The sequence below is a fragment of the Nyctibius grandis genome, chromosome 6, assembly GCF_013368605.1.
Source record: "Nyctibius grandis isolate bNycGra1 chromosome 6, bNycGra1.pri, whole genome shotgun sequence".
NCBI classification, from domain to species: domain Eukaryota; kingdom Metazoa; phylum Chordata; class Aves; order Nyctibiiformes; family Nyctibiidae; genus Nyctibius; species Nyctibius grandis.
Window position 1 is genome coordinate 5,347 of NC_090663.1, and position 129,510 is coordinate 134,856.

The 129,510-nt window shown below is 70.8% G+C and overlaps 10 protein-coding genes across 17 annotated transcripts in view; 3 read left to right on the forward strand and 7 right to left on the reverse strand.

The window, feature by feature from the left end:
* Positions 1-621: 621 nt before the first annotated feature.
* PCGF1 (polycomb group ring finger 1) lies at positions 622-4,373 on the reverse strand. 2 transcript variants are annotated; one of them, XM_068403652.1, is made up of 9 exons: positions 4,205-4,342; positions 3,320-3,425; positions 2,973-3,125; positions 2,348-2,419; positions 1,957-2,065; positions 1,559-1,592; positions 1,304-1,390; positions 1,140-1,220; positions 622-791 (listed from the first exon to the last, which is right to left on the reverse strand). In XM_068403652.1, exons 1-9 carry the CDS (start codon positions 4,298-4,300, stop codon positions 744-746), a joined length of 786 nt encoding a protein of 261 aa, XP_068259753.1. In that variant the 5' UTR covers positions 4,301-4,342; the 3' UTR covers positions 622-743. The 2 variants fall into 2 exon arrangements, with proteins under 2 accessions (XP_068259753.1, XP_068259752.1); XM_068403651.1 differs by lacking the exon at positions 622-791 and having other exon boundaries at positions 803-1,220; positions 4,205-4,373.
* An 8,970-nt stretch (positions 4,374-13,343) lies between these two features.
* TLX2 (T cell leukemia homeobox 2) lies at positions 13,344-17,873 on the forward strand. The gene is made up of 4 exons (XM_068403910.1): positions 13,344-13,531; positions 13,622-14,214; positions 16,708-16,945; positions 17,657-17,873. The coding sequence occupies exons 1-4, from the start codon at positions 13,344-13,346 to the stop codon at positions 17,871-17,873; spliced, it is 1,236 nt and encodes a 411-aa protein (XP_068260011.1).
* Positions 17,874-21,756: 3,883 nt separating this feature from the next.
* On the reverse strand, positions 21,757-24,117 carry LOC137664694 (interleukin-12 subunit beta-like). Its single transcript, XM_068403047.1, has 6 exons — positions 24,048-24,117; positions 23,378-23,599; positions 23,028-23,136; positions 22,774-22,955; positions 22,526-22,674; positions 21,757-21,918 (listed from the first exon to the last, which is right to left on the reverse strand). Exons 1-6 carry the CDS (start codon positions 24,115-24,117, stop codon positions 21,757-21,759), a joined length of 894 nt encoding a protein of 297 aa, XP_068259148.1.
* Positions 24,118-26,324: 2,207 nt separating this feature from the next.
* Positions 26,325-31,755, reverse strand: DQX1 (DEAQ-box RNA dependent ATPase 1). 2 transcript variants are annotated; one of them, XM_068403972.1, is made up of 11 exons: positions 31,420-31,755; positions 29,785-29,978; positions 29,191-29,566; positions 28,824-29,063; positions 28,315-28,414; positions 28,031-28,189; positions 27,695-27,886; positions 27,474-27,599; positions 27,050-27,240; positions 26,787-26,977; positions 26,325-26,600 (listed from the first exon to the last, which is right to left on the reverse strand). In XM_068403972.1, exons 1-11 carry the CDS (start codon positions 31,708-31,710, stop codon positions 26,420-26,422), a joined length of 2,241 nt encoding a protein of 746 aa, XP_068260073.1. In that variant the 5' UTR covers positions 31,711-31,755; the 3' UTR covers positions 26,325-26,419. The 2 variants fall into 2 exon arrangements, with proteins under 2 accessions (XP_068260073.1, XP_068260072.1); XM_068403971.1 differs by having other exon boundaries at positions 26,787-27,240.
* A 2,087-nt stretch (positions 31,756-33,842) lies between these two features.
* On the forward strand, positions 33,843-73,182 carry LOC137665141 (dedicator of cytokinesis protein 2-like). Its single transcript, XM_068403967.1, is given in 54 exon segments — positions 33,843-33,956; positions 35,195-35,278; positions 35,438-35,478; positions 35,750-35,805; positions 35,892-35,988; positions 36,064-36,212; positions 36,803-36,938; positions 37,019-37,173; positions 37,496-37,577; positions 38,208-38,343; positions 38,839-38,914; positions 39,052-39,131; positions 39,311-39,436; positions 39,535-39,659; positions 40,146-40,244; positions 40,720-40,792; positions 41,299-41,402; positions 42,281-42,470; positions 42,870-42,967; positions 43,205-43,294; positions 43,471-43,571; positions 43,693-43,827; positions 45,955-46,066; positions 47,424-47,494; positions 48,101-48,207; positions 48,974-49,101; positions 49,702-49,758; positions 51,036-51,131; positions 65,178-65,276; positions 65,511-65,605; positions 65,882-65,960; positions 66,081-66,181; positions 66,338-66,396; positions 66,651-66,799; positions 66,954-67,039; positions 67,607-67,763; positions 68,008-68,048; positions 68,234-68,324; positions 68,437-68,556; positions 68,988-69,077; positions 69,168-69,272; positions 69,912-70,053; positions 70,182-70,263; positions 70,358-70,442; positions 70,658-70,744; positions 70,878-71,054; positions 71,137-71,220; positions 71,309-71,446; positions 71,660-71,745; positions 71,934-71,970; positions 71,972-72,085; positions 72,284-72,416; positions 72,581-72,699; positions 72,766-73,182. Coding segments are annotated over 54 exon segments (5,496 nt in total). The 5' UTR covers positions 33,843-33,913; the 3' UTR covers positions 72,859-73,182.
* Positions 53,182-57,502, reverse strand: LOC137665142 (INSYN2B protein-like). The gene is given in 4 exon segments (XM_068403969.1): positions 53,182-53,471; positions 54,177-54,251; positions 56,017-56,992; positions 56,995-57,502. Coding segments are annotated over 4 exon segments (1,749 nt in total). The 3' UTR covers positions 53,182-53,281.
* Positions 73,183-73,434: 252 nt separating the features above from the next.
* AUP1 (AUP1 lipid droplet regulating VLDL assembly factor) lies at positions 73,435-85,312 on the reverse strand. 2 transcript variants are annotated; one of them, XM_068403952.1, is made up of 15 exons: positions 85,177-85,307; positions 84,556-84,693; positions 83,899-84,049; positions 82,879-83,066; positions 82,725-82,797; positions 80,712-80,785; positions 79,819-79,885; positions 79,183-79,288; positions 78,709-78,855; positions 78,373-78,536; positions 78,086-78,174; positions 74,473-74,602; positions 74,287-74,381; positions 73,997-74,146; positions 73,435-73,813 (listed from the first exon to the last, which is right to left on the reverse strand). In XM_068403952.1, the coding sequence occupies exons 1-15, from the start codon at positions 85,224-85,226 to the stop codon at positions 73,765-73,767; spliced, it is 1,671 nt and encodes a 556-aa protein (XP_068260053.1). In that variant the 5' UTR covers positions 85,227-85,307; the 3' UTR covers positions 73,435-73,764. The 2 variants fall into 2 exon arrangements, with proteins under 2 accessions (XP_068260053.1, XP_068260052.1); XM_068403951.1 differs by lacking the exons at positions 73,435-73,813; positions 73,997-74,146; positions 74,287-74,381; positions 74,473-74,602 and adding an exon at positions 76,080-76,234 and having other exon boundaries at positions 85,177-85,312.
* A 341-nt stretch (positions 85,313-85,653) lies between these two features.
* HTRA2 (HtrA serine peptidase 2) lies at positions 85,654-94,986 on the forward strand. The gene is made up of 8 exons (XM_068403035.1): positions 85,654-86,000; positions 87,598-87,802; positions 87,880-88,074; positions 88,311-88,343; positions 88,716-88,824; positions 89,388-89,457; positions 93,687-93,782; positions 94,761-94,986. The coding sequence occupies exons 1-8, from the start codon at positions 85,654-85,656 to the stop codon at positions 94,924-94,926; spliced, it is 1,221 nt and encodes a 406-aa protein (XP_068259136.1). The 3' UTR covers positions 94,927-94,986.
* A 1,714-nt stretch (positions 94,987-96,700) lies between these two features.
* On the reverse strand, positions 96,701-116,398 carry LOXL3 (lysyl oxidase like 3). Of its 5 annotated transcripts, XM_068403702.1 has the most exons (16): positions 116,294-116,398; positions 106,856-107,177; positions 106,520-106,683; positions 105,628-105,839; positions 104,874-104,927; positions 102,377-102,436; positions 101,893-102,112; positions 101,429-101,609; positions 100,967-101,121; positions 100,522-100,695; positions 99,936-100,098; positions 99,478-99,721; positions 98,563-98,678; positions 98,280-98,416; positions 97,587-97,698; positions 96,701-97,361 (listed from the first exon to the last, which is right to left on the reverse strand). In XM_068403702.1, the coding sequence occupies exons 2-16, from the start codon at positions 107,163-107,165 to the stop codon at positions 97,288-97,290; spliced, it is 2,376 nt and encodes a 791-aa protein (XP_068259803.1). In that variant the 5' UTR covers positions 107,166-107,177; positions 116,294-116,398; the 3' UTR covers positions 96,701-97,287. The 5 variants fall into 5 exon arrangements, with proteins under 5 accessions (XP_068259803.1, XP_068259799.1, XP_068259800.1 ...); XM_068403698.1 differs by lacking the exons at positions 102,377-102,436; positions 104,874-104,927; XM_068403699.1 differs by lacking the exons at positions 102,377-102,436; positions 104,874-104,927 and having other exon boundaries at positions 116,279-116,398.
* A 961-nt stretch (positions 116,399-117,359) lies between these two features.
* LOC137665116 (protein O-GlcNAcase-like) overlaps positions 117,360-129,510 on the reverse strand; it is a 15,727-nt gene continuing 3,576 nt past the window's right edge. The window contains exons 2-17 of the mRNA XM_068403921.1: positions 129,470-129,510; positions 126,627-126,724; positions 126,090-126,220; positions 125,466-125,637; positions 125,034-125,132; positions 123,890-124,174; positions 123,485-123,617; positions 122,273-123,092; positions 122,028-122,202; positions 121,194-121,250; positions 120,703-120,788; positions 120,359-120,463; positions 118,644-118,735; positions 118,118-118,310; positions 117,869-118,040; positions 117,360-117,496 (exon numbers count right to left, since the gene is read on the reverse strand). The exon at positions 129,470-129,510 is cut by the window's right edge and continues 11 nt beyond it. Of these exons, the coding sequence (XP_068260022.1) occupies positions 117,360-117,496; positions 117,869-118,040; positions 118,118-118,310; positions 118,644-118,735; positions 120,359-120,463; positions 120,703-120,788; positions 121,194-121,250; positions 122,028-122,202; positions 122,273-123,092; positions 123,485-123,617; positions 123,890-124,174; positions 125,034-125,132; positions 125,466-125,637; positions 126,090-126,220; positions 126,627-126,724; positions 129,470-129,510 (2,796 nt within the window). The remainder of the gene's footprint in view (positions 117,497-117,868; positions 118,041-118,117; positions 118,311-118,643; positions 118,736-120,358; positions 120,464-120,702; positions 120,789-121,193; positions 121,251-122,027; positions 122,203-122,272; positions 123,093-123,484; positions 123,618-123,889; positions 124,175-125,033; positions 125,133-125,465; positions 125,638-126,089; positions 126,221-126,626; positions 126,725-129,469) is intronic.

Here is a 129,510-nt window from a genome sequence, read left to right on the forward strand (position 1 = left end):
CCCGCGCCGCCCCGCACCAGCAGCTGGGCCCGGGGCCGCCGCCCGCCCGCCCCCGGCAGCGGCCCAGATGGCTGCGACATTGTCCCCACCATAGCGGGCTAATTAGGCGAGGGGGGGGGTGGCCCGTGTGTGTCCCCCCCCGGCTCAGGCAATCACGGGGCCCGTGGCTTTATCACGGCTCATTGTGCGGGCGGCGGGGGGGCGCAGCCGCCTCATCCCCCACCGCTGCTCATTGGGATTCCGGGCCCGGCGGCGGGGCGGGGGGGTCGGGGGGGACGGGAGGGGGGGTCCGGGCCGTGCGCCAGCAGCCGTGACGGTGATTGATCTGCCGAGGGGCTGCTCGGCCCCGTGGAGCAGCGGGGAGGGGGCTGCACCCCCCCACCCCACACTGCACCCCCAGCCCAGCCACCCGCCCCCCCAGTGCTGCATCTGCACCCCAGAGACCCCCCCAGCCCCGCACCCCCCAGCCCTGCACCCCCTCAGCCCCGGGGGGGGCACAGCTCCCCCCCTGCAGCCCCCCTCTTGGAGGTGCTGGTGGTGGGGAGGGGCTCAGCAGGGCCCCCCGCCACCCCCCAGAGACCCCACCGAGCTCCCCCAGGACGGAGGAGGGACCCAGGGGGGGATTTTCCACAGTTTTATTCAAAAAATAGACTCGAGCAGGAGGGGCGTTAAGTTAGGGGGAGCGGGGCGGGGGGCGCGGGGGCAGGGCTGCGCTCCGGGGGGGCAGCGCCCACCCCCCGCCCCTACCTCCTCCTGTCCTTGATGCTGTAGTGCAGCAGGAGGGGCGCGGGCTGCAAGGCAAGGAGGGGGGGTCAGGGCCGCTGGCACCCCCACCCCGGGGCACACAGACACCCTGGACCCCAGCCCAGGAGCCCGGGGGGGGCGGGAGTGCCCCCTCCCCACAGGCCAGCCCGCAGAGCCCCAGGGCTGCACCTTGAACTTGTCCAACCCCTTCGGGGACCCGTCGCCCTCCTGACCCGCGCGGGGGCCGGGCTGGCTGCGATATTAATCATCCTCCAACGTCCTCGGCACAGCCCTGAGCCCCCCCGCGGACCCCGCCGAGCCCCCCAGCCCGGGATGGGGCCCTGGGGGCCGCGGGGGCGCGGGCAGGGGGCTCCCGTCCCCCCGGGGCCGCCCACCTTGCCGAACCAGCGCGAGAGCCAGAGCTGCTTCATCGTCATGTGGTCGGGGAGGGTCTCGTTGTTGAACAGGATCTGCACCTACGGGGGGGGGGCTGCGTCAGGGGGGGGGCCAGGACCCCCCCCCGCGGTGTCCGCGCCCCCCCGGCAGCCCCCAGACTCACGTGCTGCAGCGGCAGCTCCAGGCGGTGGCACAGGACCCTCCGCAGGTGCCGGATCTGCGCCCGCACCGAGCATCTCACGTACTTGTGCTGCGAGGGGGGGGGCACGGCGGGTCAGGGGGGAGCGGGTGCCCCCAGCCCCGCCCCGGCACAGCGAGGCCCCAGCTCCCCGCTGCCCACCCCACCTGGGACCCCCCGCACCGAGTGGCAGAGCCCGGGGGGTCAGGGTGGGGGGGGGCCGCAGGGACCCCCGCTCACCTGCAGCACGGCCTTGCTCTTGTCCTTGCTGGAGCTGCGAGGGAGGAGAAGGGGCGCAGGGAGGCGGGGGGCCGCGGGCCGTACCCCTGCCCTGGCGCAGAGGCACGGGCTGCCCCGGGGTGGGCGCCCCGCGGTACCCCCCCCCCCCCGCCGGCTGGGGCTGGCAGCTGAGCCGCAGCCATCGATCCCCCCCAGCCCCCCCGAGCCGCCGCTCATCGACTGCTGTCAGAGCTGGCAGCCATCAGCGCCGGCAGCTGCCGCAGCCGGGGGGGGGGGGGACAGAGCTCCGGGGGGGCAGCGGGACCCCCCAGCTCGGCCAGGTCCCCTTTCTGCCAGGGCCACAGAGGTGGGGGCACAGCCTGGTGCCACCCCCGCCCCACCGCGCTGCCGGCACCCACCTCTGCTTCTCCAGGCACAGCGAGACGTGCTCGTCGTAGCGGAAGTAGTGGGCACGGGAGTGGTCGAAGGTGCTGTAGGGCAGCCCCATGGGGTCGCCCCCGACCGTGTCTGGGGAGGTGTGGGGAGGGGGCAGGAGTCAGCCCGCCTCTGCCCCCCCAGCACTGCCCAACTGCCCACCTCTGCCCCCCCCCAGCACTGCCCAACTGCCCTGGCTGGCCCCTGGAGACGCTGCAGCGGGACCCCCCCCAGCTCCTGACCCCGCTCCCCCCCCCCAGCTCTGACCCCGCTCCCCCCCCAGCCCCAACCCCGCTCCCCCCCCAGCTCCGATCCCGCTCCCCGCCCCAGCCGGTTGCCCCCCGGCCCCTCCACGCAGCCCCCGCCCGTGCCCACCCTCGCTGCTGGGCTGCGTCACCCGGTCGAGGCCGCGGGACTGGTAGAACTCCCGGATCCTCTTCTCTTCACCTGCGGGCGAGAGGCCAGCGCCGCTCAGGGGGACCCCCTCGCCCCACGGCCCCCCACCCCGTGGCACCCCGCAGCAGGGTCCCGGGGCTGCCCTCGGCCCCGTCCAGCTCCTCCGACCTCGGCTGGGCACCGCAGCCGACCATCAGTGGCCCTTGTGCCGCCAGAAACCCAGACCCTCCTTCCCCATTCGCCTCCTCCGTGCCCGGGGAGTCTCCACCAAGCCCCCCTTGCGGGTGGGGGGCCCTGTCCCTGCCCCTGCTCCCCCAGCACGGTGCCCACAGCCCCCCAGCACCCACCTCTGCGATTGGGGCCCTTTGTCCTGCCTTCTCCCTCGCCCCACAACCCGTTTCACCCAGTGAGGTGCCCCCCATCCTCCCTTCCCAGCCGGGCTCCAGCAGCCGCCACGGATGTGCCCAGCAGTGTTTTGAAGACCCTGACCCACGGACCCAGCCCCCCAAAAGTGTCCCATTCTTCCCTTCCCCTCGCAGCCCCTCCCCAGCCCCCGCAGGACCCCGCTGCCAGGCACACCGGCCCCCGCCGAGGGGACACTCACTCTCCTGCAGGCCCGGCACCAGCTTGTAGACGATGTCCTGCATGACGCGGTCCAGCTTGAGGTTGAGCAGCGGCTGCGTCTCGTGGATCTTGGTGTTGCACATGGGGCAGTACTTGCTGGTCTGCAGGTACTTGACGATGCAGCTCTTGCAGACTGCGGCAGAGGGAGGGGGTGTCGGGGGGCTGCGGTGGTGGCACAACCCAGGCACCCACCATTGACCAGTGGGACACGTCCCCCTCGGACCCCCGGGCAGGAGCTGGGTCCCGGGGCAGCGCTGGACCGCCCGGGGGCACCCCACGGGACCCCGCACCACCAGAGCGGGCAGCTGGCACCGCGCGGGGACTCACACGTGTGCAGGCACTCGGTGATGGTGGTGGCGTCGATGAAGTAGCCGGCGCAGAGGCAGCACACGATGTGCTCGTTCAGCTCCTTCATCTTCACCTTCACCTCCTCCTGCGGGGACGCGCCACCGTCACCCGGCCCACGGGCCCTGCCCAGCGCGCTGGCACCCTGCGGGGCTCCCTGCGCCAGGCTCTTGCCCTCTGCAGAGCCCCTGCCCGCCCCGCAGAGCCCCTGCCCGCCCCACGGCCAGCAGCAACCCCCGGGGACGCTGGGGCAGGTTCCCTGGGGACGCTGGGGCAGGTCCCCCAGGGACAGCACGGCGGGGGGAACACGGGGCAGCGGGCAGCTCCCAGCCCTGCACGGGTGGAGGGACCCCCCGGGGCGATGCGAGGGGACCCGGCTCTGGGGCAGCCCCCCTGGAGCCCCCCCGTGCCCCAGCTCACCCACGGCCTCGCCCCACGGCCCGGCCTCGGGGCCCGCAGCGGAGCGGCCACCGGGACGGGGCGGGGGGACAGGGCTGCGGGGATGGGGCTGCCTGGCACCGACAGCCCTGCGGAGCCCCAGAGCCGAGCCGTGCCGTGCCGAGCCGAGCCGAGCCGTGCCCAGCCCCGCTGCCCACCCAGGCCAGGGCTTAAACCACCTGTGCCACCCCCTGCCCCTGGCCCCACCCCCAGCGCCTGGCCCCGCCCACCACCCATAAGCCACGCCCCTCTGGCCTGGCCCCGCCCCCCGCCCCTGGCCCCGCCCCCCCCGCGGCGTGGGCGGCCCGGCGCATGCGCGGCGCGGCCGTAGGGCGCCTGCGCGGCCCCGCTGCCCCCCCGAGCCCTCTTCCGCCCACGCATGCGCCGCCCCGGTGCCGCCGCCCCGGTGCCGCCGCCGCCGCCGCTCGCCTCGTTGCGGAGCGGGTCCATCTTGTAGACGGCCTGGAGCTGGTTCCGCAGCCGCATGGCGATGGCCATCGGGCCCCCCTGAGGAGGCGACGCCATCTTAGAACCTCCTCCGCCTCCGCGCGCACTTCCGGGTTCGGGGCGGGGCCGCCGCCGCCCGCGCCGTGACTACGGCTCCCGCCGCGCCCCGCGCGCCGCAGGGCATGCCGGGAACGGCCGGGACAGCGCGGAGCGCGGCCGCCCTCTGCTGGGCGCGGCGGGGCGCGGCGCGGCGCTGGCCCCGGTGCTGGCCTTGGCCCCGACCCGCGGGAGACCCGGGGATCTCGGGGCGCAGCGCAGGGCCGGACCGGGCGCTCGGGGACCCCCGACCGACGGATCCCCTTCGCCCCTGTGCGGGCACCGCGCCCGGGCGGGCCCCGGTCACGGACCCCCCGCACCCGCCTTGGGGGGAGGGTGTCCCCCCGCCGGTGGCCAATGGGAGGGGGCGCTCTGTTGACAGACAGCAGCCGCCGCCAATCGGAGAGGCCGCTGCGTGCGTGTGGTGCCGCGGGCCGCCGCCAGAGGGCAGCAGAGCACCGCGGGGGCGCGGGGACCGGGGGGGGCCGGGACACCCGTTGGCTCCGCCGGCCCGGGGGTCCCGTTCCGCCCCCGCCGCGCTCCGGGCGGGCGGGGCTGGGCCCCCCGAGGCCCCGCTGTGCCGGGGGGCGAGGGGCCGTTCGGGGGCCGTGACCCGCAGGGCTGGCGTTGGGGTCCCCGCCGCCCCGGGGCCGTGCTGTGCCCCGCCCCAGCCGCCCAGTGCCGTGCCCGGGCCCCGCGAGGGGCCGACCCCACCGTGTCCCCGCGCTGCCCCTCGGGGCTGGCTGTGCGGGGCCGGGCGGGGGTCACCGGGCGAGCGGGGCCGGGGGACACAGCGGGGGCCGGCTCTGCCCCGGAGACCGAAAGTGCCGCGGCCACGGCCGGCCCCGGGGTGCGGGTCCCCCCGAGCAGTGACCCCGGGGGCTGCGGGGCCCGCACGGAGCCGGGGCCGGGCCATGGGCAGCGCGCAGGCGGCCCGGGACACACGGAGGGGCCGGGCACGGGGCTGGGGGGCTGCAGGGACCCCCACGGCGGGGGCTGGACCCCTCTGCCCGGGCAGCGCTGGGGCACCGTGGGGTGCAGGGGGACACGGGGGGGCTGGGGGGGCACCCAGGGGACCAGGGTGCAGGGGCTGTACTGGGACGGGTGGGAGATGGAAGGGGCTGTACTGGGGGGCAGGGGGCTGGGCTGGGGGACCGGGGTGCGGGGGCCCCGGGCTGGAGGGCAGTGGGTGCGGGGGGGGGGACTGGGGGGGTGCGGGAGCCCAGGCTGGGGGTGCCGGGGGTAGAGGGATACCGGGGTGCTGTCGGGGTGGGTGCCGGGGGTACCGGCGTGCCGGCGGGGCGGGTACCGGGGTGCTGTCGGGGCGGGTGCCGGGGTACCGGGGTGCTGTCGGGGTGGGTGCCGGGGTGCTGTCGGGGCGGGGTACCGGGGTGCTGTCGGGGCGGGTGTCGGGGTACCGGGGTGCTGTCGGGGCGGGTGCCGGGGTACCGGCCGGGCGCTCTCCTCCCCGGCGCAGCCCGCCGGAGCCTGGAGCCGCGCTAATGGGGGTGATTGGATCAGGGCTCTGGAGGGGAAGGAGCGGCCCCGCTAATGCAAAGCAGAAGCCGTTAAGGGCCGTAATGGCTCGTTACGGTTACGGTGATTGCTCCAATCCCGAGCAACAAGTGCCGCCTGGGGAGCCGGCGGGGGCGGCCGGGCGCGGGCCAGACTGCGCGGCCCCCGCGGGACCCCGGGGCTGGGCTGGGGGGGGGGGAGCCGCTGCCCACCGTGCGGTGGGAGCGGGCAGGGGCGCACGGCGGGACCCCCGGGCTGGCACACGCCACCCGACAGGCGGTAGCCCCCCCGCACCCCCGCTTTTACCAGCCCGGTACCGGCAGCGGCTGCCGTGGCCGGGGCCCCGCTGGGCAGGGGCAGAGCTAACGGGGGGCCCATGGGTGAGCTGGCACCATCCCTGGCACCACCAGCCTCCCTGGCACACCGACCGGCGGGCTGCGGCTGGCCCCCTCGGCTCGGGTGCTCCTGGATGGGTCCTGGTCCTGGTCCTGGTCAGAGCATGTGTCCCAGCCCCTGTCCCCTCAGCTCCTCCAGGTCCCAGTCAGCCCAGTGTGGCCCAGTCCAGCTGGCCAGGCTGGCTCGGCCGCCCATGACTGGCACTGGCTGAGCCCCGGTGTCCTCTGGCGTGTCCCCGCGGTGCCAGCCCCCCGTCCCTGCCTCCTGCCCGGGGCCGAGCACGGTGTGTGGCCGGGCTCCAGCACCCGCAGCCCTGGGAGGAGACCCCACCGGGAGCTGTGCGGGCCCCCTCCCCAGTGCCAGGGCACCCGTGGGCGGAGGTGGGCAGGACCAGCCCCCACCCCGGGGTGACTGTGGCCCCCAGACTCGCCCACCCACTGCCGGCCAGAGCCTGCCCGCCCCTCCGGCCCGTCCTCACCGGGAGGTGAGAAATGAGGCCGGGGCCGGGGTGACCCCCGGGTCTGGGGAGGGCCCGGCCCCATTTGTACCTGCCAGGAGCAGTTCCTGGGAGGGACGGCCGGGCCGGGGGCTGCGGGGGTCACAGCTGGGCCAGCGCAGCCCTGGGGCAGGGCAGCATCGCTCACTGCCTGCGCCGGCCGCATCCAGCACAGAACCGAGCACCGCACCCGGCACCGGCACCGCACCGGTACCGGCACCGCACCATACTGACCACCTGTGCCAGCACTGGCACCACACCGAGCACCGGCACCACAGAGAGCACCAGCACCACAGCCAGCACCAGCACTGCACCAAGCACTGGCACCAGCACTGCACCAGCACTGACACTACCCCGAGCACTGGCACCAGCACCCCACTGAGCACCGGCACCGCAGCAGCACTGGCAGTACGGAAAGCCCCGAGCACGGGCACTGCAGTGAGCGCTGCCCGCCCGCTGCCCGGCCCCGTGCACGCCTCTGGCATCCCTGTGCCCCCCCGTGGCCCTGGCCAGCAGGACAGGCTGGTCGTGGTGGTGATGGCAAAATGAGGTGGCTCTGCCGGGAAGGACGGACCCCGGGTGAGGGGACACCGGGGCAGGGACGGGCACAAACGTGTGCACGTGCCCAGCGACCCTTGGCAGTCACGCCTGCTGGTGCGTGTCATGGCACAGGACCCCCTGTGCCCCCACGCCGTCTCCTCACACCCCACGAGCACACATCCCACCCGTGTGCTGCCCCCGCTCGTGCCCCCCGCACGCTCACACCAGTCTGACACCAGTGGTGTGAACCCCCGCGCTGGGTGAGGCGTGGGGTCTGCAGGGTGGCACTGGCACCACCTGGGCATGGGACCCCCGGGGACGAGGGGCTGTGGGGGGTCTCAGGGTCCTGCAGCACCGGGGCAGGGGGCCCACGCGCGCTCCCGGGCCGGGGTGCCCGGCAGCCGGCGCTCCCTGGGGCCGCGCTTGCCAGCCTGGCACGCGTGAGGCCGCGCAGCTCCATCTCCCCGTAAATAATTAATGCCTGGGCGGCAGCCGGCGCTTCCCCCGGCCTCAGCGCGGCTCCGGGGCCGGGCGGGCCGGGGCTTTTAGCAGAGACCTGCTCAAATATTCAGCTCCATTTCCGCTGCGGGGCCGTGCGGGGCCTGGGCGGCTCCTTCTGGTAAGCGCCTGCGGGGGCTTTCCCGGCCGGGCCCCTCGCCGGGGCCGGCGAGAGCGGGGCTGAGGCCGGACACACTCGTGACCGCAGTGGGTGCGGGGCAGCAGCGCTCCGGCCCCGGCCCAGGGCAGCAGGGAGGCAGAGCGGGGCTGGGGGACACGCCAGCCCGGCCCCGACCCCCCCCCCCCGGGGTCCCAGCGCTGTGGCCACCGGCTGGGTCCCCCCACCCCGAGGGGGTCGCGCTGGGATCCCGTCCTGGGGTCCCCACGGGGGGTCCCCACGGTGGAGCCGCTGTCCCAGCCCCGCACCAGCCCCACACCCCGGGTCCCGGCCCCGCGGGGGCTCCAGGGCCGGTGGGACGGCGGTGGGGCCGGTGCCGGGGGTCCGGGGCCGGTGCCGGGGGTCCCGGGGGCCGCGGCACGGGCAGCCGGGGCGGGGGGTGATGGACTGAACTCCCTCCTAATGCACCTGATCGCATTTGCGGAATCCAATTACCCGCCCGCGGCCCTCGGTAACGAGGTTCTGAGCGACGGCTGCTGTCAACGGCCCCGCGGCCACCGGCACCCGCCGCACCCGGCCCGCCGCGACGGGCGGCACCGGCTCCCGCGGCTCCCGCACCGGCACCGGGCCGTGCATCCCCCCGCTGCCGCGGGACCCCCCCTGCGTCCCGCTCCCTCCCACCCCCTCGAGCCCCCTCGCCGTGCCACCGGCCGGGGGGCTCCGCTGCAGCCCCGGGGGCGTCGGAGGTGGCACCCCCCGGGGGCCCGGCGGGGACCACCCCCCAGCCCGGGGCCGGCGTCCCCGGAGCACCCAGCTCCGCCCCGAGGCCGCCGCGCAGACGCCCGTGGCCACCGGGGCGGCTCCGGCCACCGGGGCCCCGGGATCCCGCGGTCCGGCCGGTGCGGCCGCCTCTCGCCCCGCGCGGTGCTGCCCCACCGGCCCCATCCCGGCCCGCTCCGGGGGTCGCGGGGGGAGCGCACCCGCCGGCTGCCACCCGCGTCCCCCCGCGCACCCCGGCCGGGTGCCGGCGCCCACCCCGGGGCGGGCGGCGGGGGGCACCGGGAGTGTTTCATGCGGTTAAGAAGTGTCTGATTGAGGCAGGAGGCGCCAGCAGCTCCCCCGGGAGCCGCAAGCCAAGGACTGGAGGACCAAATGCAGGCTAAAGTAATCCAATCTGGGCCGGCTTCATCTAATTAGCCCAGAATTAACCCAGCAGCCAGAGAGGAGCTCACTGTCCCTCCAGTTTGCCAGCGGGTTTGGGGGGAAGCGGGAGGAAGAAGGGGACGTCCAGCGGTAATGAGATTACCGGGGGGAGCGGGCGGGAGCGGGCGGCTTGGCAGCATCTCGCCGGTGGTAACGTGGGGCCCTTCCAGGCCTCCGCCGCTTAATTGCCGCGCGCTGGCCGGCGGGCTGCCAGCGGCGAGGGGCACCGGGCACCCCCTGTAGTAACTCCTGCCCCGGCAGCAACGCCTGGGCCTGGCAGGAGCCCCCGCGGGGGACAGGGACACCAGCACGGCCAGCACACGGGGATGTGGCACCGTGGAGCCGTGCAGCTGCAACCAGCAGCCGCTGGGCCACGGGTGCCCGCGGGCACGGCGGGGGACAGGGAGGAGGGCTGGCAGCAGCGGGGCTGGAGGTGATGCCAGTGGGACCCCCGTTGTGGAGCGGGGCAGGGGCCAGGCCCCCATGTGCCCACCACCCTGCCTCTGGGTTGGCTGTGCCGAGGGCAGGGGGCCCGGGGTGGGGGGCACGGAGCGGTGGGATGCCCCAGCAGCAGCAGGGCCCGATGCCACAGTGGCCACGGGCAGGGTCTCACGGCTGAAGGCCAGTTTCCTACCTGGAACCAGACAAATGCCCCTTCTTCTGCCATGTCCCCTCCGGCTGGTCGTGCCACCCGTGGTGCCAGGTCACGCTCCTGTCCTGGTGTGGGGACGTGTCCCCTGCTCCCCGTGGGGCACCCCCAGGTCCAGCTCCACAGTGCAGGAGGGGCACGCGCTGGGGAGCCTGGGGGCGCACACCGTGGCTGAGGAACGAGGGGTGGGTTTGCACTGGTGCGCTGGGTGGTCCCAGCCCTCCCAGTGCGGGGGCGTGGGGGTCCCCTTGCCCGCGGCCTCGCTGGCTGTGTGGTGCCAGGCTGGGGGCAGAGCTGGGGGCCGGGACCCTGTCTGGGTCTGCACAGTGGCTCTGGGGACCCCGGGACCAGGCACGGGGAGACGACTTCGTCCGGGTGCTGGTGGCCTGAGGGTGGGCAGCGCCAGTGGCATGAGGAGGTGACAGCGAGGGGCCTGGGGCCAGCGGGGTCCCTGGGAGGGTGACCCCCTGCCTGCACAGCTGCGGTGGCACGGAGCTCGCCGACCCTCGGAGCACCCTCAGCCCTTCCCCAGGAGCCCACAGGGCCCTCCCTGCCCTGCTCCATCCTGGGGCAGCCCGAGGGAATGGGTAGGGGGTCTGCCCCCGCCGAGGGGCTGCGCATGCTGCCAGCCCCCTGCCTGGTGCTGCCGGCCCCACCAGGGCTGCGGAGACCTCCCGTCCTTCCAGAGCGGTGCTGGGGTCCCACCCCGAGCAGGGGTCAGGGTGAGCACCCACCCGGCACGGCCCCGGCTGGGGGTGCCGCCCAGCAGCCCCCGTGGGCGCGGGGCGGACCGTGGCGCAGGCGGGCGCCGTGTGAGCCTGCGCCGCCCCCGGCCCCGCCACCTGCCCCCCAATCCATCTCCCGGGACCGGCCGCATTCCAGCCCCTGGGCACGGCGAACAGCTGCCTCCTGCTCCAGGTTTAATTAACCTGCCGCCGCCGCCCGCCCCCAGCACCAGGCATTTCCTCCCGGCCACTGCGCGGGGCCGGGGCAGGTGCTGACGGGGCCTGGGCCAGCACCAGCGCCAATGCCAGTGCCAACGCCAGTGCCAGTGCTGGCTGCACCCGGCGGGGCCACGGCGAGCCCCTCTGCCGCGTCAGGCCTGCAGCCGGTGGCTCCCTCTGGGTGGGAAAGCCACAGCCGTGCCATGCCCGGTGCAGCCGGAGCAGCGGGCAGGTTTCTCCTGGCACCTGCTGGCCCATGAGCGAGAAATGCCCAGGGCTGAGCCTGGCAGGGCCCCCGGCAGGGCAGGGTCCCGGTGCTGCGGGCTGCAGTGCGGTGTCCCCCCCGCACTGAGGCACGGGGGGACTTGCCCCCACGGCACGGGGCTCCCTCCGGAGCAGCAGGAAGGGAAATGCCCCCGGCGTGGGAAGGGGCAACTCCGCGGGATGTGGGCACGACCACCTCGGCGTGGCACAACGGAGGGGCAGGGCAGCGTGTGCCCAGCCTGGGCCTGGCAGGGACGGACGTGTGCGTGTGTGTGTGTGCGTGTGTTTGTACCAACACTGTGCAGTCGGTCTGTGCACGTGTGTGTAGCCGTGCTGGTGTGAGCTGTGCACGCGTGTGCACCCGGCTGCGTGGTGCTGCGTGTGCCCGTGTAGCTGTGCTGTGCGTGTGTGTGTGTGTGTGTGTACATGTGTGTGTACACGTGTACCCGCACTGTGCAGCTGTGCGGTGCTGTGGGCTGTGCGTACACGTGCGTGTGCCCACAGCTGTGCCCCGCTGGGGTCTGGGTGTTTGTGTGCCCCTGCAGCCCTGGGTGCCCGTGGCCCCACGCCCCGGAGGAGCTGCGGGTGCTGGGACGGTCACCCCACACCGCAGCGGGTCTGGCTGAACTGGGATCCCCCCAGTGCCCCCCGTGCGTGCGGTGCTCCTGGCTCTGCCCGGTGCCCCCGGGACCTGCCGTGCCAGCAGTGCGTGCGGTGTCCCCAGGACACACAGTGCCCCCGGGGCGTGCGGTGCCTGCAGTGCGTGCGGTGCCCCCGGGGCGCGGCAGCTGCGGCTCCCGGTGCCGCCGTAATTTACGGGCGCAGGCCCCGGTAATGTCATTTGCCCCAGACCGGTGGCGCCAGAGCGGCCGGGCGGCCGCCCTCCCCCGCCGGCCCCTGCCCCGGCGCCGTGACCCTCCGCCCCGAGCCGCCGCCCGCCCCGGAGCCGGGACCCCCAGCCCGGGAATCACCGGGACCCCCCAGCCCGGGATCCGTCGGGACCGACCCGCGGGGCCGCCCCGCCGCCCCACAGCTGGCCCCATCGCTCGCGGCGCGGCTGTCGCGATAGTCGCCGGGAGGCCCGGCCCGTGCTGCTCTTCGCTGCCCGTTACCGCCCGCCGGGGCCGAGCCCGCCCCGAGCGGCACCGTCGCACCCCGCGCCCGGGCCCCGGTGGGACGGCAGCCGGGGCCCCTCCTGAGAGCCAGGTACGAGCGTCCCGACGGGGCCGGGCTGGGCTCCGTGCACGGGAACGGCGCGTCGGGGGGACCGGGGTGGGTGTCCCGGGAACGGCTGGTTAATAGGAACCGCGGGTCCGCGCTACCGGGAACGGCCGGTCCGTGGGAACCAGAGTCTGTGACTCGGGAACGGCGTGTCGGGGGAGCCGGGATCCATCACCCGGGAACGGCGAGCTCGGTGGAAACGGGATCCGTGACCAGGGAACGGTGGGCCCCTGGAAAATGGAGTCCGTGCCACCGGGAACGGCGGATCCCGGGGAAACGGGATCCATGACCTGTGAACGGCGGGGCGGCGCGACTGGGGTTGGTGTCCCAGGAACGGTGGGCTCCTGCGAACCGGGGTCCGTGCTACCGGCAACGGCGGGTCGGGGGAAACGGGGTTCGTACCGCCGGGAACGGCGGATGGGTTCGTGTCCCGGGAAGGGTGGCTCGGTGGAACCGGGATACGTGTCCCTGCTACCGGGAAGGGCGGATCGCTCCGTGTCGTGGGACTGGTGGGTCGGGAAAAGCGGGTCCACACCACCGGGAACAGCGGAAGGGTCCGTGTACCGAGAGCGGCGGCTCCGGGGAACCGCGGTCCGCCCGGGAGCGGCAGGTCGGGGCAAACCCCGACTCCGTGTGCCGGGAGCGGCGGCTCCGGGGGCCGCGAGGTCCGATCGCTCCGCGGCGGGCGGGCTCGGTGCGATCGGGCTCGGTGCGCCCGGACAGCGGCGGGTCGCGGGCACGAAGCCTGCGTGCCCCGGGAGCGGCGGGCGCCGTGCCGGTCCGTGCGCCGCGGGATGCGGCAGCGGGATAACGGCGCCGGCGCCGGGGACCGCAGCCGTGTGCGCCCGGAGGGACGGGGGAGCCCCGGCTCCGCCTCGGGCGGGCGAGCGGCGGCCCCGGCCCTTCCGCGCTGGGCGCCCCGACGCCGCCGGGGCGCGGAGAAGCGCCGGTGTTGCGGCGGTGACGGCTCCGGTAGGACCCGCTGCGAGCCGGGGGACGTCGGGCGGCTGCCCCGGCGGCGGGGAACCGGGCCGGGGCGCGGCGGGGCCGGGGTTGTCCCGGGGCCCGTCGGGCCGCGTTAGCCGCCCCGGGGCCGCGGCGGAGGCGGTGCGGGAGCCCCGGCGGGCCGGGACCCGGTGCCGCGGCGAGGCGGGGGCCCGGTGGCGGGGCGTGGCCCCGGGATGCGCGAGCCCCCGCCCCCGGGGGCGCGGGGCTGTCCATCACGGGGCGCGGCCGCCAATCAGGGCGCGGGTGCCCGGGATTTTGGCAGGTCCAGATGGAGCGGGGCAGAAAAGCGCGCGCCACCGGGGCCCGCCGCGCACCCGCGCACCCGCGCCGGGGCCGCCAGCAGCCGCGGGCCATGCCCCGGACCCGACCCCCGCACCGCAGCCTGCCCCGCGCCCGACCCCCGCACCGCAGCCTGCCCCGCACCCGACCCCCGCACCGCAGCCTGCCCCGCACCCGGCCACTGCCCCCGCTCCCGGCCCTGCCCCGGACCCGGTCCCAGCCCCGCCGGGCCCGCACCGGGAGCCCCGAGCCAGCCGCCCCCGCCCCCGCGCGGGGCCGCCCGCCGCCGCCGCCCGCCGCCGCCCCCCGCCGCCCCCCGGCCATGCCCGCGCCCCGCCGGCTCTGAGCGCGGCCGGGCGATGGAGGCGGCGGCGCTGGCGCGGGAGGGCGGCGGCCACGGCCCCGCGCCCCACGAGCCCATCAGCTTCGGCATCGACCAGATCCTCGGCGGCCCCGAGCCCGCGGGCGGCGGCGGCGGCGGCGCGGGGCTGGCCCGGGCGGCGGGGGACCCCGACTACGGGCTCTACGGCGGCGGCTACGGCCCCGCCTGCTCGCTCGGCTCCTACAACCTCAACATGAGCATGAACGTGAGCGTCAACGTGACCCCCGCGCCCGCCGCGCCGCCCGCCGGGGTCATCCGCGTCCCGGCGCACCGGCCCGCGCCCGCCGCGCCGCCCGCCGCGCCGCCGCCGGTGCCCGGGCTCTCGGGGCTCACCTTCCCCTGGATGGAGACGACGCGCCGCATCGCCAAGGACCGGCTCTCAGGTGAGCGCGGCGGGGCGGCTACCGACGGCTCGGGGCGGCTACCGACGGCTCCGGGCAGCTGCGGCAGCTCCGGGCAGCTCCGACGGCTTCGGTGGCTCCGGCGGCGGGGACGGAGCGGGGCCGCGCCGCCCGCGCGGACCGGCCGTGGTTGTCCGGGGCCGTGCGCTCCGCCGGTTACCGCAGCGGGGGGTCTTCGCCCGCGACCTCCCCCGCCCCGCTCCGCTCCGCCGAGCACCGCCGTGCCCCGGGCCGGGCTCTCGCCGCAGCGGGAAGCGGCCGCCGTCGGGGCCCGCAGAGAGCGGCTCGGGGCTGGCGCAGCCACCGGCAGCTCCACCGCGGCCCCGTTCAAGCTCCCGGCGGCTCCGAGCGGCGCCTGAGGGGTCCTGCCGTGCTCCGGCCTCGGGCTCCGCTCCGTGTCCAGTCCCTTCCCGGGGGTGCCGGCTCCGTCCCACCCGTACCGGGGAGGCTCCCGGGGGCTGTGGGGGGCCGGGGCGCAGGGCAGGGGCGGCGGCTGTGTCGGGAACGGGGTGCAGGGACCCGCCGTGGGGCTGCAGGGCAAAACCCGTCCGTGTGCGGGGCTGGGAGCAGGGAGCCGGTGCCCCCGTCCCGTGTGGGGTGCCCGTGGGGATGGGACTTGGAGACCTGCGTGTGCGGGCACAGGGCATGGGGTGCGGTGCCGTGGGAGAGGCTGGGCTGGTGCGTGCTGGGGCTGGGGAGGGCGGGTGGCAACGCAGGTGTCGGGGAGGCGGCGCGGGGTCCCGGTGCTGCCAGCGGGGCCGGGGGCTGAGCGCCCGTGGTGGGGGCTGGAGCACCCAGTGCTGGGGCGAGGTAGGCTGTTGCTGCACCCCAGAGAAGGTGCGGGGTGCTGTGGTTGGGGTGCTGGGCACCGGGGCTGTGTGCTGGGCACATGCGGGTACCGGGGAGCCCTGGCCTGGCTCGGCTCGGCTCGGCTCCTTCCCAAGATGGCGGCGCTGCCACGTCCGCAGCGCGCGGCTCCATGCGGGGACGAGGCCGGGGGCTGCGCGGGGCTGGGGGCTGAGCGCCGGCCGCGGGGGTGCTGGGGCCATGTGGGCGGGGGGCCGGGGGCCGCGGGGGCTCAGCCCCGGCGCCAGCAGAGCCGGGTTCGCCTCCCGGCCCACCCGCCATCCCAGCGGTGACGAAGCACCGTCCCTGCGCAGGGGTGGTGGGTGACGTCCCCGTCTCCTGCCTGGCGCCAGCAATGGGTGGACGGGGCGGCCCCTCCCCGGCACGGGGTCTCCCAGCCGCAGCCATCACTCAGCGCCGCTGGCCTTGGGGTGGTCTGCGGGCTGTCGGCGTCTGTTCCCGGCGAGGGGCCGCCCCATGCGGGGAGGGGGCGCGGGGGCCGCCGTCCCCCCAACTGCGCGGCCCCACCTGCGCCACCCGCCCCCGCCGTCGGGCAGGCTGGGCTCCTGCCCGCGCTGCCTGCCTGGGCGCTGGCGGGAGGGGGGTCCGGCCTCGTGGGGAGGGTCTGCCCCACGCCCCTGCGCCATGGGGTGCCGGGGTCCCATGGCGCCCCGTGGGCCCGGCCATGTGCAGCCCTGCCCGTGCGGTGCCGGTCCCGGCGAGGGCCGCGGTGCCGTGGGGCCGTGGCTGGGCCGTGGGCCAAGGAGGGGAGCGGGAGCCGGGGGCTGCGCCCACCGAGCTCTCGCCTTCCTCCACGCCGCGTCGCTGCCCTGACGCTCGCGGTGGCTCCGGCTGCGGCGGGGCTGGGCTGCGGCACACCGGCCTCGCCGGCCTGGCTCACGCCCCGGCCACACAGGGACAGCCCCTTCCCCAGCCCCGGCTCCCGGGCAGCTGCCGTCAGCCGGCCCCGACACCGCCGGCACACGGAAGGCGATGCCAGCCGCGTCCCCGTGGCTTCTGGGGTGCTGTCCCCTCCCCGGGAGGGCAGGGCAGCCCCGGCAGCGCTGCCGAGGCTCACTGGGGCTGTGGCAGGGCTCAGCGCCGGGGGCAGGGTGGGTTGGTGCTGCCGGGAGCCTCGGCGACCCCGCACCAGCCACGGGGCTGGGCCTGCCCGGCCACCCCGCCGGCCGTGGCGATCGGGCCGTGGCCATGGGGTGGGGATGGGCCCTTCTGCCACGTCTTGAGCCACCCCGCGTGTCCCTGAGCTGTGGGAGCGCGTGGGCACAATGCGGGGTCTCCCCCTCTGCTCCTCTCTGCCAGGCAGTGCTGGTGCCCCCCTGGAGATCCTGGTCCCTACAGACCCCCCCGGAGCTCCCCATCCCCAGAGACCCCCCCGGAGCTCCCCGTCCCCAGAGACCGCCCCTGGAGCTCCCCATCCCCAGAGACCCCCCTGGAGCTCCCCGTCCCCACAGACCCCCCCGGAGCTCCCCGTCCCCATGGCCCCGAGCATCCCCGCGGGCTCTGCCCGGCCCCTGCCCGCAGGAGCAGCGATGGATGGGGTGGGCGATGGGCAGGGCGCTCTGCCCGCGGCTCCCCCGAGCCCCCCCCTCACCGCCCCTCTGCCCGCAGCCGCGCTGTCGCCCTTCGCGGCCACCCGGCGCATCGGGCACCCCTACCAGAACCGCACGCCGCCCAAGCGCAAGAAGCCGCGCACGTCCTTCAGCCGGGTGCAGATCTGCGAGCTGGAGAAGCGCTTCCACCGCCAGAAGTACCTGGCCTCGGCCGAGCGTGCCACCCTGGCCAAGGCCCTCAAGATGACGGACGCCCAGGTCAAGACCTGGTTCCAGAACCGCCGCACCAAGTGGAGGTAACGGGGCCGGCCCCAGGGCGGCTGCCGCAGCCCCGACCCGCCGCTCCCTGTGGCTGTCACCCCCCGGGAGGGGCTGGGCTGGTGCGAGATGGGGTGCCCGTCCCCGCTGCATCCCCTGTGCCGTGGGAGGGGTGGGCTGTGGGTGGAGGCTGCGGGGCAGTGCCGCACCAGTGCACACCAGTACCAAGAGAGGGATGGGGCCGTGGGGCAGTGCCACACTGGTGCACAGCGGTACCAAGAGGGATGGGGCCGTGGGGCAGTGCCACAGCGGTACCAAGAGGGATGGGGCCGCGGGGCAGTGCCACAGCGGTACCAAGAGGGATGGGGCCGCAGGGCAGTGCCACAGCAGTGCCAAGAGGGATGGGGCTGCGGGGCAGTGCCACAGCGGTGCCAAGAGGGATGGGGCTGTGGGGCAGTGCCACACCAGTGCACAGCGGTGCCAAGAGGGATGGAGCTGCAGGGCAGTGCCACACTGGTACCAAGAGGGATGGGGCTGTGGGGCAGTGCCACAGCGGTGCCAAGAGGGATGGGGCCGTGGGGCAGTGCCGCACCAGTGCACACCAGTACCAAGAGAGGGATGGGGCCGCGGGGCAGTGCCACAGCAGTACCAAGAGGGATGGGGCTGCAGGGCGGTGCCGCAGCGGCACGCGGCAGTGCCAGCGGCAGGCCGGGCAGCGGGCAGTGCCGGACGGGCCGTGTGTGCCGCAGGAGGCAGACGGCGGAGGAGCGCGAGGCGGAGCGGCAGCAGGCCAACCGCCTGATGCTGCACCTGCAGCAAGAGGCCTTCCAGAAGAGCCTGAGCCAGCCGCTGCCCCAGGACCCGCTCTGCATGCACAACTCCTCGCTCTACGCCCTGCAGAACCTGCAGCCCTGGGCTGAGGACAACAAGGTCACGTCCGTCTCAGGGGTGGCCTCGGTGGTGTGAGGTGCCCGGGGAGCCGTGGACGTGCAGGGAGGCGGCGGTGGGCAGTGGGACCCTGGCGGGGTCTGAACTTGGCACCTTTGGCCCGTGGCAGGGAGGGGGCTGCCGCTTCCTGGGAGCCCCCCCTTCGGCAGCCCCCTCCCCACCGTGGGCTGGCCCCCCCCAGGCCCCCCCAGGCCCCCCCCTCTGCCCTCCACGGCCACCCTGCAGCTCCGGGCGGGCGGACGTGCCCCTGCGGTTGGACTCTGCTGACGCCTGCCTGGCCCCTGCCTGGGGCACTGCTGCGGGCAGCCCCTTGCCCGGACCCTGTGGGGAGCCCAGGGTTGGGCCCCCGACCCCGTGGGCCTCTGCCAGCCCGACCCCCCCAGGGCCCCCCACTCTGGGGGCAGCTCCTCGGGTGGTCCCTGCTCGGGACCTGCTGCCCACCCATCAGCGGCTCTCCCCTGGGGCAGCCGCAGCCCCCAGCCCACCCAGGGCGGGCAGAGCGGGGCGTGGGGCAGCCTCTGCCCAGACCCCCCCTGTTCCCAGTGCTGGGACCCCCCCCACACTCACTGGCGGACGCTGCAGGGTCTGCACCACCCGCACACACTTGCCTTATCCCGGCCGGAGTTGGCCAGCTCCGGCTTCCAGCTGCGGCCCCCGGGCTGGGCGAGGAGCCCGACCCTGTGGCCCCCGGGCTGGGCGAGCAGCCTGGCCCTGTGGACCCCAGGCTGGACGAGGACACCAGCCCTGTGGCCCCCAGGCTGGGCGAGCAGCCTGGCCCTGCGGCCACCGGCCCCCCAAGCATCAGGACAGACTGACAGTGGGCTTGTTCGCCCAACGGGCCGGGCTCCCCAGCTCCCTGCGGCCCTGGGCCTGGACGTGCCCCCGCAGCACCCCACGACGGACTCGGGGTGCCCCTGGGTGCCGAAGGGTTGCACCAGCCCCCCCCGAGGGGGCTGCCCTCACACCCACCCCCCACCCGGGACCCCTTCGCCTTCCCTGAGCCCAGGCTTGGACCTGTGTGACCCACAGCACACTCGTGGGGAGGCAGAGGGGGCTGGGGGGGCTCAAACCCCCTTTCCCCAGCAAGTTTCTGCCCCCCCCTTCCACGGTGACCCCCTGAGCGTCCCCAGCCTCATCTGGGGACCCCCCCCCTTGCCCTGGTGCCCCCCTCCAGGGACTGATACCCCCAGCTCCCACTCCAGCTCCATCAATGCCTGGTCACCGGGACCCCCACTTGGGCCAGCTGTGGGTGGGGGTCCTGGTTGATGATGATGATGATGATGATGATGGGGGGGGTCAATAGCAACGACCCTGACCCTAAACTTGACCTTGACCCCCACTGTGTTGCTGTCAATGGTGCTGCAACCTCTGCTGGGGGGTCGACGGGAGCCTGCCCCCGTCCGCAGCCCGAAGGGCTGCGGGCGGGGGGCAGGCTGCCGTCGACCCCCTCCGTTGCTACCGGGAGGAGGCACCGGTTCCCCGGCTGCGGGATTGGCTGCGGTTCCGTGACGCGGCCCCGTTTTACCGGGCGGGGTGGGTGGAACCGTTACGGCGCCGCCGCAGAGCCGCCGGGATGAGCGCGGCCGAGGGCTGTCCCCGGTACCGGTGGGGCGGCGGCTCGGCGGTGCTCCGTGCCCGTGCCGAGGCTGCCGGGTACCGGAGGCTGCTGCGTGCCCGCGCTGCCGAGGTGGAGGCGTTGCGGGGGGCCGTGGGAGCGTTGCACCGGCAGCTGGAGGGGCTGCGGGACCGGCGGAGCGGGGAGCTGGCCAAGTACCAGGTGCGGGGGGCGGCGGGGCCGGGGGGGGGGATTGGGGGGACCGGAGGGGGGTGGGAAGGGGCGGACGGGTGGGCTGGGGCGGGGGTGGGGAAGATGCGGGGGCTGGATAGCCGGGGGGCTGGGGAGGGGGGTGGGATGGGGCTGGGGGCCAGGATGGGGCTGGGGAGGGGGGATGGGGGTCCGAGGGGTGAGGGAGGGCGGGGGCCGAGATGGAGCTGGGGAGGGGGATCGGGATGGGGCTGGGGAGGGGGGACGGGGGCCAAGATGGAGCTGGGGAGGGGGGGACGGGGGTCCGGGGGTGAGGGGAGACGGGATGGGGCAGGGGAGGAGGGTCCGGGCGGGGCAGCGGCACGGGAGTGGGGATGGGGATGGGGATGGGGGGGTTCAGGTGGGTCGGGGGTCCGGGGGTCCGGGCGGGGTCCGGGGGTCCGGCGGCGCTGACGGCCCGGCGGGCAGGAGCGGGTGTCGGAGCTGGAGCGGGAGCTGGGGGCGGCGGAGGCGGAGATGGCCCGGTGCCTGCGGGAGTACCCGGCGCTGCTGCGGCTGCGGATGGCGCTGGAGGCGGAGATCGCGGCGTACCGGTACGCGGGGGGGGTGCGGGGGGGCGCGGGCGCGGCGCGGGGCTCAGCGCGGGGGTCTCTCTTGCAGGGAAATGCTGGAGGGTGAGGAGCTGCGCCTGGGCTGCCCGGCCCCGCCGTGACCGGACCCCCGGCCCCGCCGGGACCCGCCGGACCGTGCCCTCGGGCTGCCCCGAGCCCCCGCTCGCCCCCGCCTCGGGACCTCCACCCCCGGACCCCCCGGGACTCCCGGAGCCCCGGTCCTTCGGGCCCCCCGTGCCATGGGTCCCCCGGCTCACCGGGCTCCGCAGCCCCCGGCCGCACACTCTCACCAGCCGCCCCGGAGCAGCAGCGGGGCTGGGGGGCCAGCAGCGGGGCTGGGGGGCCAGCAGCGGGGCTGGGGGCCAGCAGTGGGGCTGGGGGCTCGGCCCACGCGGGACCACCTCAATAAAGCCCCGTGGCGTTACCTGGAGCCTGTCTGGGGAGGGTGGGGGGGGGCAGTGTCTCCCGGGTGGACCCCACACCGGGGACACCCCACACCGGGGACACCCCACACCGGGGGCACCCCGCTGTGCTCCCGGGGTCTGCAGCAGAGCGGGGCACGGGACGGCTCCATGGGAGCCTGGGTGCCAGGACTGTGGCTTCCTCCTGCCCAGCTACAGCCCCTCGCCCCCAGGCTGGGCACCCCACGGGGATGCCGAGTGGGGCACGACGTGGGGGCCCGGCCACAGAGACTTGGTGGAGAGGACCGTGCCCCAGTGGGAGCTGAGCCCCGCCGGTGCTGGTGGGTGGTCCCTGACCCCCACCCCTCTGCACCATGGCCGTGTCCTGCCCTGGGACCAGCACTCTGGGGTCAGGCAGGAATCCTGCACCCCGGGACGTGGGGACGGGGTGCTGCCCCCCAGGGCATGCCCCTGTGGCATAGGGCAGCACAGCCCCGCTGGGGTGCTGCCCCTGGGGATGGGGGCATCGCCCCACTGCAGCCCGCAGGCTGGGGGCAGTTCTGGGGGGGGTTGATGAGGAATGGGGGGTCCAGGGCGCCCATGTGCCCTGGCAGACAGTTGGGCAGGGCCGTGGGGACCCCCCGCCCGGGCCAGGGCTGGGCTGGAGCGTGTGTGCACGTGCGTGTGTGACACGACTGTTCCCAGCCGTGCTAAGGACCCCACGGGCCGAGTCCAGCACCGGGAGGGAGCGGGGACCCTCGGGGAGCTGTGGGGCAGTGGGGGCCTTGCCCCTGTGACCCCCATGGGGCAGGGGCCAGCCTGGGCACCCAGGGCAGGCAGGAGCCCTGCCTGTGGGGTGCCCAGCTGGGGCCCGTGGAGGCTGGGGGCCCGGCAGAGCCCGACCCCACGCAGAGCCTGGCCGGGGTTTGTCGCAGTAGAGCTGAGCCCAGGACTGTAACGGGATAAAAAGCTTCTTCCAACCCGTACAAGGGAACGGGGAGGTTGGTGTGGGGTGCCTGTGGCTGCCACACCTGGGGGGGTGCCCCCTGGGCATCCCTGTGCACATGGAGGTGCAGTGGGGTGGGGGACGCATGCGAGGGGGAAGGGGGTGCCCGTGCTGGGGATCAGCGCGCTCGGAGCTGGCGGATCTGGGCCGCGTCCGCCTCCTGCCAGGGGCTCCAGGGGCTCCAGGCGGGGCTGGCGTAGGGGTCCCGGCAGCTGATGCGCACCCGCCGTGCCCGCTCCTGCAGCCGCGTCTCCTCCGCACCCTCCACGTACTTGTCAACCTGCAAACGGGGCGGGTGGTGGCCTCGGGGGGCACCCGGGGCGGGGGGCAGCCGGTGGGCTCGGGGAGCACCTGGGCACTGGGGAGGGGGGGGCAGCCAGCGTGGGTGCTGCTGGAGGGCTTGGGTGGCTGTGGGACAGGGCAAGAGCAGGGCTCGGGGCTCTGCAGGAGCGGGGGCCACCAGCCCCTCCCCAACCCAGGCAGTGACGCTGCCTTGTGTGGGCAGCGCCGGGAGTGGGGGGAGCAGCGGTGACAGCCAGGAGTGACAATTCACTGCCCCGAGGAGAGAAGCAGCGTAGCGGGCAGGGGGCATCCCTGAGACCCCCCCCAGCAAGTCCCCCCCTTCCCTGAGTGGAGGGAAGAGCCTGGGCTGGGGCTGGGGCAGGGTGGGCACAGGGCAGGGGCAGGGGCAGGGTGGGCACAGGGCAGGGGCCAGGGCAGGGTGGGCACAAGGAAAGGGCAGGGGCAGGGTGGGCGCAGGGCAGGGGCAGGGAGGGCGCAGGGCAGGGGCAGGGAGGGCACAGGGCAGGGGCAGGGTGGGCGCGGCAGAGCGAGGACGTGGGGTGGCACACACAGGGGCAGGCTGGGCACGGGCGTCCCGCAGTTACCTGGGTGCCGTTGGGCAGCTCGTACTGCAGGCGGTAGAGCAGGGCGAAGTAGGACTTGGGCAGCGGCCAGGAGGCCGGGGGGGCCCAGGCCAGGTGGAGCTGCTCCCCCCGGCGCCGCACGGTCAGCTCCTGCGGCGGGTCGGGCCGCACTGCGGGCACGCGGGGCTCAGCGCGGGGCTCGGACCCGGGCAGCGCTGCCCACCTCCCCAGCACCCCAAGGACCCCCCCACACCCCGCTCCGAGCTCACCGATGTCACGGACGAAGAAGTGGACGGAGAAGTTGAGGTAGGAGGTGTCCGAGAGCCCCTCGAGCTGCAGCTGCAGCGGGCGCAGCTCCTCGGCGAAGGGGCAGAAGGAGGGGTCCGAGAAGCTGGCGCTGAACCGGCCGCGGCGGCCGGCTGCCGGCACCCACCCCCCCAGGGAGCCGTCGCTGCGGGGGGGAAGCAGGCGTGAGGGGGTGGGCACCCACGGGGCCGCGGCCGGGGGGTCCCCGGGCACCCACCTGCGCATGAGGCGGGCGCGGAAGACGGCGGAGCGGGGCCCGGCCCAGGAGCAGCGGAAGGGGCCGCGGTAGGACTCAGCCTGGCAGGAGACGTTGATCCCCCCCTCGCCTGGCGCGGCCGAGGGGCGACGGCTCAGGGGCTGCGGGGGGCAGGAGCCGTGCCCCCTCCCCGTAGGGCACAGGCGAGGCTGCCCCCGGCCCCCCCAGCCCTGCCACGGCCCCTTGGGCTGGGCACGAACCTCCGCGGCACCACGAGCATCTCCTGGTGCCCAGCCTGTCCCCAACCCCCTGCATCCCACCCCCCGCCCCATCACCCCCCCAAGCCCCCGCCCCGTGCCAGCCCCCCGTACCGGTGCCGCTCACCACCACGTAGGTGGTGTCCAGCAGCACGGGGCCGGCCCAGCAGCTGTAGTTGCCGGCGGCCGGCAGGTCCAAGCCGAGGATGGTGAGGGTCCGGCCCTCGGCCACGAGCTCGGCCATGGGCTCCGGCTCCCCGTTCTGCGTCCAGCTCACGCGCGGCTCCGAGGTGTCGCATCTCACCACCACGTCCCCGTTCAGCTTCCCCACCTGAACTGGAGGCGGGAGGCAGAGACTGGGGTCCGAGGTGGGCGATGGCGTGGGCGGTCTGCCCCCCACACCGCAGTGGGGCCGGGGGCCCCCTCGTCCCAGCACGCTGCATCCATCCTTCCCCATGGTCCCCACCCCGCTCCCGCACCCCACAGCCTTCCCCACCCTCCTGTCTCACCCCACCTCCATCCCCCTTCCCCATCACCCCACGTCCATCCCCTGCTCCCTCACCCCACATCCACCCCCCCCTCACTCTCATGCCCACCCTCTAACCCCCTCCCCACTGGAGGAGCTGCCCCACCCCGGGCTCACGTCGCCCCGTCTCAGAGGGATGCAGGATGCGGGTGCTCCCTGCTCCCTCCAGCTGCTGTGTGGGTCCCACACCCCCCGCCCCAGGGCGTCCCCCTCCCCTCCAAGGCCTCCCCTGCGCCCAGGGTGGGGGGCAGGACTCACACTTTGGGGGGAAGGCGGTCAGGGCGTGCGCAGGAGCGAGGCACAGCACCAGCCCCACCAGTGCCAGCATCTGGGAGGGGAAGGGCAGTGCTGGGGGAAGGAGAAGGGCAGCCCCGAGCAGGGGAGGGGGCAGCGGTACCCCAGGAGAGGGGGGGTCTGGCCGGGCTGGGGTGCAGCCAGCAGGACCAGCAAGGGCAGAGCCCTTGGCCCTGGGACGGCAGCAGGGTCAGGGTCAGGGTCAGGGTCGGGGTCAGGGTCAGGTAGGAGGGGGAGTGGTGCAGGGGGGAGCCCCGCACGGGGCTGGCAGCCGATGTGACACCCCAACCCTCCCCACCGCGGCCCCGCTGGGTGCCCACCCGCGGCAGCACCTTCCTGGGGTGCCCAAACCCCCCCGGGGCGCAGGGCCGGCACCCCCAGCCCCCCGTGCTGTGCCTACCTCGCCGTGCCTGCTCCGGTGGGCTCAGCTCGGCTGGGGGCCGCGGGTGCTGGGTATATAGGGAGCCCCGACCCCGCGGGGCTGCCCCGAGGTGCAGCCAAACCACAGCAGCATCACGGTTCTCAGAAGAGGAGCGAGTTGGGCTGGGTGGAGCTGTGAGCCCGAGCCCCCGGCCCAGCCAGCCCCAGCCCCCAGGGACTTCCCAGGCGGGGGGCACCGGGGGGCACCGGGGACCTGCTGCCCTGCCCCGGGCACAGCCATCACCGAGGCGCAGGGACTGGGCCCCCTCCCAGGAGCCGCTGGGCGAAGGGGCAGCGCTGGGCACCCGGGGTGGTGCCCCCAGTGCCCCCAGTGCAATCCTGAGCCCCAGGACCGGCTGTGGGGTTGGCACATCACCGTGTGCCACATGGCACATCAACCTCGAGCGGGGAAAGCGACCACCGAGGTCCTGGGGGGGCCGGGGAGGGGCAGACGCGGTGCTTGGCCCCAGCTGGGTGGGCTGTGGTGGGTCCCCGAGGAGGGGAGCGGGTCCCCACAGAGGCCGGGGGTGCTGCACCCAGCCAGGCACGGGCCGTCTCCCCCCTGCCCTCCCCTCCCAGGGCCACACAGCTGCCCCGGTGCTTGTCCCATGTGCCAGGACGGGGACACGGGGACAGAGGCGGCCACAGCCACCGGCCTCCCCATCGCCGCCCCCGTGAGCACCAGCCGCCTCCGTGCACCCGGCTGGGCACAGCCCCTGCACCCACACCGGGCACCGGCCCCGGGGATGGGAGAGGGGAGGGGGCAGCCCCCCACGGCGGGCCCAGGCACCGCGCTGCCCCCGCTCACGTCCTTCCTGGGGTTCCTAGAAAGCGAGGGGGAAGTTGGGGCTCGGCGGAGGCGGGGGGAGGCCCGGCCCGGCCCTCACCTTTCCGCCCGACCTTTGAGGTGCTGCGGAGGCTCCGGGCCCCTTCCCGGGAACGGCGGAACCCCCACACGTGGGCTGCGGGGAGGGATGAGGGGCCGGGGGGTCCCGCTGCCGGGGCGGAGCAGCCCCGTGCCCGTGCCAAGGGGTCCGTCCTGGCAGGGGCTGGAGCCCAGCACCCGCAACGGGACCCCCGGGCAGACGCCCAGCCCGTGGTGCCAGGGAGCGGGGGGACGTGCTGGAAAGCTGGAGGCGACCCCAGGGTAGGAAGGGGGACACCGAGGAGGGGAAGGAGGGGGGCACCTAGCCCCAGGGGAGCACCCGTGCCCTGTCCCATGGCTGGGGGGCAGGAGCTGGCTGCACGTCCCGTCCCGCCGCAGCTTCCCCTCCGCTTCTGCGGAACCGCGCGCGGCCGCGCAGGGGAAGGCCCGGCGCAAAGGCCAGGGCTGTCCCCCGGCGTCAGCGGGGCTGGGGGCAGCGGCGCCGTGCCCAGGACCTGCGACACCCCACGTCCAGACCCCCCCTGTCCCCCCCGCCGGACCCCTCGGCGGCGCGAGCCCCCCGCGCTGCGATGAGGGACGCGAGGCAGCAGCAAAGGTCACAAAACTTTATACAGGAGAGACCCACAAGCGGCCCCTCGGCCTCGGGGCGCTGCTCGGCGGTGGGGGGCACGGGACAGGCAGCCCCGGCCCTGCGGCAGCCCCCCGGGAACACGGGGTGAAGGAGAGGGGGGGGACACACGACGCCCAGGGCCAGCGCTCCCCGCACCGGGCTCTGTCCCCGGGGGAGAGGCCAGGGGCCGGTCCCGTGGGGCAACGGTTGGACTCGATGATCCCAGAGGTCTCTTCCAACCTGGTTGATTCTGTGATCTGTGACCACGACTACGGCCGTGGCAGAGCCGTGGTGGGGACAGGCTCTGCCTGTGCCTCCCCGGGGATGGTGTCGCCCCCCCAGCACGGCCTCCCCAGGGCTCTCCCGGCCCCGGGGGTCACAGCCAACCCTGGGTAGCCCCAACGCTCCGGTGGCTCCGGCTCACTGCAGCACACAGACTTCCCTCTCCTCTTCCTCCTCGCCGGCCGCTTCCCCCAGCGGCTCCGGCCCCGCCGGCGCGTCCTCGGCGGCCGCCACCTTCTCCCGCAGCTCCATCAGCAGGTCCCGGCTCTCGCTGGGCGGCAGGTTGCTCAGGTAGTACTGGGGTGCCAGCTCCACCAGCCTGCGGGGACGGGGGGTCAGGGGGGGCGGCCACCCTGGAGCAGCCTCCTGGCTTCCCTGCGCAGGGACAGCCCCCTGCCCACCCCCAGGAGAGGGGGCCCCGGCCAGGCATCGCCCCGGGGCCAGCGCCAGCTCCGGCGCCACACACGGACGCAGACCCATCCCTCCCCGTCCCCGGGGTCCTCACATCTGGGGCTGGATCTCGGAGACGATGCGGAGGCAGTTGTCCTGCGAGATGGTGAACTCGTGGTAGAGGACCCAGGGCGGGGGGCGCCGGGGGGGCTGCCGCAGCAGGTAGCAGCAGGCGGGGGGCAGGTGGGCCACGTGCTTGTGCGTCAGCATCACGTAGTTGCCGGAGCCGTCGATGTCACGGGCCACCTGGGGAGGGGAGCGGGAGGGGAGTGGGGCTGGCACGGCCCCCACAGGGCTAGCACGGCCCCCCCGGCCCACCTTGAGGAAGTAGCCAGAGATGAGGGCGCGCTGGATGTTGAGCGCGTTGGCGTCGGTGCCGAAGGCGGGGGGCGAGACGGGCAGCTCGATGCGGCGCATCACCTCGAGCAGCTCCGCCCGCACGACGCCGGCCAGGCGCAGCGCCTCGCCGCTCACCGCGTGCCGCCGGCACCAGCCCTCGTCCGTGGCGTCTGCGGGGACAGCGGTGTCAGCGCCGCGGGGACACGGCCCACGGAGACCCCCCCGGGGTGCCCGGCTGGGCGGGGGGCTCAAGGGCACTGCTGCGCCCACACTGTCCCCTCGGTGCCCCCAGGTGGGGCCGGGACCCCCCTCGCGGGATGGGGTGAGGGACGCGGCTGCGGGGGACGGGGAGGGGGCGGTGGGACACGCTTGGGGCGCACAGCCCAGCCCTGCCCTCGCTCACGCTGCTGGAAGGCATTGAAGACGTTGATGAGGGTGAAGTGGTCCCCGTCCGGGTGGAGCAGGGTCCGCCGGCGCACGGCCGCGGCCTCCTCCAGGCGCGTGGACGGCGGCACGAAGCAGGGGGAGGCTGGGGACGGCGCGGAGGTCACCGCGTGCCCCCCAACACCACCCCCGGCTCTGCGGGGGCCGCGCCGTGCCCCGTGCCACCCCGGGGTGCGGTACCTGTGAGCATGGCGGCCAGGCTGACCATCTCCTCCACGCAGTCGAACTCGCAGGAGGCGATGAGCGCCTTGGCCAGCTGGGGGTCCAGCGGGAACTCCGACATGATGATCCCCACCTCCGACAGGTTCCCGTCGTCGTCCAGCGCCGCCAGGTAGTCCAGGTCCTCCAGCGCCTGCATCAGCGCCTCGGGGGCTGGGGGGGGATGTCAGCCAGCTGCCGGCACCAGGCAGCCCTGCCCGGCCCCCTCCTGCGCCCAGGGACCCCCCAGCCCCTCTCCAGAGATGACCCGGGCTGCGGCTCCCCCCGCCCCGGCCCCCCATGCCCTGTGGGCACTACCCGGCCGGTCGAGGAAGTCGCACTGGCCCATGTCGGCGATGTCCAGGCGCTTGAGCAGCAGGACGAGGCGGCTGAGGCTGGTCTCGCTGACGTGGGGCGCGGGGCTGGGGGGCAGGCGCTGCTCATAGGTGGCCTCCGAGTAGAGGCGCAGGCAGGTGCCTGGGGAGAGGGGCCGTGAGCCGGCACGGCAGGGGGCAGAGCCGGGGACGGGGCGGCAGGGCAGCGTGCGGGGCCGCGGCGGGTGGGACGGCAGCCCGGGGGGGTCTCACCCGGGGGGGTCTCACCTGGGGGGCTGCCTGCGGCTCGCTGCGAGCGCGACTCCGCCTGGCTCCTGCTGATGGGCCGCAGCACCTGGGACTCTGCCCGGATGCGGGGGTTGTAGACCTGCCGGCGAGGCCGTGAGAAGGGGCACCGGGGGCGAGCCCCCGCCGGCCCCCAACAGCCCCCCAGCACGGTGCCACTGCCCTGGGGCAGACCCCGCGCAGCGTCCCCCAGCCCGGGCCATCACACCGGCTCCCCGTCCTGGTGTCCCCCAGCCTGGGCCATCACACCGGCTCCCCGTCCCGGCGTCCCCCAGCCTGTGCCATCACACCAGCTCCCCGTCCCAGTGTCCCCCAGCCTGTGCCACCACACCAGCTCCCCGTCCCAGTGTCCCCCAGCCCGGGCCATCACACCAGCTCCCCGTCCCGGTGTCCCCCAGCCCGGGCCATCACACCAGCTCCCCGTCCCGGTGTCCCCCAGTCCAGGCCATCACACCAGCTCCCCGTCCCCGTCCCTGTCCCGTCCCACTCACGTTGCGCAGCTCCAGCCCCGAGTCGATGACGAAGCGCACGGCGCCCAGGGAGAAGGACGAGTCCGCGAGCCAGTGGGTGACGACCACGCGCCGCTCCCGGCCCCCCTCCTCCAGCGCCTCGTACACCTTCTGCGCCGCGCGGCCCACGCCGGGGTGCAGGGGCAGGACCAGCAGCGGGGCCAGCGCCGGGCTCAGCGCCGCCGCCTCGGCCTGGAGGGCCCTGCAGCACTCAGAGATCTCCTGCGGGGAAGGACGGGGGGATGCGAGTGACGCCGGAGCGGCCCCATCCCCAGGACGGGGGGCCACGCTGAGAGGGACCCCCCAAACCTGCCCCCCAGAGCCGAGCCAAGGGGTGCCCGCAGCCCACCTGCTCACTGGCCAGGAAGAGCAGGACGTGGCCGGGCTCGTGCCGCCGGTGGATGCCCAGCACGGCCTGGCAGGCGGCCGCCACGTGGCCACGGGCCCCGGGGTCCCTGTAGAGCAGCTGGGGAGGGGGCCCGGGCGCCGGCACCCGCACCACAGGGGGGTCCCCGCAGAAGGCGCGGAGCCGCTCCTCCATGGCGGGCGAGGTGACCACCACGACCTTGAGCGCGGGGCGCTGGCGCAGCACGTCCTTCAGCAGCCCCAGCAGCACGTCGGTGGGCACCGTCCGCTCCTGCGCCTCGTCCAGCACCACCACCCCGTACTGCCGCAGCAGCGGGTCCGACGTCATCTCCCGCAGCAGCATCTCGTCCGAGCAGTACCTGCCGCGGGCCGGCCCCGTCAGCGCGGGACCCCCGGCACCGTGTCCCCTCCCCAGCAGCAGGAGGGGCCCCAGCCCGGCTCCTCGCTCCCCTAACGAGGCCAGGCTGGATTAAGGGATTACGCCGCTGCCGCTGGTGAGCTCAGCGGGATTAGAGCGCGGAGCGACGCGTGCCCCCGGCACGGGCAGCCTGCGGGGCTCCCCTCCCCATCCCCGTACCTGAGGATGGTCTCGGCGGTGCAGCAGTCCTCGTGCGGGACGCAGTAGCCGACCTCGTGGCCCAGGTTCAGGTCCATCTCGTCCGCCACGCGCAGGGAGAGGCTGAGGGCGGCCAGGCTGTGGGGCTGGGTGCAGGCCACCAGCCCGTGGGCAAACTGCAGGGACAGGGCGTACTCGGCGCACCACTGCGGGATCTGCGGGGCCACGACGCCGGTCAGGGCCCAGGGACGGCACGGCCCTGGCCAGCAGCACCGGGACCTTCCCCTCCCATCCCGGGGCGGCGCCCGCTGTGCCCCCAGAAGGGCAGATGGGCCCAGGCAGGACCTTCCCTCCCCGTCACCGTCACTTCTGACCCCAGCAGCCTCCGACACGAGCCCCGCAGCCCCACCGCCCCACGCCTGGGGGACACCACAGCCCCAGCCCCTGCACTGAGGACACAGCAGAGCTCTCTGCCTCCGCGTCCCCGGGAGAAGCGGGGCTGCGGGGGTCCGTGCTGCCGGAGCTGCCAGCTCAGACAGAGCGGTGCCCCCAGGTCTCCCGGCGGCGTTTGGACGACCCCCTCGGTAACGTGCTTTAGCTTTTGCTCAGCCCTGGGGCAGCCACAGCGCTGGGGCAGCGGCTCGAGCATCCTCGCGTGGGGCCAGAGGGACCACGCACCCCCCCAGGAACCCCACGGCGAGGGACGGTGGCCCCAGGGCCCGCAGGGACGGCAGGCAGGGTGCCTGTCCCCAAACAGCCCGGCCCCGGGGCCAGGCCAGGGCTTTACTCCCCAAACCCGGCACCCCGCGGGTCGGCCGGTGCCGCGGGCTGAGCCCAGGCCGGCGCCGCAGCGGGGTCACGCCCCAGGGAGGTGGTTTGGGCAAGCGGCTGCGCACCCACTGCCAACACCCTGATAGCCACGGCGGCCGGCGGCTGCCACGCGGTGACCCGGCCCGCGTCCGGCGTGGCGGAGCCACGGCTGCCCCGCAGCTTCCCCGTGACCCCTCCCCGGTCAAAGTCTGCGTGACGATGTCTCTGGGCGCCGTGGCACGGGCTGTCAGACGGGACCAGCTCCCCGGGGCGGGCAGGCGGGACCCCGCCACCACCCAGCCCGCCTGCCCGTGCCTGCTGCCACCCTGCGCACCTGGGCCTGGCACCGGGGAGGGGCTGGTCCCCGTCCCTGCACCCTGCACCGCTGCGGCGGCCGCTCCCAGGGCAGCCGTGCCAGCACCTCCCGGCTCGTGCTGAGGCTTTGCCCGGGGCCCCAGCGCCTGCCCCGGCACGTCCCGGCACACAACCGCCCGGCTCTGCGCTAGCCCTGCCCCACGCCGGGCTCACCACAGCGGCACGCTGCCAGGCACCACGGTGGAGCCGAAGCCCCGCGGGGCCTGTCGTCCCCTCCGTCCCCCCCGACAAACGCAGATGGCGTGTCGGGTCAGGGAGCTGCTGCCTGGGCACAGCTCTGCCTGCCCGCAGCCCCGCGCCGCCCGGCTCCCTCCTCCTGCCAGCCACAGGCGCTCGGAGCCGGAGGGACGGGCCGCGGGCGTGGGGAGACCATTGGCAGAGCGGCCGGTCCCGCGGCCCCGTGCCGGGCTCCCAGGCAGCGGCACGGCCCTGCCCAGCGGGGCCGGTTGCCCCGACGTGGCCCCCGCTCACCTGGGTGCTCTTGCCGGTGCCGGGCGGCCCCGACACCAGGACGATGCCGCTGCTGCCTTCCAGGTGCTCCATGAAGCTGTACTTGGCGGTCCAGACGGGCAGCTCCCGGCGCCGCCGCAGGAGCTCGTAGTAACGGGAGGAGAAGGGCAGCCCGTCGTAGGGGTTCACCTCCAGGTCGCCGTCGCAGCCCAGGGCCGGGTCGTCACCCTCCTCCTCCTCCTCCTCCTCCTCCAGCGCCGAGCCGGGGCCGCTCCGCCGCGGCGGGGAGCCCGGGGCCCCGCAGCCGGCCATGGCGGGGACGCCGGCACCGGTGCTGCGGGGCAGGCGGGAGGTGGAGCGGGACCCGCCGGGGCACAGCAGCCCGGGGGAGCCCGCCGCGGTAGGGCCTGCGGGGCACCGGGGACGCGGGCAGGCACGGGGGGGACACGGCCCGGGCGTGGGGAGCAGGGACAGGCGGGGGACCGGGGGCAGGAGGGGACAGGAGGGGACCGGAGGGGGCTCGGACCGGGCACGGGGGCAGCACAGCGGGACCGGCCGGGCCGTGCGGGGGGGGAGAGGACGGGGCAGACAGCTGGGAGGCGGGCGGGCAGACCGGGGCCGGTCCCGGCGGGCGGGCACCAATGGCACGGGCCGGGCCGGGGGACACCGGGACGGGTCAGACCGGACCGGAGGGGGCAGCGGAGCACCGGGGTCGGACGGGACCGGACGGGGCGGGGCGAGGTTGGGGCCCCCCAGCCACGGTTCCGGTTCCGGTTGCGGTTCCGGTTGCGGTTCCGGCCCGTCCCGGTCGCTGCTCACCTGCGCGCGCCGCCGCCGCGGGCCCGGGGCCGTCAGGTGACCGCGGCGCTGTCACGTGGCCCCGGCCCCGCCAATCAGCGCCGCGGGGCGTTCCCGGCCCCGGGCCCCGCGCCCCCGCTCCCCGCGGCCCCGGTCCCGCCGCCCGCCCCGGTGCTTCTGCGCGGAGCAGCCGCCGGGTCCCGCCCGGTCCCTCCCGGGAGCTGCGGCCGCGCTCGGCGGCCTCCTCCTCGCCGCCCCCCGCCCGGAGCCCCGCGGGGCTCAGCCCACGGGCCGGCCCGCTCCTCCGCCGGTGCCCGGTGCCGCCGTCCCGTCCTGGGCGCGGCTGCAGCCCGAGCCGGCCGGCATCCCGTACCGGTGCCAGGCATCCCGGTGCGGGACATCCCGTACCGGCGCCGGGCATCCCGCAGCCCGCGGCGGCTCCCGGTGGGGCCGGCAGGTGGAGCCGCCAGACCGGCAGACGGCCCGGCCCGGCCGCGCACCCCAGCACGGAGCTCCCGCCGGCACGGCCGGGGCCGCGGGGCAGAGCCGGGCGGGGACCGTGCGGTCCCCGGGAGCCGCGGCCGCCGGCGGAAAGCGTAGCTCCGAAGCGGTTACCGCTCTGCCCCCGCGGCTCCGGGAGGGACCCACCGGCCCCGCACCGGCCTCGATGTGCCCGTGCCCGTGCCCGTGCCCGCGCCGTGCCGCGGTGGCAGCCGTTTGACCCAGCCTCAGCCGCCCGGTGCAGCCCCATCGCGCTCTGCTGGCATCGCCACCCCGGCCGGGGACCCACCGTGCCACCGCCCCGGGGGGACGGGGTGATGCTGGCGGAGCGGTGGCGACCCCGGGTTGCCCCCTCCAGCCCTCTGTGCCCGACGGCCCCTCAACCCTCCCGGGCACCCCTACCCGGGCACCCCCTCCCGGTGTCTGCGTGGGCCCAGGGGTGCCCCATGGGACGAGGAAGCTGCACCCAGGGGTGACCCCGGTGCGGGGTCAGGCTGGCGGGGGCAGATGGGGGCCGCAGGGGTCCCAGGGCCGCACGGCCGTGCCAGGGCAGAGGGCCTGGCCAGCGCTGGCCCGGGGCTGAGCGGGGCCAGGGGACGAGCACCGTGGGCCCGCGGGTGCTGGCCGACCGGGGCTGGCAGCAGGAGGGAGGAAGGAAGTGGTTGACGCTGAACCGTTGCTCCGCTCCCCGTCCTGGTGCCGCAGGGAGCGGAGGGCTGGGCAGGGGCCGCCGAGCCCCGGGTGCGGCTGGGCAACGCCGAGCCTCGGGCACCGAGGGACGGGCACGGGCCAGCCGCGGCTGGGGAGGCAGAGGCCTCGTCACCGGCAGAGGCCTCGTCCGTGGCTCCCGGTGCCGTGGGGCGGCGGGACCTGTGCTCACACCGTGCCCCGGGCTCCAGCCCCGTGTCCCGCTGGCTGCGGGCTCTGGCAGCGGGGCTCAGCCGAGGGGCTCATCGTGCCACGGCGTCACCCAGGGCCGGCAGCCCCTGTGGGCAGGGCCAGTGACCCACCGGAGCCCGGTGCCCCGGGTGGGCGGCGTGGCGTGGCGCCGGGGGCTCCGTCCCCACCACGCGGGGGGTCGGGGGGGCCCCTGCAGCCGCACGTTGAGGAAGCGGAGGTTTGCACAAGCCGGTGAGACACACGTGACGTGGGGAGCGCGGCAGGAGGAACCAGCAGCCGCCCCGCGCAGGGCCCCGGTCCCCGCGGCACAGCGGCCATGGCCCCGTGGCTGCCCACCAAGGAGGAGAAGTACGGCGTGGGTGAGTGGGGGCTGCGGGGCTGAGCGGGCACCGGGCACTGCTGGGCACCCCGGTGTGCCGAGGGGCGTGGGGCTGGTGGGGTGACGCTGGCGGTGGCCCCCGGCTGCGGTGGCCCTGTGGCAGTGGGCTGTGGAGGGGCGGGCGATGGCGGCTGGAGGACGGTGTGGGGCTGCGGGGCGACCGGTGCCGGTGGGGCTGGTGGCGGTGTGAGGTGGGGGCCGGGGTGCCGGGTGGGCCGGTGGGTGCAGGATTGATCAGGGGGGCGGGGGGGGGCTGCAGGGCTGGTGGCGGGTGGCCCAGGGGACGGGGGCTGAGCAGGGCTGATGGCGGGTGGGATGGGGAGCTGTGGGGTGAGCTGTGGGGCTGGGGGCTTGGTGCAGGGTCCGGACCCCTGCTCTGAGCGGGGGTCTGGGCTCACCTGGCTGTTGGGGCGCAGAAGCCCCCACCCGGGGGGCAGTTGGCCCGTTAACGGGGATCATCACCTTCCGCTTGATCTCCCGGGGAGGTGCCGGGGGTTGCCCGGGGCCACCCCAATAGTTGCCCCAGGTCCCGGCTGGGGCTTTGCTCCCGGCCCCTGCATCGGTGACGGCGAAGCCCTGGGCAGCCCCGTCCCTGCACGACCCCCCAGCTCAGGGTCCCCGTGTGAGCCCGCGCTCCCCGTGCCCCCCTCCGGCCCCCGCAGCCCCGCGCCTCTTCCCGTTTCTGGCCGCACCCTCCCCTGGCACTGCCGGCAGCACCCGGAGCCGGGGCTGAGCCCTGACCGGGGCACGGGCACCGTCCCAGCGGGGACCCCCGGGCGCAGGCAGGTCCGCAGGGGACTGTCCCCGGTGCAGGCCACGGCCGGTCCCGCGCCAGGGCCGCCCCCGCCAGCCAGCGCTGTCCCTGTCACTGTCCCCAGGGCCAGAAATAGCGGCAGCACCGACCGCAGCCGGGCCGGGGCCACCCGCGCCGCAGCGGGACGCGTCGGGCTGCCAGCGAGCTCCTGCGCCCCGACACCCCGGTGCCCAGACACCCCAGTGCCCCCCCCCCAGTGCCCACCCCCCCAGTGCCCCCCCCCAGTGCCCCTGCCACCAACTCCCCCCGACACCCCGCTCCCCTGCCACCCCATGGCCTTGCTCCCACGAGGGGGTGGCCGTGGGGACGCCGTCCCGAAGGGCGCCGGGGCACGGGGGGCTGTGCTGGTGAGGGGGTCGGGGTGCGGGACCCCTCCCCACGGCCCCCGGCCCCTCTCCCCGCAGCCGTGTGGAACTTCCCGCGCACCCGCGAGCATCACCTCGCGCTGCAGGTCGGGGAGACCGTGCACATCCTGCAGGCCTCCGAGGGTAAGGGCGCGGGGGGCTCGGGGGGGCCGCCAGCCCCTGAGGGGGACGCTGGGCTGGGTGCCCGCTGCGCCCTGACACGGGGACTCCTTGCCCCCCTCTCTTGGCCACGCTGCCGGGTCCCCCAGCGCGGCTGATGGTGTCCCCGACCCTCCTTTGCAGGCTGGTACCGTGGGTACTCGCTCCGGAACAGGGCTGCCCGGGTAGGTGGGGGGCTGCCTGGGTGGGTGGGGGGCTGCTGGGGCGCAGGGGGGGCTGCCCGGGTAGGTGGGGGCTGCCAGGGCACAGGGGGCTGCGGGCACGGCCGGGGGCTCACCCTGTCCCTGCGGGGGGATGCACTGGGCACCCCGCAGCGTTGCCAGCCTGGGACCCTCTGCGGGACCCTGGGGCAGGGAGCCCCCAGCCGTGCCCCTCCGGGGGGGCTGCCACCCGCCCAGCCCGGCCCGCGGGTGCTGACGGCTCCGGCTCCCCCAGGGCATCTTCCCGGCCTCGCTCATCCGCCTGAAGGGCGCCGTGGTGGAGCGCCGGGGGTAGGTACCGGGCACGGGCGCGGGCGGGTGGGCTCCGTCTGCCCGCGCGGTGCCGGGGGGCTCCAGGGCTCCTGTGCCCTCCCCAGGGTGGAGGAGAGCGTGGTGCCCGCCGAGATGCCCCTGGTGCAGGAGATGACCACGACGCTGCGGGAGTGGGCCACCATCTGGAAGCAGCTCTACGTGGTGAGGGCCGGGGGGGTGGCCGGGGGGTCCCGGGGGGCTGGCGGGGCGCGTGGTGACCCGGTGGGCTGCCCGCAGGCGGGGCGGGCAGAGCGGTACCGGCAGGTGAGGAGGATGATGTGCGAGCTGCTGGAGCGGCGCTCGCAGCTGCTCTCGGGGACGCTGCCCAAGGACGAGCTGCTGCAGCTCAAGAAGGAGGTGACGGGCAAGATGGACTACGGGAACAAGTGAGAGCGGGCACGGAGCGGGGGGACCGGGCACGGGCTGGGGGGTGTCAGGGGACGCTCGACCACTCTGCTGCAGTGTCCCCGCTGGCCTGGCTGGGTGTCCCTGTGTCCCCGCTGGCCTGGCTGGCTGTCCCGGTGTCCCCGTCATCCTGGTGGGGTATCCCTGGGGCACCCTGTGTCCCCATCATCCTGGGTGGGTGTCCCTGTGTCCCCACTGTCCTGGCTGGCTGTCCCGGTGTCCCCATCATCCTGGGTGGCTGTACCTGTGTCCCCGCTGTCCCGGCTGGCTGTCCCATGGTGGCTGGGCACGGTGAGTGTGCAGGCGGGTGTACAAGCCACCCAGCCAAGGGCTGTCACCAACGAGCCCTGGCTGGGGCTGCAGAGCATCCCTGGTGCTGCCCGGCTCTTGTCCCCTTGCCAGGGCTCTGCCGCTGGCCAGGACCCGTCGGGATCCATCCTGCCCCCACACCGTGCCCGCGCCCTCAGCCCCCGTGCCAGCCCGTGCGAGGGCCGGCGGGTCCCACCCAGCCCCGTGTCCCCCCGGCCCAGCCGAGCGCTGGCTCCTGCCTCAGCCCGTCCCGGCCCCGCAGGATCCTCGCGCTGGACCTGGTGGTGCGGGACGAGGACGAGAACATCCTGGACCCCGACCGCACCAGCGTCATCAGCCTCTTCCAGGCGCACAGGAGGGCGGCGCAGACCGTCACGCAGCGCATCCAGGAGGAGACGGTGAGAGCCGGCCGCGGCACGCTGGCCATGCCATGCCGTGCCGTGCCGTGCCAGGGGCTGAGTGTCCCGGTGCCCCGCAGAGCCCGCAGCAGAGCGCGCTGGGCTGCAGCGCCCGCCTGGCAGCTTCGCCCTCGCACAGCCTCTACCTCTGCGTGCGCAACTTCGTCTGCAACATCGGCGAGGAGGCGCAGCTGCTCATGGCCCTGTACGACCCCGGCGAGCAGCGCCTCATCAGGTGGGGCCAGCGCCGCCGCCGGACCCCCGCAACCGGACCCCTGCTGCCAGCTCGGCCCTTGCCGGCCCCCGTGCGAGGGACCGGGGAGCCGGTGTGCCCAGGGCACCCAGAGCTGGGCTGGGCTGTCAGCCCCCCGCCGCACCGGGCCAGTCCCGGTGCCACCACTGGTGCCACTGGTGGGACAAGGGGTCTGCGCGGTGGGAGCGGGCAGGGGGTTCTGCCCGGCTGGACCCCGCTGCGCAGGGACGCGCCGAGCTCCGGCTCCGCCGTCCCGGTGCCCGCTCCCCGCCGCGGGCTCCTCACCGCTCGCCTCCCCCGGCAGCGAGAGCTACGTGATCCGCTGGGCCAGCACGGGCGTCCCCCAGGACATCGACCTGCTCAACAACCTCCGGGCCGTCTTCACGGTGAGCCGGACCCCCGAGCAGCACTGCTCCTGTGCCCCCCCGGCGCTGCCCTCAGAGGTGCCCCCACCACCCCGCAGCATTTCGGGTGCCCCCTGTGCACACATCCCTGTGCCACAGCCCCGTGCCACAGCCCCACAGCCCCGTGTCACATCCCTGTGCCACAGCCCCGTGCCACAGCCCCGCAGCCCCATGTCACAGCCCCACTGCCTTGTGCCACAGCCCCACGGGAAGGTTCTCGCACTGGGGCAGCACCCCTGGGACCCAGCCCCCCAGGGTGCCAGGGGCTGTGGCACATGGCCACCCCCACAAGCCCTACGCCGTGTCAGACCCACACCCTCCCAGGGCAGCGTGCCCCTCGGCCGTGCTGCCTGGCCTCTCCACCAGCCCCAGCACCGTCCCCGTCCCTCGGGTGTGGGGTCCCCGTCCCTTGGGCCCCTCTGCGGGCACAGGGCAGGGGGTGTCCCCAGCCCCCCAAGGCAGTGCCGGGGCACCAGGAGCAGGGACCCGCTCTGCACCTGCCAGTGCATCCTCCCGCACAGACCCCGGTACCCTCCGGTCACCCGGTGCCGGCAGAGGCAGGTCCCCACGCAGCGGGGGCTCACGCAGCCCCTGTGTCCCCCCCCCACCCAGGACCTGGGCAGCAAAGACCTGCAGCGGGAGCGGCTTTTCCTGGTGTGCCAGATCATCCGGGTGGGACGCATGGACCTGCGGGACTCCCACAGCCGCAAGCTCAGCACGGGCCTGCGGCGGCCCTTCGGCATCTCAGGTGGGGGCAGGAGGGGACCCCCGGGGCTGTGCCGGGAGGAGACCCCCGGGGCTGTGCCAGGAGGGGACCCCCCAGGGCTGCCCACGCCGGCACCCCCCAGCACCCCCCTCTTGGCCACTGGGCTGCGGGGGGCTCGCCAGACATGTCGCAGCCCATGTGCCATGACACCATGTCCCAGCCCGTGTCCCATGACAGCAGGTCCCAGCCCATGTGCCATGACAGCAGGTCCCAGCCCGTGTCAGCAGCACGCCCACCCACCGCAGAGCCGGGTGGGCACGGGGTTCCTCCCTGCTGAGAGCCCCGTGCGGCTCGGGGGGCAGCGGGGTCTCGGGGGCTCCCAGCGGAGCACCGGTGGGGTCAGTGCTGGGGGCACAGGTGAAGCAGTGGCTGCAGGACGGGACAGAACTGGGAGCACATGGCACGGAGGACCCTGGCACAGGGGGCTGCTGGTGCCCGTGGCAGCCACCCCACGGTGCCACCTCTGTGCCGCCGCAGTGATGGACATCACGGACATCAGCAAGGGGAAGTGCGAGAGCGACGAGGACAAGCAGTACTTCATCCCCGTGCACCTGTGAGCGCGGCGGGGCTGGGCGGTGGACGGTGGGCGGTGGGCAGGGTGGCCGGTGCCCGGCCGTGGGCAGTAGCCGTGCGGGTTCCCGCGTGCGCCCGGCCGGGAGCCCCTCCGAATCGCCGCTCCGGTGCTCGCAGGGCGGCCGCTGACAACGATTTCCCCCACAACATGATCAGGAAAGCGGTGGAGGGGAAGGACATCAACCACAAGGGACAAGGTAGAGCCCCCGCGTCCCCCTGCCCCGGTGCCCTGCTCCTCGCAGGGTTGGGGGCTCGCTCCGGTCCCCGGCCGGCCCTGGGCACCCTCCTGCGGGTGGCACGCGTGGCCACAGCCCTGCCCGTGCGGCACGGCCCGGGCTGAGCTGGCGGGGCTGATGTCCCCTGCTCTGTCACGCAGGGTTCTGGGTGTCCCTGAAGATGCTCTGGGGGGACCTGGGCCAAGCGCGGAAGGACCACCCGCACCTCGTGGACCGCAGCACGGTGGTGGCACGCAAGCTGGGCTACCCGGAGGTCATCATGCCAGGCAAGCAGGGCGGCGGGGCGGACCGTCCCCGGTGGTCCCTGGTGCTACGGGGTGCCCGCCGAGGGGACCCAGGCCTGCTGACGGGGCTGTGCCCGCAGGTGACGTCAGGAACGACATCTACCTGACGCTGGTGCAGGGGGAGTTCGACAAGGGCAGCAAGAAGACGCAGAAGAACGTGGAGGTGACGGTGCGCGTGTGCGACGAGTCGGGCAGCGTGGTGCAGGTACGGCAGGCGCCGGCTCAGCCCCGGCCCCACGGTGAGGGACTGTCCCTCGTGTCACCCCCCGCCTCGGGCAGAGGCAGCGGCTCCGTGGCGTGCTGGTGGCAGTGCCAGTGCTGGTGGCAGCGCCGGTGCCAGCACAAACCGGGCACAGTCAGACAGCCAGAACCCCCGGCCACCCCCGGGGCACAGGGTGTCCCAGCCCTCCGTGTCCCCAGAGAGGCAGGAGGGTCCCCAGGAGGGCAGGGGGGGACGGGGGCAGGCTCAGACCCAGTTCACCCCCCCCAAACTGGGCGCCCATGCCGGGGGCTGGGGTGGGGGCTGCCGTGGGGTGGGCAGGGGAGGGCGGCTGGGGGGGCTGGACCGCTGGGGGGCTGGCCCGGGTTAGCAGGGGGTGCAAAACCCTTCAGCCCTCGGAGTTTGTTTGGTCTGTAACGATGTCGGGAGCTGACTGACCACGACGCGTCTCTCCTACCGCTGCTCCCGCAGAACGTGATCTACCAGGGCGCGGGGGACAAGCCGGCGAGCGAGTACCGCTCCGTGGTCTACTACCAGCAGCGGCACCAGCGGTGGATGGAGACGGTGAAGGTCCGTGCGAGCCCCGGGGGCTGCGGCGGGGCCGGGGCTGAGCCCCCGGGGCTGCGTCCCGCGCTCCTCCCTGCAGCAGGACCGAGCTGCGGGAGGGGACCCCCGTCAGGGCTGGCTGCTCGGGGGGCAAAGCCCCCTGTTCCCCAGCTCATGGAGGTGCTGCTGGTGTCACGGCTTGAGCCCTGGCTGTCACCCAGGGTGACCCGTGGCAGATCCCGTGGCGGGGAGGCAATGCCCACCCGTGCCAATGCGGCATTGCTGGTGCTGCCCCTGCATCACTGCTCCTCTCCCCGCGGGTGCGTGGCCGTACACCGCCGGCACGGACACCCATCTCCAATTAAGCACTGTTAATTGAAAGGAAAAGCACGTGGTTGTGGATTTAAGCAGCTCAGAGTTCGGCGCAGCCTTCGCCTGAGTGCCAGCAGCCCTGGCCAGCCGCGTCGCCCAGCCCGTGCCCTCCGGTTCTCTCCCCCAGATCGCTGTCCCCATCGAGGACGTCCACAGGACTCACCTGAGATTCACCTTCCGGCATCGCTCCTCCAGCGACTGTGAGTGTCTCCTTTGGTCCCCAACGTCCCCAGCGAGGGCTGTGGTGGCCGTGGGCTGGCTGCAGCTCGGGGGCTGCGGGACAGGAGGGTCCCACGGGTGGTCCTCGTCCCGTTCCGTGCGGGGATGCAGCTCCTCTGGCCGCACATCACGGAACCACAGAGTCGTTTGGGTTGGGAAGGACCTTTAAGATCATCGAGTCCACCCGTTACCCCAGCACTGCCAAGGCCACCACTGACCCATGTCCCTCAGCACCACATCTACACGGCTTTTAAACCCCCCCAGGGATGGGGACTCCACCACTGCCCTGGACATCGCTGCCGTCTCTCCCCTCTCTCCCACTCCGGGGTTCCCAAGCGGCTGCAGCAGACGCTTCTCCCGGGGGGGACTGGGGGGACTGGGGGGTCTCGCCATGCGTGGGCACAGCCTGGAGCCCTGGGAGCAGCAGCATGGCTGAGGGCCCCGCTCCGTGCCCGGGCTCACCGAGGCCCACGTTCGCCCCTCGCAGCCAAAGACAGGAGCGAGCGGATCTTCTCCATGGCCTTCGTGAAGCTCATGCGCCCGGACGGCACCACGCTGCGCGACGGGGAGCACGACCTGGTGCTGTACAAGGTGCGGGTGCGGGCAGACCCCGGCGCGGGGCGGCTGCGGGACGGCGGCTCCCCCGGCCGCTCCCCCAGTAGCCTCCGGTAGCCCCTGGCCACTGCCCGCGCGGCACTGGGCTCCCAGTCCCGGCCGGAGCTGCCGCGCTGGTGGCCTGTACCCGAGGTCCCCCGGGGGGTTCCAGCCCCTCCTGTCCTCCCTCCCTCGACAGTGGGGGCTCCCGCACAGCTCCCGCACCCGCCGTCCCTCATCTCCGCGCGGCTCCTTTGCAAACGACGAGTTTTGTTTAGAAAACAGAAACTTAAACGTGTCCGACTCGGGGGGAAGGTCCCCACGGAGGGATTTGCCGCTTTGCGTGATTTCACCAGCGTTTTTCTGCGTAAAACAGACGTTTTTTTCTCCGGGGAGAGCAGGGAGGGAACACGAGGAGGGAGAATTCACGGTTCCTTTGGCTGTGCAGCTGGCCTCGGCCAACGCTCCCCACGAGCCTGATGGAGGAGTTCCTCCTGCTGTCCGTCTGTCTGTCCGTGCCCGGGCTGCCCCGTCCGCCTCCCGCCCCAGGGCAGGACCAGCCCGGACGGGCTCTCCCCAGCCTGGCTGCTCTGTCCCAGCCCCGCGCTGCCGGTACCATTCCCCATCCATCGCTCCAGTGGTGCCCAGTCCCTGTCCCGCAGGGAGACGCTGTGCCCTGCCCTGCCCAGCCTGGGGACAAAACCGAGCCCATGGGCCAGCCCTATCCCTCGGGGCTCCCATGGGGCTGCTCTGCCCGGTGTGAGCCGTGTGCCCGCTGTGAGCCGTGCTCTGCCCGGTGTGAGCCGTGTGCCCGGTGTGAGCCCTGTGCCTGGTGTGAGCCACGTGCCCGCTGTGAGCCGTGCTCTGCCTCGCAGGGTGACAGCAGGAAGCTGGAGGACGCCGGCGCGTACCTGTCCCTGCCCTCCACGAGGAACCTGCCGGAGCCCAAGCTCCTCTCCGGCTCCTCCTTCCGTGTCAGCGGGGCCACGTCGGGCTTAACCGTGTCGGCCCGGGACAGCTTCCAGATCTCGACGCTCGTCTGCTCCACGAAGCTGACGCAGAACGGTGAGTCCCGGCTCCCCGCGGGGGTGGCAGCGGGGCTGTGCCCCCACCCCACCAGGGCATTGCCACCCACCAGACTGTGCTTCTCCCAGAACACAGAGGTGCTGGTGACCTTGGGCAGGTGCTGGCGGTCACCGAACGGTTCCCCGTGCCCCTCTGGAGCGAGCGGGGGAAGTGGGGCTGGCAGCCAGTGGCACCGTGTCCCCCGGGATGGGGCTGGCAGCGAGTGGCACCATGTCCCCTGGGATGGGGCCAGCAGCGAGTGGCACCGTGTCCCCCCGGGGTGGGATTGGCAGCCAGTGGCACCATGTCCCCCTGGGGTGGGCCCTCTCCCGGGCAGCGAGGGTGGGCCGGGGCAGCCCGGGGGTCGGTCCCACGGTGCTGACTGTCCCCTCTGCCCAGTGAACCTGCTGGGGCTGCTGAAGTGGCGCTCCAAGCCCAGCCTCCTCACCGGGAACCTCCAGAAGCTGATGAACGTGGACGGAGGGGAGGTCATCAAGGTACGGCCGGGACTGGGATGGGGACCAGGACCTTCCCCCCACCTCCTCCTGCCTCCCCGCAGGGGCCGGGCCGAGCCGGGGAGCTGAGTGCTGGCAAAGGGCCGGACGTCCCAGGCTGTGGAGGGCAGAGGGTGGGCAGGAGCTGTGTGCCAGGGACGTCGGTCCTGCGCTCCGAGGGGTCCGGGACGACGCTGGGAGTTACTGCTTGAGCCCTCACAGTGCTCTTGTCTCCCCTAGTTCCTCCAGGACACGCTGGACGCCCTGTTCTCCATCATGATGGAGAATTCGGACACGGATGTGTACGACACACTTGTCTTTGACGCCCTGGTAAGCAGGGCTTTCCATGTCCTGGGTCTGCCCGTGCCGCAGGCTGGGCGGTGGGCAGGGGGTCTGGCGGCCTCAGCACCCCCCCGAGGGGTCAATGCCGCTCCGGCTGTGGCACCCGGCTGTGCCCGGGCATCCCGCTGCCCGCCCCGAGCCGTGCCCGCTGCCCGCCCCCCCAGGTGTTCATCGTGGGGCTGGTGGCCGACAAGAAGTTCCAGCATTTCAACGCCGTCCTGGAGGCCTACATCCGCCAGCACTTCAGCGCCACGCTCGCCTACAAGTGCGTGTCCCACACGGGGGGGGACAGGCTGGAGCCCAGGGGGTGCCCGGCAGCGGCTCGGGGGGGGCCGGGGCCGGGGGGGCTGCCGAGCCCCGGCCCCACGCGCGTCCCCGTCCCGCAGGAAGCTGCTCTCGGTGCTGACGCAGTACGTGGAGCAGGCGAGCCGGGGGGAGCCCTGCGAGCCCCTCCTGCGCACCTTCAAGGCCCTGGAGTACGTCTTCAAGTTCATCGTCCGCTCCCGGCACCTCTTCGCCCGGTGAGTACCGGCGGTCGCCCCCCCCGGCCTGGGCACCGCGCTCTGCCAGGCTCTGTGTCGGCAGCACCGCTGGCACGTCAGCCCCGGGACTGGGGTCTGTGCCACGTGCCGTGGCTCAGGCAGTGCCCGGCTCCTGTGTACGGCTCACCCAAATGCCACGTGTGCAGGGCCAGGGGGACCCAGGGTGCCCCCTGCCCCGGGCAGGGCTGGCTCTGCCCGAGCCGCCCCGCACAGGGTGGTTTTCCCCGCGTGCTCCTAAAAGCCTCTCGCGATGGAGACGGTTTTAAACTGCAAGAGGGGAGATTGAGATGAGATCTGAGGAAGAAATTCTTTGCTGTGAGGGTGGTGAGAGCCTGGCCCAGGTTGCCCAGAGAAGCTGTGGCTGCCCCCTCCCTGGCAGGGTTCAAGGCTGGACAGGGCTTGGAGTAGCCGGGTCTGGTGGCAGCGGGTTGGACTGGATGGTCTTTGAGGGACCCTCCTGCCCCAAACCCTTCTGTGACCCTGTGATATGTGGTGTAAGGGGCTGGGAGCCTCGACAGCTCCTTGTTGCTGCTGAGGATAAGGTCAAAGTCCCCCCAGGCACCTCCAGAGTCCCCCCAGGACCCGGTTTCCTTTGCTCCCCGTGGGCACGGGGTTCTTGTCCTGATCTGCAGCGTGGGTGAGCCCGGCCGTGCTGCTGGGCTGAGGTGCAAAACCGACCTCGCGCCCGCCCGGGGCTACCAGGAAGAGCAGGTCACGTTCCTCTTTCGTTCCGAGTACGCGGCACCGAAAGCCGCAGCGTCCCCCGGGGGGGTCGAGGGCCCCCCGTGCCCGGTGCCAGCCCGTCCCAGGGTCTCCCCGTGGCCCGGCGGCTGCTCCGGCATCAGACCGAGGGCTCTACCTCCTCCTCATACAGAAAATACAGAGCGAATCCCCCAGCTTATAGAACCTCTGGCAGAGAAAATTAATTATATGGAGCGTTTGCAAACAGCCCCGTGAGTTAGTTGCGTTGGAACGGAGCCATCCCTGAAGACATTTAGTGCTTTTATTCATCTTCCCTTTATCTGAGTGATCTCAGCGCAGTAACACGGACTCCTCAGATCTCCTAAACACTTTAAACAGTGCTGCAATCTGTAAACAGTCTCTAATTTAAAGAAATTAGGCTGTAATTACAGTAAGTTCCTGTGGATTGCTGTGTCTGTTTGATGATGTGTTACCGCTGGGACGGGGCGAGCAGCTCACGCAGCTCGTCCGAGGAGCCCAGGTCGCTGCGGGGATGGTGGGGCTGGAGCTCCATCGCCCCAGCCCCTGCGGGGAGCCGGTCCCTCCTGCGTGGGGCCGGTGGGCTGTGGCGGGGCCGGATCCTGCCCCAGCTGTGGGAGCTCCGTGCCTGGAAGGGGCTTCCCTGGGGCCGTGTCCCCAGCCCGTGCTCTGCCGGGAGCCCACAGCGGCACCGGGGCAGCTTCCCTGGGCTGCGCCCCGACGGCTCCGTGCTGCTCTGGGTGGGGTCGTTACACGCTTCAAAGCTCAGAAATCGGTGGGGACAATTGTCCTGGGTTGGTGGGGGTAGAGTTCATAGAATCCTTTTTCTGTCCCAGGCTGTGCCCAGCTGTGGCTGGTGACCGAGGCCATGAGCAGTTACACACAGGGCAGCTGCCCCAGGCTGCCCACGGGTGATTCTGTGACATTGACCTCAGGGGCACTAGAAATGGGGCAGCTGCTGGGGAGGGGGCTCTTGGCTCTGCTCTCCTCTCCCCTCCCAGCGACTTTATCCTCGTTATTGTGCGTTTGAGCGGCAGCTTTGAGGCTTCCTCGCAGTTTCGCAGCCCCCGGGGCTGAAATTCCCCACGAGTTTGGTTTGTTCTGGGGCGGCTCACGCGGGTCGTGCTCAGGCTGGGGGGTGCAGGAGGTTCCCTGCTTGGGTGGGACGATGGCAACCCCCTTCGGGAGGGCTTCGGGGGGTAAAACCGTGTAAAGGAGCCTGTTAAAAAAGAGTATATATGTGAGTATGTCTGAGTGGCGATTCAGGCTGGCCCTGGGGGCAGACGGTGGCCATGCCAGGGTGGTGGCTGTGCCAGGGCTGGTGGCTGTGCCAGGGTGGCCTGTGCCAGGGCGGTGGTGGCAGTGCGGTGACTCTGGCTGTTTCAGGCTCTACGAGGGGAAGGAGACGGCCGAGTTCCAGCGCTCGCTGCAGCGGTTCTTCCTCTCTCTGAACCAGCTGATGAAGTGCCCGCTGGAGGGTCCCACGCTGCTCTCCCAGGTACCGTGCCGTGGGGTGGAGAATGGATTGAGAGCAGCCCTGAGGAGAAGGGCTTGGGGTGATGGGTGACGAGAAGCTCACCATGAGCTGGCGACGTGCACTGGCAGCCCAGAGCCAACGGTGTCCTGGGCTGCATCCCCAGCAGCGTGGCCAGCAGGGCGAGGGAGGGGATTCTGCCGCTCTGCTCCGCTCTCGGGAGACCCCCCCTGCAGTGCTGCGTCCAGCTCTGGGGCCCCAACAGAAGGACACGGAGCTGTTGGAGCGAGTCCAGAGGAGGCCACGGAGATGCTCCGAGGGCTGGAGCCCCTCTGCTGTGGAGACAGGCTGAGAGAGCTGGGGCTGTTCAGCCTGGAGAGGAGAAGGCTCCAGGGAGACCTTCTAGCACCTTCCAGTGCCTGAAGGGGCTACAGGAAAGCTGGAGAGGGGCTTTTGACAAGGGCCTGGAGTGACAGGACGAGGGGGAACGGTTTTAAACTGAAAGAGGGGAGATTGAGATGAGATGTGAGGAAGAAATTCTTTGCCGTGAGGGTGGCGAGACCCTGGCCCAGGTTGCCCAGAGCAGCTGTGGCTGCCCCCTCCCTGGCAGGGTTCAAGGCCAGGTTGGATGGGGCTGGGAGCAACCTGGGCTGGTGGAAGGTGTCCCTGCCCGTGGCAGGGGGTTGGAGCTGGATGGGCTTTAAGGTCCCTCCCAACCCAAACCGTGCTGTGGTTCTGTGATAGGAACAAAGTAATAAGTTACAGCTCAGCATGGAGTTTAATGAACAAAAAGTCAAATTTAGCTGTTAGTTTTTGAAGTTACAAATGTGACCGGCTGAGATAACGGACACAATAGGCGAGACTAACTCGGTACAGCTCCGATTTAAAATTAGCATTGTGCGAGTTTGTTAGAATAACTGATCTTAATCTCCTTAATAGATATCTTCTCTGTTCTAAAAAAGGCGTTAGGAACGGAGAGCTGTCGTGCTGGGATGGGCATTTCTGGTGGGTCCTGGGGAATCAGCAAAGGGCACCGGGCTCACCGGGAAGGCGGTGCCGGGTGGCAGAGCCGGGTCTGGGGCGCAGGGCTGCGGGGATGGAGCTCTGGATCGCCTCTGAGATCCCCACAGAGCCGTCCCCGTGGGTGCCCAGCGCGGGGTCGGAGCCGAGCAGAGGTGCCTGGTCCCACTGCAGGGGGGCAAAGCCCCCCGGGGACTCGCCCAGTGCCCGTGTTCGCTGTGCACCGAGGGATGGAGCCAGGCTGGTGCAGGGCAGCCCCCTCCTCCAGCAGCCGTGACCGGGGCTGGGGGCTTTACAAGCCACACAAGCCAGGGCCAGCGTCCCGGTAGTCACGGCATGGGTCCGTCCCGTCTCTTTGCAGGGAGCAGCCCTGAAGTACCTGCCCTCCATCCTCGAGGACGTGTTCGGGGTCTTCGACTCCTCCGCGCTGGGGTAGGGTCCCCGCTGCCCCCGTCACCCCCACCCTGCTCTGCGCCGTGCCCCCGCTCCCGTCCCGCGGTGACCCCCCCGTCCCGGGGCTGCCGTGGGGACACGGGTTGATGCCATCGAGCCGGGGGCAGGCAGAGGGGCCTGGGTTTCCTGACCCCCAGGAACTGCCTCCATGTCCCCTTCCCAGTCCCAAACCCTGTGCTTGGGGCAGGGGCTGCGCCTGGAAACCCCCGTCCCAGATGGGCCCCCTTGGGAATCCAGGCAGGGCTTTACGCCGGGGGTCTCCACGTGGCCATCTGCGGTGGGCACGGGCTGCCTCGCCGTGGGACCCCCCCCTGTGCCGTGGGACCCCCCCCCCGTGCCGTGGGACCCCCCTGTGCTGTGGGACCCCCCTGTGCCGTGGGACCCCCCTGTGCCATGGGACCCTCCTGCCCTGTGCCCTCTGCCCCCATCACGCCGCTCCCTCTGCCCAGCAGCCCCGTCCTGACCCAAACACAGGGGCAATCTCTACTCGACCCCCTGCCGCTGCCTTCGTCCCCTGCAGCAGGACGGGGCTGCAGGCGCGCGGGGGCTGTCGCCAGCCCCGTATCTGACACCCCGTAAACCCAGGGCCGTGCTGCGGGACTTCATCGGGAACCTGCCGCCCCGGCGCCTGCTGCGGCAGAAGCTGCAGTCCCTGGCCGACATCGTCAGCAGCAAGATCTTCCAGTGCTATGGTGAGCACTGGAGGGGACGGGTCCCTGCCGTGGGGACCCTCCTCTGCCCCGGCACAGCGCCCATGCCCGTGCCCAGCCCTCACCGGGTGCAGCCCGGGTCTTTCCCCGCATCCCTCCCCACGGAGGTGGCACCTCACCGTTCCTCCACACCCTACCATGGCAGATGGTCCTGCCAGCAAGGAACCAACAGAGAAACGTTTCCCCCCGCTGCCCTTCCCCTCGCCCCCACGGCAGCGTTGCCGTCGCAGCCACGAGCAGCCGCGTGGAGCCGTCGGGGCCGCGTCGTGTCACGAATCGCAGCCCTGGGCGGGGGCACGGGGGGATGTACCACAGCAGCAGCACACGTTTCCCATCCGTTCAGGCTCTGGTTTATCTGGTGTCCAGGTTAAAAAGTCTCCATCTCTGTAGTGAAACCATCAGCACCTTTAACAGCCGAGAAGCAGCACGAGGGCTGTTGGCGAGGCTGGAGCAGGAGAGGCTCAGATGAGGGGTCTCTGTTTTAGCTCAGTTTACTTTAGCAGAGGGATAAGTAGCTGTGCGATGGGGTGCGACGGGCTCTCCGTGCTGGAGCCCGCCAGGGTTTAATGTCTCTCCAAACCCTGCTCCATCCTGGGGGGACGTCGGCAGCTCTGTGCGCGTGGGTCGCAGCCGGAGCAGGCGCCGTGCAGGTCCCGTCCGCCCCGTTGGTCCCTGTCCCGCACCGGGGCCGTGCCGTGCCGTGCCGTGCCAGGCCGTGCCGCCAGCCCCGCACCTCCCCGTCCCGCAGAGTGCCGGGAGCTGGTGCTGCAGACGGCGCTGCCCATCCTGCGGGAGCTCATCGAGGGCGGCGAGGAGGAGGACGCCTGCGTCGAGCTGCTCGGCACCATCCTGGAGGTGCTCTACAGGGTGCAGAAGGTAAAGCCCAGCCCCGTGCTGCCACCTGTTCCCTCCCCAGTAACCGCCTTGGGAATGACCCAGTTAAACCCCCTTGAGCCCAGCTCACCGGCCGTGGTACGGCTGGGGCTGGTCGTGGTCCGTCCGAGGTCACGGTGGGCTGTTGGCACCCACCGTCCCCGTGGGGACCTGCCCGAGCTGGGGGTACAAACCTCCTGGTCCACCTCAGCTGGTCTCTGGTGATCCCCCATGAGCAGGGAAGAGCCTCTGAGCCAGGGACAGCCCCGAGCCCAGGGCCCGGGGTGCGGCACGGGGACAGCGAGGGCAGGGAGCGGGCAGCGATGGGGGCTGGCCCTGGGCAACCTCGCGCTCCAACATGAGCAGGGATGGCCCCAAACGTGGGCCAGAGCCCTGGGCGGGGGGGTCCGTGCTGGCACCCTGCAGCAGGGAGCTGACCGTGCCCGGGGTGACGGGGAGCCCCCATACCCACCCCCCCTGTGGTACTGGAGTGTCTGGCTCAGCACAGTCCTGGGGGGTCCCTGCCTGGTCCTGGCTGGCCCTGGTGGGACAGGGCTGCCCTCCCGGGCCCCAGCCCGACTCCCCGGGTGCTGTGCGTTGCAGAGAGCCGAGGAGCTGCGAGCGCAGCACGGCGAGGGACAACGCGGGGACGCCGAGCTGGTGAGTGCCCCCCGGGTGGGCTTCGGCACGCGGCGGGTGGTGGGAAAGAGCTGGACACCCCTGCGCCCTCGGGCAGGGCTCGTCTGCGTCCCACCATGGTGACAAACCCCGCGCGGTCGCCTGGAGCCAGCGCGTGGAGCTGGGCTGCTGCAGGGATGGGGCCGGGTCTGGGGGGTGCCCTGCGGGGCTGGGAGCCCCGAGAAATGGCGGCTGGAATGTCCCGGTTTGGCCTTGGCTTTCAACCTGACAACAGCCAGTTGGAGGGGACAGTCGGGGTGCTCGGGGCGAGGGGACTTCTCCTGTCTCAGCGCCGGGTCGGCTGAAGCACCCCTTTGTCTGCAGTGCTGAGTGCTCTGGGGGGCAGCTCTGGCTAGCACAGACACTGCCATCCCCAGTGGTCCCCAGCCATCCCCACCCACCTCCAGTGGTCCCCAGTGATTCCCAGCCATCCCCAGTGGTCCCCAGCCATCCCCATTCACCCCCATCCATCCGCAGCAGTCCCCACCCATCCCCAGCTGTCCCCACCCATCCCCAGCGGTCCCCACCCATCCCCAGCTGTCCCCACCCATCCCCAGCGGTCCCCACCCATCCCCAGCTGTCCCCACCCATCCCCAGCGATTCCCAGCTGTCCCCATCCACCCCCAGTGGTCCCCAGTGGTCCCCAGCCATCCCCATCCATCCCCAGTGGTCTCCAGCCATCTCCATCTACCCCCAGTGGTCTCCAGTGGTCCCCATCCATCCCCAGTGGTCCCCAGTGATCCCCATCCATCCCCAGTGGCCCCCAGCAGTCCCCATCCACCCCCATCCACCACCATCCACCCCCAGTAGTCCCCACTGATCCCCAGCCATCCCCAGTGGTCCCCAGTGATCCCCATCCATCCCCAGTGGTCCCCAGTGATCCCCAGTGGTCCCCAGCCATCCCCAGCCGTCCGGCCGGCTTTGCCAGGGAGGCGTACGCGGCCGAGCGGCGCGGAGCCCCCAGCCCCACGCCCGCACCACAGCACATCACCTGCTCCAGCTGCAGCTCCGACCCCTCGCCCCGGTGCTGCCGCCCCCCCTGCGAACCTTTAGAGTCAGCTTGTGATTCCCGCGGTGCCACGAGCCCGTCCCTCCTGGCAGCGTGCCCCTGCCCGGCCACCACCACGGACCAGAGCTCTCTGGTCCCACGGACGAGGATCCCGGGCACAGGGCTCGTCCCACGGCCCCGGTGCCCCACGGCTGGGGCTGCAGAGGGGCTGGGGTGATCCCTGCACGGCTGTGACCCTCCTGCCTCGCAGGTGCAGGTGAAGAAGCACACGCAGCTGATCCTGGAGCGGCTGCTGCGCACCGTCACCCGGCGGGTGATCGTCCTGGACCGGGAGAGCGCCCTGCGGGTGGGTACCGCCGCGGCCGCCGCGTGCTGTGCCGGGGGTGGGGGCTGCCCTCGGGGGATGCAAAAGGTGTCGCTGATTTGGGGGTCTGGGTGCCCAGCGCTGCTCCACGGCACCCACTGGGCGGGATGTGAGTGTTAGACACAGCAGGTGCTCAAGAGAGCCCCGAAGGGCGACGGGGCTGGGGAAGGGTCTGGAGCACAAGTGTGATGGGGAGCGGCTGAGGGACCTGGGGGGGTTTAGCCTGGAGAAAAGGAGGCTGAGGGGAGACCTTCTCGCTCCCTACAACTGCCTGAAAGGAGAGTGCAGCGAGGGGGGTTGGTCTCTTCTCCCAGGTAACAAGTGACGGGACGAGAGGAACCGGCCTCAAGTTGTGCCAGGGGAGGGTTAGATTGGAGATCAGGGACAATGTCTTCATGGAAAGGGTTGTCAAGCACTGGCACAGGCTGCCCAGGGCAGTGGTGGAGTCCCCATCCCTGGGGGGTTTAAAAGCCATGTAGATGTGGTGTGAGGGACATGGGTCAGTGGTGGCCTTGGCAGGGCTGGGGTAATGAATGGTTGGACCTGATGATCCTAAAGGTCCTTCCATGGTTCTGTGATTGTGCTCCATGAGCTGGGGCAGGGCTGGGGCAGGGCTGGGGCAGGGGGTGCGCTGGCAGCAGCAGGCGGGTGCTTGCGGTGCCGGACGCCCCTTTGGGAGCAGAGGGGGGTTTGGGCTGGATCCTCCAGCAAACCAGCGCCTGGACCCGTGAACCGTCACCACGTCACATGCCAGGAACACGGGTGGAACGTGCTGGGACACGCACATCTCAGGGGAGGGGGGGGCAGGTTGGAGCGTGGCTGCAGTGACCTGATGGCGCAGGAGGGGACAGGGCTGTGGCCAAGGGGGTCGGGGCACACCGGTGTGGACGTGGAGGTGGACCTGTCGTGCAAGGCTGGGCGGTGAGGAGTGGGTGTGAGGGTGGGCGAGGGGCTGGGTCTGACCGTGTGCCGGGGCCCAGAGGGAGCATGGGGCTGTGTGGCAGGGGGGAAGTACCGTGCTGTGCTGTGCTGTGCCATACCATGCTGCATGCCGTGCTGTGCCGTGCCCAGGGAGGTGTGGGCAGCCGGAGCAGCAGCTCGGCCCTTTGCTGGAGCCGTCCTGGGCCAAGCCCCCACGTTTGCCGTCCCGTCCTTTGTCCTCGTTGCCAAAGACCCGACCAGACAGCGGCGGCGGAGCTGGCGGCAGGACGGGAGCTCTGTCCTCCCCGGCCCTGCCCCTGCTCTCCGGTGCCGGGGCTGCCGGGGCTGTGAGCATCCCGGTGCCGGGGTCGCTCCCACCGACGTGCTGAGGCACCAGCATCACCCCTCCCTGCCCGGTGACCCCTTCTCGTACCCCCGAGGGACAGCACTGGCTGCATCACCCCCTCGGCGAGCATCACCGCAGCCGCGTTAACTGGGGACCCTCGTTACACTGAGGCTGAATTTCTCCTCTCGTGGGCAGCCTGGCAGAGGCTGGACTGTTTGAGCTGCTAATTGCTCTCTCCCTGTAATTAGCCAGCGCAGCCTGCAGCCGGCCAAGGGGGAGCGGGGATTTCTAGCCCCCGCAGCACCACCGGCAGGCTCTGTGGTGCTCAGCCCTGGCCTCGCACAGGGGAGCTCGCTGGAAGGAGAGCCGTGTCCCCCGGGACCCCCACCCTCCCACCCAGAGCTCTGCCAGGGTCCCACCGAGACCATCTCCCCCTGCCTCTGACCCGGCTGCAGGAGCCACCCTCGGTGCTCCGGGTTAACCGGGGGGAGCAGCCCGGGCTGGGGGGTGCCGGGGCGGGCTGGGAGCCCGGGGGCTGCAGGTGGCCCCCAGGCAGCCCCGTGGCTGCTCTCACCACAGGGCTGTGGGTGCCCGGGGCTGGGCAAGGGCTGCGGCCCCCTCCTCACCCTCCCCGAACAGAAGTGCACAGCGGGGAGAGGATGTACCAAAAATAGCGTCTCTGTAGGATTTATTGAATTCCCCTTAAATCCAGCCGCTGTCCCCTCGGCTCACTCACACGGGGGCTGTGGTGGGTGGAACTGAACGGTTAAAAATACAAACGCTGGTGCTACCCCAACCCCGGGAGGGAGGGAGAGGGGGTGGGCAGGGGTCAGTGCCCCGCTCCCCCCTGCCAGGCACGGCCGGCTCACAGGAACCAGAAGCATTTGCGCCGGGATTTCTTCGCGTCCAGCTTGGCCGGCACCTTCATCACCGGCGACGGCTCCTGCCCGGGCGGTGGGACGGGCCCTGCCGGGGAGCCCGGCGGCGTGTGGCCCTCGATGCGGCTCAGCACCCGCTGGAAGCGGCCCTCCTGCTGACGGAAATCGTGCTCCACGCTGGGGGACCAGGGGACGCCGTGAGGGGCCATCGCCCGCCGCGGCCCCCTAACACCTCCTGTCCCCTCCCGTCCCCTCCCGTCACCTCCTGTCACCTCCTGTCCCCTCGCCCTCTGAGGACACTCGCTGTCCCCAGATATTTCTAGCAAAAGGGGCGCGCTGGCAGCAGGGGGAGGGACCCCCCCACACCCAGCACAGACAGAGGGGGGGCTCGGGGCCGCCATGGTGGGCACAGTTGGGGTGTGCGTGGCCCGGGGGCAGGACGCAGCGGGGCAGGTCGGCTGCAGGCGATGCCAAGGGCCGGTGCCAGGAGCTGCCCCGGCCCCTGGCACCCCGCGGCCCACCGGAGCCTTTTCTCATCACATGGATGGCAGCACAGCCCGGGGGGGCCCAGTGTGGCCATCGCAGGGAGCCCCCTCCCCAGAGGTGCCATCCCTCCCCACAGTGCCGCGTGGGGACAGGCTCGTCAGCCCCAATTAGCGCCGACGTCCCCAAGCCGCAGCGGGGGGTCCGCGGTGTGAACGGGTGAGGGAGGCACTGCACGGCTGGGGGGTGCGGGGGGCCGGGGCCCCCCAGAGCAGAGCCCGTCTGCCCCACGCACGGGGGGCATCGGGGCAGGGGCTGAACAGCCAAATGAGGAGTCAGAGGGGTGGAGGAGAGCAGGGACCCCCCGGGGACGCGCGGGGGGCCGGGGCTGGCTCCCACCTGTAGATGATGCAGGCGCAGTCCCGGCAGGTCCCGCAGTTGGCGATGTCCTGCCCGGTCCGGTACGAGTGTCGCCTGCGGGAGAGCGGCGGGGCCGTGAGCCCGGAGCGGGGGCCCCGGCTGGCTGTGCCCCCCCCGGCCCCGCATCCGCGGCTGAGCTCATGATCCCGCAGCCGGGAGCCGGGTCCCAGCCCCTCTGTCCCCAGGACCCAGCTCCTGTCCCTCCTGGGCCCCAGCCCCTCTGTCCCCAGGACCCAGCTCCTGTCCCTCCTGGGCCCCAGCCCCTCTGTCCCCAGGACCCAGCTCCTGTCCCTCCTGGGCCCCAGCCCCTCTCTCCCTGGATCCCAGCTGACCCAGAGATGCCATCTGATGCCAGGCCACCGTGCCTCTCCCCAGACGTGGTGCCACGGAGGGAGTGGGACCATGGGCAGTGCGAGGGCTGTGCGGGGCACGGGTGGCACAGCAGTGCCTTGACGGGGGGCAGGGGGAGATGCTCCAGAGCAGCCCCCAGCCTGCGCCAAACTCCCCATTTATCTCTGTTCGATGCTTTTGCACCAGAGAAGCCTCCCCTCCTGCCCTCCTGCCCTCCTCCCCTCCTGCCCTCCTGCCCTCCTCCCCTCCTGCCCCGCCGCCCTCCTGCCCATGGACCCCCGGCACCCCAGCGCTGCTCCCCTGCGGTGCCCCAACCCCGGTTGCTTTCAGAGCTATAAGAAAAGGGCCCCATGAACTGCCCCGGTCACCCCCATGGGCTCCGTCCCCCCGTCTGCGTTGCCCCCCGAGGCGGTGCAGGCTGCAGCTTCTGGGGACCCCCCCGTCCCACAGCGCAGTCGTCCTGCTTAAACCTTCCTCCTCTAGCTCGACCTTGATCACGATTGTTCCCAGCCCTCACAAACTAGGTCTTCCAATGCACCAAATTATCCATTACAATTGGGATTATACTCTCAGCGCATAAATTAGATCACGAAACCTTTTTTATATCTATAAGGTACATCTGACATCGCATAAACTGCGCCTCTCTGCCAGGATGAGCTCTGCCCCTGAGATGGGTGCGTGGGGCGGTGCGGGATGGTGCTGGTGGTGGCACCCGGACGCGTCACACTGTGCGTGGTGCCAGGGCTGGTGGCACCGCAGGACCCTGACCCGGGGCACACGGGTCAGTTCCCCAGCGTCAGGGCACCAGGGTCGTTGTTTATGGGATTTCCCACCCCGTTCCTCGTGTCTCTGGGCAAATCCTTTGCTCATTTGACTGCAGCAGCGCACAGAGCCAAGATCTCAATTAAGCTAAATGAGCTTCCCGAGCAGCCTAACCCCACCCCGACCGCGGGAGCAAACCTCCCCTCTGCGGGCACCGCTCTGCACGTGCCCCTGCCATGCCCCGCACGGGGGCCCTGGCCCAGCTCTTGGGTCCCTGTCCCTGTCCCGAGTCCCTGGCCCAGCTCCTGGGTCCCTGTCCTGAGTCCCTGTCCCAGCTCTCGGGTCCCTGGCCCTGGCCGGACCCCCTGGCCCAGCTCTCAGGTCCCCGTCCCTGGCCAGAGCCCCTGGCCCAGTTCCTGGGTCCCTGTCCCTGTCCCGAGTCCCTGGCCCAGCTCTCAGGTCCCCGTCCCTGGCCAGAGCCCCTGGCCCAGCTCTCAGGTCCCTGTCCCTGGCACGTGGGCACAGACACGGTCACTGGGGCACCGGCCCCCAGATCTGTGCCTTGGGTAACCCCAAAGCTGGAGCTGGGAGCGGGCGTGAGGGATGGGGAGGCTGTCCCGGGGCTGTCCCAACTCCCTGGCAGGGCCCCCCGTTCCCCTCCCCAGGGCCATCACCCTGCCGTCCCCCCCCCGTCCCCGCTGCTCACCCGTCCCGCTGCGCCTCCTTCTTCTCCAGGTCCTGGATGACGTCCAGCAGCACCCGGATGGTTTGTTGGCTGGTCTCCAGGACCCCCTCCAGGGACTGCAGCTGGGACCGCAGGTCCCCCTGGCCCCCGGGGCCCTCTCCCTGAGGTGTCCGGGCGTCCTCGTCCCGCGCCGGTGGCCCCACCGGTGGCCCCTTGGCCACCACCACCAGCTGCAGAAGGTCCTGGACGTGGCGCAGCGTCTCCGCCTGCTCGGCGGTGAGGCAGGGCTGCCCGTGCCAGGGGCCCGGCGGTGCCCGCCCGGCCGGCTGCGTCCCCACACCGGGGCCCTGCGGGGCGGGGGGCGGTGGCTCCCCGGGCCCCCCCGGTCCTGCCCGGCCATGCCCGGGCTCGGCGGTGCGCAGCCGGCTGCAGTTGCCGCAGGGGTCCAGCCGGGCGAGCGCAGCTGGTGTCTTGTCCGGCACGGCGGCGGCAGAGCCGTGCCAGCGCGGCGCCGGGGGCACGGGGGCTGGCGAGGCGCAGCAGGGCCCCCCCCGGGGCGTGCCGCAGAGCTGGTGCTGGGGTGGCGGGGGGTCCCGCGGGGGGCTGCCCTGAGCTGGCCGGCGGAGGCCGTGGGTGTCGGGGACGGGGTGCGAGGCGCGGGGCGGCGGGTGCCCGCGGGGCAGGCTGCGCTCCGAGTCGCTGCGGCTGAGCCCCTGTGGGGTGGCGGGCGGCTGGACGCAGGGCATGGAGGCCGGGCGCGGGGGAGCCCCACGGCTGCCCCCCGGGGTCCTGCGGAGCCGGGCGCAGGCGGTGGGCAGCGGGCAGGGCGCGGGGGTCTGCGCCGGGGAGGGGCAGCGGGCGGCGGGGCACCCGGCCGTGCCCGGGTACGGCGGGCAGGGCTCCCTGGGCGGTGGCGGTGGCACCCGGCACCCCGCAGCGTGCGGGGCGAGGGCTGTGGTGTGACCCTGCGCGGGGAGGCTGCCGGGCGCCCGCGGGGCACGGCGCGGTGGGCGCCGGTGGGCATGGCCCCCCCCGGGCACCGTGCGCTCCCGGCAGCGGCGGGCAGCACTGCGGCCCCGGCCACGTCGCAGCCGCTCTGGCTGCGGGGCCGGGGGCCCGGGCAGGGCTTGTGGAGGCTGGGGGAGGTCTGGATGGCAGCGCTCGCCTTCCTGGCCATGGGCAGCGTCAGCGAGCCCGGCTGGCCCCGGGGCCAGCGCCGCGGCGAGGCACAGGGAGCCGCCGGCGCGTCCCCGGGGGGCGGCGAGGCACGTGGGGTGCTGGGCCCGGGGGGCTGCGTGGGCCCTGGCGGGGGGCTGCCCGCCGGCCCCCCACCGCCCTCCACCAGGTCCTTGAAGCGGACCTGCTGCGTGCGGTTGCGGCGGCGCTTGAGGCGGCTCTGGGCGTCGGGCGAGTCGCGGTTGAGCAGCACCGACCGCACCGTCGTGGCTTTCTCCTGGCCGCCCTCGCCGGCGGGCGCGGGGCCAGGAAGGGGCTCCCGGCTCGCCATGGCTCAGGGCCCTGCCGCGGCGGGGCGCAGGGGGCCGAGCACCTCCGGCCGGAGCCCTGGGCCGCGCCCGTCCCCGGGGCGGCGCGCGGCCTCATCCCGTGCCCCCGCGGCGAGGGGACGCGGGGCGAGGGCGAGGGGCCGGCGGGCACGCCGCCCGCCGCCCGCCCCTACAGCCCCCGGCACGATGCCCACCCAGCCCTGCCCGCTGCCGGGCCGCCCCGCTGGCACCGCCGGCCCATGGTGCCGCCGCTGTCCTCAGTGCCGCCCGCAGCGGGCTGCCCGCGGGGCCGGGCGCTGGCCGTCCTTGCCCATGGCTCCTGGGGTCCCGGGGACCTGCGGGGACAGAGAGAGGTGGGTCAGCCCAGGCCCCGCCGCCGCGGCCCCCCGGGACGGGAGCGTCGCCCGCCTCTGCGCCCCCTCTCACCCGCCACGGCGGAACGCGAAGGGACGGGCTTTGATCCGCGCTGCTGCCGCTTCAGCACAAAGAGCAGAAGAGAAACCCCTTCAGCATCAACACGGCGAGTTCACAGCTCCAGCCAGGCAGAAGCAGCCGGTAAAAATAGCTCTGCCTCGCCGGGCGGGTGCCTGGCGCGGGGGGTGCTGGCACGGGGGGGCAGCGCCGGGCTGGGCGCGGGGGGCTCCTGCGTGGGACGGCAGACGTGGGGCACCCGCTGTCCGCTGGGCACCAGCTCTGATGGGGCTGGACGAGGTGTGGGGCGCCCAACCTGCGTGGGGCACGGCTGGCGTGGGACCCGTCCTGTGTGGGGCACGGCTGGCGTGGGACCCGTCCTGCCCATGGCACGCAGCAGCGGGGCGGCAGGGCCAGCGGGGTGGCGAGCGTGGGGGACCAGCGCCGTGGGCAGGGGGAGAGACGGTGGCTCGGGGACACTGGGCCGCTCCGGGCGTGTGAGGACCAGCGTGAGGGAGAGCAGCGCAGCTGGGACGGCGACTGGGACCAGGGCATCGTGCCTCTGCTGTCGTGCAGTGAGGAGCGGAGAGACGTGGGCAAGGAGCGGAGAGACGAGGGCAAGGAGCGGAGAGACGTGGGCAAGGAGCTGAGAGACGAGGGCAAGGAGCGGAGAGACGAGGGCAAGGAGCTGAGAGACGTGGGCAAGGAGTGGAGAGACGAGGGCAAGGAGCGGAGAGACGTGGGCAAGGAGTGGAGAGATGTGGGCAAGGAGCTGAGAGATGAGGGCAAGCAGCGGAGAGACGTGGGCAAGGAGTGGAGAGATGTGGGCAAGGAGCGGAGAGACGCGGGCTCCCCCGTGGCTCGGCCTCGCCCCCTTGCACCACGCCACATCCTGCAGCACCATGGCCCCTGCCCCGCACCCCTGCCCGCTGCCCCCGCACCCTCCTGGCCCCGCTGCAGCCTTGCTGGCCCTGCCGCCCTCCTGCCCAGGCTGCGGACGGGCCCACGGCCCCCGCCAGCCCCCGGCCCCCCTCGCCATCTTGCCTCGCTCCCGCCGTACCGAAGCTGCTGACTCAGCACGGCCGGGGTCACCCCGCGCTGGTGTTGAGCAGCTCCCCGCGTGCCCAGCGTGCCGGTGCCCGGTGCCTCCCCGGCCGGCCACAAGCCCCCGGCCAGCGGAGCGGGGGGCTCACGCAGCCCCCGCCCCGGCCCCCACACCCCGGCATCTCCGCAGCCCCACTCCGCGCTTGTCGGGATGCGGCTCCACGCGCCGCCCGGCGCTCGCCTCCCGCGCCTGGAGCCGTGCCCAGACCCCGGAGTGCCGGCGATGCAGGACGGGGCATCGTTAGTATGGGCAGCGGCGGCCGAGGCGAGAGCCGGCCCAGGGACGTGGCTCCGTGCCACGGGGTCGCCTCTCCCCACTCGCGCCACAGCGGCGGCCGGTGCCCGGAGCTCAGCACCCCCCGGGTCCTGCCACAGCGTCCCTGGTCACGTCTGTGCCGGGGAGGCAACACGCAGAGGGGTCAGCTGGCACATGCCCGCACTGGAGCGGGCTCCTGAGCCCAGCTCGGGGCCAGCGCGGCCGGCTGAGCGCTCCTGGAGGGGGCACAGGGCAGGAGGTGCCAGGAGCCACCCCGACAGCCAGGCACAGGGCAGGGGGTGCCAGGAGCCGCCCCAACAGCCGGGCACAGGGCAGGGGGTGCCAGGAGCCACCCCGACAGCCAGGCACAGGGCAGGGGGTGCCAGGAGCCGCCCCGGCAGCCGGGCACAGGGCAGGAGCGGAGCATGGCCTGAGCGCAGACGCAGCCCCCTGCCTCCGCCGCGACCACGATGCCGTTGATCAGCGGGGCCTCCTGACCATGGGCTCCTGCCTGCCCTGCCCGTGCCACCTCCTGATGCCAGAGCAGGAGGCGGGGGGCCGAGCCCCGGTGCTCAGTGCCTGCGGGACGGGGGACATCGGGGTCCCCCCTGGGCACAGTTGGTGGAGAGCAGCCTCGGGAGAGCCCGAGCGTGCGGGACGGGCAGCGGCAGAGCCCCGGTGTGGGGGGCCGGGGGGTGCAGGTGGGCTGGCACCAGCTGGGGCACGCGACCACCAACACGGGGCCGGGCTCGGAGCTTGGCTGATGCCAGCCGAAGGACGGCAGCGGGTACCGGCCGCGCCAGGCAGCGCGGGGGCACGGAGAACACGGCTCATCAAACCGATGTGCTGTCTGCTTTGATGAGGTTCCAGGCTGGGTCGGTGGAGGTGAGAGCCTCGGTGGAGCGGGCTCGGGCTCCTGCGAGGCAGCTGACATTTTGATGAAGGAAGCAGAGTAACACAAAGGCGACGTGGCACACATCAAACGGATCAAAAACTGACTGACCAGCGCGGCTCAAGACATAATCACCCAGCGATCACGGCCAATTAGCCGCGCTCTGCCCGCTCCTGCGGAGGGGCAGCCGGGCCGTCACCCACCTCAACGGGGAAACTCAGCACTGGGAAAACGTGTGGGTTGTGCCGAGGCTGAGGAGGGCGAGGAAGGGGAGAACAAACACCCGCGGGGAGCCAGGAGCGGACACAGCGCAGGGGGGTCTCTGCTGCCGGAGCCCCGGGGTCCCCCGGGCCCCCACCGCTCCCCCCTGCCTGGCACTGGCCCTTCCTCCACCCATCCTCCCCCTTGTCCTCCTGGTAACGTCTGTGGCAGAGGGAAAGCCAGAGCAGACCCATAAATCTTCTCCTCGAGGCCGCGGGAAGCCGGGGATGAGATTGATGGGACGGGCAGTCCTGTTCTCCTGGAACGGCAGAGCAGCACAGCTAACGACCCAGCTCGGCTCCGGGCACGGCGGCTCCTCCCGGGACAGGACCTCATCTCTGGAGAGGGCAGAGGTGCCACCGACACCGTAGGAGGAGGCGTTTGCTCTCAGCCGAGGGCAGGAGGAAGGGTCACGACACATCGCTCAGCAGCGGAGCTTAATCCCGCGTTGGCTCTGCGAGGGCTCGGCGCGTTTGTACTCGGATCAGAGCATCCGCGGGACCCGAGGATGGAGGACGGGGAGCATCTCCTCGGGCAGCGAGCGAGCCCTGAAATCTGGCCCCTCGCTGAGGAAGCTCCTCCACGAAGCCAGCTCGAGCCCTCGCGGTTCTCTTGGAGGCTCTGCCAGGCCCGGCTGCTCGGTGGCTCACGGACCTTCTCGTATCCTGCGGGCACTTAATCGCGGCCAGTTTGTGCCCGACTGTGCTCGTGCCCACGCCGCGCTTCTGCTCCAGCAGCTCTTCCCCCGCCCAGCCCGTGTGCCCTCGCAGCGAGGACGCGCGTCCCTCCTCCAGGGGCAGAGAGGGAGACCAGCTCCCCGTGTCCCCGGGGAGCCCCGCAGCCTCCTGCTCCCTCCCGGGAGCGTCCAAGGCAAAGTCAGACCCTCTGGGGCTCCACCAGCAGCACCGGGGCTGGCCCGGCTCTGGACGGCAGGCGCAGGCTGCCCCAGGTGCCTCGTGCTCCGTGGGCACCATCACCGTGGCCTCCGGGCAGCGCGGCTGACCCACGGGTCCCCCCCTCGCCGGCTGGGGCCCGGCAGCTCGTGCGAGCTGGAGGATCCACACGCATCTCTATTTAGGTCACTGGCTGAAGGGCTCTGCGGGAGAACCACTCACTCTCCCGGGCACGGGGCACAGGGACCCCCGCCACCCGCCACCCACCGTGCCAGCACCCCCGGGCACCTCCCCGGGGCCACCCTCGCCGCGCACACCACAGCTCTGCCCCACGGAAGGGATCCCATGGGGATCATCCACGGACATCCTCCTCCTCCCCCTCCTCCCGGAGACACCCTGTGTGGCTGCACAGACACGGGAAAACACCTGACACGGAGGCCTGGCGCGGAGAGTGGGGGAGCTCAGCCGGTGCCCAGCACCGCAGCACACACCGGGAGAGCCCAGCACCTCCGACACGGGCTGTTCCCACAGCGATTACGGGACAAGGGAAGCAGGACACGACCCAGAGGCGTTCAACCACGGGAGGTGCAGCTCCCCGCAGCTCCTCGCTCCCCGTCTCGCCCTGTGGGGAAGGCGCAGGAGCCCATCTGGAGCCAAACCGCCCCGCGTGGAGCCGCCGGCCGGGCTGGGGAGCCCCGAAGGACGGGGACCCCCTGTGCTCCTTCCTGTGCCAGAAACCTCCGGAGAAAGCCCCGAGCTGCCCCCACAGCAGCTCTGGGAACTGCTGGAGAGGCGGCCACACCGCCTGGCCGACCCCGCGTGTGCCGGTCCAGGCCTGCGGAGCTCGACCCCGCCGGGGCAGCCCCCGTGCCGGGGCGCCCGCCCGCCTGGCAGCCAGCGCAGGAGGCCTCTGCGGCTGCGGCCTCCCGGCACAGCCAGGGACGATGTCGTTTCAGAATACAAATTCCTGCCTTTAAGTGGATTGCCAATGCCATCCAGCAGCCGCCCCCCCTTGTCTTTATATGCTACCGGGGGCATTTAGGAATGAGCAAGGGTCTGTCTGTGCCGCGTGCCTCAGTTTCCCCACGCACCGAACAGCCAGGATGACACGGACCATCCTCGTAAACACGCAAGGGAGACCCTGTGCAAAAGCACCAGTTAGCACGGAAATAGCATGGTTACTACAGAGGGGAACAGAGCCACTAATTATCTGGGGCCTCTGGATGCTACCATAGTATTAAATAATTATAATAATTATAACTCGTAAAGAAGATAACCTCAGTCGAAAGGAGCTTTTGCGGTTAAATCCACCGCTCCGAGCGCACCGGCAGGACCGAACGCTTCCTGCAGGGAGGGGACGCACCGGGAAGGGACGGTGGGTCCCAGGCTCAGCACAGCTTTGGCTGGGAGCCGCGTCCCCGGCCCCTCTCCTGAGGCAGCACCAGCACGGACGGGGCGCAGCGGCGGTCCCCAACGTCCCCTGCCGCCGTGGCCGTCCCAAGGGGCTCGGTCCCGTGCCCCCGGGAGTGTGGAGACCACTGGAGGCTGGCTGGTGGCAAGGAGCTCCGTGCCTCCGGGAGCAGGCAGGCAGCCCGGCTGGCACCCGCTGTCACCACGTGGGCACACGCTGGCAAAGCGTGTCCTGGCGATCACTCATACGTGTCCACCTCGTGCTCCAAGCACAAGAACGGCGCCATGGAGACCTCTCCTCCAGGCTCCCCCCGCACCTCCGCGAGGAGCTGGGCTTTGTGTGCGCTCCCGCGGGGAGGAGAGGGGCTGGAGCCACCCGAAAGCTGCGCCCTCCTGTTCCCCGGGGAGCAGCGAGGCTGTGCCCGGCTCCGCCGGAGCCCCACGGGCAGACACAAAGGCCTCGAGTGCAGAGCGCGGCGCTGGCAGTTGCTGGGAGCAACGTGGGCTGCATCCCCCCCGCGCCAGCAGCCGTACCCTTGGCTGGCATCAGCGCGGCGCGCGGTACCCGAAGCGACATCCCCGGGGTCGCGCGTGTGCGTGTGTCAGGCGAGCGCAGCCCCCGCTGATGGACGCGTCTGCTAACGAGGGCGAGCAGAGCCGGGCTGAGCCAGGCAGGCGGCTCCCGGGCGCAGCTCCCTGCCCGCGGCTCCCACCCGGGGCGGCGGTGCCACAGCGGGGCTGGCAGAGCGGGCACGGGGCTGCTGCCCGGGGGGCCCAGCCCCGGGGGTCCGCAGCCCCTCTGGCCCAGCGGCTCTCAGCACAGCCCCGTCTCCCCTGGCCGCGCTCCCCGGGGAGCCCCGCCACGGCAGCCACCGGCTACCTCGGTGCGGGGTGCCCGGCGTAGGGTGCCTGGCACCGGGTGCTCGGTGCGGGGTGCCACCGGCCACCTGGGTGCCACCGGCCCCGTGCCTCCCGCACCGCCCCAGGCACGAGCGGAGAGGCCCCGGGAGCGCTGCGACCCCCGGCAGCTCGGGGCCGGGCACCGCGGACCCCCCCCCCGCCCAGCCCAGCCCGGCTCCGTGCCCCGGCCCCGCCGCGCGTCCCGCGGGTGCCCGCACCGCCCCGGCGGTCCCCGCCCCGCCGCGGGGTCCCGGTTTCGGGGCTCCCCGTACGGCTCCGCGCGTCCCGGCCCCAGGGTCCCCGCACCGACCCGCATCCCCGGCCGCGGGACCCCCGCCCCGGTTCCGCCGCCCGGGGTCCCGGTCCCGGTGCCGCTCCCGGCCCGGGTCCCGGCGCAGCGAGCGGGGCCGCAGGGCCGGTGCCCGCAGAGCCCGTCCCGGCCGCCGCCCCGCTCCCCCCCGCTCGGGCCCCGCTCCCCGGCCCGCCCGTACCTGGTACTCGGCGGCGGCGCGGCGCGGGGCACGGCGGGGCGGGGCGGGGCCGCGCGGGCTCGCCGGTACCGGGGCGGGGCCGGGGGCGGTGTCGGCGCCGGGGCGGGACCGGGGGCGGTGTCGGCGCCGGGGCGGGGCCGATGGACGCGGGTCCGGGCGGAGCCCCGCGACAGGGACCGCGCCTGGCGCCGTGATCCCGGAGCGCCGGTACCGGCAGCCTCTCGGCCGCGTCCCGCCCGGGCCGGGCTCCCCGGAGCCGCCCAGCCCCGGGCCGCGCTCCCCCGCCGCACCGCGGGCACCCGGTGCGGGTTGTGTGTCCCCGGTGTGTGCGGCCCCGGCGGGGGTTTGCGGGGTGACAGCCCCGGTGCGGCGGTGGCCGATGCCGGGAGCAGCCGGCTGCTGACCCCGCTGCTGCCTGCGGGGCCGGACCGGGGCCAGACCGGGGCCGCTGCGTCCCCGGGTGCCTTCGGGTGACTCCCGAGATCAGCCCCCGGGGGTTCGCTGGAGCTTTGTCCCAAGAGCGAAGCTTCCCCTGAACACGCTGTGCGGTTACGGCTGTGTCCTCCCCAGCACCACGGCGGGGGTCGGGGCTGTCCCACCCCCGGAGCCGGGAGCGTGGGACCGGGAGAGGACGGGCTGCTGCCGGAGCCGCGGCTGATGGGGCAGGAGGAGAGGTGTGGGGAGCTGGGGCGGAGGGGAGCAGGGCAGGCGGAGGGCAAGGGGTCCCCGGGGCCGCGGGGGCTGCGGGGTACAGACCCGCTGGAGGAACACGGACAGGCCCCTCGCCCCCAGCGCACCCCACGGTGCCGGCCGTGGGGACCCCCTTGGCCCCAGCACACCCCATGGTGCCAGCTCTGGGGACCCCCTCACCCCAGTGCACCCCGCGTGCCAGCCCTGGGGACCCCCTTGGCTCCAGTGTGCCCCATGGTACTGGCTCTGGGACCCCCCCTCAGCCCCAGTGCACCCTGCAGTGCCAGCCCTGGGGACCCCCTCGCCCCCAGCACACCCCATGGTGCCAGCCGTGGGGCCTCGGCAGTGCCTGACCCCCCTCTCCCCCAGAGCCACTACGTGGCCTGCATGGCCGCCATCCTGAGCCAGCTGGACCAGGACCACTACAGCTCCTACCTCCGGGCGTTCCCCTCCCGGCCCAAGCTGATGGTGAGTGCTGCCCCGTGCAGCGAGACCCGGGCACCGCCACCGGCACCTTCCTGCCCCTCCACCCCACACTGCGCCTGGGGCGTCCCACCACCCACAGTGCCCTCCTGCGCCTGGCACTGGTGCCACCCGCCCCGGACCCGGGCGCAGCCCCCGTCCCCGCGCCCCCACCTCTGTCGGGTGCATCGCCCCGGGAGGGCATCGTGGTCCCGGCTCCCGACACCCCCTCCCCGGCAGGACTTCCTCATGGAGACCTTCATCCTCTTCAAGGACCTCATCGGCAAGACCGTGTACCCCTGCGACTGGGTGGTGATGAGCATGGTGCAGAACCGGTGAGGGGCTCGGCGCGGGGAGGGACCCGCAGGCACCGGGGCTGGGTGTGACCCGGGGTGCCCCACCGGTGCCCCACCGGTGCCCCGGTGGCGCTGGGCAGCCCTGGGCCAGCTCAGCCCCCTCCGGACCCCCTCGAACCACCCCGGGGCTGCACTCAGGCTGGCTCAGGGCAGCACCAGAGGCGTCCCTGCCTGCGTGGGGTGGGCAGGCGGCGTGCATGCCCCACAGCCGGTCAGTGCCCAGTGGCCCCTCACCCCGCGGCCGCTCGCCCCCAGGGAGTTCCTTCGCGCCATCAACCACTTTGCCGCGACCTTGACCGAGATGTTCCTGAGCAACAGCAGCTTCGAGCTGCAGGTGAGCGGGCGCTGCCCAGCCGGGGGCTGCTGGTGCCCTGGGGGCCGAGGAGGGGACCCTGCCCGCCCCCAGCCCCCCATGCCACCCATCCTGGTGTTCATCCTCGTGTTGTCGCTGCAGCTTTGGAACAACTACTTCCACCTGGCCGTGGCGTTCCTCACCCAGGACTCCCTGCAGCTGGAGAACTTCTCCCCGGCCAAGCGCAACAGCATCCTGGCCAAGTGAGTGCCCCTCGCCCCCGCAGGACCCCCTGCCCAGCGCCGGCTGGCATCGCCGCGGGGTTGGGGGCTTTGGGACTGGTCGGGCTGTGCTGGGGCCCTGGCCTAGGCGCTGTGCCCGGGCTGCGGAGCGATGCTGACCGACGTCCGCCCTGGCAGGTACGGGGACATGAGAGCCGCGATCGGAGCGGCCATTCGGGACATGTGGTACAGCCTAGGTGAGCCGCGGCGTGGCCAGCAGCGGGAGGCTTGGCGAGCGGCTATGGGCTGGTGTTCACCAGCACTGACCCCAGAGCGGGTGCTGGGGGTGGGATGGTGCCACTGTGGGAGCCCACAGGCGTGAGCGGGGTGTATGAACCTGTGGGATGTGCGAGCCCGGGGACGCGCCTCGCCTCACTCCCCTGCGCGGTGCGGGGTGCGGAGCACGCTGCAGGACCCCCTGCCCCCCCCCAGCCTCCCCTGCCCTCCCCAGGCCACCGCAAGATCGAGTTCATCCCGGGCATGGTGGGCCCCATCCTGGAGATGACGCTGGTGCCGGAGCTGGAGCTGCGCAGGTCCACCATCCCCATCTTCTTCGACATGATGCTCTGCGAGTTCCAGCTGAGCGGGGGCTTCAGCCGGGTGAGCACCCCGGGCAGCGCTGGGGAGGGGGCTGCAGCGGCCCAGCCCGGGGGCTGTGTGGGGGCCCGGGCTCCTCCGGCCCCCCCAGCCTCTCCGTGGCAGCCCGGGGCCAAGCTCAGCACGTCCCCGGCCGCGCTCACACGTGTCTCTGCAGTTCGAGGACGAGCTCCTGCGCAAGCTGGACAGCGAGGTGGAGGGCGGCCGCGGGGACGAGCAGTACAAGCAGCTGTTCGAGAGCATGTGAGTGTGCAGAGACAGCCCCGCCACCTTCTCTCCAGGGCACGGTGGTGCCTGTGCCCTGTCCCGGGTGATGCCCCTGTCCCGGGTGATGCCCCTGCCCTGGGTGATGCCCCTGCCCCAGCTGATGCCCCTGCCCCAGGGGATGCCCCTGTCATGTCCTAGGGGATGCCCCTGCCCCGGGTGATGCCCCTGCCCTGTCCCAGGTGATGCCCCTGCCCTGGGGATGCCCCTGCCCTGGGTGACGCCCCTACCCCGGGTGATGCCCCTGCCCCGGGTGATGCCCCTGCCCCTGGTGATGCCCCTGCCCTCCCAGGCTTTGCTCTCACCCCGCGCTGCCCATCACAGATCCATGCACGGGGCGGCTGGCGCTGTCAGGTCTCTCCCCCACCCCAGTGTCCCTGCTGGGGACAGCACTGGGGCTGCTCAGTCTCGCTGCAGTCCACGTGCTGCTTTTTGTCCCTTGTTGGGGGGCCTGGCCCCCCCCAGCTCCCTGCGCCTGGGGGAGCTGAGCTGGGGCAGCGGTAGGAGCGTTGCGGAGCTGAGCCCATGCCCCCCCCTCCTCCCCAGCCTGCTGGGGTGCTGCCGCAGCCACCCCGAGCTGGCCGAGCCCGGGCAGAGCTTCGTGGCGCTGGTGACGGGGCTCCTGGAGCGGCTCCTCGACTACCGCGCGGTCATGAACGATGAGAACAAGACCTACAGCATGAGCTGCACCGTCAACCTCCTGGTGAGCCCCTGCCCGCGCCCCCAGGCTCAGACGGTGTCCCCCCCAGTCCCCCGGGGGCTGCAGGGCCCTTGGCACAGCAGGGATGGGGGCACGCGGTGCCAGACCCGGTGTCCCCGGCTGGGAGGCACCGAGCAGCTCCCCGGTGCCGAGGGCAGCCCGGTCCCGTGGGAGCGTGGGGGGGGGGGGCTGCGGCAAGTGCCCCCTCCTGGGGCCACCCAAAGCGGCTCCGTCTGCTCTTCCCCAGAACTTCTACAAGGAGATCGACCGCCAGGCCATGTACATCAGGTGAGCGGCCCTGGGGACACCGGCGTCACCCGGGGTGAGGGGTCCCGGGGCCCCGAGCTGCCCTGGGCATGCGGGACGGGGATGGCGGAGGGGGCTCTGCCCCGACCCCGCTGCCAGGGGAGGGGGCTGCCCCGTGGGGAGCCGGGCCGGACCCCAGGCCCCCCACATGGCGCCCTCGCCCCCAGGTACCTGTACAAGCTGAAGGACCTGCACGTCAGCTACGAGAACTACACGGAGGGAGCCTACACGCTGCTGCTGCACGCCCGGCTGCTGCGGGTGGGCGCGGGGGGCTGCGGGGGGTCTGGGGGCTGTGGGGGCTGCGGGGGGCACAGGGGCACCCATGGGGGCGCGGGGGCTCGCCGTGACGGGCTCCGGCCGCCCCGCGCAGTGGTCGGACGAGGCGACGGCGGCGCCCGTGCAGGGCTCGCACAGCCCCAGCCTGCGCACCCAGCGCCAGCTCAAGGAGGCTCTCTACCACCAGATCATCGACTACTTCGACCAGGGCAAGGTGAACGCAGCCCATCCCCATCCCATCCCATCCCCATCCCATCCCATCCCCATCCCCACCCCACCCCATCCCCATCCCCATCCCATCCCATCCCATCCCATCCCTATTCCACCCCATCCCATCCCCATCCCCATCCCCATCATCCCCATCCCATCCCATCCCATCCCCACCCCATCCCCAGCACTCCCCAGGGCCGGTCCCAGGGTACCCCCGGGCTCTCCCGGGCGGGGGGCTCAGCTGCCGGAGGCGGGGGGACCGAAGCCCCGCTGCAGCCCCGCAGTGCCCAGCCCCCCCGGCCGCCCGGGGACAGCCCTCCCATCCCCTCCTGCTGGAGCAGGGGTGCGGGGGCCCCGCCGCCGGGGCTGGCCTCCCTGGGAGCCCCCGGTGCCCCTCGCCCGGCTCACCCCACACCGCGGCCCCCGGCCCCGCAGATGTGGGAGGAGGCCATCCACATCTGCAAGGAGCTGGCCGAGCAGTACGAGAGCGAAGTCTTTGACTACGAAATGCTGAGCGACATCCTGGTGAGCGCCTGGCCGGGCTGGGGATGCGCGGGGAGGGACGGGGGGCTGCGGGACCCCGGCCCGTCCCACCCCTGCCCCTCTGCCCCGCAGCAGCGGGAAGCCAAGTTCTACGAGAAGATCCTGAAGGTGCTGCGGCCCAGCCCGGACTACTTCGCCGTGGGCTACTACGGGCAAGGCTTCCCCACCTTCCTCCGGGTGAGCGGCTCCCACCATGGGGCTGTGCCATGTCGTGTAGGGTGGGAGGAACCGGCCTCAAGTTGCACCAGGGGAGGTTTAGGTTGGAGATCAGGGACAATTTCTTCACCAAAGGGTTGTCAAGCGCTGGCACAGGCTGCCCAGGGCAGTGGTAGAGTCCCCATCCCTGGGGGGTTTAAAAGCCGTGTAGATGTGGTGTGAGGGACATGGGTCAGTGGTGGCCTTGGCAGTGCTGGGGTAAGGGTTGGGCTCGATGGTCTTAAAGGTCCTTCCCAACCCAAACGGTTCCGTGATCATTTATTTGGGCTGCAGGGACGGGGTGTGCTGTACCGTACCGGGGGTGCAGACAGGGCTGGGCTAACGGGGCTGTTCATGAACAGATTTGGGTACCTCCGGGGTCCCTGCTGACTCCCTCCCCACCAGCCCTCTCCCCACCACCCCTCTCCCTGCCAGCCCACCCTTTAATTCCTTTTTCCCAGTTGTGGGGTTTGGGGAAATACCTCCCTGGCGGGGGGTCTCCACCAGCCTCGTGGGCACCTGCACCCCTGACACCCCTGGCTCGCTGGAGCGCAGGGCCGAGGGCTCCCTGGCCCCGCTCCGCAGCGCGCTGGGACCAGCTGCCCTCTTCCCCCCCCGCAGAACAAGGTCTTCATTTACCGGGGCAAGGAGTACGAGCGCCGGGAGGACTTCGAGATGCGGCTGCTGAGCCCCTTCCCCAACGCCGAGAAGCTCAAGAGCACGTCCCCCCCCGGGCAGGACATCATGGGCTCCCCGGGCCAGTGTATCCTCCGCGCGCGGGACGGGGCTGGGAGGGCGGCTCGTCCCCTAGTGCCTCCCCTCGCCCCCCCGGGGCTGTCCCCCTCCCCGCAGCCCCGTCCCCGTGTGCGCCGTGGCCCTTCACTCCTGCAGACATCCAGTGCTTCACCGTGCAGCCGGCGGAGGAGCCCAGGGTCCGCTTCAAGGACCGGAGCATCCCGGAGCAGATCACCAAGTGAGTGTCCCAGCGTGGGGGGGACACCGGCTCCACGCCGCCGGAAGGGGACACGCGGGGACCTGTCCCACCCTCTGCCCTTCCCTCCCCGCAGCTTCTACAAAGCCAACCACGTCCAGAGGTTCAGCTACTCGCGGCCCTTCAAGAAAGGCCCCAAGGACCCAGACAATGAATTTGCAGTGAGCGCTGGCGGTGGGGGGGGACAGGGGGAGCTGGGGGGGCCCTGGGAGGAGCCCGGGGAAGGGGGAGACAGGGGGTCCCCCCGTCCTGGGATGGGGCAGGTGGTGGTGCCATGCCCGTGGGAAGGGGAGGGGGGAGCTCCCTGCCCCACGGGGCAGCCGGGGGTGTCCCTGGGTGACAGGAGGGCGGGGGGTGACCGCCACCGTCCCCGCAGAACATGTGGATCGAGCGGACGACCTTCGTGACAGCGTACCCCCTGCCCGGCATCCTGCGCTGGTTCGTGGTGACCTCCACCGCCACGGTGAGGAGGGGGCGCGGGGGGTGGGGGCTGTCCCCGGGCATCCCTTCCCCAAGTGTCGCAGGTCCCAGAGCCGGGGCGGGGGCAGGTGGCCGGGCCAGCGGCCGCTGACGTGCCCCCCCGGCCCCGGGAACAGACCGTCATCTCCCCCCTGGAAAACGCCATCGAGACCATGATGAAAACGAACGAGAAGATCATGAGCGAGATCAACCGGCACCAGAGCGACCCCGGCCTGCCCGTCAACCCCCTCTCCATGCTGCTCAACGGCATCGTGGACCCCGCGGTCATGGGCGGCTTCGCCAAGTACGAGACGGTGAGGACACGGGGGGGCCGCGCCGGGACCGGCCCCGCTCCGCACCGCCCTGCCCGCGGGGGGCTGACGGGGGTCCCCGCAGGCCTTCTTCCAGGAGTCCTACCTGCGGGAGCACCCCGAGGACGAGGGGAACGTCGAGAAGCTGAAGGACCTCATCGCCTGGCAGGTACGGCCGGCAGCGTCCCCGTCCCGGGGGGTGCCGCAGCCCCGGGGGGTCCCGCAGCCCCGGGGTTCCCGTCCCCGCTCTCCCGCAGACCCCGCTGCTGGCGGAGGGGATCCGCATCCACCGGCGGAAGGTGACGGAGGACCTGCGGCCGTTCCACGAGCGCATGGAGCAGTGCTTCCTGCAGCTGCGCGCCAAGGTGGAGAGCCAGTACGGCGTGCGGGAGATGGTGAGTGCGGGGGGCGGCGCGGGCACGGCCGGGGGGTGACGCCGGACAAGCCAGCGCGGGGCTGGGGCAGCAGGACACGGCCTGACACGAGGGGCACTGGGGGTCCTGCCCGCCCCGTGGTTACCGGGACCGGGCAGGGGGCAGCTGGCCCTGCCCAAGCCAAGGGCAGGACGGCGGCGGCTCCGCGCTCCCCCCCCCTCCCTGTGCTCCCAGGTCTGCTTCGAGGACCGGCGCAGCGGGCGACCCCGGTCCATGGCCTGGGGGCCAGACTGGGACCGGCCGAGCCACCCTGGAGACAGGCGAGTGCTGGCCCCGAGCCCCCCTGGCACTGCCCTCGCCCCAGATGCTTCTCTCCCACCTCCCCAGCCTGCTGCCCCCCGGGCTCCCTTTACGCCAACCTCAGGGGCCCGGCCACCATGATGGCCCCGTCCCCGGCCCAGCCCTGCTCCCCGCTCCCCCTGCCCGCCCCCCCCACCCGCAGTCCCAGCACAGAGGTCCCCCCGACCCCTAACCCTGCCCCTCGCCCCCCCCGACAGCGCGGACCCCAGGGCTGAGCGCAGGGGCAGCCGCTCCAGCACCTTCCTCGGGTCCCGGCGGCAGGACGTGCGCCCGTCCCTCTCGGAGCCGCCGGAGCCCAAGGTGACGCTCAGCACCGCCCCGGTGCCCCCCCCACCCCTCCCCGGGACCCCCCTTGTGATCCCCGGCACAAACGGGACCCCCCTGTGGGGCGCAGGGGCTGGGGGGGCACCGCACCCTGCCAGGGGCTCCTGCATGCGGGGCAGGGGTCTGCGGGGCAGCCGGGCCCCCCCGGGGTGCTGAGCCCCCCCCACGCCCCAGGACGAGAAGCGGAGACTCTCCCGGCACACGAGCGAGAGCAGCCTGGGCAGCGCCGAGGGCCGGCAGCCACCCCCGGGCCGAGACACCGCCGGTGCCCAGCCCAGCGCTGCAGGTACGGGGGCACCTTCGCCAGCCCCTGCAGCCCCTGGCACAGCCACACCCTCCCCACGGAGCCGCTGGTCGTCGCTCCCCGACCTCGTGCCGCCGGGTCTGGGTGCTGAGGCAGGCGGCAGCCCAGGGCCCCCCCGGCCGGGTGACCCCCTGCCCACCCCCCCGCCCGCGCAGGGCTGCCGCTGTCCCCCACCGGCTTCGGCGGGCGCGTGAAGAGCGCCAGCAAGGCCCCGCTGCCCCGCAAGATCAGCCCCACCGTGTACGAGACCTTCCTGGAGCAGAGCGACGCCGGCACTGGGGGGAAGGTACTGCTCGGCCCCCGCTGCCCCCCACCGCCCCCCGCCCCCGGTAACGGCCCTCCCCGCTCGCAGGCACCCGCCTCGCCCACAGCCGATGGGAGCAAAGGGCTGAAGTCGCCCCCGCCGCCGCCGCCGCCCAAGTCCAAGCGAGTGTCACAGCTCTAAGCTCGGTGCCCGCAGGCAGCCCCCTGCCCACGGGGATGGCACAGCCCGCGGCGCCTTGTTGCCAGCTCGCTGCTGGACCCTCGCCCCCCGGACCCCCCCTCACCCGCCTCCTCGCAGCATTTACACCAGAAGCACCCGCACGGCCACGGGATGCCCCGTGCGCCCCGGTACCAGGGTGGCACAGGGCACCGCCACCTGCGTCCAGCCAGGTGCCCCCTGCTCCCAGTGCCCCCAGCCCAGCAGCACCAGGACAGACGCTCCTGGCCCGGGCACGGCGCGGTGCCGGGCCCCAGCCCTGCCTCCCCGCTGCCACGGCCGACTAATAAAGGATCAACGCATCAGCTGGCACCCTGCGCTGGGGCTGACACCCCCTCTGCACCCCCGCACCCATCCTGCCCAGCCAGGGCCCCTTCCCCAGCCCAGCACCGCACCAGCACCGTGCCCCAGCACCCACCGGGCAGGGACTCGCCCCCCTGCAGCCCGAGCCCCCAGCACGGGCACCCGCCGCGGCTGGGGAGCCCACGTGCTGTCCCCTGGCCAGGCTGTGCCCAGCCCAGCGCGGTGGCTGCTGGCACGCTGCTCTGCCCCCCGGCTGGCACAGGGATGTTTATTCACACGTGGTGCCGTGGGCTCAGGACTCGTATTTACAGTCTTGTGTTAGAGGAGGAACCTGGACCCGTAACCGCGGGCTGGGGCGGGCGGGGGCTGCCTGCCCCACGGAGCTGCCACCGGCGGGGTCCTGTCTACGCGGGGGGTAGGGCCAGCTCCCGAGGCCGGGGCTAAGGGAGGGACAAGGGGGCACGGCGCCTTGTGCCACGAACACGAGGTCTGGGAGGGGATGGGCTGGTGCCCGGGCTCCCTCTGCGCGGGGCGGCGAGCCACCCACCTCCGGCTGGGCCCGGCTGCTCACAGCGGGTTCGCCGAGGAGGCCGCCAGCCGCTTCCCGATGTAGATCCTGCAAGAGAGAGCGATCGTGAGGCACCCGCGTGGGGGTCAGCAGCGGCTGCTGGGGCAGGACAGCACCCAGGGACGAGCAGTGCAGCTCCAGGAGCGTCCCTCCGCTCCCCACGGGGACAGCCCCCTGTCGGGGCAGCCAGAGGCCCCTCGACAGCATGGGTCAGGCCCACGCGAAACTCACCCCAGCCCCAGGGTCAGCACGTGGCTGAGCAGCAGCGAGGGGATGAAGAGCAGCAGCAGCTCTGAACTGAAAAGCCTCTTCTTCCTCCCCACTGCGCCTCCCTGCAGGCTCCACAGCACCGGCTGGGGGGAGCACACAAAGGCAAACTCCCTGGAGAAAGCGCACGGTTAAAGGGGGCACGAGGGCAGAGACAGCACACAGGAGGGTACGGGCACAGCGGGACGGGGCGGCGGGGCAGGCAGCAGGGGCAGGGGGCAGCAGGACGCGCTGGCGGGGGGCACGAGCCTTACTTTGGAGACAGACGCTGTGGGCGGCGGGCGCAGGCCCAGCCGAGGGACGCTGGCAGGCGTCGCTCCCTCCACTCGGCTTCCTCTGGCACGTCCCGCTGGAAGGAGGTGCAGGGCAGGTGAGGCCTTCAGCAAGGCCACCAAAGGCCAGTGTGGCCACCAAGGCGAGCGTGGGGCCGGCTCCCTCACCTGCCGGGGGTGGGGGCAGCCCGGCGGGGGCTGGCTGCGGGGAGGGGGCAGCTCGCTCTCCCCAGGCCGCTCGCTGGCCTGGCCGGCTCCGCTGTCGTCCCAGGCCGGGGAGCCCAGCGCGAGCAGGGCCCTGCGAACACAACCCCGGGGTCACCGCGCCCCCCCACCCGCGGCCCTGACGCCCGCCCCGGCCCGGCAGCGCTCCGGCCGCCCGTGCTCCTCCGCGGGACTCACGCGTCGCCGCTCTCCGTCTCCAGCTGCGCCTCCAGCAGCATCCGCTCCACGTCGGCGTGGCAGAACGGCGAGGGCAGGGGCTCGGGCTCCGGGCACCCTGGGCCACACCGCAGCTCCACCCAGGAGCCTGGGGGGGGGGTCAGCCCAGCACCAGCACAGCCTGGCCCCCGCGCTGCCCCAGGCCCACCGGCGCACCCCGTCCCAGCCGGGACCCCCCGGTGCACCCCGCAGCGCTGCCCAGCGCCCCGGGAGCAGCGAGCGCTGTCTCTGACCCTGGCACGTCCCGCACACCCACCTGCCCAGGGTGCTCCTGGCCTGCCCCGCTCCCCCGGGACCCCCGCCTCAGCCCCCGTGCCGCATGTCAGCCCGCCTGCCCCAGACCCCCCGCACCCATCAGCCCCCCCGGTGCACGCCAGCCTGCCGGGACCCCCCCGGTGCATGTCAGCCCACCCAGGACGCCCACCGGGGCTCCCCGCTGACCTGGCCCCTCTCCCCGGTGCACGTCAGCCCTCCCGGGATGCCACTGTCCCAGACCCCCGGTCATGCCAGCCCCCCTCGGGATCCCCCGGTCACGCCACCCCCGGACCCCACTGACCCGGACCCCCCCGGTCACACCGGCCCCCCCGGACCCGGACCACCCCCGTACCTCTCTAACCCGGACCCCCGGTCACGCCCCTCCCCGGACCCGGACACCCCCCGGTCACACCAGCCCCCCGGACCCGGACCCCCGGTCACGCCCCCCCACTGACCCGGACCCCCCCGGTCACACCGGCCCCCCGGACCCCCCGTACCTCTCTAACCCGGACCCCCCCGGTCACACCAGCCCCCCGGACCCCCCGGTCACGCCCCCCCGTACCCCACGGACCCGGACCCCCCGGTCACGCCCCCCCCCCGGACCCGGACCCCCCCGGTCACGCCCCCCCCGTACCCCACGGACCGTCGTCCCCGGCGCCCGCCATGGCCCCGCGCTGCAGCCGCGCGCAGCCCCCGCCAGTCACGTGACGCCCGCGAGCCCCCATGTAAATAAAACCACCGGCACCGGGAGCCCGGGTCTTAAAAGGGCACCGGCCCCGTCCGCTGGGGCCCGCGGGGTCCGCGCCCGGCCGGGAGCGCCGGAGGGGTCCGGACCCCCGGAGGGTTCCCCGGCATCACCGTCGCGGGGGCGCGGCCGCCGGGGGCAGCTCGCCCGGGGCAGGGGCCGCCGGCCCCACCGCGTTGCCCCTTTAAGCGGCGCCTACGTGCGGCGCGCGAGCGGGCGGCGGCCGCGGCGCGTGCGGAGCCGCACGGAGCCGGGCTGGCCACGCCCCCCTCTGGCCACGCCCCTCTTTGGCCACGCCCCCCCGTGCCCGCAGAGCCGAGCCGCGCCAGACGCTGCCGCCGTTTATTTCCGCCGCCAGGGGGCGCCCGTCCCGTCCCGCCCGCGCAGGCACCGGCGGGGCCTGGCCCGGGTCCGGGTCCGGTCCGGGTCCGCCGCGGCCGTCAGGGGCTGCCGCCGGCCCGCGCCGTGCCGTGCTTCTCGGCGAACCGCCTGCGGGAGAGAGCGCCCTCAGGCTCGGGGAGGGGCCGGGGCCGGTGGGGCGAGGGCCGGGGCCCCCCCGCCCCCGAGGCTGGAGGCCCCGCACCAGCCGCCGCCCCGCCGGACCCTCTCCTCACGCTGATCGGGCCCGGGGGGACCGGCCGCCAGCGCTGCTCCAGCCCCGCCGCACGCTCATCACCGTCACTGCCGGGATAAGCCCGGGGGAGCAGCACCGGGGCGCGGGCTGAGCCGGGCCGAGCTGCGGGAGCCCGCGCGGGGCTGGGGCAGCAGCTCGGGGTCCCCAGCAGGTCCCTGCCCGGCTCTGGGGACGGAGGTTTCCCGGTCGGGGTCTCTCAGGCCGCCTCGCCCGCAGAGCCCCAGCCCTGCCGTGCCCCACACCCAGGCACGGCCCCTGCCCGCTCCAGAACGCTCCCCCGGGGAGGCTGAACAGCACAGCGCGGGGTGGGCTGCGGGCACCCGGCTACGGCTGGCCCAGCGCGGGACCACGGCAGCTCAGCCGGACACCTCGCTTTGGGTGACACAGACGCACAACACGGCCCCAGGGGCAGGGAAAGGTCCCAGACGAAGCCAGGTTCCACCTGGGAGAGCGGAGAGGTGACACCGGGAGACCACCCGAGCCCTGCGGCCACCACCCTGAGCTGGCAGACGCCCAGTGACCACCACGTCCTGCGTGCGTGGCCACCACACCCCGGCTCGCTGCAGCAAACCCTCCCTGAGGACACAAACCATCAGCACGCACAAGTGCCACAGTGTGGGGCACCCACAGGGAAGGGTTTCCACCTCCTTCCTTTGCTGTTGAACAAGTTGCCTGGTGGATCCAGCCAGAGCCCTCAGCCACCTCCACACTCGGGTTAAAAGGCCTGGGGACAGCTCTGAAGAGGGAGGCTAACACTCTCAACGGCACAGGACTGCTCCGAGGTGCAGTTCCTCCAGGCTGACATGATCTTTCAGCAAAACAGACCTGTTTAAATTAAACCCGTGGTGACACAGAGCTACCGGAGTCACCCAGGGCCAGCCCTCCACAAACGGGCGCTCAGAATCTGCCCAGCTTCAACTCCGGCCACAGGAATGTCCCAGACTTCCAACAGCCGTTCCACTGATCCACCAACGTCCTCTTCAGGAACAACCACCCATCACCTCTGTGATGTCCATCTGCCCACACCTTCCAGCCGTCCTTTCCTCTGCCAGATCTAACAGAGCCTGGTTCCCTCACCCAGCGCTGTTCATCACGTGCCATCTCATCCACAGGAAGCTCAACAGCCTCAACCTACCCCCAAACTCATCCTGACTTCTATCTTTTCTAAACAAAGACCCAGACACCAGAACTGGACCCTCGTTCCAGCGTTTGCCTCATCAAAACCACGCACAGAGGCCAGACCTGCTCCCCATTATCCTCCACTCACACCAAGGAGGATCAGTTGCACCATCCCTGTCACCGAACAGCGAACTTCTGCCTAAAAGGAGCGTTGCACAGCACCGACCCTCATCCCAGAGGAGATCTGCAGTCCCATGACGACTGATACCGGCCAAATCTGTCACACCGAAGAGCCTAACGAGGGGTTTTGCTGGCCCCTGATCCTCAGCTGCTGTTTCTGGCCAACAGCTCCTACCCCACCTTGTCCCAGCAGCAATCCAGGAGTCAGCGCGCTCCCCGGAGCGACGAGGGGCTGTGTGCTTGGACGGGGCAAAGCAGACAAACCTCTGCCTGCTCCCCTCAGCCGTGGTTCGCTGCCTCGGGCCGGAGGAGAGGAACGGGAGGACAGGAGGCAAAGCAGGGGCTGGCCCTCGCTTGGGGCGCACCGGGGCACCGCTGGGGACGGGCTCTGGCGTGGGTGGACTCACCTCCTGGCATAGTCGTACAAGGCTCGTTTCCGCTCCTGCAGGGACAGGTGCCGCTCCACGGGGGACCTCGCAAACTGCTTTGTAGCTGCCTGGAACAGAGAGCACAGGAGCCATCAGGAGGCAACCACAGCCAGGAGACCTCCTCGGCGGCTCTGCAGGACCCGGCACGCCAATCTGGTCTCCAAAAAGCTCCGTTCCCCTGGTGTCGTGGCTAGTCCTGAACACAGGCCACCACGCTCTGGCTGCGAGCCATCAGGCCAGAGGAGACAACACAACCACACAAGTACCTTGGCAGAAGGCACAGCTACGGAGCCCTGGATGCCAGAAGCAGCTGCAGCCTGGGAGGCAGCCGGCGCAGGCACGTCAGCACCGGCCTCCTCGCTTTCAGGGAAGAAGGGCACCCTCCCCTCCAGCAGGTTGGCGATGGTGGTATCCACACAGCTGGTCTGGGCTGCAGGGACAAAGGGGATCTGTCAGAGGGAGCTGCTGCATCAGGACACTCACACCCTCGCTGCCACTGCGCTCCACAGGGCAGAGGGACAAGGTTTCTTCCTTCAGGTGTCGCAGAGGCCTGGCACGGAAGGTGACCCCGCGTCCCTGCCAATGCCCCGGGCGCCGCTCACCCAGGTCTGTCCTGATGACCTCCAGAGGCACGTGGGGCAGCACCTCCTTGACCCGCTGGGCCATTGCCGCGATCCGCACGTCCTCGGGAGCGACACCAGCCAGGCTGGAGGGCCCCCGGGGCCTGGCTGCCAGGGGCTGGCTTGAGGCTGCAGGAGAAAGAGCAGTGGGCATGAGAGGGGGCCTGAAGGTGCACGGCTTCAAACTGCAACAGCTCCACCTCCTCTAGGATGAACAGGACCGCCAGGCTTCCTGCACACGGCCATCCTGTCCATGCTCAGGAGGGGTGGTCCTGTCCCTGCCAGCTACCTGCAGCCCCCAGCCCAGAGCAGAGGCAGCCCCTGCTCCCGAGGAGGATGTCGAACCTGCCTCCTCCTCTCCCTCCACCAGTGAGTAACCACGAGCAGGCCGAGGCCTCCCCAAAGGCAAAGCCTAAGCAGCAGCTCTGTAGCCAGGACACGACCCGGGACACCCACCTGGGGCAAAGGGGAGCAGCGACGTGTGTCTCAGCCTCTTCATGTGCTCGGTTTTGTCTGCTGCGGTGAGCCGTGTGGATACCACACCCAGCTCCACGGCCAGGAGCTGCAGGGAAGAGCCACATGTACCCGCGTGACCGGGGCGTTCCCACCTCGCAGGGGAGCGCATCAGAGGTACGGGCCTGCGCCGAGCCACGGCGAGGGGAAGAGGGCAGGGAACTGAGTTCTCCAGGGCCTCAGGGATGCCTTGCAGTGCTGCATGGAGCACACGAAGGACCAGGCACTACCATCCTGCTGAAACAGGCTGACGGGGAGATACAAGATCTTTGGTACAGGAGCTACGAAGCACCCAGCACGTAAGGGAGAGGTGGAGAAACAATCGCTTCGTTTGATTTGTGGTGTTATGAAAAGGGTTTGAACTAGGTGGGGATGGCCTGGATAACTGGGGGGTAGCAAGGAGGCCATGGAAAAACTGAATAATTATAAGGGGTGATAAATACGGGGTGATAAATAGGGGCCAGAGCTCCCATCCCATCCAGAAACGCCCTTCACAACTCTGCTTGCTCCCCACTCTCCTCCGTGACCGTCCCACACGGCAGCAGTCCTGCACACCCCTCTCCCCCGTCGCCCTCCTACCTCCTGAACTCGGAGCGCAAAGTCCTCGCTCAGCTCTTCGGCTCGTCTGGGGACAGACGGCATCCACCTGCATGGGGACAACAGCGCTGGGCTCACGGCTCCGGGGGCTGCTGGAGGAGCCAGCCCCGCCGGGGAGCAGAGTGCGGCGGTGCTATCCCCACCTCAGCCAAAACCTCAGCACTAGCTGGCAAAATTAAGGGCAATTTGGCTCAGGAGACAAAACTGGCCCACGGAATCCTCCAAGCACTCAAGTGTAACATGCAAAGTGTCTCCTAATGAAGTTCCCAGCAAGCCCCCAAATGAGCAGACGCTGCCGTTCACGGGAAAGCAGAAAACTCATCAGCGAGACTCGGGCCAGACACAGCCAGGGGAAGCTACAGCACAGGACTGCTCTTTACCGAAATACCCCGACCCCGAAATTTGGCCCCAAGCCCCTTCAGCTGCTCATGGACCCTTATCGCACCCAGGCTGCCCAGCCAGGCTGGGCTCACCCGGGCCCTGGGCAGGCGTCTGGACCCCCTCTGCGATCCACAGGGGCTTGCAGGGAGGAGAGAGGGGCCAGAGGGCTGAGCTGCCTGCAGGGGATCGCCCACGGGACCTGAGCAGCCCCGGGGTGAATCGCAGCAGAGCAGCGAGCTTCAAACATAGACCCAGCAAACTCGGCGTGAAAGCCCTGAGAGACTCCTGCCCTTCACCAGCTGAAGGCAGGAACCAGGAGCCCTCTCTGCTTCAGGAGAGCTGGCACGGACCAAACGCTGCTGAGGGAGCCATGGGGTACCACAGCGAGGGTGCGCATTAGCACGTACCAACAGATCTCTTACTGCAATGGCAAACACGGCAGGCTCTCTGCCCGCCCCAAACCCCGCCCCAAACGAAGGAGAGAGGGATAGTACCTTACTTGATAAACTGTGAAGGGAACGAAGAAGGTCCAGAGCAGCTCGGTGATCCAGGAGGAGTCAGCCACGCTCTGCGGGAGAGAGCACAGTGAGGTGGCGGCCCTCAGAGCACGAGCTGGTCGGGGGTCCACGAGGGAAGCAGAACACAGCTAAGCCAGGGCAGCGAGGAGTGGATACGCAGGCAGGACCACAGACTGGTTTGGGTTGGAAGGGACCTTAAAGCCCATCCAGCTCCTAACCCCCTGCCACGGGCAGGGACACCTTCCACCAGACCAGGTTGCTCCCAGCCCCATCCAGCCTGGCCCTTGAACACTGCCAGGGAGGGGGCAGCCACAGCTGCTCTGGGCAACCTGGGCCAGGGCTCTCACCACCCTCACACCAAAGAATTTCTTCCTCACATCTCATCTCAATCTCCCCTCTTGTCAGTTTAAAACCGTTCCCCCTCGTCCTGTCACTCCATGCCCTTGCAAAAAGCCCCTCTCCAGCTTTCCTGTAGCCCCTTCAGGCACTGGAAGGTGCTAGAAGGTCTCCCCGGAGCCTTCTCTTCTCCAGGCTGAACAGCCCCAGCTCTCTCAGCCTGTCTCCATAGCAGAGGTGCTCCAGTCCTCGGAGCATCTCCGTGGCCTCCTCTGGACTCGCTCCAACAGCTCCGTGTCCTTCTTCTGAGGTGGTGGGCTCCCCATCCTTCCCAACGGGACACAGCCCCGAGCAGCTGCACCGCACTCAGAACCGAGCCTGACTGAGGTGAAGGCCCCCAGAGCCTGCCCCGACCTGCACTTCCCAACGATCCTACAGAATTTGCCACTGAACGGACGCTGTTCCCAGGATCTTTGTACTTGGCTGCTTTTATCCTTTAACTTCCCACACGCTGGTGAGGACACCACCTCCAGATCTACAGCTCTGACCGAACCATTCCAAGTATCTCATCTCCTGTCCTCAGGAGTTTGATGGTTTAAAATCCCATAAGGAATCCACCGGGATCTCCTCAGCCAACGTGCGTGAAGGGCAAAAAGTCCTGCTCGACCCCTGAAGGTTAAAATGGGAGCCAAGACGTGACCATAACCAGTATCTTCACTCAGATCTGCAGGTATGTGCATGTTGTTCCCTAACATTCATGAAGGAAAGGATGCACAGACACATACACAACTTGTCACATCTCAGAACTTCTCGGAGGAGCCAGAGCCATAAAAAGATATCCATGATAAACAGGTCACAATGGGACAGCCCTCCCTCTCCTCCAGAGCAGCCACTCAAGAATTTAAAGCCTCCTCACTGTTAGAAAACCGCATCTTAATCCAAAACTGCACTGGTGCAGGACCAACACTTAGTCACTTTGTGACCTGCTGGTGAGTGGCTTCAGATCTGTCCACTGTGTCCTCCCACCTTAGAAAGGTGGACAATGGGGAATCAACTAAACTGCCTGACCAATATAAAATGTGTCTTTTAATGAAGTAGATCCATAAATCATATCAAGGAACAAGAAATCCAACAAAATCTCCTGCTGTAGATCAGCCGAGAACAGCTTTACTGCACTCTGCCTGGCAGCACCAGCATCACCCTCATGAACTTCACCTTCCCTGAAGCTACAGTTGCACCGTGTCACACATCTGCCTTTGGGAGCCAGGACCTCGAGAACTGAACCCAAAGAGCCTTGCACAACCCCTGGCCCATCAGCCGCTCCCCGGGGCGACCGGAGCTGTTCCTCCAAAGCACTTTAAAAGCAGTGGCTAACAGAGGAGCCACGGGGACGCCGCGGTCACGGGAGGCAGCCACACGCTGTCAGCCAGCCGAGCCACCCCAGTGCTCATCAGAACTCGGGGGTAACAGAGCACGGACTCAGCGGGGGTTCCCTGGGAAAGGCAGAAGCGTGAGCACGGAGGAGCTGGTCCCTGGGGGGTCAGGCCACGAGGCCGGGCTGCACCACCCCCAGGCTTCGAAGCAGAAGCCTCGCCAGGACCCTCAGGCAGCGCACGCCCCCGCGGCTCCTCCCTGCCCCTGTCCCCGACTCACCACAGCGACCAAAGGCCTCTGCACCTGTAGGGCGACCGGCTGCACCACGTCCAGGACTGAGAACGGCCAGGAGCTGCAAGGAAGAAGTGGGCAGTGAACGACCCCAGAGCTAAACCAACGCGGCGACAGCCCCGCCGCAGAGGCACCCCCGCACCTGAAGCGGAGCAGGCCGGCCCGGCCGTTGGTGGCGGCCTCCTCGGGGAAGAGCAGCAGCGGGGGGTTCCCTCTGTGGGACGAGTACACCTTCAGGGAATCCACCAGCTCCGCGCGGCTCCCCGCCACTCCCAGCTCCATGAAGCCCCGGGACCAGCAGATGAAGCCAGGGGCCCCGTTCAACGCGGGCTGCAGGGGAGAACACGAGTAAGGACGCACGGCCGCCCTGTCCCCCCCTCGAGGGCCGCTCTCCCAGGGAGACAAAGCTCCTGCTTGTTCACAAAACACCTCCAGGGGCTGCTCCCAGAGCACTGGGAGCAGAGAACACGCTGCTGCCAGGTGTCAGTGACCGCCCCAGCCCCAGCTCCCTCGGGAGTGGATTCCTGACCTCCAGATCACACTGTTCCGTCTGCCTGAGGAAGGAACTCCCCCTGCCCCGGGCGACATTCCCCGAGTTGTTTCTGTGTGCCCCTAACACGCTTGGCAAAGGACACGCTACTTCCAAGCGTTATTTTCCTCCAGGTGGAGGCAAACCTACTGCTGTTCAGGGCACCGGACCCACCATCTCGCTCCCAGGCACGTTGGGAGCCTGTTGGCTCAGCAGCTCCACACACAAGGAATTTCACAAGAGCACTGGGAGAGTTACACAACCACCAGCCAGGCACAACACCCCGAGCCCCACTGCCCCGCCACGCCGCCCCCTCCGCACACAGACGTGGCACCCAGTGCTGTGGGAAAACCCCACAACCTATTTGCAAGGCCAGAAGAAGACACAGCTGCCAGGATTTGCTGCTCTCTTTCAATAAAACCAACACCCACTGTCACATTCCCTGTTCCTCCTCACCCTGTTTCATTTTTTCACGCAGAGCCTGAAGCGTGACACTGAACCACAGACGGAGCTCGAGGCTTGTGCAATCCTGGGTTAATAAATAAGAACCAAAGCTTCTGAACGAGCTCTCTGTGCACTTCTCTGGGAGAGAGGCGCCCCCAGACCCGCCGTGCTCGGCTCCACGGTACTCACCGTGTTACACGAGGTCAGGAGGTTGATGACGTTGTGGTCGAACTGTGTGACGTGGTTGGCGATGTACACCCTCACGCTGGCATCGCGGAGACGGGGATCGTTTTGCCGCACAAATAAGCCCAGCACCGAGCACATCACACGTACAATAAACCTGGGGGGGGTGGGGAAAGCGGTTTCCTCAAGCCCTGCAGCCTGAGCCGTCGCTGGCTTCCACATCCAACACCCTGAACAGGACCTGGGGACTCCTGTGACTTGCAAAAGGACACTGGTACAAAATGGAAATGATACAACAGATGTCTGGGATGGGAATTGTTGGGGGGGGGTGCAGCTGGGGCTGAAGGCTGCCTGCAGAGCTGCAGCGTGAAATACGGGGTGGCAAGGCACACACATCACCCCTCAGCAGGCTGCCCAGCTGATCCAAGCATCTCAGATCAGTCCCCGAGCTCTCAAGAGGCAACTGCCAGCTTTGCTCTGGGCAGAGAAGGCTCCTTCGTGGGTCCTGGGGACAAAGTGTCCTGAAAGCACAGCTCCCCGTAAACCTCTGCGGGAGCCAAGCCTCCATGGCAAGGACCCAGAGGGGCGAGGGCAGCCCTCCCACACCGCGTCCCCGCCCCGGGGAACAGCAGGAGCGCCCTGGGGAGAGCCGGGCTCACGCACCGTCGCAGCACGCTGTCGGGCAGGGCGCAGCTGACCAGGAAGACGTGCACGCCGATGAAGAGGCGCAGGACGAGCAGGCAGAGCCCCACGGGCGCGTAGAGCAGCAGGGCCAGAAGCAGGAACCCGTCGGCTGGAAAGCTGTAGGGCCAAAGAGCAACACAGCGAGCGTGAGCGTGGCGGGGGCACACACGGGACGGTCGGACCCCCAGCTGCCCGCCCGGGGCCCCCCCAGGGACTACCCTGCATCCCCCACTCCATGCGACCTCCCGGGCCTCCCCAACGAGACACCCAGCCCGCCCCGGATCTCCCCGCGGGCCTCCCGGGCACACCCTGGACCCTCACCGGTCCCCCCACGGGACCCTCCGACCTTCCCCACGGAGCTCCCGTGGGATACCCCTTCCTGCAGCGGACCCTCGGGGCCGCCCGCCAGAGACACCCCAGCTTCCTGCGCGGGCCTCCCCCGGGACACCGCGAACCCCGGGGCCTCCCCCGGGACACCGCGAACCCCCGGGGCCTCCCCCGGGACACCCCGAACCCCCGGGCCTCCCCCAGCAGCCCGGGGCCCACCCCCGCAAAACACGGAGCAGGCCAGGCGCGCCCCCGGGCCGCCGCGGCTCTCACCGGTGCGAGTCGAAGAGCCGCTCGGGGCCCGGGGCCGTAGGAGGCTCCATCCCCGCCGCACCCGGGGCCTCAGTCGCGCCCGCTGCCCGCCGCCATCTTGCCCCGCGGCCTCCCGCCCGGCCCGCGCGGGGCAGCCTGGGAGGCGCGGCGCCTTCCCGGCGTGCACCGCGCCGCCCGCACACTCGCCCCATGGCCGCGGGCCCTCGCCGGCCGGCAGGTGCGAGGAGGGCGGCTGGCGGGCCCGGCGGGCCCGGTGCTCTCGCCGCGGAGCCTCCCTGTCCCCACCGGAGGCTGCGCTACCGCTACCGGCGGGACAACAACTCCCGGCGTGCTCCGCAGCGGGAAGGGCTGTGACGTCACTCCCGGCGTGCCCCGCGGCGGGGGCTGCGCCCTGACGTCACTCCCGGCGTGCCCCGCGGCGGGGGGCTGCGCCCTGACGTCACTCCCGGCGTGCCCCGCGGCGCGCGCGGCAGCAGCATGGCGGCGCTGGCGCGGTGGAGCCGGGCCCCGGTGCGGGCGGGCGCCGCGCGGTGGTGCCGGGCGCTGTGCGGGGCCGCCGAGCTCCCGCCGCCCCCTCCGCCTCCGCCCCCTCCGCCTCCTTCCGCCGCGGGCCGGGCGGTGGCGGCCGCGCTGGGCGCCGGGGCGGCGGCGCTGGTGCTGCTGTGGGCCCGGGACGGTGGGGGCCACCGGCCCGCGCTGCCCGCGCTGCACGCCGCCGTGCCCGCCCCGCCGCCGCCCGCCTCGCCCCGCGCCGCCTTCAACTTCATCGCCGACGTGGTGGAGAAGACGGCGCCCGCGCTGGTCTACGTGGAGATCGTGGGCAGGTACCGGCACCGGACGGCCGCCCCGCTCCGCCCCGGCCCGCCGCCCCCGCGGAGCCGCTTCCCCGCTACCCGCGGGGCAGTGCCCCTCCTGGCCCTGTCCCGGTTCCCTCCCGGCCCGCCGCTCCGAGGAGGGCCTGGCTCCCTCCTTCCCGCACCCTCGGCGGCACGGCCCCGTTCCCACCCTCCCCGCACAGCGCAGCCTCCCCGGTCTCTCCTGCCCCGGGCGGCCTGAACCGGGCGCGGTGTCCGGGTGGGGTCCCACAGGTGCCGCGGGCGGGACGGGTCCGTCCCCTCGCCCCGCTGCCCGCGCACAGCCGGCACACGGCCGGCCTTCACCGCAGGCACACGCTGCTGCCGCACCACCAACTTCTTGTCCTCCGGGACCGTGTCCAAGGATCCGCCTTCCAGGCGGTGGCCCCGGGCTGCCCGGTGGCGCGGGATTGCTCTGCCCCGGGAGCAGGACTGTGCACTTCCCTGTGAGTGGCTCTCGCCAGCCCGTGCCTCGGGCCTGGCAGGGCAATGTCCGCTGCTCGCCCCTTGCCTGCGCAGCCGCCCGGTCGCAGGAGCCAGCCCGGTCGGTCGGGTGTGGTTTGCCGTGGGTGGGCCTGTGCCCGCTGCTCCCAGCCCCCTTCTTGTCTGCTCCGCGCCGGGAACGGTTTCTGGGAGTTTTTGCTCCCTCACTTCCCCAGAGATGGGGCGAAGCTGCCTGCCCTGCAGCTGTCGGGACTCTTGGTCTCGTGGGCTGGCGTGTCATTTGCCTTTTTCCAGCCATCAGGAGCCCCCTTTGCCCTGTGACATTTGAGCACTCGCAGGGACGTTGGCCACCCCCCTCGTGTGTGTCTGGAGGGGTTTAAGAAAAGCCTGGACATGGCGCTTAGTGCCCTGGTCTAGTTGCCACGGTGGTGTCAGGGCCATGGTTGGACTCGATGAGCCCAGAGGGCTCTTCCAACCTCAGCGATTCTGTGTCGTGTCTGGTGCCGTGGGCTCGTGCGTGTCCGGTTGGCTTCACCAGTCCCTCCCTTGATCATCTTCTGTGTAACGCTGCGTCCCCCCAGACTCTGCCTCTGGGCACGGGGCCTCGGGAGGCCCAAGGGACAAGGCAGAGAGGCCCCGACCACCTCAGCCCTCTGTGTCCTGGGGCACCAGGTCCCCTGGCTCGCTCAGCACCAGGCCTTTCCACAGAGGTCAGGGGGATTGATGTCCCCCACGGGGACCAGGCCCTGCACTCGTGAGTCTTCCTCTAGTTGCCTGGGGATGTCCCTGTCACCTCCCACGGTCATTACCTGCTCCGAGACACGACTCCACGTGTGAGCTTCCCACCGAGCCTCCGTAGGCCCGGCAGGGTCGTACCTTCACGGTTGGGCTCCCGATTCTTCCTGCTTGTTCCCCTGTTCCGTGCGTGTCTGCGGGGCCCATCTTGAGGTGGGGACCGTCCCCGGGGAGGTGAAGGAGTCTCCCCCGTCGTGCTGTTGCCCAGACACCCTCACTGTCCCCCGCTTCTTCCCAGGCCTGCCAGCCTGGGCCACGCACTCTGCCTGGTCCCCACCAGTCCCTCAGGGCCCCTGCCGCCCCTCCCTGACCTGTGCCCCCCTCGCAGGCATCCCTTTTCGGGCCGTGACGTGCCCATCTCCAACGGCTCGGGCTTCCTGGTGTCTCCGGACGGGCTCATCGTGACCAACGCCCACGTGGTGGCCAACCGGCGGCGCGTGCGGGTGAAGCTGGCCAGCGGCGAGCAGTACGACGCCGTGGTGCAGGACGTGGACCAGGTGGCGGACATCGCCACCATCAAGATCAAGCCGAAGGTGCGCGCGGCGGCTGCGGAGGCGCTCGCTTCGTCCCCCCCCCATCCGCTCACCGACCCCCTCCTCCTCTCTCGCAGCACCCGCTGCCCACGCTGCCCCTGGGGCACTCCTCCGAGGTGCGGCAGGGAGAGTTCGTGGTGGCCATGGGCAGCCCCTTCGCCCTGCAGAACACCATCACCTCGGGCATCGTCAGCTCTGCGCAGCGGGGCAGCCGGGAGCTGGGCCTGGCCGCCTCCGACATGGAGTACATCCAGACCGACGCCGCTATCGACGTAAGGGCAGCGCGCGGCGGGTCGGCACCTCGTCCCCGCTGCCCTCTTTGGGGAGGGGGGAGCTGGGGAAGGGCTGCGGGTGCCGTGAGGGCAGGGGGGGCTGGGCACAGCCTGGGAGATGGAGGGGTTCTGGCCAGTTCTGGCTGCGTTTCTCGGCCTGGCCCCGTTCTCCGGGCTCTGCCTCCCTGCCGCTGGTCGCCTTCGTGGCCTGCTCACTGCTCTCTCCTCTGCCGCAGTTTGGGAACTCCGGGGGCCCCCTCGTCAACCTGGTAAGTCCTGCTCGCACCCTCGCTGGCCGGGGCAGAGAGGGGCCACCCGCCCTCCGGTCTGGGGCTTGGTGCCCCTCGGGGGGTGCTGCAGCCGCCGGGAGGGAGGGACTGTGCGTGCACCGGGCTCCCCGTGAGGGGGGCGGGGGATCGGCCCGGCGCGGGAGCCCCGGGGAGCCTGAGCCGGTGGGGCTGTGGGGTGGTGGGGCAGAGCAGGGGCTGTGCGGGCTGCAGCCCCTGGGACCAGTCCCTGCCACCTCCCCAGCGGGGCCGGGCAGGCCGGGGAGGGGTGGGCGCGCAGGCAGGACCCCAGGCTCGCGCGGTGGTGCTCCGCGGTGACGCAGGCTGGGTGGCACAGGGCCCTGTTCCCTGCAGGACGGCGAAGTGATCGGGGTGAACACGATGAAGGTGACATCGGGCATCTCCTTTGCCATCCCCTCAGACCGGCTGCGGAGGTTCCTGGAAAAGGAGGAGCAGCGCAAGAGTGAGTTGGGTGCCTCCCTGCTGGGGTGTTGGGGAAGGAGGAGGGTGAAGGGGGAGGCTCTGGCACAGCTGGGCGGAGAGAAGGGCAAGCAGAGCGGGACAAAGGGTCTTCAGGGGTGAGAAGGTTCTTGCACCTGGCATGAAACTCCCTCTGCCCTGGGGGAGCCGCGCTGCTGCTTCCCTGCCCGCAGGGGCCTGACAGGCTGGGAGGAGGGTGCTGCCCTGCGTCTGCTGCAGGTGAAGGCTTTTAAAGCGTCCCAAGTAGGTTGCACTTAAGTCCCCAGGAGCAGGTGAGGATTTTTTTTTTCTCTGTTGCTACTTTTCAGTAGCTCTCAGCACATGGGAAATCAGAGGACTATTGTTTAGGGTTCAAAAAAGGGAAAGGTTGATCTGGAACCTGGGGGCTACGTAGCCTTGAGTGTGCTAATGGAGACACAGGTGCAGGATTCAGCTGTATCATAAAGGGCAGGTGGCTAATTCAGCCCCGTAGAACGCTGCCTCTCTGTTCCTGTGTGATAATTCACTCCATGCACACCCCTCACTCCATGTCCTCTCCTTCGACAGGCTCTTGGTTTGGCAACGCAGAGACAAAGCGCCGTTACATAGGGGTGATGATGCTGACCCTGACACCCAGGTACGTGTCTGAACCCGGGGCCGACAGACCGGCCTTGCTGGGGTGTGGTGGCTGTGAGACGGGGTCCCAGACTACCCAGGAGCGCCTGGCTTGGGGAGGAGTGTCTGCACAGCTCAACGTTTCACACTCAGATCTCTTTGTGCTCCTGTGGTGTCCAGGCTGTGTCACAGGTAAATCAGAAGTTTGCAAGTTTCTACACTCGTGGCAGAATTTGCAAGCGGATAAAACGTCCCTGAACCTCCCCCCAGAGCGCCCTGAACCTCCCCCCACCCTGTAACTGTCACTGAGGGGAGGTTGGTAAAGAGCCCTTGCAACACAACACGGGTGAAGAGCCACCAGGAACGTTGTGTAATTAACAGGTCTGCAACGTGCCAACTGACGGCTGTGGTGGAACAGTTGGGCAAGTGGCGCTCTCTGGGAGGGGGCACCTGCCCAGGGAACTGCTGTGGGGCAGAAACAGTGCTGGAATGTCAGACTTCAGAATAAGAAACGGCCAGTTTGCCTGCAGGAGGTGAACGGGTGGGGAGGAGGCTGTGCTGGCACACGCAGCGTGGCTGCCACCCGGGGGTGGCGTGAGGCTCCTGGGTGTCAGGAGGAAGGCTGGGTGCTGCATCTGGAAAGAAGTCATGGTGCTGACCACTACAGCATGGGCAAGTGGGAAGAGGGTGGCTTCTGTGGAGAAGGACCTGGGGGTTCTGGTGGACAAGAAGTTCCCCACGAGCCAGCACTGTGCCCTCGGGGCCAGGAAGGGCAACGGTGTCCTGGGTGCGTGAGGAAGAGTGTGGGCAGCAGGGCGAGGGAGGTTCTCCTGCCCCTCTGCACGGCCCTGGGGAGGCCACACCTGGAGTAACTGTGGGCAGTGCTGGGCCCCCCAGTTCAAGAGAGACCAGGAGCTACTGGGGAGAGTCCAGCGGAGGGTACAGAGATGGTGCGAGGGCTGGAGCATCTCTGCTGCGAGGAGAGGCTGAGGGAGCTGGGGCTGTTCAGCTGGAGAAGAGCAGACTGAGGGGGATCTGATCAACGCTCACAGATCCCTCAGGGGGTGTCAGGGGATGGGGCCAGACTCTGCTCAGTGGTGCCCAGTGCCAGGACAAGGGGCAACGGGCACAAACTGAGACACGGGAAGTTCCGTCTGAACACGAGGAGGAACTTCTTTGGTGTGAGGGTGCCAGAGCCCTGGCACAGGCTGCCCAGGGAGGGGGGAGTCTCCTTCTCTGGAGATATTCAAACCCGCCTGGACACGGCCCTGTGCGACGTGCTCTGGGTGCCCCTCCTTGGGCAGGGGGTGGGCTGGGGGATCTCCAGGGTCCCTTCCCACCCCAACCAGGCTGGGATTCTGTGATTCTTGTGGGTCTGAGACTCCCCACCGCCATGGTGGTGGCTTGGGAAGAGCGTTGTGTTACCTCTGCCCCTCAAGGATCGCTCTGGTCAGCACAGAGGACTGCAGACGGACAGCCTGCTTGGGTCTGATGGGAGGATCTGCTGCCTCCCTTCAGCTGGTGCCCAGGACGTGCCTGTGGCCTTGGCAGCCACCCAAGTGCCCTGGGACCCTCTGAGTGCGGTTCTCCTTTCCAAGGACAGTGCCTGCTCTGGTTCCTCGGCTCTTGCAGCCATTTTTCCAGAGGCCTTCAGCTGGCTCCTGGGGCTCAGCGTGCTGGTGGGGTTGGTGCTTGTAGCGTCCACACCTCCCAGGGCTGTGCTCTGCCCTTGCTGAAGCTCTCGTGGCTCTTGCGTGTCGGTCGGGTTTGCGGGCTGGGCACCACGAGCAGCCCCTGGGGTTCCCCTGGGCCGGAGCAGCGGGTGCTCGGTGCCTCCTGCGGTTCGGGGCAGTGGGGTGCCAGGAGCACCAGCAGCCGTGCTGGCCTGCCCAGTCCATGCCCAGTAGATGGTGCTGGTACTCGGCACATCACCGGGCAGGCAGGCGAGGTCTGTCAGGGGAGTGTGACGTTCAGGACGTGGCTCGGGGAAGCGGCAGCACAGCCAGGAGCCCTGGGCACCATCCAGCTGCAGGTCCTGTCTGTGCCCAGTTGCTGGGGGGTCTCCCAGCGAGGGATTGCCTGCCTTGGCATCGGGCCATGTCGGAGCACGCTCGTTTGGAAGGCCAGAAACCCACCCCAGCATGGGAAGGGGGAGAAGCTCCGTGTTGGGTGCAGGTTCCTTGGCGCCCTGGTCCTGCTGCAGGGGTTGTCTGGCAGGCAGGAGCCCCCCGGGACACCGGCCCTTGGCTGTGCTGCCCGAGGGGAGCGGGTGCGCTGGTGGCCTTGAGCTCAGCAGTGGTGGAGCTCGTAGGTGCCCTCGCCTTGGCCACAGGGAGCCACGGGAGGAGACGGGGCCCTGGCTGGCACAGACAGCGTGGAGTGAGCAGGGACCGAGCAAAGGACTGAGAGCAGCAGGGGAAGGAGATGGTTGGGAACAGGTTCTACCCGACGCTACTGGGGTGTGTTACCGGGCAGGGGTGTTACTGGAGGGACGTCCAGAAGGGGTTGGTTCCTCGTGCGGTGTGTGATAGAACTTGCTGATGTTGGAGGGTTCAGAAGAGCAACTAGAAAACCTTACAGAGGAAAAGTCTTACTGGCTTTTGAATGTGAAGGGGCGGCGTCACAGCTCGGGAGCTGCCTGAGCCGGGGAGCGGGAGGCCGTAGGCATCAGGGGAGCTCTCCTCCGCCGCCGGTGACGCAGGGGACAGGGTGGGGGGAAGGTGGCCCCTCGTCTGCCCGGCCTGTGTGCGGGGTCTGGCCGGGATGGAGGCGTTTGCTCATGGCATCATGCTCAGCAGTCAGACGGGGGGAGCTTTTCCAAGGGAGCCGTTGCTCAGGGCCTGCTGGTGGGCGGTGGGCAGGCAGTGCCTCTGCATCACCTGCCTTTTTTTTTCCCCCTCTTTTTTTCTCCTTTCCTTTCTCCTTTCCCCTGTTAACCTGTCTTGCTCTAGACCCACAAGTTTTCTTGCTTTTGCCCCTCCAGTTCTCTCCCCCATCCTGCTGGGGGAGTGACCAACAACTGAGTGGGGACTGACCTGCCAGCGGGGCCAACAGCCCCCCCCAGCCGGGTGCAGCCACTCCTGGTGCTGTGTGGCCTGAAATCACACGTGTGCTGCGCTTGTGCAGAGACCTGCTTAGGGCAGGAGCTGTTCAGCGTTAGTGACTGAGGCGGAGGAGCAGACTTAACCCGGTAAACGTGCAGCCCGCATCAGACCAGTCGGTCTGTCAGCAGCGCCCAGGGACAGGACAGGAGGCAACGGGCAAAAGCTCAAACACGAGATTCCTCCTGAACACAAGAAGTCACTTTTTCACCATGAGGAGGGTGGTTAGAGCCTGGCACAGGTTGCCTGGAGAGGTCAGAGAGTCTCCAGCCTTGGAGACGCTCCAAAGCTGACTGGACACGGTCCTGCGCAGCGTGCTCTGGCTGAGCCTGCTTGAGCGGGGCAGTGGGTGGACAGTCCCAGGAGATCCCTTCTGACCTCAGCCGTGCTGTGGTCCTGTGAGCTGGAGAAGGAACGGCAGCTTGTGAAGGTCTGAGAAAGTCCAGGGGAGTTCAGCGAGGAGCAGCGCAGAGGGGGAGCCGTAGTTGATGGAACAGGGACCTGCTGAGGAGCGAGGAGCTGGGCAGAGTGACTGGGAACGTCTGGGCTGCAGTGGTCTGAGCTGGTGCAGGGTGTTGGAGGGGAGCACGGGCCCTCCGCTCCGGTGGGATCCAGCTGCAGCGCGGTGTCCCCCTCTGGGTGCCTGCAGGAGGGGCTGGAGAGGGGCAGCGTTGAAGCTGGGTTTATAAACCCCGTCTGCGGGCAGATTGGAGGCAGTGGGATCGTTGAGTCTGTGGGCTCCAGAGGAGGGATGCGGGGGCGCCTCTGCGTGACACCTCTGGCAGAAAGGAGGGGCACAGCTTCTGTGTCTGCCCACGAAGGCAGAGAAGTGAATTATTGATACCAAGAAGATTGATACCAGGAAGGTGCTCTGGGGTGGGGCTGAGAGGGGTGACATCGCCCGCAGCTGCTCTGGTAGCTTCCAGCTCTCCCTGGCACAGTCAGCGCTTCTGTCCTCTAGTTTTTGACTGGAAGATGGTGGTGTTTGGGTGCCCCTGGGATGTGCAGCTTGTTGCTTGTGCTTAGCAGCGTGCAGGGATGCAGGAGGAGAGGCTCTGCGCTGTGGTCTCCACGCCTGTGCAGCCATGGTGGGGTGGGAGCCCTGTGCTACCTCCCAGCTCCTTACCCCGTGCTGATTTTCCCTCTGCAGCATCCTGGCTGAGCTGAAGCTGCGTGACCCCACCTTCCCCGACGTCTCCTACGGAGTGCTGATCCACAAGGTGATCATCGGCTCCCCAGCCCACCAGTAAGTGTGTCCTGGGTTTGTGGGGATAAAGTGTATAGAACATGCTCCGTGCTGTCCCAGGTTGTGCCCAGCTGAGGCTGGTGATCGAGGCCATGAGCAGTTACACCCAGGGCAGCTGCCCCAGGCTGCCCACAGGTGATTCTGTGACATTGACCTCAGGGGCACTATAAATGGGGCAGCTGCTGGGGAGGGGCCTCTTGGCTCTGCTCTCCTCTGCCTCCTTCTCATCTCCTGAATGGCTGTGACCCCAGGAGGGACTTGCCACCACTCTGAGCTAAGTAGAACTTTGTGTCTTTTGTATTAGCATTGATATTGGTTTCCTTATTTTATTAAGTCTGTTTGAATTTCAACCCACAAGTCTCCCTCCTTTTCCCAATTCTCTTTCTCAGTCAGAGAAGGGACACTGGGTGATAGAGCAACTGGTCAGTGTTTAGCCCTGCGTGCGGGCTGAACGCAAAGTGCTGCCCTGTGCCTTGGGGGTGGCATGAGAGAGCAACAGCACACGATAGGATGTATTTAGCTCTGAGTGTTTTGCTCCAGAGCTGGGGGGCTTGGGCCCTGCAGACATCACTGCAGCAGAAACCAACCGGTGACCCTTGCCCAGGCTTGGTGTCCCGATGGCCGAGGTACCAGCGTGGCTGGAGGAACGCTTGGTGCAGCAGCCCATGCCTCCTGCGGTGCCTGGCTCTCCTTCCTTCTGGGAGGCGAAGCTGGAATCGAGTCAGGTTGGCCATGAGGAAGCATTTCTTCTCAGCAAGGGTCATTAGACACTGGAAGGGGCTGCCCAGGGAGGTGGTGGAGTCACCATCTCTGGAGGGGTTTAAGAAAAGCCTGGACATGGCACTTAGTGCCCTGGTCTAGTTGCCATGGTGGTGTGAGGGCAATGGTTGGACTCGATGAGCCCAGAGGGCTCTTCCAGCCTCAGTGATTCTGTGATTCTGCCTCGCCCACCGTGAGCTGTCGTCGTTCTCCCCGCAGGGCAGGGATGAAGGCGGGCGACGTCGTGCTGGAGATCAACGGGCGGGCGTCGCGGCGTGCGGAGGACGTGTACGAGGCGGTGCGGACGCAGCAGAGCCTGGCCCTGCTGCTGCGGCGCGGCTACGACACGCTGCTGGTGAGCGTCGTCCCCGAGGTCACGGAGTAGCGGCGCTGCCTGTGCGGGCCGCTGCGGTGCTGGCCGGGAGCCGAGGGCGCAGGGACCGAGCCATGTGTCTGTGCTGGTCAGGGACGGACTGAGAGCTCGAGAGGGGCTGGAGGGGGCCAGGCAGAGGGGCCCGGCCCGGTGCTCGGGTGGACTCGTGGTGCAGCCGTTCCCCTCTACTCAAATAAAGCACTTTTCTAGGGACCCCCGGTGCCACGCGGGCAGTTGCCCCGGGGTAGGCTGGGCTGAGCGGGACCCTGCCCCTCACACGAGTCCCTCCAGCTGGGGGGAGCACACTGGCTGTGCCCCCAGGGCCCTCCTCCGCCTTGGAGGTGTGCTGCCCCCCCCGGGCACCCGCACAGGCTGGCATCCGACTCCTCCCTCTGTAACGTGGGCACCCGTCGGGCCGTGGCTGGTGAGGGCGGCCCTGGGGCAGGCTCTGCCAGGGCTGCTCTCCCTGCTGTGCCCGCCGAGCTGGCCCTCGGCAGCGCCCGCCGTGCCTGTGCCCACGAGGCCAGCGGGACGCAGCAGACGTCCATATCACTTCCGCGGGGAGCATGGCAAACCCCCAGGGTCTGCGTCCACGTCTGCACCCGTGGAGCAGCTTTCCGAGCCGTGGGGAAGGGGGTGTTGATGCCAGGCTCCGAGGTGGCCGGGGCAGCCTCTCGCTGGCCCTGGTGTTTGGGAGGGCTGATGGTGAGGGCCGGGGCTGTGCGTGCCTCCTTGGGGCTGCCTCTCCCTCCCCGGCCCGGGGTCTGTCCGTGCCGGAGCACCACGGGGACGGCTGGGGCCCTCCCTGTGCTGGGCCGCTGGTGGCCCAGCGCCCGGCCAGCCCTTCGGGGAAGGAGCCGTGCCAGCGGGAGGAATGTGCGTGTGGGGCCAGGCCCTGCCCACGGGGCTCCCCAGCCCGCGCCCCGGCCCGGTATTTCGGGAGATGAAAGCGGCCCAGTTCCTCGGGGCGCTGCGGTGGCTCCGCGCCGCCGCTCCCCCCGCCCCGAGAACAGGCCTCCTTTCAGGCCGCCCTGGCCCCGCCGCAGGAATTTGCTCCCTGGCAAGCGCCGGCCGGCGGCTCGCAGGGGAAATAGCCGAGACGCCGGGCAGCGTGTCTGACATAGCTGCTGCCCGGCGCTGACCGCAGAGCTCCGCGGCCGGGAGCCAGGGCCTGCCCAGCACCGCCTGCCCCGGGGGGAGCTGGGGGTCCCTGGCAGCACGGAGGGGCTGGCGCTGCCGCTCTGAGCTGCTCTGCCGCAGGGGGACCGGAGCGGCTGGAGCTGGGGTGTCCCCCCCTTGCCCTCGGGTCGTGTCCTCGCTCGCTGCCCCGTGGCTCTGCCCTGGCGCTGCTCCCTCGTGCCGCTCCAGCCGCCCGTCCCTGCTCCAACACTGCCATCAGTCACGGCCCCGGGGTGGGATTTCTGCTCGGTAACGTTTGCATCGTCTGGTGGGGGGCAACCAGCCCTTCACCCGTCCCCGCTGCGCCGCGGTGGCCCCGTCCCTTCCCTCTGGTGCGGCGCCCTGGGCTCTGCTCCGGCTCCTGCTCTCCCCCTCCTCTCACCTGCACGGGCCTCTCCCAGTAGGACCAGTACCGCCTTTCTCTAGCCCAGCACGGGCTGGGGGTGGTGCAGGCAGGTTTTGGGGGTCAGGGGGCACCTTCCCTGCTCCACGTGGGTGCAGGGGGCACGGAGGGTGCCGGCCAGCCCTGCGGCGTGAGCCGCGCAGGGCCTTGGGGTCCTGCCGGGCTCGTCCCACCCCAGAGAAGAGGCAGCAGCCGTTGGGGAAATAGAACTGGCAACTTTATAGAGAAAATAAAATTACAACTAAGAGATGGGTGTGGGAGCCACTGCCGGGCAGCCCGAGGCAGCGCTGGTGGGGCGGGGGCAGCCACACCACCCCCAGGGACAAGGGGCTCCCCGGGGCCGGGCCGGGCCGTGCAGGGGTGCGGGTCCCTGCGTGGGCGGTGGGTCCTGGGGCTGGCAGAGGGGAGAGCCCCAGGGTGGGCGGGGGTGAGGGGAACCAGGGCGGGATGGGGGAGCAGGAGGGGGTGCAGCTGGAACGGCAGGGACTGGGGGCACCGTGGGGGTGCGGGACCTCCCGGGCTGCGCCCGTGTGCCACGGCCCAGGGGACGTGGGCGCAGAGTCTTGTGGGCAGTGGTTGGGGTGGTGGCCCCGGGCTGGGGGGTGCGGGCGTGCGGTGCCCCCCGCACCCTGTGGTGGGCAGGGGCAGCCCGTGGCCGTGAGCCCTGGGCGGTCCCGGCAGGGCGCGGTGGCAGCGGTGCCGGGCACGAGGCCTCCCCCGGCCCCCCAGCAGCTTCCTCCCGCCCGTGCGGGCTGACGAGGGAGATGCCCGTCTCCCCGGGGGCCGGGGCCCTACGAGATCTGGTTGTTGAGCTGACCTGGGTACTGCTCAAACCGCCTGCTGGCCTCCTCGCTGAGCGCGTCGCCTGCGCGGGCAGAGGGCACGGGCTGCGGCACAGCTCCGGCACGGCACGCGGCCCCCCCAGCGCCTCCGCTCCCACCGCGGCCGCCCCCAGGACCCCCACGCCGAGCCCCGCAGCCTGCCCCCAGCCCCGCTGCTTCCCGCAGCCCCCTCCCAGGGCACCCCTGCCAGGACCCCCCTGCCCCGGGGTGCCCTTGCCCCCCCCGCGCCGTGCCCCTGGGGCTGTTACCGATGTGGCAGCTGTGCACCCAGATGCGGTGCCCGTCGTACTTGCAGTTGCATTTCATGGCGTTGTTGGTGAAGTCGCTCTCTGCCACCTCGAAGTTGGGGTTGATGATGACCTGCGGGGCACTGGCAGTGAGGGTGGCAGCCCCGTGCCACGGGGCTGGGCCTCCTGGCGCAGCTTCGCTGCCTGCACCCGGCCCTGGCACCCGGCCCCGGTAGGGCTTGTCCCCCCAGTGGGACGTGCCGGAGGGCTCCGAGGGGCCGGTGGCTGCCGCTGTGGTGGGGTGGCCCTGTCACTGTGCACCACGTGCCCACGAACATGTTGCTCAGAGCAGGAAAACCCGGGCTGAGGCACGTCTGGGCAGTTCCCGCACGAGCCCTGCACGTCCCTGGACACGAGGACAGGCACAGCCCCGCACAGCGCACGCCTCGCCAGCCCCACCGCGCTCCAGCCTGCACTGAGAGCAGGGGAGGGAGGGCCTGGTGACTGGGGGGCACAGGGAGCTGGGGGCAAGGAGAGCTGGGGGCATGGAGAGCTGGGGCACAGGGAGAGCTGGGGGCATGGAGAGCTGGGGGCAAGGAGAGCTGGGGGCACAGAGAGATGGGAGCAAGGAGAGCTGGGGCACAGGGAGAGCTGGGGCGCAGGGGCAGAGGCTGGGGGGTGGCAGGAGGGCCCGGGGTGTCCCCGCTGCAGCACCTGCAGGATGTAGTTGCCAGGCTTGACGTCGGTGATGTCGATCCACTGGCAGTCGATGTCGTGCCGGTACAGGTCCCAGCAGCCCACGGTGATGCCCTGCTCCCCGAAGTTGGCACACTCGTACCGCTTGGCCACGTCTGTGGGCAGGAAGGGAGCGGCTCGTCCCCGCGCAGCCCTCGGCACGGCCACCGTGTCACCCCCCGGCGTGTGCAGCGGCTGGGGACGGGCAGCCCTGTGGTGGGGACACGGCGGGGACGGAGCTGCAGAGCCCCGCGGTGCCCACCTTCCTCGCACTCGGTGTCTTCGAGGCAGAAGCTGGCCTTGTGTCCCTCCGCCACCTTGGTGCCGTTGGGCGTCAGGATGTCGTAGTGGGTGAAGATGTCCATGCTGTGGTAGTGCCTGCAAGAGGGAGCCTGCGGCTGCGCCAGCGCGGGGAGCAGGGGGTGCTCGGGAGGAGGAGGGGGCCCTCGGAGCGGGTGGGGGACTCGCCCTGCCCTGCGCGATCCCCCCCCCCGCCGTCTGCCCGGCCCCTCACTGTCGGGAGGGTCCCCACGGCCCCTGCTCCGAGGCCGCAGTGCCGCAGGGTCGGGCAGAGCTCCGTGCTGCCCTGCGAGGGGACACGGCTGTCCCCAGCCAGCAGCCCAGGCAGGCGGGGGGGGCTCAGCTGCGGGGCACGGCCTGCAGCCCTGTCCGTGCCCCCAGGGCCCAGCCCCGGCGCTGCTCAGCCAGGGGCAGCCCTGGGCAAAGTGGGCGGAACGGGACACGGGGCAGGAGACGGTGCCTCACCCGGCGTCACCCTCACCCGGTGTCACCCGGTGTCACCATCACCCTCACCCGGTATCACCCTCACCCAGTGTCACCTGGCGTCACCCTCACCCGGTGTCACCCTCACCCGGTGCCACCCGTACTCGGCATCGCCATCACTCAGCGTCAACCTCACCCAGCGTCACCGTCACCCGTCGTCACCAGTGTCACCCGGCGTCACCCTCACCCAGTGTCACCCCCACCTGGCGTCGCCGTCACCCGGTGTCACCATCACCCTCACCCAGCGTCACCCTCACCCGGCGTCACCCGGCATCACTGTCACCCTCACCTGGTGTCACCCTCACCCGGCGTCGCCCTCACCCAGCCCACCCCAGCAGCACCATCACCCCCTCCCCACCCCAACCCCCTGTCCCTGCCCGCGCCGCGCACGCACCGGTGGCACTCGTGCCAGACCCAGGAGTGCCGGCCGGCCTTGGGGCGGAAGTCGGCGCGGCCGTTGTTGTGGATCTGGGAGGAGAAGCGGAGCAGGCGCCGGTGGCCGTAGGGCCAGTTGGCCAGGCGGGCCGAGCTGGAGAGGCAGTTCTCCTCGGCGGCGCAGTACAGCATGTGCAGCGGCCGGTCCTCGATGTACGCCGTCTCCTGCACCAGCGGCGCGTGCAGCAGCAGGTCGGAGGCGGCTGCGCGGGGAGCGGGCGGCTCTCAGGGCCCGGCGGCCGCCCCGGCGAGCGCCCGGCGTGGGCAGGGCCGAGCCGGCCGGGACGTGTGCCCTCGCCATCGGCTGGGCACGGGCTGGGCACGGGCTGACCCTGCAGCCCCGTCACCCGCAGCTCCCACTGCCCGCAGCCCCACCGCCCACAGACCCCACAGACCCCACCACCCGCCGCCGCTCACTCTCGGAGCAGATGACGCCCGCGGCGAAGCGCGTGCCCGTGTTCCTGCAGCTCAGGCCGCTGCCGTGGTGCTGGCAGTGGCTCAGGGACAGCTCGTGGCCCGCGCACTTCACCCCGCTCAGCACCATCTCCGTCACGTTGCTGGCGTCCCAGTACCACGTCTCCTGGGGGGGGGACAGGCCGGGTGGCAGGGCCGCCTGCCCGGGCTGCCCCAGCTCGCGCGCACCCCGCACCCAGCCACGGCGCGGCCCGGCCCTCGCACCCAGGCTGCCCACGAGGGTCCCGTCCTGCAGCCGCCCCCTTTGCCCCTGCACAGCCCCGCCGGTGCCTGCGCCCGCCGGGCCGTCACCGGGGCCTCCCCGCCGGCACCTGCCATCACCGCCTGCAGGGAGTAGCCCGGGCCGAGCTGGCGACAGGCCACCATGGCCTCCTCGGTGGCCCAGCTGTCGCCGCACACCGTGCCCCGCTTACTGCCCACCTCACCTCCCCGTGGCCCTCGATCTGCGGGGACCGTGAGCCGGGACCCCGCGCCGCCTCCCGCCCTGTCCCTGTCCCCGCGGAGCAGCCAAGCTGCCACCGGCACCTACCTGTAAGCCGTGGTTGGCGAATCCCAGCCCCAGCTGGCGACAGGCCACCATGGCCTCCAGCGTGCCCCAGCCTTCGCCGCACACCAGGCCCCAGCGGGGCCGGTCCCCGTCGCCGGCCCCCACCGCCACCTCGACCCGCCCCTCGAAGCGGCTCCGGCCCCCGCTCAGCCGGATCTGCGGAGAGAGCCGCGGCAGTGCCATCGTCACCGCGGCGCCCCCGCTGCCGGGGCCACGAGCCCCCCACGGCCACCCCGCTCCCCACAGGGGCAGCTCGGGGCTCCCACCCCCAAAACCCCCAAGCGCCAGGGCAGCCCTCGCCTCTGGGGGGAAATGTGTGGGGTGCGATGGGGTGCAGAGGAGGGATGGGCCGTCCTACAGCGGGTCCCGTGGGCCCCCCCAGCACCCCGCGGCCCCGCGGACGCTGGCAGCCCCCCACGGTGCGCACCAGGTTCTCGTAGCCCGTGTAGGGGACGTTGCAGCGGACGGCCGCGTCCTCCGAGTGCTTGCAGTCCTCCTGCGTGATGTTCTTGAAGGGGCAGCTCCAGAGGGACTTCTCGGTGCCCAGGCACTGCACCTCGTTCATGTGGACGGGCCCCGTCCCTGCCGGGAGGACAGGGGGGGCTCAGGGCCCGGTGACACAGGGATGGCCACGGCCACCCCTTCCTCATGGCTGCCCTTGCTCCTGGGCACACACTGAGGGAGCCTGGCACCCTCCTGGCCCCCGCGGCTGCTGCCCAGGGCCAAGTGGCTGCAGTCCCCTGGGGATGCCCGGGGCAAGCCTTGCACCGCGGGTGACCAGCAGCCAGGCGCCCGCGGGACAAGCCCGGCCATGGCCGCCCCAGCCTGGCAGAGCCTTGCACGGGGACAAGGAGGGCGATGCCCGGTTCCTCCGCCCCTGCACCCTCACCTTGGCCCATGCGCGCCCCGGTGAGGGCCTCCTTGGCGCTGCCGAAGCCCAGCTCGCGGCACACCACGCTGGCCGACAGCAGGTTCCAGCGGTCATCGCAGATCGTGCCCCACTCGCTGCCCCTGAGCACCTCGACGCGGCCCTCGCCGACCTTCGCGCCGCCCTTCAGCCGGATCCGCGGCTGCCGGGGAGCAGGATCAGGGCACGGTGTGGCACAGCATGGCGCCGAACGGCATGGTGCGGCACAGTGCAGCACGGCACGGCGTGGCACAACACAGAGCGGCACAGGGGCTGCTGGCCGTGACTCCTGGCACACGCAGGGACAGGACACGGTCCCCCCCTCCCGCTCCACGAGCTGGTCACCCAGGGACCCGCGCACCCGCTCTCGGGGCAGCCCAGGGGACAGGGCCCAGCAGCAGCCAGCTCCGGGCCCCCGCCAGGCTGCCCCTCCCCGCGGGGCTCACCTGGCCCTGCTGCTGCTGGCGCTGCTTCTTCTTGTGGGCGCTGCCCGTGGCGAAGAGGGGCCCGGGCACGCAGCTGACGACGGCGGGCATGCCGGCCCCGCAGGCGGCCGAGGCGTTGCCGCGGTAGAACTCGAAGGCGCACATGGAGAGATGCACCTCGGTCCCCGTGCAGGACACGGAGTGCAGGCGGTACCTGAGCTGCTGCCGCTCCGAGAAGAGCCTGCGGGGAGAGAGGAGCCCTGAGCCGCGCGCGGCACGGCCGGCCGGCAGCAGAGGTGTCCGTGGCCGCCCTGCCTGCGCCTGCGCTCGCTGTCCGCGCCCCTCGCACCGTCCCCTGGGCAGAGACGCGCCGTGCCTGCCGGGCGCCCGCCCCACATCCCCGGGGGCACGGGGCACGCACGGCTCCGGGGGCACGGGGCAGGCACGGCTCCGGCAGCACCGAGCGGGGCTCCTGGCGCTCAGGCTCACCACCGGAGCCATTTACCTCTTCTTGGACCCTACATTCTCCGTGCGCTTTTGCTTAGGCTGAGGTTTGGAGGCCAGCCTGGAAAACAGAAAACAACGTCAAGGAGCCCGGGGCTCGGGCTGTCGCCTCCGCCAGCTGCAGGGACACGGAGCATGGCCTGTGCCGGCTTTCGCTGGACACCGAACTGGGCACACTGGCCTCCCGGGGAGGCTCATGCACGTCCCCTTCGTGCCACGCGTGGCTGCAGCGGCATCATCGGCTGCCAGCACCGTGACGCGCTGCCCCCCGCAGCGATGATGCGGTTTCCTGCCCGCACCCCCCAGGAAACCGAGCCGGATGCAGCAGCATCCCGCGCTACCGTCGCACGGCAGATCAAACGCCACCGGCAGCGATTTGATCTGTGACACCAGCGAGGTGTGCCCGTGCCCTCGCCCAGACACCGCCGCTGCCCCGTGCTCCGGGGAGCGGGGTGCCCAGCGAGCGCAGCACCAAGCACACGGTGCTTGCCCCGGTGCCACGGGGCACGGCGAGACCCGCTGCGGGCTGGCCAGGACCCGCGGCCAGCGAGGGCAGCTCCCCGGGAGCCCACTGAGCGGCGCGGGGAAGGGAGGCTGCCTGGGGCCCAGCACACGGGGTGTAGGTCCGGTCCCAAAACGCTCAGGTGCTTCACGCAGGGAGGAAGGTGCCGAGCAGGGCCAAAGCCCTGGGGACCGCACGGGGTGAAGAGTGGGTGCCCCAAAACAGCCCAGGGGACTGACACCCCCCAGGGACAAGGCAAAACCCCCCCTGGCCACTGGCCCAGCGGGGCGGCAGCAGGTCTGTGCCAGCCCCACGAGCCCCAGGACACAGCACGGGGCTGCCAGGAGCCGGGATCCACACAGCCGGGCAGGGGACACGCACACCCGTGCAAACTCATGACACCACACCCCGATCCTGCACCCGGTCCTGGGTCCCCAGGACAAAAACGACATCGGCTCAGCGGTGCGAGCCCCGGGGAGGGCCACCGAGGCCGTCGGGGCTGGAGGGGAGCCGGGACAGGGGCTGCTCCGGGGGTCTGGCAGCAGCTGCAAGGGGCTGTCCGGCGCAGAGCCCAGAGCCCAGCTCCTCCAGCCCTGGGAGAGGAACCCGGCGTGATGGGCAACGCGAGGTGGAAGGAAAGCTTCCCCCACGAGGGCTGTTCAGCGTCGGAGCAGAGGCCACGAGGTGTGGGACCTCCAGAAGCCGACTGGATGAAGCCCTGGGCTGGCCCGCAGCTGGCCCTGCTCCACGCAGGGGGTTGGACCCGGACACCCCGAGGTCCCTCCCAGCCTGGATGAGCCCGTGACCCCAAATGGATCAGCCCCAGCAAAGCAGCGCGTGGCTCTCGGGAGGCAGCTGCTGCCCGGGCAGAGGGAGGGGAGCACCCGCAGCTCCACGGCCTTCGCAAAGCGTCTCACCCAGCGCCGCAGGGAGAGAGCCGCTCGCCGGAGACGGGGCGGCCAGCACCAAACCGGGCAGGCAACGGCTGGCTGTGGCGAGCGGGACCTGGGGCGGGGGTCTGAGGAGACCCCAAGGGCTGACAGGGCTGCGGGAGCTGGCGAGGGCGACTGTGGGGGACACGGCGCTGGGAAGTGTCACATGGAGAGCTCGGGGTGGGTCCGGGGCGTGGGGCACCTTTGGCACCAGGGGAGGTGGTGGGACCGGGCAGGGTCGTGTGCTGGGGGCAGAGCAGCGGCTCCGTGTGGCAGCGGGCTCAGGCGAGAGGTGCCGTGTCCCAGCCCGGAGGGGACGGGCTCCAGCTTGCTGCACCCACCAAACCCGGCACCAGGGTTTGGGGACGGAGGGAGGGGGCAGCCAGAGCATCCCCCGAGACTGGCAGAAAGGCAGCAAGAGCGAGCGGGCAGAGCGTGCGAGAGAGCCCGGGCAGGCGCAGCCCTCGGGACGAGACCTGCGACACCGTGCCCATCACCCCGGCGCCCAGCACCGCAAACACCGCCGTGCCCATCACCCCAGCGCCCAGCACCGCGAACACTGCTGTGCCCATCACCCTGGCGCCCAGCACCAGCCCCCCCCAGGGAACGGAGGGGTGCGCAGCCTCCCCAGCGTCCCCACTGCTGCTTTCTGCTGAGAGCGGCCCGTTCCCGTGGCCCTCCCTCCCCATCCGCCACACGAGACAGCCCCGCTCCCAGGCCCCTGGTCCCCGTGGGGCCGCAGCACGGGACGCCGCAGCCCCCTCCGTGCTCCCGGGGGATCCTGCCCGCAGACCCTGACCCCGTGTCGGGCGCCTGCCCGGTGCGTGGGACGGGGCTGCCCTGCCTGGGGCACGGCCGGCCTGGGAGGTGGGCTGTCTCTGGCAGGGATGGGGGCCCCGGGGCGCACAGGCAGGTCCCACCAGCGTGGGGTTCGCCCTGCCCGGCCCCCGCTCTGCTCCGGCCGGATCCGTCTGTGCCAGGATCCATCCGATGGCAGAGGCCGGCGGGGCCGGTCAGCCCAGCTCTGCCAGGGGCTCAGCAGACGGGGCGCCCCGGCCCCTTACCTGCCACCCGGCCTCGGGCTCCGGCCCTTCGTCCTGGCTGCGCGCTTCAACCGCCTGCGGGGCAACACGGCGGCTGCGCGGTCAGGGGTGTGGGCGGCACCAGGCACAGCGCCGGGCACCACGCCGGGCACCTCGCTGAGCACCGCGCCATGGGCACCACGCCATGGGCACCGCACCGGGCACCGCGCCGGGCACCGCACCATGGGCACCGCACCAGGCACCATGCTGGGCACCACGCCATGGGCACCGCGCCATAGGCACCACGCTGCGGGCAGCACATCTGTGCCCACACCTCTGGGCCCCTCGCCCGGGCCATGGGGCTGCTGGAGCATCCCCGCCTGGCTCGGTCCCTCGGCACGGGGGCCCCCGCGCTCTGTGCCAGAGGGAAACGTGGAGGTCACCACTGCCAGGGAGCAGGCGCTGCCCTCTTGGAACAGCCTCTGCAGCAGTTCATGGGGCAGGCGGGTGGACACGGCCCCCAGCCATGCCACGGCCCCCGGTTTGGTTAGCCAGTGCCCGGTTTGGTTAGCCAGCGCCCACCTGGCCAGCTGGGGCCAGGCCTGGCGAGCAGCAGGGATGGGAGGGATGCTGGCGAGCTGCAACACCCGACAGCACGGTCTGCTCTGCCCCCAGCAGTGCCCCGTGTCCCCAGCTCTGCCCCAGCCTGGTGCCCCCAGCCCTGCCCCAATCCCCAGCCCAGTGCCCCCAGCCCTGCCCCACTCCCCAGCCCCGCGGGCTCCCCTCTTCTACTCACTTGTAGAAGTTCCTGTTGACCTTTTTCTCTCCGGGGAAGCCCATCATGCCGCAGACCACGCGGCTGTTCTGGCCGCCCCAGCCCTGGTCGCAGATCTGCGCCCAGCCGTCCTTGTAGCGCACCTCCACGATGCCCTCCGTCTCCGGCAGCTGCCGCCGGCCCCCGGCCACCACGGGCCGCAGCCGGACCTCCTCCACGTGGCTCTGCTCCGTCTGCGGGGCACAGGCCAGCCCGGGCTCGCACCGCTCCCGCCAGCCCTGTCCCGGGGGCACCCCGAGGGCGCAGCACCCGCGGGAGATGGGTCCCTGGTCCCAGGCGGGGAACAGGGCCCCACATCCCCCCGGCCCCCCGGAGCATCCCCTGGGAGCACGGCCAGGAGAGACAGCGCTGCCATCCCGTCGCCTCGGGACCCCACACCCGGCAGGAGGGTGCCCAGACCGCCCGTGCCCAGGCACCCACCCCGAGGAGGATGGCAGCAGGGGGTGCGGGGACGCTGCAGGACATGGCCCCAGCCATGACATGCCCCCAGGACAAGGGCAGCCAGGAGAGCTGCTCTGAGAAACAGCCTGGGGGAGAGGAGGAGAGGGAGAGGCCATGTGTGTGCCCTGGCACCGAGGGGCCCCGGCAGGCAGGGGACAGGAGAAAGCAGGCGGCAGGGGCAGACGTCCGTGAGACGGACACCCTGGCCTGGAGGAGCTGCGGGGGAAGTAGGGACATGGGGACACCCGTGTGCCAGGGCTGAGGGACGGCTCTAAGGGGGTCCCCGGGTCCTGTGTGTGGAAGCCTGCCAGTGTGCGGTGGCGAAGCTGCCCCACGGCAGGGCCACCCCACGGCAGGGCTCCTGGCAGCTGGCTCTGCAGGTGCCGCCCATCCTGGCCAGCAGCCTCCTCACCTCGATGACGTTGGAGTCCTTGAAGCCCGGGATGCGCTCGTCCTTGCAGATGACCCCCGCGTCTTCCTCGTGGCTGCAGTCGCTGTTCCCCCAGCCCCGGTGTCTGCAGTCCACGATGCTCTTCTCGCCGCCGGCACAATTCACGTTGTCCAGCCAGATCCGCCCTGCCAGACACCGGGGCCGGGGGTGAGGAGGGGGCCGAGCCCAGGAGCATCCCCCGGGAGTGGGGAAGGTGCCCGCGGAGCACGGCCAGGCACCGCGCAGGCGTTGCACGCAAACCCACGTCAGCCCCAGCCCGCGCAGCACGGGGGGCTGCGCCCGCCGCCCTGCTCTTACCGACGCCTTTGCCGTACTTGGCGCTGTGGGCCCAGCCGGTGGCAGCCACGAAGCCGAGGTGCCGGCACAGCACGTGCGCGTTGGCCAGCGTGAAGTCGTCGTCGCAGACGGTGCCCCACTCGTCGTTGTAGAAGACCTCGACGCGGCCCTCGTTGTGCTTGCGGGGGTACCCGGCCAGGCGGAACCTCAGCGGGGGCGCGGGGCCGCGCGTGGGGCCCGGGGGGGTGGGCTGGGCGCTGCCCACCCACAGCCACACGCTGCCCAGCACCACCAGCAGCTCCCGCCGTGCCCACGCGCCGCAGCCTCCCATGGCAGCTCGGCTCTGCGGGGGCAGAAGGGTCGGGGCGTGCGGGACGGGCCGGCTGTGCCGACACACCAGCCCCCCGATCCAGACGCGTGCCGGGGACCCCCCGCTCGCCCGCAGCCCCTGCTCCGCCCCATCACCCCGGGGCCTGCCCAGCACCTCCCCGGCACCTCGCACCCCTCCGCCAACAGCCGCCACTGAACCCCCACCGCACCGCCGGTCTCACGTCTCGCGCCAAAGGGCCGTGGCGGCGGGCCAAGGGGCACACGAGGGTCCGCTGGAAAGGGGGACCGGCTGCCGTGCTGCCCTGCCAGCCTCCACCCGCTCGCCCATGGCTTGCTGCCCTCGTGCTGGCTTGGTGGGGCTCCAAGGGCGCATTGGGGCAGCCCCAGGGACCACGGCCGATCTCTAGGTGCCACCCTGCAGGAGCCCCTTCCCCTGGGCTGTGTCACCCCTCTGCTCCCGGCCCCTCCTGCGGGTGACAGCAAGGTCCCTGCAGTGGCCTCAGGAAGGGGCCCTCACCGAGCGGAGGGGCCGGGGGGTCCCCTCTCGCACAGCACGGCCTCTCCAGGGCCTGGCCCTCAGCCCAGGGCCAGCATCTGGGGCAGAAACCAGCCCCATTCCCACTCCCTTCACTCCTCCAGGTCACCCTCCGCTCTGGGAATGCCCCAAGGCAGGGATGAACCGGGACAGTGCCCAGAGGCTGCCCCGTTCCCGTGCCCTTTGCACCAACACAAACCCCTGACGGGGCCCGGCCCTGCCGCCTGCCTGTCCCTTCGGGCACGTGCCAGGTCGGAGGTGCCACCGAGAGCCCCGAGTCCCTCATGGTGAGCCCCGGGTGCCCGCAGGGATGCTCAGGAGAGAGGGTGAGGGGTGACAAGGACCAACAGCACGTGTGAAACGCGCACCGACCCCCTCGGGGCCACCACACCAGCGTGGTCTGGCTCGCTCCTCTGTCCCCTGGGGCACGGGGACACCGCAGCGCTGCTGGGGACACGGCAGCGGGCAGGAAGGCGCCCGGCCCCGGGCAGCCTGTGAGCCCTGGGGCTGGTGGCGCTGGCGCCCGGCTCCCTGCACCTCAGCTGCCAGCTTCGGCACTGCGAGAACAAAACAAAGCCCAGCGGGAAGCGTGTTTGTGGGCAGACAGCAGGGAAACGCTTTGCTGAGCCCTTTCACCAGCCCGTTATGGAGAGCTGGCACGAAGGGCCACCCCAGCCCTGGCAGCAGCACGGGAAGGGGCTCTGCGGGCTTGCCAGGGCCGGGATGCGCCACCCACAGCCCCGCTCCGTCTGGGAGGCAGCGGAGGGACGAGGTTCCCACCTCGCAGCAGTAATGAAACACTTCTCACAGAGGGGACATCCCCCCGCCCTGGCGAAGCGTTATACATGTGGGCCCTCTCGGTGCTGACCACCACACCGCGGGGGCCGAAGGCTGCGGGCATGTAGGGACTAAAGCTTCGCCCGTGCCTGCCCCGAGCGAGCGCAGCGGGGCCGCGGGCAGCGCCGGGGTCAGCTTGACGCTCCGGGACAGCAGCACAATTAACGCCGGTCCCCGCAGCTCTGCAGAAACAGCCCGTGTCACACGGCTGGTGTGACCTTCCATGAGATCACAGGTTTGGTTAATCGCAGTAACTGTGCTGATGTAACAGGCTGAGACTGGGAGGCATTCGATTCATCTTGCTCTGCCTCTTAATGAATAATTAGCACTCAACAGAAGCAGTGCGCCCTCGGCTAAGTGGATTAAAGCTGGTCACCTGCTGGCACTACAATGTGGGTACAATGGGGAGTCACCACGCCGTGGGCGTCCTGGTGAGCATCACGTGCTCTTCAAAGCAAAACCGTGTCTGGAGGAGGGAAAATGTCCCCTCGTACGGTCTGTGGAGACAGAGCGGAGCAGGGGTGTGGGGACAGAGCCAGCCAGCCTGGCAGAGCGGCACCATGGGGCCTTGTCCTGGGTTGGTGGGGGTAAAGTTCATAGAGTCCCTTTTCTGCTCCAGGTTGTGCCCAGCTGCGGCTGGTGATCGAGGCCATGAGCAGTTACACCCAGGGCAGCTGCCCCAGGCTGCCCACAGGTGATTCTGTGACATTGACCTCAGGGGCACTATAAATGGGGCAGCTGCTGGGGAGGGGGCTCTTGGCTCTGCTCTCCTCTGCCTCCTTCTCCTCTCCTCAGCGGCTGTGACCCTGGGAGGAACTTGCCACCACTCTGAGCTGAGTAGAACTTTGTGTCTTTTGTATTATTATTGGTTTCCTTATTTTATTCAATCTGTTTAAATTTCAACCTACGAGTCTCCCTCCTTTCCCCAACTCCCTTTCTCAGCTGGGGAGGGCTCTTGGCTGATAGAACTGGTTATTGCTCAGCCCTGGGTGTGGGCTGAATGGGGACAGTTTATTCGGTGCCCAATGTAAATCGCTCAACCGGGAGAACCGTGGGCTTTTGATCCGAGCGTCTTCGAGGGTTGAGGCTGTCACAGGTCTGACTGCTTTTGTCACGAGCATTCGTTATGTTGGTGTTGGTAGCTGGGCTGCTGGGAGGAGTTCTCTGGGGTTTGGTTTTAGAGTTGCTTTTGGGGTGGCTAATCAAATGTGTGGCTCTGCTGCGGTTTGTTACTGGTTTTGCTGCGGTTTGTTACTGGTTTTGTGCGTGTTATCACTTCTGGCCATGGACTTAGAGGTCTCACTCTGCTGTGTTGTTTGGCGCTAGTTTATGGTATTATAAATTCTTCTGTAACCGTGCCCCTCTTTGATTTCTATGCCATGGGAGTGGGCGATGTGTACTTTCCTTTTCCCCTGAGGCTGATCTCAACGGCTTTGGAGAACTTTAAGTACTCGTGGGATGTTTTGACCCCCACGCTCGTGTTGTCAGGCCTTTTGAATGTCCTTCGGTTCTTGCTCTCGCATAAACATGGGTAGAGGTGTGGATACAGCTCAGCTGCTGCAACCACTGTAACGGGCCCCTCCAGCAGCTCCAGCCCCTGTGACAGACACCACAGCTGCCCCGGCACCCACGGACACTCAGACCCTCCCAGTCCCTGCAGCAGACACCCCGGCTACCCCAGAGGCTGTTCAGATCTCCGCACTGGGCACTGCGATCACCCAGCTCCAGCAGCACTTGCTGCGATGACCCAGATTTGGCACCAAGGGCTGCAGCTAAACAGCCCCCAGGGATGGGTGATGCGGCTCACCTGGGGACTCAACCAGTGCCAGGGTCAAGAGAGGAAAACCACAAAAAGGGCAAGTCGAGATGGCCGACCAGGGACATCGCAGGAGGCCGAGCCAGAGGTGACCACTCGATCCCCATCCCTCAGTGACCTGCGGGACACACGTAGGGGTTACAGCCATCATGAGGGCAAGCAGCTCGTTACTTGGCTGCTCCACTGCTGGGATAATGGAGCTGATGGTTTCGAGTTAGAGGGTAGCAAAGCCAAGCAGCTGGGACCAATGGCTGGAGAAGTGGGTATTGACAGGGGTCCTGCAACTGGTGCAGAGCCCCTCGCTCTCTGGCAGTGACTCCTGCGAAGCGTAAGGAAGAGGTCTCCCTTTGGGGGTGATGTCCTGTACCACCCAGGCAAGAGGACAACCACTGAGAGGTGTCAGGAATCTGAGGGAAATAGCTGTGCGGGAGCTGATTTTTGAGGACCTGGGTGACCCGCAGACACCACTAGATCCAGATGCACCCAGAGTCACCGGACCCACGCGGCGCAAGCGGATACTGAGCGTGCCACTGCCGTATGCCAGCACGTTGGCATCAGTTATGTGGGGAAATGCCGAGGCACCAACGGAAGGTGACGTGGATAGTCGGATGCAGCACATCACCCTGTCCTGCCCAGCATCACCGGTCCATCACACCGCACTGAGGCCAGGTCCCGATGTGCTGACAGCGAATCCCATGTCATTTTCTCCTGCCCTGAGACACTATTATGAGAAATGGAAGCCACGGGTTTGGACTAAATTAATTCAATGGACTTCTTGGAGAGATAGCCCATAGACTAAGAGAATGATACCTGCGTGTATATATATGTGTATATATGTCGAGAGGTGGGGAAAATAGTGACTTGGATGTGACACAAATGATATAGAACAAGGGGTGGAATCCTGTCCTGGTTTTGCAGGGATAAAGTGTATAGAGTCCCTTTTCTGCTCCATGCTGTCCCAGGCTGTGCCCAGCTGTGGCTGGTGATTGAGGCCGTGAGCAGTTAAACCCAGGGCAGCTGCCCCAGGCTGCCCACAGGTGATTCTGTGACACTGACCTCAGGGGCACTAGAAATGGGGCAGCTGCTGGGGAGGGGGCTCTTGGCTCTGCTCTCCTCTGCCTCCTTCTCCTCTCCTCAGTGGCTGTGACCCCAGGAGGAACTTGCCACCACTCTGAGCTAAGTAGAACTTTGTGTCTTTTGTATTAGCGTTGATGCTGGTTTGCTTATTTTATTAATTCTATTTATATTTTAACCCACGAGTCTCCTTCCTTTCCCCAACTCCCTTTCTCAGCTGGGGAGGGGTCTTGGGTGATAGAGAACTGGTTATTGTTCAGCCCTGGGTGCGGGCTGAACAGAGACAAGCCTGTATCCTTGACTACACAGAAAATTTAAGCCCGTGCATTTAGGAACAAACCAAGTAGAACCAGAGACCAGGAGATGGCACCTGAGGAAGCGCTCGGGCTTTGTGCAGCAAAGCCCCAAGTCCCCACCAAGCCCCAGCAGCGTGACCTCCAGCACCTGGTACGCTCAGTCTGAACGGGATCACCGAAACCATCCGTGCCAGGGAGAGCGCTGGGCTGGATGCGCGGGCTCAGCCCCGGCCCTGCGGTGACACGGGGCAGCCCCACACATGCCTGTGGTCCCACAGCCCTGCCCCGCAGCTGCCTGGGCACGGGGCACAGCCAGGAGGGATGATGCTGGGGAGCATCCCCATCCTCGCGCCGTGGTGGTTGGGAAGAGCTGCTTGGCTGTGTGACCCCGCGACAAGCGTCCCCCAGCCCCTGCAGCCGCGGCAGGAGGTGCCCTGGGACAGGGCAGTGATGTCCCGCTGACGCCCTGCTCTGTCACCCCCAGCTCAGCTACCTCAGCCCCCACAGTCAAAAGCCCCCTGTGGGTTTCTCTTCCTCACAGTCCTTCAGTTGCCTCTGAACCTGCTCGAACGTCCGCAATCCACTCCTGCACTAACCCAGCTTGCTGCCGCCCTCAGCACTCTGCTCCCGGGTCCTGGCTTTCCCCTGCTCATCCCGCATCCCCGCTGCCCTTCCTCTGCCCCCGCAGCTCAGCCCGTCCTCGGCTCCCGCTGCCCACCTCGGGATTTCCCAGCGAAGCGCCCTGCTGAGCTCTGCACGGGCCAGGAGCCCTTCCCGCGCCCAGCCCAGGACAGCAGCGGGCTGGCAGCGGGAGCTCCCTGGGGCACGGCGCTAGCCGCTTCCCCGCTCCTGCACCATCTCCCTCTCCGAGCGCACTCCGTGCCCCTGTGCCAGGGCAGTCGGGCTGGCAGGGCTCTCGTTGCCCAGATCACTTTTTCCACTTTCTGAGAGACGAGCAGGGCGTTTGCTCTGCTGCTGCCACGTGACGCTGCCCCAGCTCCCCGCTCGGCTGGCAGGCTTTGCTCCTGGTGCCGCCGGCGGCTCCAGGACAGGGAGCCCAGCCCTGGCAGGGCCGTCCCGGGACCCCAGCGGGGCCGTCCCGGGAGCCCTGGCACGGCTTTGCAGGCTGGCGGACGGGGTGATCCCTGCGCAGCATCTCCCGCTTACAGCCCGGGCCCCCTCCCTCCCGCTGCGGGGCCAGCCCTGACGCAGCCCCAGGGGCCGCGGTCCTGCCGGCTGGCAGGGCAGGAGGGCACGAGGTCTGTGCCAGGGCTGGGATAGGCAAGCTGGGGGTCCCTCCACGCTGGAGGGGCTGATCGACCAGCACGAGAGTCCCATGGGGGATCTCCCATCTCCCCCCCTCTGGCAGGGGAAGGTGCCCCCCTCTGCCCAGCCTCCGCGGACGGCTCCTGCTGAGCGCGAGGGTCCCACCGTGTTGGCACACGGCACAGCTGGTGCCACCAGCGGCACAGTGGGAGGGCACGAGCGCTGGTGCTTTCGGAGGACCAGGACTCTGGGAGCCACACGAATCCCCTGGAGAGGTGACAGGCAGAGGTGCCCGGCCAGGCAGCACCCGTGGGAGGGGCAGGGGGCCGGGGATCACCTGGGACAGGGTGTCCCACGTGTCCCCTGGCTGCCGCCGCACAGCTCGGACCTGAGCCGGGCACAGTCGTGCCCAGCCTCACCTGCCCCAGCGCTCGGCCGTCCCCCTGCCAGCCGCCTGCCCCGGCCAGGGACAGCCTCCTCCCGGCCCAGGGCTCCTGCCAGAGCTGCCAGCCTGCGCCGTGCCGCGCCGAACGTGCCTGTCCCTGCACAGGCTCGGACACAACCGCGCTCGCTGCGAGTGGAAAGGGCTCGGGAGGACGGGCTGGGCGTGGGAGCGCGGAGCAGCCCGGCTCCTCGCCGCTGCCCAGGAAACCTCAGGAATGTCCCGGCTGGCGCGTGCAGGGCCCCGAGCCGCCCCACGGCGTGGCTGGTGCTGGTGGCGGGACGTCCGAGAGCCCTGCGGGGCTGGGACCCCGGGGTCCCCGCGCTGCCGAGGCCGGCGCGGGCGCAGGGGCCCTCGGGAGCAGCCGGCAGCCCCGTGCAGCAGCAGGACCCGCGGTGCTGCTCAGCCTGCTCCCACGCGGCCCCGCGGGCTCTGCCTGTCCCAGCAGGCGATCGGGGCTCCTGTGCCCCCCCAGGACAGGGCCACCCTGGCAGGGCCTGCAGCCCCTCCCCGGCCAGGCGCTGCTCCCACCAGGGCTGCGCTGCCCCGATGGCATCTCGCGCAGGGGCTGCCCCTCCCGGCGGGGTGAGCGGTGCCGACGAGGGGTGCCCGGAGCCTGGGGGGCTGCCGGCTCCCAAGGACTGGTCACATCCAACGTGCCACTCGGCACTCACCGGACACACCGAGGGACATCGGTCCACCCCAGCAAAACCCTGGTGGCAAACAGACCCCGGGAAGGGGCAGCTCCCAATGAACGGGGCCCCTGGCAAGTCGGTGTCCGATGGGCGCGCGTCAGGGCAGCCGAGCGTGGGGTGTCCCTGCGGCACGGGGACGACGTCAGGGAACGGCCAGGCCAGGGCGGGCCCCGCGGGAACGCGCCTTGGACACACGCACAGGGACATGGAGCAACCCAGGCCCTGACAACTGGAAGGACTCAGCGAAGAGCGGCACCAGTGACCGAAGAACTGGGAAACCCGCCAGCCCCCGGAGGAAGCAGCTCCCTCTGTTTATCCTTCCTTGGGAAGGTTGAGGGGTGACACGGCCCACGCCAGGACAGCCCTGGGAGCGCGGGGTCCCGTCCCCAGCGCTCAGGGCAGGAGAAGGTCGGGCGGGTCCCATGGCTTCAGGCGCTGGGCTCCATCCCTGCCCTTCTCCCCAGAGCCCCCTGCGCACAGCCCGGCGCTGGCCCTTGCGCAATCCCGGCTGCCGGGATGGGCCTGCTTCGCTCCTCCTGCTTCCCGGCAGCCCTGGGGGGCCGGGAGTGTGTGTGCACGGGCTGGGGGAGCCCCAGCACCCCCACCCCGCTTGGGCAGGACCCGCCAGCTCCCTCCCGCCAGACCCCCTGGGATGGGAGCTCCAGGGTGAGCGCAGCCGAGGGCTGGAGGGCAGTGGGGCTCTGCTGCTGAACTGGTCCCAGAAGCAGCAGGGAGCAGCCTGGGGCCACCACCGCAGCCTGGCCGCCCTGGCAGGCTTGGTGACACCTCCCAGCACCCCCCCACCTCGGAGCCCCCAGCCTGGGGGTGCCTGCCCCCATCGTGGGCCGTGGCAGGGACACCGCTGTGGGCAGCGTGCCCCAGCTCCAGGGTGTCAGCTGGGGCAGGGCGCTGTGTGCACGTCCCTTCCCCTGCTGTCCCCCTGTCCTGCTGTCACCCTCTAAGCCAGGGCAGGTCACGGTACAGCTCTTTGCAGTTCCTAACGCCACACAATTGTCCCAGGACACGGCAGGGCCCTCAGCTCTGCCAGGGGCTGCCCGCCCTGCTCGGGGCTCCCCCGGCTCCGGAGGGGCAGCCCTGGGAGGAACCAGCTGCAGGCGGGAGGGAAAGACCCCGGAGGAACGTGCAGCCATCGGCCACACGGTCCGAGAGCCCGGGCAGGCTGAGGGCAGGCGGGGGTCTGGGGGCCCAGGCACCCCCAGCTCAGGGGCAGCCTGCTTGGAGCTACGGGGCGACAGGCGACCCGCTCAGCTGCCTGCCCACCCCCTGGAGCGAGCTGGGAAGAGAGAACGTGCCCCCAGCCCTCACACCTCCCGTCCCTTCATCCATCCTCCCTTCCAAGGGCTGCAGAAAATTCCATCTGCACGGAAACCCTGAGTCTGCGCCGGCCTTTGGAAACCGCAGCTCTGCAAACACGCCTGCAGCGCGCTCGGGGCGGGGGGAACGGCTGCCCAGCCCCGGCGCGGCCCCCCGCAAACCTGCTGGGGCTGCTGGGGGCCCCTTCCCGGCCAGCGCGTGGGAAAGGTGCGCTCCCCGCGCCCGTCACCCTGTCACCCTGCCACGCAGGGACACGAGGCGTGGGTAACGGCACCGGTAACGGCACCGCACACCGGCACGGCTAACGGCACCGGTAACGGCACCGATCACGGTACCACACGACCCCCCCCGTGCCGCCGGCGGAGCGCACAAAGCCACCTCTCTGCAGCGAACCCGGGCACCCCCCGCCAGCCCCGGAAAGCCGCTACCCGCACCCCCCGCACCCACGGGCGGGCCCGGCCACGCTCCGACGTGCGGGGGCTCGGCGCTGACACGGGCCCCCCTCAGCCCGGCCCCCCGCAGCGGCGGAGCCTGCGCGACCCCCGCACGTGAGACGGCCGGGCCCTCGCCCCCCGCCGCCCCCCCCGCACCCGACCGGCGCTCCAGCCCCGGCGCCGGCACGGCCGGGCGGGCTCCGCGGGTGCCGGGCACGGCACGGCTCGGCGCGCCCAGCGCCGCCGCTCCCGGGCCGGGGCCGGGCCGGTCCCGCTCGGCTGCCCCGCGCGGTACCTCCGCTCCCCGCGGGCTGCGCGGCTCCGGCAGCCCCAAGCCAGAGCGTCCAGCCGAGTGCGGCGGGGCCGAGCCGGGCCAAACCGTACCGAGCCGGGCCGTACCGGGACGAGCCGTTCCGAGACGAGGCGAGCCGTACCGTGCCGAGCCGAGCCGCCCCTCTCCGCCCCGGCCCGCCCCGCGCCGTGCCCAAGTGTCCGGGGCCGGCCCGTGCCGCCCCGCCGCCCCGAGCGGCCCCGGCCCGGCCCCACAGCCGGTACGGCGAGGGCGGGCCCCGCGCCCCCGGCCCCCGCCCCGGGATGGGGCCGGCCCCACCGGGGCCCCCGCCCCGACCACGCTCCGCTTCAGGGCCGGCCCCGGCTCCCTGGGACCGAGACTCTGGGGCTGCCCCGGGCCCTCCTCGGGACAGCCCAGCCCTCCCCGCCCGCGGAGGGTCCCGGAGCCCGGCTCCACCCGCCTGGCCGTGGGCACCGGGTCCCGTCCAGCCTGGGACACCCACGGCAGCCCCGGGGACGGGGACAGGAGGGTGTGAGGGGGACGTGCTGGTACCCCACCACTTCCCCCCGAGGGATGAACCGTGGAGAGAGCCCAGCAAATGCTTTATTGCCAAGGACAGCAGGGATGGAGGCTGCCTCGCTGTGTCACGGGCCAGACTGGTCCATACGGACGAGGAGGCCCTGGGTGCCGAGCGCCAGCCCCGGCACCGGCTGCCCGGCCGATGGGGAGAGCTGGACAGCCCAGCCTGTGGGACAGGGACACCTTAGTGCCAGCGTGCTGTGCCGTGCTCTGAGACCACCACCCCAAACGCTGCCCACGTGGCTCCTGCTGGGCCTGGGGGTCTGCAGGCAGCCCGGGGTGCTGCTGGCTCCCCAGCAAGGGCGGAGGGTGCTCCGCAGGCAGGAACAGATGTGGGAGGAGTGGAGGGGCCCTGACACCCAATCTCCTGAGGTGGCAAAAACACCTCTCTGCCGCCCAAGGACCCTCGCAGCCTTGTGCCCTGCACTGGTCCCAGGGACACCCTGCTCCCCCCCCCGCCGTGTCCCCCACCCCGTGTACCTGCCCTGCTCAGGGCGCCCCTGTGCTCCTGCTCCCCTGGGCTGATGCTGAGCGGGATGGGGAGCCAGCCCGTCCCACGGCGCTGCCTCCCGCGCCAGCACCCAACGCGGCTGCTCACAGGAGCCGTCCCAGGAGCTGAGTGCCAGGGGAGCTGCCCTGGGCCACCGGCAGGGCGACGAAGCCCAGCTCGCTGTAGAAGCTCAGCTGCAGCCGGTCCGTGGCACCGACCTGGCAAAACACTCCCCGCGACCCTGGAAGGGAGGCGAGAGGTGAGGCCCTGGGCGCAGGGACGCGACGCTGGGGCGGGGGGCAGTGGCTGGGACCCCTCCACAACGGGGTCAGCCTCTCACTGCCTATTGGCACCGGGGGCCCGTGCGATGCCCTGAGACACAGGTCTGCATGTGCCCTGGTGCGAGGGGCAGGCACGGTGCACGGGAGCTGGGGCCAGACCGCGTCAGAGGGGGGACGGGAGCCCCGGGGGGGGCCTTGCCCCAGCCCCGTGCTGAGAGGTGGGGTGCAGCCGGGGCCGGCCCCCAGCTCCGGGGTGGGCAAAGGGGCAATCGGACGGGGGTGTGCTGGATGGAGGGGCCCTCGGTCCCCCAGCATGGGGAGGTCGCCCTCACCGTTGGCCCTGAGCGCGCTCAGCAGGCAGAGCGCCAGGCTGCGGCTGGCCCCCGCGTCCCGCACACGGGGGGCTGTGCCCAGCTGCACCAGGGAGGGGAAGCGCCGCAGCACGGGCAGGGGCACGGCCCGCGGCTCCGCGTGGAAGAAGAGCAGCGCTTCCTCCAGGGCCTCCTGCGGGCGACAAGCACAAGTGAGGGGCCCCCCTCCACCCCCCGCACCCGGTCCCCTCCGCTCCGGGTGCCCCTCACCTGCCCCACGTCTGGGGCGCCTGCGCCCAGGCCTCGGGGGTACTTGTGCTGCATGGCCGGCAGCCAGCTGCTGTCTCGCCGCTGCAGGAAGCCTTTGGCACAGAGCGCTCCGGCCGCGTAGCCGCACGGACCGCCCTCGTCCTCCAGCACGAAGGTGTACTCGGGGCTCAGGCTCAGGAAGCTGCCCAGCAGCCTGCCCGCCAGGGTGGGAGCATGGCTGAGCTGCTCAGCCCAGCCAGCCCCCATCCCACCCGGCAGGACAGCACCCCAGCGCCCACCGGGCCTTCCCTTTGAGACCCCCGCAGCAGGACCCCCCTCAGCCCCCCGGCGCCGGGCTGGCAGCAGGTCCATCCCCACGACCCAGCTGGACGTTAGCGCAGGGACAGCCCTCGCTGTCCCCTCCCGCAGGTGAGGCACCGCCAGCCGTGGCGCGGGCAGATCTGGTCCCCGCAGCGGTGCGAGGCTCGTGGCACGTGGGCTCGGCACATGCCTGGCCAGAGGGACCCCTGGGGGGGCTACGTCTCACCTGTCACCGAGGAGGTCGGGGTGGGCTGTGAGGATCTCTGCGACTCTGGGGCCGCAGTCCAAACTCTCCCGGCACATTCGGTACAGCTCTCCCTGGAAGACCCAGATCCCCTCAGCTCTGCCGTGCCCGGTCCCTGCCCCGTGCCGCCCCTCGGCAGCCCCTGCCCAGCCTGGTGTGCCAGCAGCCGCCACCACAAAGAGGGACCGCGAGCAGGGCTGTGGCCTCCAGCGCGTCCTGGCCAGGGGAAGGTATGAAGGGACGTGCTTCAGCCACCCACGGGCGCTGGCGTCTGCGCCGGGCGATGCACCCTGCACCCTCCGAGGCCCCCGAGCACAGCGACGCTTCACCGGGACAATCTGCCATCCCGGCCTGGATCCCCGCACAGCCGCTGCTGAGGAAACACTGCTCGGCCCCGCGACGGAGCCTGCGCAGAGCAGCCACAACGGCACCAGAACCAACGCTGAGCCTCAAGTCTCCGCAGAGCATGTGCCAAGTGGGACGGCTCAAAATTTCCCGTCTTGGTCAGATTTGCGTTCACTGCTGCTCACAGGATCGGCGAAAAGGACGTCCCCACAGAAGCATCGCTGCTCCGAGGGGAGGCTGCCCTGGGCGCTGACCAAGGCAGGACAGCGCTCATCCGAGCGCCGCTCCCAGGTGGGCTGCGCTGCTCGGCTGGATTTTCCTCTCAAGGTTTCACCGGACACAGACATTCGGCTCGTTGAAGTTCAGCCTGGTCAGGTGGAACCTGGCAACAGGCACTCGAGCACAAGCTCCTGCGCTGGGAACTGCTGGCGGCTGCAGTGGGATGCTGTAACCGCTCCCCCGTGCTGGCAGCTCCACGGTCAGTCACCGCGGTGCCGCGGTGGCCGGGACGGCTCTACGGGCAGCATCGGCATCTCCGTTAGCCAGGAGAGGCAGCAGGTGGAAGGCGCAGGGTGTGCGGCGTGGGGAGCCCAGGGCTCTGCTGGCTTTGGCAGCAGTTCAACTTCTGCGCCCACCCACCTCCGAATTGTCCCTTTCCTTCCTGGCCCGTGGAGCTGCAGGGGTGTCAGAGCAGGGGGGCTGGCAGCAAGCAGGTCGTGGCTGACAGAGGCTGCTGCCTCTGAGCAGGGACTCGTCCCGTGACCTGGATGAGCGTTTGGAGAAGGGGCTGATGTGCAGGGGAACCTCGACAGGCTGAGGCCGTGCCCAGAGCTGCGGGCTGGTGAAGGCTGCAGGAGGTCACCATCCAGACTTGTCCTGTTCTGGATCTCTCCCGGAATCTGCTCGCAGCCGCCACTGGAGATCAGCGCTGGGGAGCTCTGGAGATCATCCTCACAACCCAGTGACCCCAAGTCTGGGCCAGTTTATCAGTGGCTGTGCCTGCCGCTCGCGTCTGAGCCGCATCTCCCTCCCCTGCTGCTGGCTGCCAGGAGGGGCTCTGCCCGGGTGCTTGTCACCGGGGGCAGGTGACGGTCCCTGCCAAGGCTGCTGGCCACAACACCTGCCCTCCAGCCCAGGGGCTGGCACGCTGCTGGCCGCAGCCTGGGTGACCTGCCCCAGTCTGGCCTGCTCCGAGCAGGGGCTGGGCCCCAGAGGTCCCTTCCCACCTGCATCCCCCTGCACCGCGAGCTCAGCCTTGGGGTCGGCAGCAGATGAGCCCATCTCTCGTTAGCGCACATACAGCACGGGCCATGCAAAGGCGAGCGTGGGCCACCCTGGGCTGCAGCTCTCACCTTGTCCGGGGGCAGCAGCGGGCGCAGGAGGTACAGCTGCCTGGACGGGAGCGGCGGAGGCGGGTGGTGGAAGAGGTCACAGCTGTTCCCCGCGGGCAGCAGCGCCTGGAAGAGACACAGTCCCTCCGGGAGCAGCTGTCCTGGCTCCAGACCTTGCCCTGGAGGCAGCAGGAGGAGGGTCACTCTGGGGCACCCCCTACCCCAGGAGCGGCAGCCAAGGCACAGAGGCCCGGGGCAGCTCTGCCTTCCCCCTCGCAGCAGCCCAAGGGCAGGGCAGGAGCAGCAGCCGGATCCCGGCTTCCCAGCGGCTCCTTCAGCCCCCGCAGGTACGGGCACGCTCTCACCTGCAGTTCTCCAAAGAGGCCCCCACGATGCACCCAGGGCTCCGCGTCCCCCCCCAGCAGGATCGGGGCAGCGATGCTCTGGCACCCTGGAGGCAGCAGGAGACAGACACGTGTGAGGTGGACAAAAACCTGCTGGGCGGGGGGGGATCAGCCCCCACCACACTGGTCACACACAGCTCCAAGGATGTGCCCCCGCAGCCGTGCAGCCCCACGCAGGACCTCGCCTGGGCTCGGGCAGCCAGCTCGTGCACACCCTCCGCAGCAGGGCTTGCAGCGGGGGAACAAGCCAGGCTCCCCGTGGCTGTTCCCATCCCGCCTCAGTGTGTCCGGGCATGCAGGGTGCCAGGCTCCCCGTGGCCGTTCCCGCAGCGCGGGGGAAAGGGCAGCCCAACGGCAAGTGCCGGCTGCTGCTGTGGGGCTGGAGGTGACGGAGGGCAGCAGCCGGGGACCCCCTGCCCGGGCGGGTGGGCCAGCACCGCACGGGTACTTACAGCCAAAGCAGCTTCCCCAGGTGCCCTTGGGGTCGGGGTGGCAGAGGAGGTGGCCATCTGCAAGGGAGGCGAGGAGGTGAGCACGGGGCACAGGGCAGTGGTGGGGAAGGCGTCAAGGGGAGGTGTGCTCCCAGGAGAGACCCTGGCACCCCCGGCCGGACACAGGGACCCCAAACCGCTGGGAGGGGATCCCAGACACCTCCACCTCTTTAGGGGGGAGAAACAGTGGATCACCACAGGACAAGCTTCAGATGCCCTGGGGGCCTGGGTTGGTGGGGATAAAGTGTATAGAGTCCCTTTTCTGTGGCATGTTGTCCCAGGTTGTGCCCAGCTGAGGCTGGTGATCGAGGCCATGAGCAGTTAAACCCAGGGCAGCTGCCCCAGGCTGCCCACAGGTGATTCTGTGACATTGGCCTCAGGGGCACTATAAATGGGGCAGCTGCTGGGGAGGGGGCCCTTGGCTCTGCTCTCCTCTGCTTCCTTCTCACCTCCTCAGCAGCTGTGACCCCAGGAGCGACTTGCCACCACTCTGAGCTAAGTAGAACTTTGTGTCTTTTGTATTAGCATTGATGTTGGTTTGCTTATATTATGGAATCTGTTTAAATTTCAGCCCACGAGTCTCCCTCCTTTCCCCAATTCCCTTTCTCAGCTGGGGAGGGCTCTTGGCTGATAGAACTGGTTATTGCTCAGCCCTGGGTGTGGGCTGAACGGAGACACACGGGTGTGCCGCTGTGCCCAGGGACCCCACACCTCAGCACAGCTGGATGTGGCCGGGGTGCGAATACACACCACGGGGACCCCGAGGCTGGCTCAGGGCTGGCGCCAGCCACGTACCCAGCCAGAGGACGAAGGCACTGGCGGCCAGCAGCACGTTGCGGATGTCCCAGAGGTAGGGGTGGAGGTCGTAGAGCAGCGCCCGCCCGGCGCCGCTGACGAAGCGGCTGTGCAGGCGGCACGTCTGGGCGCAGAGCAGCTGGAAGGACCGGGCCCGGCCACGCCACTGCGTGCCCTGCGAGCGAATGGGCATCAGCGCAGCCAGGACGGGCACTGTCCCCCAGCAGCGCCCAGACCAGCCTTACCCTGCAGGCATCGGGTGCTGTGGCCGGGACCCCCACGCTGAGGCTGTTTGCCAAGAGCCACCGAAAGTGCTCCAGGAGATGCTGTGCCTGTGGCCCGTGATTGTAGGGCAGGTAGAAGAGCTCCACCAGCATCCGCACCTCCGCCGGGGTCAGCGGTGCCGTGGGGCTGGCGGTGGCCTCCGCCGGGGTCAGCGGTGCCGTGGGGCTGGCGGTGGCCTCCGCCGGGGTCAGCGGTGCCGTGGGGCTGGCGGTGGCCTCCGCCGGGGTCAGCGGTGCCGTGGGGCTGGCGGTGGCCTCCGCCGGGGTCAGCGGTGCCGTGGGGCTGGCGGTGGCCTCCGCCGGGGTCAGCGGTGCCGTGGGGCTGGCGGTGGCCTCCGCCGGGGTCAGCGGTGCTGTGGGGCTGGCGGTGGCCTCCGCCGGGGTCAGCGGTGCCGTGGGGCTGGACATGGCGGGGCCTGGGCCATGGAGGGTCTTGGTAGCCATCGGGGCCCCTCCGGACGGGGCCCTCCCCTCCGCGCTGGGCAGAGCAGAGGAGAGCTCACAGCTTGCTCTGCTCTCTGGCGTGAGCTGGTCCCCATCCCCTGCGGGGCTTTGCTGACCGCCGGCACAGGTCCTGCTCCCACTGCCCTTCCTGGGCTCCGAGGTCACCTTTCTCCTTCCCTCCCCTGGTGCCACGCTGCAGGGCTCAGGGCCACGCTGGGCTGCCCCACTAGGAGCAGAGTTGTGGGGCTGGGGGTCGGGCATGGCCTCCCTTCCTCTCGCCGTGCTGGGCTGCGGCTTCGTTCCTCCCTTGAGGCTGATGCAGGGGCGTCCCAGGGTCCTTCCTCCTGGCAGAAGGAAGCGAGGGGGCAGCCCCTCTGGCACCCGCATGGGACCTGCTGCCCGCAGGGCAGGGAGGCTCCATCCCCGAGCTGCAGGGACCAGGGAGCTGCCAGGGCCGTGGGCTTCGCATCGCTCCGTGCTCCGCAGTTCTGGCCTCCGCAGAAGCCCCTCTTCCAGAGCCGTACCGTGGCCCAGGAGATCCCCTCTGAGACGCAGCGAGGGCAGGAGCACCCGCAGGGCAGCATGGCGCGATGGATGCCCACGCCTGCCCACCAGCCAGAGCAGCCGTCCCAAGGGGCCGGGCACGGGGCTCCCGCACCCACCCAGCTCCCGGCAGAGCCAGGCCAGCACCCCGGGGGTGAGGGATGCTGCGTGGTGCGAGTCCGTCACCCACCTGGCTCCAAGGCCTGTCGGTTTATCTCGGCCACCCAGTCACGCAGCGCCAGCTCCAAGGCCTCCTGGGGGCTGTAGCTCCCCTCCCGCGGGCCCTGGCCGTCCCCCTGGGCTGCCGCAGCCGCCGTCCCTGAGGAACCGGAGCTCATCAGCCTGGGCAGCCCCACTCTGCCTGATGGAGCTATCCCACCCCGAGGGTGGGCAGTCCCCCCCCCTGCCCCAGGAGATGCCCCCAGGATGGCTGCCATGCCCCGGGATGGCGGGTGGTGCCCAGTCAGGTGACACTCCTCACCCTGGCTGCTGTGCAGGAGAGCCTGCAGGGCCGTGGCAAAGGCGGGCAGCGATGGCCGGGGCCCTGCCCTGGGTGCACGATCTCGCTGCCTGGGTGCTGGGGACCAGTACCTGCGTGGTCAGGGTGGGCACAGCTCCCCAGCTCGCTCTGGAACCAGCTGCCCAGCGTGTGTACGGGGATGAAGTTGGCCTGGAGCTCGCAGTTGGGGTTGAGGAGCAGCCCACGGAGCCTGGGCAGGAGGCCAGGGGCACGTCCCGTGTAGGGGCCCAGGAAGACACGTCTGCAGTCGTAGTCGTTGGCGTAGAGGTTGTCCCAGATGACGGGTCGGCGCTGCAGGACACCCTCCACCTCCTCCAGCAGCGCGGCCGACAGCTCCTGCGACACCACCTTTGGGCCTGGAGCATCACGGCACGGGTGTGTGGAGCAGCAGCGCGGTCCGTCCCCACGCTCACAGCAGGGACGCGCGCGTGTCTGGGTACTGAGCGTGGCGACGAAGGTCAGGTGGTGCTGTGGATGTGGTCTGCCTAGACAGCTGTGTGCCCAGGTGGCCAAGAAGGCCACCAGCATCCTGGCTTGTACCAGCACCAGTGTGGCCAGCAGGACTAGGGCAGGGATCGTCCCCCTGTGCTCGGCACTGGTGAGGCCGCACCTCGAATCCTGGGTGCAGTGTTGGGCCCCTCGCTACAGGAAAGACCTTGAGGTGCTGGAGCGAGTCCAGAGAAGGGCAACGGTGCTGGGGAAGGGTCTGGAGCACAAGTGTGATGGGGAGCGGCTGAGGGACCTGGGGGGGGTTTAGCCTGGAGAAAAGGAGGCTGAGGGGAGACCTTCTCGCTCTCTACAACTGCCTGAAAGGAGGGTGTAGCGAGGGGGGGGTCGGTCTCTTCTCCCAGGGAACAAGCGACAGGACGAGAGGAACCGGCCTCAAGTTGCACCAGGGGAGGTTTAGGTTGGAGATCAGGGACAATGTCTTCATGGAAAGGGTTGTCAAGCGCTGGCACAGGCTGCCCAGGGCAGTGGTGGAGTCCCCATCCCTGGGGGGATTTAAAAGCCGTGTAGATGTGGTGCTGAGGGCCATGGGTCAGGGGTGGCCTTGGCAGTGCTGGGTTAAGGATTGGGCTTGATGGTCTTAAAGGTCCTTCCCAACCCAAACGGTTCTGTGATTCCAAGTCACCCCCCCCCCTCCCAGCCAGGAGCAGACCCTCAGCCCGACCCACTGCCTGGGGCTGCACCCCCCAGGCCGGGCCAGGCGCTCACCTGTCCAGATGATGCCAATCCCCGGGAGCAGCTCCTGGCCGAGGGTCAGCAGGTAGCGGGACTGGCTGGGACTGGGAGAGCACAGAGAGCCGCAGTACTCTGGGGAGAGAGCCCGGGTCATCCCTCGAGGGCAGAGAGCCCAGGAGAGGGGCGGCTGCCTGGGGTCAGTGGAGAGGGGCTGGGGAGGTCCATGGGGCAGGGAACAGTGTGTGTGGCTGCTGAAGCGCCAGCCCGTCTGCAGCCTGGTCCTGCCCTAGTCCTGAGATCCCCGGGGCTCCCACGGGGGCAGGAGGGGCTGGGGGAGCAGCGGAGGCTGCCCGGGAGCCCAGCGCTGGGCAGACACGGGTGCTGTGTGCAGGCAGCCGAAGGGCACCCCGGGCTACTGTGGGGGCCGCGGCCGGGCAGGCACCAGGCTCCCGGGGCAGGCAGTACCTGTGGGGCAGAAGAGGAAGACGGAGGGCTGGCCCAGCTCCCGGTACGCCTCGTTGGCCACAGAGGCCTGAGCCTGCGCCAGGGAGGGGAAGACGTCTCTGTCAGCTTGGCACATGCAGGGGTCGATGTCGTCAAAGAGCAGCGCGAAGGAGTGGCACCCCATGGCAGCCACCTGCGGGCACGGCACGGGCTGCGGGGGTCCCTGGGCAGCAGAGAGAAAGGAGGCAGCGAGCCCTGGACGAGCCCCTGCCGCTTGCGCCCCGTCGGGACAGCGGAGGTCTGGAGGGACGGGGCCAGGGCAGCCCCCACCACGTCCCCACGCCTGCCCAGCGGACACCGTGCCCAGGGCCCAGCCGCTCCACAGGCACACACCAGCCCCGCGGCCACGGCCCACCGTGCCCCCAGCCCTGGGCACGGCCGGGTGTGCCGTGGGCCAGGAGCCCTTTCAAACCAGAGTCTGTGCCGTGGTGGTCCAAAGCCTGGTCCCACCGCTCGCCACCCACCCCACCTGCAGCAGGAGTGGTTCACAGCCCCACGCCAGCCTTGGGGTGGGCAGGGGGCTCGCACAGAAGAGCGTGTGCCCCTCGCCTCGGAGCGGTGGGATGAAGGAACAGCCCACGGTACCTGCCTGAGTTTTTGCTGCAGCAGGAGCCGATCCCCGGCACTGGAAAAGACCATGTCCTGGCCCGCAGAGACGGCGAAAACGAACTCCACACCCTGCTCTTGGGCAGCTTCGATGAGAGACCGCATGTGGGCTGGGGACAAAGAGGGGGTGCTGGGAGGTGAGGGAGGGAGGGAGAGGGAACCACATGGCCCCAAAGGAAGGAGCTGAGGGCATCGGGAGGCAGGAGAGAGCATCTGGAGAGGCCCAGGGGAGATGGTTTCCAGTTCCTTGGGACACAGAGGACTCTCTGCCAGGGTCTGGGGGCTCTGGCATATTTGAGCCTATTGCCAGAGACCCACGTGGGAGCTCCCCGCGCTGGGTGGGATCCTGGGCGATCCCACGTGATGGGCAGGGTCTGGGGGTCTCCTTGCCCCAGCAGGTTCCCGGCAGGAGCAGCGGTGACAGCCTGACCCTGGCTGAGGTGCAGACTGTGCCTCACCCCGGCAGACCCGGGACACCCGGAGCCCACCCGTGCTGGGGTGCAGCAGAGCCCGTACCTGCCTCGTGCTCTGCGTAGGGCTCTCGCCAGAGCAGCCGGTGCTTCAGCTCGTCCTTGGGCGCGTACATGTAGCAGTTCAGCCCGCGGTGCCCCAGCCTGCGCAGCACAGGGAAGGCGTCACCGGGGCTCTGGACAGGCTCTTTGCAAAGAGCACCCGGGCGGGTGCCAGCCCGCAGCACCCGCAGCTCCTCGGCACGCAGCAGCCTCCCCCCGGCCACACCGTGCCCTGCAGCACCCAGCCTCTGCTCTCTCCTGGAGCCCCCCGGGACATGGCCTCCTGGGAGAGCACCTTGCTGCAGGAAAAGCAGGTATGAGGGAACAGCTTCGCCTCAACAGCCTGTTTTAACCACTTGACAGTGCCCCGTGATGATGAAAAGGTCAATGTCCCCAGCGAGGAATGGCAGAGGGGTGAACGGCCAGAGCAGCCTCAGGGAGGAAGGGGGGAGGCAGAGGATGGGGCTGGGGCGATAGAGGATGTGGCTCAGGGGTCTGCTGCTCCCTGCAGCCCCCCGAGGGTGTGGGTGGCCCCAGCCCCAGGCTGTGGGGCTCCATCAGGCCGAACCACCCCTGCAGCAGCTCTTTCAGGGCTTGCACGGAGACCCGGGGAAGAACTTGGCGTCATCTTGTGTAAGCATGTTTGGGGTGGGGTTTCTTCTCCCTTTCTCTTCAGCTGTGCTTCTAACCGTGTAATCCAGAACCAAACCTGTTCGCAGCCCAAACACATGGGCTGCGAGGTTGCCCATTGTCAGGAGTGACTCCGGATGAGGCAGGTATGTACGAGCTCGCTGCCCCTCAGGATGTGAGGGTTCCCCATGGAGCAGGACCAGCGGGGACTCCCTGGAGTCCTGGCACCTCACCGCTCCCCAAGGCTCTGTGTCCAGGAGCGGGGTGCGCCTCCCAGGCACGGTCTGGCCTGGGGGACCCAGCCCAGGGTGCCCCCCTGGGAGCCACACGTACCTGGGGAGCCCTCACCACTGCAGACCCCCCCACATCGCCTCCTTGAAAAGCCCCTGTCCTGTCTGCAGGCTGGCCTGACTCCACCAGCAGTCCCTGTGTGCCTGCTGCACCATTCCACATCGAGCCTTGACCACTTGAACACGTCAGGACCTTCGAAACTGTCACTCTACAACGGTTTTGGCAGCTGCTGGGTCTCACCAGAGCTCTTTTTCACTCTTGCATTTTTCAACAACAGGGTCTTGGAGCCCAGTCTGCTCCTCTCCCCCGGGGAAAGCCTCAGCCTGCCAGCACTCCGGAGGAGAGAAAAGCCACACCGGGCAGTCGGGGACATGGTGGGGTCCAGGGGACACTCATGGGGATGTGCATTTGGGTGAGACGGGAGAGGAAACTCGCCAGCTCTCCAGATGCTCCACTGCAGTCGGAGCTGAAGGGAAGCAGGTCTGGGAGAGGTCGGGGCCTGCCTGCTTTGGGAGATCAGGCTGCAAATCCCTTCCAGGATCTCCCCAGCAATCCAAGAATCGCTGGAAACCACCAGGATGGGGCAGACACCTCCCGAGACAGCTCTTTTGGCACTCCTGTGCGACAGCCATCTGATATATTCATTTATTTTTATTTATCCTCCTTAGTAGATGACGTTTTACATTTTCCCACGATGAACAGACTGGGAAGCACTTCATGTACCACAGGATACAAGTGCCTCATCTTGTTTCTCTCCAGAGAAGAAAAACGCTGACGAACATACTGCTCACATGTGCAGACATGTGAACACATGTCCCAGCCCAGTGCCAGGCAAGGCCACCATGAGATCTTCTCATTCGAATATGCTTTAAAACATCACTTCTCGTTTTCCTTCCTGCATGTTTTCCCCAAATTTTCTAAGCTACATCGTTCTGTATCCGCATCTCGGGTCCCTGCACTAGGGTCCTTACTTGCACTTGTGACCGCCCGCACTGTCACCAGGTCACTGTCACCCGTGCACTCTCATGGCACAACCAGCACATTCCCCACGCAGCGCACGGCTGCCAGTGCCATCGCCAGCACCTGGCCCTGCCACCTCTGGCCCCCTGCCCGGCCATCACCAATACCCTGCCGATGCTGTGGCCAGCACGCTGCCGATGCTGTGGCCAGGGCACTGCCCACGCTGTGCCCAGCACGCTCTCCACACCGTGCCAGCGTGCTGCCTGTGTCATCGCCAGGGCAGCACCCACGCTGACCAACACGCTGCCTAGCCCATGACCATGGTGCGTGCCCAGCAGCGCTGGCAGATGAGAACAGGGGCCCCAGGCGGGGCGAGCCGGCCCCTTGCTGTGGGCGGCAGCGGGCACACTGTGGCTGTCCTGGGGCCAGTGCACCCGCGGGGGCTGGTGCCACATGGCGCTGCCCAGGCCCACGCGGTGCAGAGCCGAGGCCGCGGGCACTCGTCCTGCCAGGCCAGTGCCCGGGGGGGCCGCCAGCCGCTGGGCACCCCCCGGCCCCTCTCACGCGTGTCCGGCCTCCCGTGCCCGGCCCGCACTGCCGCGGAGCGCTGCCAGCCCCGCACAGCCCCGCGCTCTGCCCGGCCCCCCCCGGCCCCAGCCCCTCCGGGCCCCGACCCGCCCCGGCCCCCCCCGCCGCTCACATCTGGCCGCAGCTGGGCTGTGCGGAGTCGCGGCGCCACCTGCCGGCGCAGGGCGGCACCGCCAGCCCCGGGAGCCCCCCGGGAGCCCCCGGAGCCCCCCTCCAGTCCTGGGAGCCCCCTCCAGTCCCGGGAGTCCCCCGCCAGCCCCGGGAGCCCCTCCTCCAGCACGGTTTCCTCGCCGCTCCTGCCCCCGCAGCACTCTGGCTTCCACCTGGTTGCGCTGCCACGGGCGCGTACCTCCAGAGAGGAAAATGCAGGGTACTTGCCATTGAAAGAGGAGTTTCCTCTGCTCCATAGACCACGGTCT

Bases quoted from the DNA above. Each gene is read 5' to 3' on its own strand.
- LOXL3 (XM_068403702.1), bottom strand. From the start codon at position 107,165: ATGGGAGGCTGCGGCGCGTGGGCACGGCGGGAGCTGCTGGTGGTGCTG. The intron at 101,122-101,428 runs GTGAGGGTGCAG...TCCTCCCGGCAG, and splicing joins CGGGGCGCGCATGGGCCAAG to GGACGGGGCCCGTCCACATG. The intron at 98,679-99,477 runs GTGCGTGCGCGG...TCCCTCTTGCAG, and splicing joins GTCTGGCACGAGTGCCACCG to GCACTACCACAGCATGGACA.
- PCGF1 (XM_068403651.1), bottom strand. From the start codon at position 4,300: ATGGCGTCGCCTCCTCAGGGGGGCCCGATGGCCATCGCCATGCGGCTG. The intron at 3,426-4,204 runs GCGAGCGGCGGC...GCGTCCCCGCAG, and splicing joins TGGACCCGCTCCGCAACGAG to GAGGAGGTGAAGGTGAAGAT. The intron at 1,221-1,303 runs GTGAGTCTGGGG...CCCCCCCCGTAG, and splicing joins TGGAGCTGCCGCTGCAGCAC to GTGCAGATCCTGTTCAACAA.
- LOC137664694 (XM_068403047.1), bottom strand. From the start codon at position 24,117: ATGCTGGCACTGGTGGGGCTGGTGCTGTGCCTCGCTCCTGCGCACGCC. The intron at 22,675-22,773 runs GTGAGCTCGGAG...GCGTGCCCGCAG, and splicing joins CTTCTTCGTCCGTGACATCG to TGCGGCCCGACCCGCCGCAG. The intron at 21,919-22,525 runs GTAACTGCGGGA...CCCCGTTTGCAG, and splicing joins AGCTGCCCAACGGCACCCAG to GTTGACAAGTACGTGGAGGG.
- DQX1 (XM_068403971.1), bottom strand. From the start codon at position 31,710: ATGGCCGGCTGCGGGGCCCCGGGCTCCCCGCCGCGGCGGAGCGGCCCC. The intron at 27,600-27,694 runs GTACCGCACCCC...CGCCGTCCCCAG, and splicing joins CCTGGCCGCCATGCTCACAG to CCTCCCCCTGCTTCGTGCCG. The intron at 27,241-27,473 runs GTGAGCGAGGGC...CTGTCCCCGCAG, and splicing joins CTTCAATGCCTTCCAGCAGC to ACGCCACGGACGAGGGCTGG.
- TLX2 (XM_068403910.1), top strand. From the start codon at position 13,344: ATGCGCGAGCCCCCGCCCCCGGGGGCGCGGGGCTGTCCATCACGGGGC. The intron at 14,215-16,707 runs GTGAGCGCGGCG...CTCTGCCCGCAG, and splicing joins CGCCAAGGACCGGCTCTCAG to CCGCGCTGTCGCCCTTCGCG. The intron at 16,946-17,656 runs GTAACGGGGCCG...TGTGTGCCGCAG, and splicing joins AACCGCCGCACCAAGTGGAG to GAGGCAGACGGCGGAGGAGC.
- AUP1 (XM_068403952.1), bottom strand. From the start codon at position 85,226: ATGGAGCCTCCTACGGCCCCGGGCCCCGAGCGGCTCTTCGACTCGCAC. The intron at 74,147-74,286 runs GTAAGGCTCGTG...CGCTTTCTCCAG, and splicing joins CCACAGCGTCTGTCTCCAAA to GGAGTTTGCCTTTGTGTGCT. The intron at 73,814-73,996 runs GTGAGTTTCGCG...TCTCTCTTGCAG, and splicing joins GTGCTGACCCTGGGGCTGGG to GATCTACATCGGGAAGCGGC.
- HTRA2 (XM_068403035.1), top strand. From the start codon at position 85,654: ATGGCGGCGCTGGCGCGGTGGAGCCGGGCCCCGGTGCGGGCGGGCGCC. The intron at 87,803-87,879 runs GTGCGCGCGGCG...CCTCTCTCGCAG, and splicing joins CCATCAAGATCAAGCCGAAG to CACCCGCTGCCCACGCTGCC. The intron at 88,075-88,310 runs GTAAGGGCAGCG...CCTCTGCCGCAG, and splicing joins AGACCGACGCCGCTATCGAC to TTTGGGAACTCCGGGGGCCC.